General features: G+C 36.1%; 11 protein-coding genes, 2 long non-coding RNA genes, 2 other non-coding genes and 1 pseudogene across 22 annotated transcripts; 10 read left to right on the forward strand and 6 right to left on the reverse strand.

Moving 5' to 3' along the window:
* The first annotated feature begins 5,296 nt into the window (after nt 1-5,296).
* On the forward strand, nt 5,297-12,014 carry LOC110768503 (purple acid phosphatase-like). The gene is made up of 8 exons (XM_021972255.2): nt 5,297-5,559; nt 8,887-9,084; nt 9,264-9,375; nt 9,686-9,915; nt 10,137-10,275; nt 10,836-11,056; nt 11,345-11,466; nt 11,577-12,014. The coding sequence occupies exons 1-8, from the start codon at nt 5,344-5,346 to the stop codon at nt 11,776-11,778; spliced, it is 1,440 nt and encodes a 479-aa protein (XP_021827947.2). The 5' UTR covers nt 5,297-5,343; the 3' UTR covers nt 11,779-12,014.
* Nucleotides 12,015-26,108: 14,094 nt separating this feature from the next.
* Nucleotides 26,109-28,475, forward strand: LOC148292437 (uncharacterized). Its single transcript, XM_088246281.1, has one exon. The coding sequence runs from the start codon at nt 26,109-26,111 to the stop codon at nt 28,473-28,475; it is 2,367 nt and encodes a 788-aa protein (XP_088102407.1).
* Nucleotides 28,476-32,856: 4,381 nt separating this feature from the next.
* Nucleotides 32,857-33,347, reverse strand: LOC148292438 (uncharacterized). Its single transcript, XR_015826592.1, has 2 exons — nt 33,144-33,347; nt 32,857-32,981 (listed from the first exon to the last, which is right to left on the reverse strand). It is a non-coding gene; the product is annotated as an uncharacterized LOC148292438 (long non-coding RNA).
* Nucleotides 32,897-36,475, forward strand: LOC110768504 (purple acid phosphatase-like; annotated as a pseudogene). The gene is made up of 8 exons (XR_015826591.1): nt 32,897-33,034; nt 33,419-33,674; nt 33,824-33,935; nt 34,261-34,490; nt 34,759-34,890; nt 35,417-35,629; nt 35,929-36,062; nt 36,158-36,475. The product of XR_015826591.1 is annotated as a purple acid phosphatase-like (transcript).
* A 349-nt stretch (nt 36,476-36,824) lies between these two features.
* LOC110768509 (purple acid phosphatase) lies at nt 36,825-40,857 on the forward strand. The gene is made up of 8 exons (XM_088246282.1): nt 36,825-37,330; nt 37,602-37,799; nt 37,951-38,062; nt 38,397-38,626; nt 38,888-39,026; nt 39,581-39,801; nt 40,129-40,250; nt 40,480-40,857. Exons 1-8 carry the CDS (start codon nt 37,139-37,141, stop codon nt 40,673-40,675), a joined length of 1,410 nt encoding a protein of 469 aa, XP_088102408.1. The 5' UTR covers nt 36,825-37,138; the 3' UTR covers nt 40,676-40,857.
* Nucleotides 40,858-41,593: 736 nt separating this feature from the next.
* Nucleotides 41,594-44,197, forward strand: LOC110768480 (uncharacterized). Its single transcript, XR_002528465.2, has 3 exons — nt 41,594-43,386; nt 43,473-43,573; nt 43,780-44,197. It is a non-coding gene; the product is annotated as an uncharacterized LOC110768480 (long non-coding RNA).
* A 254-nt stretch (nt 44,198-44,451) lies between these two features.
* LOC110768530 (purple acid phosphatase-like) lies at nt 44,452-48,476 on the forward strand. The gene is made up of 8 exons (XM_088245597.1): nt 44,452-44,956; nt 45,218-45,415; nt 45,567-45,678; nt 46,013-46,242; nt 46,497-46,635; nt 47,194-47,414; nt 47,764-47,885; nt 48,113-48,476. Exons 1-8 carry the CDS (start codon nt 44,765-44,767, stop codon nt 48,306-48,308), a joined length of 1,410 nt encoding a protein of 469 aa, XP_088101723.1. The 5' UTR covers nt 44,452-44,764; the 3' UTR covers nt 48,309-48,476.
* A 1,045-nt stretch (nt 48,477-49,521) lies between these two features.
* On the forward strand, nt 49,522-52,788 carry LOC110768539 (purple acid phosphatase 2-like). Its single transcript, XM_088245158.1, has 8 exons — nt 49,522-49,965; nt 50,181-50,378; nt 50,543-50,654; nt 50,967-51,196; nt 51,601-51,739; nt 51,897-52,117; nt 52,208-52,329; nt 52,418-52,788. Exons 1-8 carry the CDS (start codon nt 49,753-49,755, stop codon nt 52,614-52,616), a joined length of 1,434 nt encoding a protein of 477 aa, XP_088101284.1. The 5' UTR covers nt 49,522-49,752; the 3' UTR covers nt 52,617-52,788.
* A 1,003-nt stretch (nt 52,789-53,791) lies between these two features.
* LOC110768476 (Transducin/WD40 repeat-like superfamily protein) lies at nt 53,792-57,614 on the forward strand. The gene is made up of 12 exons (XM_021972218.2): nt 53,792-54,096; nt 54,202-54,311; nt 54,478-54,547; nt 54,801-54,945; nt 55,057-55,194; nt 55,658-55,797; nt 56,200-56,247; nt 56,421-56,531; nt 56,622-56,803; nt 56,878-56,999; nt 57,136-57,212; nt 57,295-57,614. The coding sequence occupies exons 1-12, from the start codon at nt 53,845-53,847 to the stop codon at nt 57,403-57,405; spliced, it is 1,506 nt and encodes a 501-aa protein (XP_021827910.1). The 5' UTR covers nt 53,792-53,844; the 3' UTR covers nt 57,406-57,614.
* Nucleotides 57,615-58,271: 657 nt separating this feature from the next.
* TRNAE-CUC (transfer RNA glutamic acid (anticodon CUC)) lies at nt 58,272-58,344 on the forward strand. The gene has a single exon. It is a non-coding gene; the product is annotated as a tRNA-Glu (tRNA).
* An 870-nt stretch (nt 58,345-59,214) lies between these two features.
* On the reverse strand, nt 59,215-63,639 carry LOC110768518 (chromatin remodeling protein SHL). 2 transcript variants are annotated; one of them, XM_021972269.2, is made up of 5 exons: nt 63,413-63,639; nt 63,002-63,302; nt 62,111-62,179; nt 60,283-60,418; nt 59,215-59,573 (listed from the first exon to the last, which is right to left on the reverse strand). In XM_021972269.2, exons 1-5 carry the CDS (start codon nt 63,483-63,485, stop codon nt 59,547-59,549), a joined length of 606 nt encoding a protein of 201 aa, XP_021827961.1. In that variant the 5' UTR covers nt 63,486-63,639; the 3' UTR covers nt 59,215-59,546. The 2 variants fall into 2 exon arrangements, with proteins under 2 accessions (XP_021827961.1, XP_021827960.1); XM_021972268.2 differs by having other exon boundaries at nt 62,957-63,302; nt 63,413-63,634.
* A 1,928-nt stretch (nt 63,640-65,567) lies between these two features.
* LOC110768525 (beta-galactosidase 3) lies at nt 65,568-72,364 on the reverse strand. The gene is made up of 19 exons (XM_021972280.2): nt 71,975-72,364; nt 71,773-71,868; nt 71,533-71,645; nt 71,353-71,419; nt 71,183-71,275; nt 70,878-71,021; nt 70,240-70,328; nt 70,007-70,112; nt 69,634-69,721; nt 69,382-69,500; nt 68,875-69,039; nt 68,406-68,584; nt 68,199-68,308; nt 67,955-68,064; nt 67,260-67,370; nt 67,066-67,179; nt 66,658-66,860; nt 66,227-66,563; nt 65,568-66,046 (listed from the first exon to the last, which is right to left on the reverse strand). The coding sequence occupies exons 1-19, from the start codon at nt 72,146-72,148 to the stop codon at nt 65,930-65,932; spliced, it is 2,535 nt and encodes an 844-aa protein (XP_021827972.2). The 5' UTR covers nt 72,149-72,364; the 3' UTR covers nt 65,568-65,929.
* A 4,051-nt stretch (nt 72,365-76,415) lies between these two features.
* LOC110768508 (uncharacterized) lies at nt 76,416-77,869 on the forward strand. The gene is made up of 2 exons (XM_021972260.2): nt 76,416-77,520; nt 77,832-77,869. The coding sequence occupies exons 1-2, from the start codon at nt 76,581-76,583 to the stop codon at nt 77,867-77,869; spliced, it is 978 nt and encodes a 325-aa protein (XP_021827952.2). The 5' UTR covers nt 76,416-76,580.
* Nucleotides 77,870-84,762: 6,893 nt separating this feature from the next.
* On the reverse strand, nt 84,763-84,909 carry LOC148292439 (small nucleolar RNA snoR135). The gene has a single exon (XR_015827271.1). It is a non-coding gene; the product is annotated as a small nucleolar RNA snoR135 (small nucleolar RNA).
* A 3,660-nt stretch (nt 84,910-88,569) lies between these two features.
* Nucleotides 88,570-95,793, reverse strand: LOC110768526 (uncharacterized). Of its 6 annotated transcripts, none has more exons than XM_088245666.1 (12): nt 95,439-95,793; nt 95,283-95,341; nt 93,905-93,963; nt 91,704-91,941; nt 91,324-91,417; nt 90,930-91,083; nt 90,190-90,309; nt 90,019-90,072; nt 89,861-89,904; nt 89,576-89,683; nt 89,261-89,315; nt 88,570-89,160 (listed from the first exon to the last, which is right to left on the reverse strand). In XM_088245666.1, exons 5-12 carry the CDS (start codon nt 91,411-91,413, stop codon nt 89,144-89,146), a joined length of 642 nt encoding a protein of 213 aa, XP_088101792.1. In that variant the 5' UTR covers nt 91,414-91,417; nt 91,704-91,941; nt 93,905-93,963; nt 95,283-95,341; nt 95,439-95,793; the 3' UTR covers nt 88,570-89,143. The 6 variants fall into 6 exon arrangements, with proteins under 6 accessions (XP_088101792.1, XP_088101789.1, XP_088101790.1 ...); XM_088245663.1 differs by having other exon boundaries at nt 91,621-91,941; XM_088245664.1 differs by having other exon boundaries at nt 91,621-91,966.
* A 6,824-nt stretch (nt 95,794-102,617) lies between these two features.
* LOC110768522 (RNA-binding (RRM/RBD/RNP motifs) family protein) lies at nt 102,618-111,832 on the reverse strand. Its single transcript, XM_021972276.2, has 18 exons — nt 111,628-111,832; nt 111,368-111,428; nt 109,463-109,499; nt 109,066-109,196; nt 108,598-108,690; nt 108,345-108,507; nt 107,120-107,253; nt 106,721-106,860; nt 106,090-106,140; nt 105,920-106,002; nt 105,772-105,826; nt 105,570-105,690; nt 104,899-105,424; nt 104,604-104,817; nt 104,405-104,475; nt 103,872-104,040; nt 103,644-103,773; nt 102,618-103,518 (listed from the first exon to the last, which is right to left on the reverse strand). The coding sequence occupies exons 1-18, from the start codon at nt 111,733-111,735 to the stop codon at nt 102,791-102,793; spliced, it is 3,015 nt and encodes a 1,004-aa protein (XP_021827968.2). The 5' UTR covers nt 111,736-111,832; the 3' UTR covers nt 102,618-102,790.
* Between the last annotated feature and the right edge of the window lie 14,312 nt (nt 111,833-126,144).

A 126,144-nucleotide genomic window follows, 5' to 3' on the forward strand; every position in this document is an offset into this window, starting at 1 on the left:
ATCTGTTTTATATATATTTCTCCATCAAATTTCCATTTAAAAAAACAAGAAAAAAGTCATAGTTGATGCCTTGTATTTATAGGCATATGCATTACACTATTTACTAATATTGTATAATTACAATGATGAGTCATTGGCGAGAGTCATGGTAGGTAATTCTTGGTATGGTATAATATGCTATGGTAGGCATCCATTGCATCTTGGTTCATAACACTCCCCCTTGGATGCTACCATGCATGAAATATGCCTCGTTAAAAACCTTGCTAGTAAAATCCAGTGAGACAAAAACTGGTCGAAGGGGAAAAGAGTACATAATCATGTGTAACATAAAATTTTGTATGACGAACACTGACATGCGTGCGACACTGCCTCATTAAAACTTTGCTAAGAAAAACCCAGTGGGACAAAAACCTGGACGAAGGAAAAAGAGTACAGTGTGTGAAGATCTTTATTGATAGCACGCTCCCCTTGATGCTTGAAAAATATCTTTAAATCATACTATTGACCATTTTTCTGAATGTCTTAGTTAACACTGCTCCTGTGAATTAATCTTGAAATATTGTTGAATGCTCCCCCTGATAGCTCCATACATGGATAATTTGATGGTCTAATATTGTTGTGAGCTTTAGTAATGCTTGTATAAAACTTGCTCTTGTAGCATCATTGAAGGATGTATGTGTGTCTTCATTTATTTAATCTCTGTTGAGGTTAGAATAATACAACAATATCTAGACTATTTTCATAAATATTTTACTACATACAATGGCTTGAATAATAACTCTCAAATATTTAAAAAGAATGAGCTCATACTTATAAAGATAAGAGTATTAAATATTTGTTTGGTATACTCAGTCATTCAAACATATTTTTGTATGTTTTTAGAACAATTGCATATGCCATTCTTTATAAGTTCTTCAGGAGTCTAAATATTTCTCATAACTTCACACATTTGAATACGTTGCAATGTTTTTGAATTTAAATTCAATCAAAGTACTCTATGTGGCAATTTATTAATTTCAAGTCGATTGAGTACTTACATTGAGCTTCAAGCTCTACATTTAGCATCAGGCTTTATACTGAGCTTCAAGCTCTTTCTCTTCTTCTATATTTCTTTTTGCAATTTATATATTGCATGGCACATTATATCTCTTAGGATTTGTTCTTTTGTATTCTTCAGGAAAATTGCTTCTGGCAATATGTTTCAAACACTTCATAATCTTTATAGATTTTTCATCTTAAATTCCTTTATTAAATAAGGGGAAGCCTTTGTAAACCCTTCAAGAGTTCTAACAAAATTCTTCGTTGGCCGGCTAAGTGTTTCAAATCCTAAGACCAAGCCCTACCTAATCTTAGAGTGAGCCCAACCATCGGGTCGGGCGAGGCTTTAGCCTATTGGACCTTGGGTTACCCACTTTGGCCTGCGAGCCACGAGCCATGTAATCTTCTTGTTGAAGATATCATGCTTATTGAGTTTAGACAAGTGCCCATCCCGGATTACTGTATCATTTGAGGGAGTAGCCATGGCCACATGAATGATCAGGAAAAGAGGTATATTATATGTATAACTATTTATCGCTGCTGCTTTCTAGCATTGTGAGGCGTACTCTCTCCCTATTGATTGTCCTTACTTTCTCCTTTGCCTTCCAAGCTTTTCCAGCTATTTTTCTTACCATCATTTTCACTATGTAAGTGTTTCTTAAAAGACCATTTTCAATGGCATCAAGTGCAATATCCTCAACTGGCTCTGGCTCATCTTGGATTGCCATGGAAAACAAGGACTTTAAGAACACTCTAGCTGTGTACAAAGGTGTCAAACGGATCGGGCCAGCCCGAACACGGCCCGCTTAAGTAAGGCCTGACACAGCACTGCCCACTTAAGTAAGACCCGACATGACACAACTCGTATCTTTGGGCAGGCTAGGACAAGGTAATTAGGCCCAATGGACCGGCCCGTTTAAAGCTCATTTATTAAATTATATTTGTTTTAGAGAAAAATATTACATAATATTATTATATTTATATCTTAAATTCAAATCTATTTATTTTCTCTAATAATATATATTAAAAATTAATATTTTCTTTATATATAAAATAATAATTTTATTTTTCAAGTTTCAATTTTTATAACCCAAACAATAATCGAGCCATTTTCTATTTAAATGTACTTTAAATAAAGTTATTGGTCTCTTTTTTCAACAAATAATAAATCTAGTTAGTATATACATAATTGTAAAAAAATATTTAAATGAAGTTATACAAAAAATTACAAAAGAAAATGCAATACATATGTCAAATGAGTGCTGCTAAATGAACCTTAAAACTAATTGAGTACAACCTACTACCAAACTATTTATTAAATTACTAATTTACCCTAATATAAAATGACCAAAAAGGATATATTGAATTGTCAAACAAATATAATTTTAATAAGTACACCCTACTCACCATATCCAACCCTAATCAAACCTAGAGAAGTTTTCATATTACTTGGTGCCGAAGGCGAACAATGTAGCGAGCATTGGCAATGGCTCAAAGAGGTGTCGTTGAATGTTCGTTCCTTTGCCGACCAACAGCCCTCCATCTCTGCCCAACAACTCCTCCATTAGACATGAAGGTTAAAGAAATTATTAAGAGACCAAATTTGAAAGTGGAAGACCATCTAACTATTCATGTCATTGAAGTTATTAGTTGGATCTAAAGTTCAACTATAAGAAGGCATTTGGGAATTAGTTTTCATTTGAATCAAGTTTGTAGTAGCTATTAGACCCAGTCGAACCAGTTTGAACAAATTCGTTATTTGAAGACTAAATCAAAACCCCATTGAGATGAGAGAAAAAAAGGGATTTGCAGAACAAATAAAAACCCAGATTTGTTCAAATTGACTCCTTTTAATGTGAAGAACAAAAACTTTAGAAGAAATTAAAATATGACGTGGCAAATAAGATATGATATAGTGTATTAGGGTGTGTCAAGGGTATTTTTGGTAGTAAAATAGGGTGTACTTAGTTAATTTTACATTTTGATTTAAATATTATGGTGTACTTAGATCATAGAATGTACTAAATTAATTTTAGAGTTCATTTAGCTTCACAAATTTAGCGTAAACCATGCTAATATAATCCCATCCAAAACCCACATGTATTCCTTCCTTCCCAACAAATAAAGCAGAACCCTTCCTTTTCTCACTTTTTTTACTTTTCTCCATTTCAAAATTACCAAAAAGAAGGAAGAAAGAAGTGGAAAAAAAAAAGAAGACAAAAACCCTTTTTCATGCCTACAGCTACTAACTTTCCTCTCTAATCCTATCCAGTTTGGTTCACAGAACATATTTTAGAGGAAATCACTTCCCATGTCATTTCCCAAGAGATGGGAAAAGGAGATTCATTTCCCATGTTTGGTAACATTGGGAAAATAACTAAGAAATACCACTTTATTTCCTTTCACATGTTTGGTTTGTATAGGAATGTAAAACAAAGTTTGCTTAATTTTCCAATTATACCTATATGAAATCAAATTAAAAAATAATGCATTTAATGCTATATTGTAATTCTAAATTGTTAATAGGGACAATATGGTCATGAAAAATATGTATTTAATGTTGGCTCATTTTCCCAAACTTTTCCATAAGAAGGAAAACAAAACCCAAGGGGGGAGGAGGGCTTCACTTTCCTTCCTACTTAGAAGGTTTCACTTTCCCCCTTACTTTCCCATGTGCAAGGCAATGATTTCCCATAACTGGACTTACTAAACATGGGAAAGCAATTGATTTCCCATCCCCAAACCTCATTTTCCATGAAACAAACGGGAGCAGTATCAGCCAGATTCCATGTGATTTTCAATTCCTCTGCTTACCGTTTCTTCCTCTTTATTCTATTTACCCTTTTCATCTTTTACTCAAAAATAGCTGTCATGTCATATTATATTGGCTTCTAAAATGACCAAAACGAGCAGGCACTAGGCGACCATGCCAATTCCGTTTTCAATATCATGTCCATGCCTACGAACGATCTGGTGCTCGATATAAAGATTTTGAAACAGATCAATCCCTATTATTTTCCTATATAGGCTTCTAAAATGACCAAAACGAGCAGGCACTAGGCGACCATGCCAATTCCATTTTCAATATCATGTCCATGCCTACGAACGATCTGGTGCTCGATATAAAGATTTTGAAACAGATCAATCCCTATTATTTTCCTTTTTCTGATAAGCAATTTGTGCATATCACAGGAACGTGTATCGAATATTGCCTATGACCTTGAAATGGCAAGTGCTCCGGTTAAAGATCAATATGCGCGGGTGTACATTACCAAACTCATGCCTTCTACAGTTGGCACCAGAACGATGATGGAGTTGCAGTAAAAGCCGATTCTATGTGGTTTTTCAACAGATACCATCAATTGTCACTGACTCATACATTCTCTGTGGAGTCTCCCGGATTTCTCATGCAGACTCAATGTCTACCACTGAAACTAGTACCTTATCCTTGACCATCCTGTTGATGATTCTACAAGTTCCCAATCATGATCATGGGAAAAGAAACATTTTGTTGCTCTTGTTTTCTAGAATAAATTCAGATGTATATCTTAATAAGTAACCCAATATTTTCTGTGGATGTAGGTAAGCTTAAGGTTGATTCATATAAATGCTTATGTTTTTTTGGTCTCTCTATATTTCTACCATTTGGTCCCCTACCAAACTAATATGGGAGCATAATATAATAGATCTATGCAACGTTCCTCTCACGCTAATCATCTGTCACCAATACATTAGAAGTTTATCGAAATATTCGTATGTGAAATCTGTTTTGATATGTGTACCTCTTTTTCATCACTGGCAATCGAAATACTCGTGTGAAATCTGTTTTGATATGTGAGAAGAAAAATATCGCTAAACTGATAACTAGTTGAATTAAACTTCACATAGCCATTTCTAAATAGTAAAAAACAGAAAACTTCAATTGAACTCAACTAACATCAACTTGTCTTCTATAATAATGGATGAAAAATAATGGACCGCACTGTATGCAAGTAGAAGGTGAAATATTACTTCAATTCAACTAACATCAACTTATCTTCTATAATACATTTTATATTTATGTGCTGCTGCTCTGCCCTCATCCCGTCATTATTATGTTCCCCGGATACAACCCAATTTGTGGTGCAAATCCTACCCAGCAACACGCAATTCTTAATGCAAATCCCACCCACCATTTAATATTCCCCTCATTTTATGAAAATCACTTTTTTTTTCATTACTAGGAAACTCATTTCAAGTCTATAAAACATGGCCTAAGCTCAGGCTGTCTGTGGATTTGTGGGTTTTGAGGGTCCTCTGTAAAACATGGCCAAGATGGTTTTGGTGAGCTTAGCTTCTGCATCTACTTCTTCCAGGGTAGCAGCAGCCATTGTTGTAGTGTTGGGTTTGGTTTTGAGCTTGGTAGTGGTGTGTAATGGAGGCAAGACAAGTAGTTTTGTGAGGAAAGTGGAGAAATCTGAGGTCATGCCTCTTGACAGTGATGTCTTTAAAGTCCCTCCTGGCTATAACGCACCTCAACAAGTATGATCTCTATTTCTCTGTCAGTATAATATAGACAACTTTTAGTTTTTTTTTCAGTCAATTGTAGCATAGGGTAGTTATTTCTGTTGAAGAATATAAAGTATAAACTTAACTAAATAAATTACAACATATAAGTACCGAAGTCTTTTGTGATAAAACTCCACATCTACTGGTGTTGCTAATAGTGGGCCGTTAATTAGCCTGTACCTTTGAAATTTAACATGTAGCAGAGTGGGCCGGTTTCATGGGCCCTATTAAACCCGAATCAAACAACAAACTCCAAAATTGAAACCCCGAATTCAACCCGAGTCAAACAAACCTTGAAATTGACGGATCCAGATCCTTTGCTTGGATTTTTCTATGTTATGATGTGCTTGACTTTTCTTCCACACACATGTCACCTCCTTAAAATTTAATCTAAAGGACTATAATATTTGACACATCACACAAAACTCAAATCCCTCACAATTTTTGTTTTGAACAAATAAAATTCCTAAACCTAACATGAGTTAACGTATTGCATCCGTTAGTGTCTCTTATCCCCTATTATTATTTATTTTTTAAATTTCTCTCTTTCTTCCAAGGACACCGTTATCTTCTCCACATCTCTATCTTAGTCCTCTTCTACTAAACTCTATTCATAGAAACAAACACAAATTTAGTCACGACAATTGTTCTCCACAAACACAATCCAGAAATTGCAGACATGGGCTTAGCCAAATTAGTTAGAGTGGATGTGTAGTTTAGATTACATTAAAGTAGAATATCGCTTATATAAAAATAAAAAATAAAACCCATAACTTCTTTGAATTTTTTTTAGAAAAATAATTGGTTAGTAGAGAAGTAAAGATTTCTCCAGGCTATTCGTTATCTCCAAGAAAAATAGATGCAGCCAACTGTGCTCACTATTCTTTTTGTAAAGAATTGATATTTTGGTTCAGAGGTTTTGATTCATATTTCATATTGAGAGACAGGGTCTGTTATATGAAATTTATACCATAATTTCAGGATGAAATTTATACCATAATTTCAGGATGAAATTTATACCATAATTTCAGGATGAAATTTTGGGCATTGGCAAGTAGATTATGAGGTTGGAATAGAGGGGTTTATTGTTCACATAGGCTTTGGGAGAAGGGAGAGTGTGCTGAGATGCTGAAAATAAATAAATAAATAAATAAATTGAAAGATTAGAAATTTAGTTATATACCCAATCTTAGACATAGTCTTATAAAGAAACCCTATACCATTTAAAAACTATAGACACACCCAAAAAAAACCCAAAAATCAACAACTGTCAATTTTTTTCAATTTAATAGCTGTTTTTTAGTTTATTTGTGTGTGTTAAATACCTATATTGCCCTTGTACTATGGATTTGAGAGAGAAAAATCAAATCTGCCCAGATCTGCCAAAAACCAAATCTACCAAAAAAATCAAATCATATTTATTTTCTCCTTTCTCGCTGGTGCTTTCTCTCTGGTGTCGAAGCAAGAGGAGCTTCCATTGAAGCTCAGTCTCAAGTCCAACTATATCCTTCATCTTTAATCTACAATTTTTAATATTTCACCTTCGATTTCTTGTTCAAAAATCGTACTTTATTGATTTTTTTTTTTCCGGATTGTTCAAGACCTTGAACGAACCTCGATCAGATGCTCTTAGCTCTACTCCTCTTTCGCCACGCCGTCGTCATCGTCTTCGTTGTCGTCGTTTGGTTTGGACTTGTGATTTTTGATCTTTTGCTTCAATTATGTGTTTCTCTTCGGATTTTAGTTGATTTTCGAAATGTATTTTAAACTTTGATAATCGATTTATCTTTTTTTACTATTTCAGTTATGGATCTCATTTTTGTTTAACGATGTACTTCTATGACAGAGTATTAACAATGTACTTCTATAACAGAGTATTAACAATGTACTTCTATGACATAATAATATTAACAATCTGGGCTCAACTTGTTTTGAGTTGGTCTGGTTTGTTCTTTCTTCATCTTTTCTTTGGTGGACATGTATTAGAAATAGTAACATGACAAGCATTAATCAACATGACATAAACTAGGAGTGTTATTACCCTAGACTGGAACATTACAACCATTAATCAACATGACAGTAAACTAGCAATGTTATTACCCTAGACTGGAACATTACAGGGGTAGATATGTATTAGAAATAGGATGTCATAGGAAACTAGCAATGTTATTACCCTAGATTGGAACATTACAACCATTAATCAACATGACAGTAAACTAGCAGTGATATTACCCTAGACTGGAACATTACAGTCATTAATCAACATGACAGTAAAAGTGTGGAACATTATAATCATTAATCAACATGACATGTTAATGAAGCTACGATTTTCAAGACGTTTTGTTTGTAATGAATTGTTTGGGTTTTTTTTATAAAATTGGACTGGGCTTGTTTTGGGTGCTATTTAATTTTTTTTTTGTTGGGCTTCTTTTTTAAGTTGATCAATGACAGTCGCGTAATTTATAGGAATTTAAACACCAATTTCTTATGTAGTAAATGAGTTTTGGGTGTGTTTCTAAAGTGCATTCCATGTGGGAATTTTTTTTATAATTTCAGCCCATATTTTGGGTATATTAGTGAAGTTCCCTTGAAAGATCACGTTAACGCAAGTTAGTTCAATTAGTGAATTGTTTTTTTTTTCTTTTCATAAAATAAAAATTGTGAGGTATGGGTTTTGTATGTAATGTGTCAACATTAAAGCCCTATGATAAAATTTTAATGAGGTTGCACGTGGAAAAGTAACGGATTTATACACAGAATTTAACGTTTATTTGTAAATTTCTCTTTTTTAGAATTTAAAAGTACTAAGTAATTCATAAATGATGAAATTTAAAAATACAATGGAATTTAAAATTACGAAAATTAATGTTTTAGAATTTGTAAAGTTTCTTGTTTGGTTAACGGATTTAAACACATAATTTAATGTTTATTTGTAAAGTTATCTTTTTTTTCAAACTCAATTTCTTTGGGAATTTTAGAAATGACTATTTAGATAGAATTTAAAGTTGGGATTTATGATCTCCATTTCCATGTTTTTTTCCCACGCGAAATTTTTAAATATATCTTTGTTTTGTTATCCAAACATGAGAATTGGTTTATGTCAATTTTTAGAAATTCTGACTTTTATTAAAATCTCAAGTTTATTCCCTCATCCAAACGCACCGTAAAAACCCTAAATTTGGCTTTTTGTTGTTGACAATTTATGGCTTACTTCATAATTTTTTTTTTTTTTTTTTTGGGATTAAGAGGTGTAGTTTGAAGTGATTTAATTTAATTTTGATATGTGATCTTTGATTTAAGGTACATATAACACAAGGAGACCAGCTGGGAAAAGCAGTGATTGTGTCATGGGTCACGGTGGACGAACCAGGTTCCAATACAGTGGTTTATTGGAGCGCAAAGGGCATAAAAGAGATGGCTGTGGGCGAAGTTACAACCTATAAATTCTACAATTACACTTCTGGTTACATTCACCACACCATCATCAGCAATTTAAATGTAAACTTGATATGCTCTTATGTTTTGCCTCATTTCTTTTTCCTTCAAATGCATAGGTTGATTGTAGAATTTGCTGACTGTAATACTCGGTTTTGCAATTTTCGGATTGAAATGAAGAATGCAGTCCAAGTATAATTTACAAATTGTGTTGTGATCTAATGCTATATATTCTTGTACAGTTCGATACCAAATACCACTATGTGGTTGGAATTGACCACACTAAGCGGCAGTTCTGGTTTATTACTCCTCCTGAAGTTGGGCCGGACATCCCTTATACATTTGGTCTCATAGGTGAGTTTTTTGTATAGAACAGGATGTGCATATTAGATCTCGTTCAACTTTTGGCATTGGGATTCAAAAGGAAATCTCATGATATTGACTAGCTTAGAGGTTGCAACGAGCCTCTTCCTTTCATGTTGAAAGATATGTGAAACCAAACTAAAGTTCTTTATCTTATGAAACTTGTTCCTTGGTGTGCAAGTCTGTCATTTGAAACAGTTTTCCTTAACTTGGGAATTACGTAATCGATGAGACGCAATTGTCTGTGTTTGTGAAATGTAAATTGTTCAACTCTAATGTACTTGGGTACGTACATTTTCAGGTGATCTGGGTCAGACCTATGATTCGAATGCGACGCTTACTCATTATGAATTAAACCCACAGAAAGGACAAGCAGTATTGTTTGTTGGGGACCTCTCTTATGCAGATCTCCACCCAAATCATGATAATGTCAGGTGGGATACATGGGGAAGATTCACCGAGAGAAGTGTTGCTTATCAACCTTGGATATGGACTGCAGGGAATCATGATATTGATTTTGCCCCAGAAATTGTAAGCATCTCTTAAAACGTTTGTTTGCTCTAGAAAGTGAGCTTATACTCTCATTTTCCATTTCTCGTCTTCGATATATAAGATCATTTGTATTTGTATAATCTGTCTTCAGTATGATTTATATACGCATGTGTGTAGTGTTTTACAAAATTTAACGCAATATTTGTTGCTCATTTGGATGAAGTATTTTTCCAAAAGAAAGTTTGGAATTTTTGTTGCAGGGTGAAATTGAACCTTTTAAACCTTACACTCACCGGTATCCTGTCCCACACAATGCATCAGGGAGTACCTCCCCCCTTTGGTACTCAATCAAGAGAGCTTCGGCATACATCATAGTCTTATCTTCTTATTCAGCATATGGTAAGGTTATATATATATATATATATATATATATATATATATATATATGTTCTGATTAATATATTAACATCGTACAAAAGGCTTATGCACATATGCAGCAGAAGATACAGTTTCAAAATTTCCTTTTCTGAATATCAAATGCATAACTTTTCTGGATGCTCCTTGCATTTTTTACATCACAGCTCCTCTTTTGCTCTCTTTTATACTGAATTTTTGCGTGGTTTCGAAGGTTGGAATCCCCAATAAACGTGAAATTGTTATCTCTTGTTTTTACAGTAGTGTATTGTTGTATTAATCTCTGCAAATGACGTCATCATGTAAATTCTTTAGAACATTAGTACTGATTGCTCAAGATTATCGTGTAGTATTTTGTAATGACTGTGTTTTAAAATGATAGAATTTTTCTTCCAAGATTATCGTGTACACCGATTAGAATTTCCTTTTCTCCACAGAATGTCCAGTCAATTCCTTAACTCTGTACATAGGTCACATTTGCAATGTCTGTGTTAAACCGCCAAGTGCTTCAACAATTTCGTTTACATATCATTTCCTTTTTTAAGGTAAATACACTCCTCAGAACAGATGGATTGAGGAGGAGCTACCAAAGGTTAACAGAAGTGAGACACCATGGTTGATTGTTTTAATGCATTCACCATTCTATAATAGCTACACCAAACACTATATGGAAGGAGAAACCATGAGAGTGATGTATGAGCCATCGTTTGTGAAGTACAAGGTTGACGTGGTATTTACTGGTCATGTCCATGCCTATGAACGATCTGTAAGTGCTTCATATACATACCCATGTCCATAAAAATGCAAATATTTTCCCAGTTATTTGGTGATCTGCATAGAACTAACATAGAAGATTTTTAAATTGAACATATTGATCCAATTTATCGAACATTTTAATCTTTCGAGAAAACCTATCTGAGGAAAAGTACATTGCAGAAATGCCTATACCTAATACTAAAGCACACTGTATTTGTTTTCCTTTTACCATCTTCCATCTACTCTCAATATTCAAGATGTCAGAACTTGATAAGTCACTGATTTGTGTATACCACAGCATCGTATATCCAATGTCGCATACAACATCGTAAATGGTAATTGCATTCCCGTGAAAGATCAATCCGCACCGGTCTACATTACCATTGGTGATGGAGGAAATAGTGAGGGCTTAGCAACCAAGTAAGTATATTAGTATGCATGATATATTTGGTGTTTTCTAGTTCAATTTCGTAAGTATTTGTCAGCACTGCATACTGAGTCTATGAAAAATTCCTTTTCTTGTGATGCAGTATGACAGAACCAAGGCCAGCTTACTCATCTTTTAGAGAGGCCAGTTTTGGCCATGCTACTTTCGGCATCAAGAACCGAACCCATGCTTACTATGGTTGGCACCGGAATCAAGATGGATATCCAGTAACAGCTGATTCTATGTGGTTTTTAAACAGATATTATAATCCTGATGATGAGTCTACAAGTGCCCAACACTACTAGAACAAGGCTCATAAGCCACACGATGGAAAAAATGAAAAGACCTTATTTTGCTATCGTTCTCTTGAATAAATACCCAAATGTATCAGCAAATAAAAGAAAGATGGAAAATACTTTCCACCTTCCTCTGCTCCTATCTCTCTAATTAGGAGCTCCTATATTCTTGTTAATGACAATATGACAGGAATACCCAAATGTAAAAATGAAAAGATCTTATGCATTTCTCTCTCTTGCTGTTATTTTTGGTTGTTTGACCTTGTTATGTTATTTCATTTTTTAAAATTATTTTTCAATTAATGTGCCTAGATTGTCATAAACCAATAAACAACATGTAATAAAATAATATTTTAATTTGACATGTCCAGTGAAATGTAAAAATCTATTATATGTCAAATTTCCACATAAACCATCAAAATCAAATTTAATGTTTGATATTTGACATCTCCAAACTCTAAAAACAAAACAAACTTGGGTTGGGTTAGCTGAATAAAAAATAGGCTTTTTATCACCAATGGTCCATGAGGTTTGCTAAATTATCGCCTTTCGTCCTTAACATTTTTTTGTGACACTAATGGTCCTTAAGGTTACTCTATGCACATCAAAATGGTCCTTCATTAGCTTCCGTCAAATTTTCTGTTAAAATGCTGATGTGACACATATATGAAACCACAAATCCAATAGAATAGAGCCATGTGGCTTTAAATAAAAGTTATAATATTATATTAAAAAGAAAATTAAACTTTTTTTGAAAATAAATATTAACACTTTGAAAAACAAAAAAAAACAAAAAACAAATGACCTGCCATTTCTGCCACTAGCCACATCCCATGATCCAACCCAGCCAACCCCCATCCTACCTTCTGATCAATGCATAATTCTGTATCATTTTGTAGCACTCTACCCTATTGTTTGGTTATGTTTTAAAGTAAAACTTGTGCTTTTAATCTCTTTTGTGTTTGCTATTCAGTTCATTGAGCTCTAGGTACCACTTGAGGCATTTGAAGCAAAATGGTGCAAAAATTGGAGACTGAGTTAGAAATTTGTTTCGGACTTATCTTCTTCATCCAAGCTTGGATTGGGCCAAATTACATGTGGTTGGAAAGAAGACATTCTGAACTTGAAGATGGTGGGCTCAAAGTCATCATTTGGTTAAGAGAAGCCCAATTCGTAAGCCCAAGAAGTTGTTCGTCATTCTAACCTAAGCATGACCTAATTGATGCTTGGTCATGATGAGCTATGCATGAGCTATTGTTTCTGGTGGGAAGTGCAGCAGCCAAGAAATTGATTTTCAATTGCAAGTGTTGTAGGCATAAGTCATATTCAAATCAGATGTCCCCTTTCTTTCTCCCTATAAATACCACTTCCATTCCAAACACTATCATCAATCACATCCTGGGATTCACATTCCCTCTCTTCCAATTCCTAGCAGGTCACCCATCCCAGCATTATTCTCACTCAAACATTCATTAACCACAACCTTATACACCTCTCCCATAAACCACTCCATCTTGCACATTTCCATCATTTCCCAAACACATTCCCATCATTTCCCAAATACAATCCACACATCCACACCACTCTTCATCTCTGGCTATAAGCATACATGGTGGAAGCTGTGTGTTGTGTAGATACAACTGCACCAAAATGGATTCAGTTGCATCCTCAACTTGTGATACTCGCAAGTGCACGAGCCGTTCGGTAGTATAGCGTATGTAAGTGCGAGGTCGATCCCACGAGGATTGGTGATTGAATGATCCAATTTAGTTTCCCTACACAAAATAGAAACAAAAACAAAGAACATAAAACAAGGAAGAAAGAAATAAGTAACTCAAGCAAATAAGTTCCCAAGTTCAATTTAGATTAATGGATTGATTCTAGCTAAAGTATGATTAAGCCATGGTGTGTGGTCATAACCTTGTGTTCCTAATTCCCTAATTTGATCATTTGTTGTCTAACCTAAAATTAAGCATTAGGAACCCATTAAGCATAGAAGAACAATTTAAACAACCAAGCATGTATCTAATCCCTGTTGTCGAATGTCCATACATACTCTTCCTATTCATAGTTCAATTCGAATTAAAGCATGGTGTATACTCTTAATTCAAACCAAGATAGCTAACATGCAAGCCTAAATGGTGATCAATCATTCAAACAAGCATATTAACTTATAAGCATAATGAATAAGAACAAAAACCATAATTGAAACTTGGAAACTAATCAAACTTGAAACTAAAGAAAAGAATTTACATAACAATGAAAATTAAAGTAGAACTTGGAAAGACTTAAAGGAAAATTTAGTAAAAGGATTTTTGTTACAATCAATTGAGAACTAGAAAGGAAAACTAAGAGAATTTGAGGGAGAGAAGGGAAGGGAGCTCTAGAGAAGTGTTTGAGAGCTTCCCCCCTTGGGGTGTGTTTACAAGCTTAGAGAACTTCCCTATTTATAGGCCTAGGGGAAGTGAAAATCTGAATTCAATATGGCTAATGCATACAACACTTGTTTTATAAAATCTGAAATGGTTGATGCACTTGTATTAGAAAATCTAAATTGGGTGATGCACTTGTATTAGAAAATCTTGAATTGGTTGATGCACTTCACCAATAGATCCCACCAGCAGCCCTAGCTCATCTTCATGTCACCATGACCAAGCTTCCAACCAGAAATGATAGCTCATACCTAGCTCACCATGACCAAGCATCCAACCAGCACATGCTGAGGTCAGCATGACCAGCAACTTCAAGGGCTTACAACTTGGGCTTCTCTTAATAAAATTAGGACTTTAAGCACTCAAAATTGAAGTTCAGAATGTCTTCTTTCCAGCCATATATCATTTGGGCCAATCCAATGTCGGAGGAGGAAGTTAAGGCCAAAACAAATTGCTAACTCATTTTGCGCGCTGAAAAAATCCATCCTGAGCATGGCTCTGTGTTTGCTAGGTAACAGACTCCATATTTATCCAATGGGGCTGAATTTTTGATATGTTATAGTACACACCTATTGGAACAACTTTCATGAAGAATGCGGCCTCATCCGAGCTGTGTAGGTTGATGAAACAAATATTGCAATGTGACCTACGGAACTGGACTGGGAGGGGGCTGTAGCCAAAATGAGTTTGTCTTTAAGCTCTTCATCCATTCATCCAAATTAGGCCTTAACATGCTTGAATTGCATGGATTATGCTCTCTTGCTCTATTGGCCTACAAAACACACAAAGGGAGGGAAATAACTTAGAATTATAGGAACTAAGCAAAAGAAGTAAGTAAATTGGGCATGTATATGTATGAAATTATGAGCTTAACACTGTGCAGAGCTCTTCAATAACATAATATGTTCTTCACGAGTTTTTCTTACGTTCTCCATGTTTTTATCATGATTCAAATGTATTTTCCATTAATGGGTTGTAAATAATTACATAGCTAGGGTTTCAATGTAGCCTGACAAGACAGTTTCATGTTTTCAAGTTAATACTACTCTTGGTTGATTACTTCTAGTTTTCTAGTCTCATTCACTTGTTCTTAGTTGAATATTTATGCTTGTTTAAATAGCTGGCCACTATTAACACCTGCATGTTGGTTATCTAGTTCAAGTTTACATAAACACCATACGACTCTTAAACTGATTAGTGAATGAGTGGGTATGCTTTAGGACAAACACCATGTTTAAATGTTTACTTGGTTTTTTAGTGTTCTTCTTAAGCTTAATGGATTCAGATTCATAGTTTAAACTAAACATCATAGCTAAATTGTGTATTTTGAGTACGTGATTAAAACCAAACACCATATGGATAATCATATATAAGAAAGAAAGAACTCCATAAATTGAATTAATCAACTTGGATGATTGTTAACTTGTAGCTTGAAATTGGATTGTCATGGTGAAGTTGAACCCCTAGTGCTTGTTTCATTATTTCTAAATTTTCTAAAAACATCTACTTGCTAGTCACTTGCTATTTTGCATTCCCTTTTAGTAGTTTTCACTCCAAACAAACTCAACTCAACCTCATTTCAATTTTGTTTAGTCTTAGGTTTCTTGTGAGTCTAAGTAGTAGTAGTAAGTTTCTTTCAAGTCCTGTGGAACGACCTCGTTCTTGCATTCCTATACTATAATTGGTTCGTGCACTTGCAAGAAATATATAGAGTACCTTCCTCCGACAGATAGCTCACCGATCCAGCGAACCCACCGCAATCGCCGCTCTCCTCTCCAACACAACCAAACTCCAGCTCACCCAGATTACCGCGAGTTGAGTTGCTCAAGTTGCCGCTTTCATTTTCAACTTAACCAACTTCATCAGAGATGAAAATTGGGCAGCAAATATTACCAAAAAGAAAGACAAGAAAAAATGGCAACAACATCACCTTTCAAGATGCCAAGATGGACAATTCAAAATGCAATTTCAAAACAAATGTCCAGTATTATCAAACCAATTAGCTAGAATTTGAAATTTTATTCAAAGTAAAAGGCTCGAATTCAAATTTTAGATACATATCAAGACACCCACGGATCTGGTTAAGGGGGAGATCCACCGTTGGGATGTCTCCAGTGGCGGAGGCACATGGGGACCAGTGCAGTCACTGGCCCCCACTAAAATTTTAGTTTAAAAAAAAAAAGTACTAGTATACACTATACAGAGTTTGGCAGAAGCAGATTGTAGAAGGCATATGGGCCAAAGCAAATTTAAGCCTAAGAATTTAAGCCATAGTGGCGTGATCCAGCAAGCAACCAAAGTAGATTTCAGCAACGTGGGCCCTATTAACAGCCAATATCCTAAAATCATACATTACCCATTCCTAAAAGGATTAGAACTATTATTATTATAATATATTTTCTTCTTGTATAAATCAATAAACCTAAGCCTTTTTCTTTTTTCTTGGGTTAGAAACACGACCAAACCAGCCAATTGATTGTGAGGTTTTTTTCTTCTCAAATTCTAATTATATTATCAAGTTTTTTTTTTCTATTGATTTTAATGGGTCTTTCAATTTATGTGTAGATTACTGATCGGTTCATAATTGTATATTATTTCTTACCCTTCTAGCTTATGATTTGGTTATGTTTTTGAGTTAAACTTGTGCTTTTAATCCTTTTTGTGTTTATCTTTCAGTTAATTGAGCTTTAGGTAACAATGATGGCTTTGGAGAACATAATTCATGCAATTCAAGCATGTTAAGGCCTAATTTGGATGAATTGATGAAGAGCTTAAAGACAAATTCATTATGGCTACAGCCCCCTGCCAGTCCAGTTCCGTAGGTCATATTGCAAGCTTTGTTTCAGCAACCTACATAGCTCGGATGAGGCCACATTCTTCATGAAAGTTGCTCCAATTGGTGTGTACTATAACATATCCAAAATTCAGCCCCATTGGATAAATCTGGAGTCCGTTACCTAGCAAACACAGAACCATGCTCAGGATGGATCTTATCAGCGCGGAAAATGAGTTAGCAATTTGTTTCGGCCTTAACTTCTTCCTCCGACCTTGGATTGGCCCAAATAACATATGGCTGGAAAGAAGACATTCTGAACTTCAATTTAGAGTGCTTAAAGTCCTAATTTGATTAAGAGAAGCCCAAGTTGTAAGCCCTTAAAGTTGCTGGTCATGCTGACCTCAGCATGTGCTGGTTGGATGCTTGGTCATGGTGAGCTAGGTATGAGCTATCATTTCTGGTTGGAAGCTTGGTCATGGTGACATGAAGATGAGCTAGGGCTGCTGGTGGGATTTAGTGGTGAAGTGCATCAACCAATTCAAGATTTTCTAATACAAGTGCATCACCCATTTCAGATTTTCTAATACAAGTGCATCAACCATTTCAGATTTTATAATTCAAGTGTTGTATGCATTAGTCTTATTGAATTCTGATTTTCACTTCCCCTAGGCCTATAAATAGGGAAGTTCTCTAAGCTTGTAATAACACCCCAAGGGGGGGGGGGGTATTGGAGTTTAGCAAGTAAATTTGGCTTTCCTACTTTATTTTTTTTTTCTTAACTGGACAATTTCAAGTTTTAAAGTTAATGACATTAATTGACAAGTTGTGTTTGTAGTCCAACAGAAAAGGACAATTGCCCAACAAGCAAGAGAACTGGGTTTAAGTCCCAGCTTACACAACCCATTGGTGCTTGTTGCTTTGAAGCATGGAATTGAACATGTGTTGATTTTTCCTTTTCATTTTTAGTTTTTTTTTTATATTTCGTAATCCTTTAATTCTGTTTCAAGTTTTTTGTGTTCGTTTTAGCAATTTATGATAGCTTAATAAAAATGGAGAGAGATGGCAACCTCAATCATAAGAATGGGGAGTGTGGAGCAGTGGGAGAAGTCGCGACCTCCAAATGCATCATGCTCGACCTAATCGCTTCAAGGGGGAGTATTCCAATCCTTTCTCTTTAGTTGTTTTGTTATTACTTCAGTAATTTTAATTTTCTATTTCTTTTATTAAAAAAAAATTAAAAAAGATTTTTTATATTAGCTGACTCGTGGTAACTCCAGTGAGCGTCTCCGTCAATACAGTGTCTAGGAGTTCTTTAGGCGACACCTTCGGTGTCTAAGAAGTTTGGGTTTTAAGTGGGACCTTTGTGACCCCTCCAACCTTCCCGGATCCCCTGGCTGTGTTTTCTGAGGCCCTTAACTGGTCATCCATGAGTTGCTTGTATATTTGTGTGTTTTTTTTTCAAAAATAAAAAAACAAAACAAAACAAAAATAAAAAAATAAAAAAGTTTAAAAAAAAATTGAAATTTGAGTTTTTATTTAATTTTCCTTGTAAATTGCAATTTGGAACTTCTTTGTTGTTTTTTTTTTTCTTTGTGTGGTCAGTTAGTTGTAAATAATAATAAATTTAAATAATAAAAAAATCAATTTGGAAGTTCTTTGTTTTCTTTTATGTTCTTTTTTTTGTTTTGTTAGGTTAGTTTATTTATTTACGTGGTGTGGTTAGTTAGTTTATTTTTGAGTGTTAAAAACACATTTTTATTTCATTTCAAACATTACAAACAAAGAAAAAAAAAAAGTAAAACAAAAAAAAAACAAAAAAAACAAAAAACAAAAAAAACATTCAAGTAAATTAAAAATAAAAACAACTTCTTCATCTTCATCTTCATCTTCATGGCATGCCTCTATTGTCTCTTACTTGCAGAATCTGCAACAGCTCCACATGGTCCTCATTTTTTCTCTGCAGTGCTTCCACGTGCTGATTGGCACAGTAGAGCCGCTTCTGCAAGTCCGCCACCATAGCCTTCAAGGAAGTTATTTCCTCGCTCATCGCGGCACACTCCCGTGTTCTCGCCAGCAATCGCATACCCAAATTGGTAGCCGAGACCGCATGGAGAACAGTTAAATTATTGGACTCCTCCACCGCTGCTTTGTCAGACCTCTGTGCCACATGCAGATGATCTGTCGGTGTGAGCTTGCTGCCAATCATGCCTCCAAGCAGCGCTGCTCTGTTCGGCATTGCCTCAGAAAAGTTCGGTATTACCTCAGCAAAGTTTGAGGCCGTACCGTGATGATATGTGGAGTTTGGGAAGACATGGTTTTGAGGAGCCCTTATCTGCGCATTCGGTGGTGCAAGGGACAGTTCAAGGCTAAGATCATCAAGGTGAGTGCATGAGGATGCCATTGTTTTGTTTTTGGATTTTTTGATGTTTTCTCTAAATTTGCAGGAAGAAATGCGGGGTGCTCTTCTACTTCACCGAGATGAGTTTAAATAGACTTATGCAGATGAGGGAGCCGAAAGCACTTCGGATCTCGAGGGTGCTATCCTGTGCTCTTTTCTCTCGGATCCCTTCATTTCTGGCGCAAATTGCGAGCACGTTTTTTTTTTAAAAGGGAGCATGTCTACACTTTCACTTACTTTTGCCTCCCTGTTTTCTGATGTTTGTGTTTTTGCTTTTTCAGTTTTTATTTTATTTTATTTTATTTTATTTTATTTTCAATTATTTTCTTCTTGTTTGACTGGTTTCTTAATAATGTAGTTGGAAGAAGAGACAAAATTAAAGATGCGTCTTGGACACCTGGTGCAAGAATCCCAACTCTTCTTTTAAATTATTGTTTGAATTGCGTGTTTATTTCAGTTTATTTATTTATTTATTTATTTTGTTTTTTATTTAATTAGGTAGTATAATTTAAAACTCATAGGATATTCTTTGAAGGAGCTAAATTTTTGGTAACTCCAGTGAGCAACCGCAGTCTATACAGTGTCTAGAAGTTCTTTAAGGCGACACCTTCGGTGTCTAAGAAGTTAGGGTTTTAAGCGGGACCATTGTGACCCCTCCAACCTTCCCGGAACCCCTGGCTGTGTTTTCTGAGGCCCTTAACTGGTCATCCTTAAGTTTTTTTAAAAGAAGAAGCAGTTATTTGTGTATTTACTTAACTAAAAATAAAAAATAAAAATAAAAAAAAATCTTGTTTGGGTCTTCGTGTTTTTGTTTGATTGTCGTTCTTTACATTTAGGGTCAATCGTTTCTTTGAGATAGCTAACGTTTTTATTTCCCAATTAAAGAAAAAAAAAACACACATACACTTTAAAATTAAATAATAAATAAAAACTGAAATCATTTCTTCTTGGCGCTCGGTGTCTCGACCATAGGAGCTTTGAGTTTGGCCCTCTGGCTGTCCTCTTCCGGGGCTTCACGCACAGCCTCTTGGGGCTCATCACTTGAGCTCCCAAAGATCGCAATCTTAGCTTGAGCGTAACTACTCTCGCGATCCGCTTGCTTGCGTTTACCCGGTCGGTCTAGGTCCTCCAGTTGCTTTCTCATGTCGCGAGAGTACAACTCTACCATCTTTGATAGATTTTTATTCTCGTCTCGCAATACTTCTAGCTGGTGTCGATTCACCTCCACAATCCTTGACCTCTCCCTTTTCAAGCTTTTTATAGCACTCTGACAGTCTTCAACCAAACTTCGCTCCGCCGCCAACTGAGCTTTAAGCACCTCTACCTCATGGGACTTCGCAAGTAGGCGATGACCCAAACTTGCGACACATGCTGTACTCTGCACGCTCAGTGCCAGGGCATCACTCGTGACTCGGTTGTCATCCCTTGTCCCGAACACACGTATATCTTTGGGAGTCACTAAATTTCTGCAAACTCCAATGGCAACATCGTTGTCCAGGAGTATTGAGTCATTGACAGTCACAGGCCCCCGTGCGGAGGCAAAGTAGGGCATCCATACTGGTGCTACTGCTTGGCCTCGTGTCTGAGTCGGTGGAGCTAGGTTGAGATCTAACGAAAAGGGGTAGGAAGAAGCCATTTGATTTCTCACTTTTTTTTTCTTTTTCTTGCTTCTTTTCTCTTTTGTGTTTCTGAGTTTGTGTGTTTTTTGTGTTTTGTTTTTTTCCCTTCTTTTTCCTTCTTATAGATGTAGTCTTTGACAAACAAACCCTAGCCGTTGCAGCGTCTAAGCGTTTTCTGAATATCCAGCGTTCCTCGAGTCCCACAACCTTCTCACTTTCCAACCGTTTCCAACACATTTGTCACGACTTGCTTTGTCTGAACGGACGCGTTCAGCAAAGTTGTCGCGCCTTTCCATGAGCCCGTAATTTTCGCTTGTGGATCTGCGGCGCCTCTATGCGTCGACACGTGGCTCCTGCTTTCTGCCCGTGACTATCCATGAAACGACATCAGGGACCACATTCCCTCTTTTTAGAAATCCCGCTTTGCGCTCATAATTCACGTTTTATCTTTTTAAGAAAAAAATTAAATTTAAACGTGTGGGCTTCAGATTTCATGTTGGGTCGGGTTTTACCGTTGTTGGGTTAATTTCATTTTGGGTTGGGCTTTCAATTGTTTGGGTTTCAGTTTGTGTAAGACTATCTGTTAGGGCTTACTGTTTTGAGTGTTTTACTGTTTCGTGTTTTTTTTATTTTTTTATTTTATTTTATTTTATTTGATTGTTTGTTTTGTAATTTTTATTTTGTAATTGTTTTATTTTATTTTTGTATGTTTTGTGATTTTTATTTGCTTTAATACCCTTAATTTGTTGTTATGACATTGGTTGTGGCTAATTTTTAAACATTGAGGACAATGTTCATTTCTAGGTTTGGGGGTATTGGAGTTTAGCAAGTAAATTTGGTTTTTCTTAAAATTAAAAAAAATAATAATTGAAAAAAAAAAATTTATTTATTTTTTTTGCTTGTTTTTATTTTAAGTATTGTTTTGTTTTGTTTTTGTTTTGAGTCACTTTCCGAACACTTATGATGAGATAGTGATAAATGTTTGCATGACTTAAATAAAAATTGGATTTCATTTTATTTTAGTGTTTTTTTTTCTTTATTAAAAAATAAAAAAAAAATTGGCATTGTTCTAGCATGATATGTTTGAAACCTTCTTTACACTTGCCATTTGTTTCATAATTTTCCAATTAAAGGATTTGCATGACCCAAAGAATTGTATCAAGCACAAATTAGACTTATATAACCATATAAAGTGAGCTTTTGAGCCTTGTACTTCAATTCATGAGTGTTATATACATACTCTTATTTTCTTGTCATCAAAGTTGTTGTTTGATCTCATTATTTATTGATTTGGTTGAACACTTAAAAGTCATTCATTCTTATGCAATTTGACTTCACGACATTTAAGAAGTGATATTAAGGCCCTCTTTGGATCGTTTGTGCCTTTCAAGCTAACCTTATGCATGCTTAAGCATGATTTTCCATTGTTAACCATTTTGAGCCTACATGTAAACCTTTTCTTTCATTTAACCAATTATATTTCCTCGCCTTAGCCTGAAAAACAAATATTTACCTTTCTAAAGAACTCATGAGCTTTAATTGGGATGTGTTTTTCATACTAAGTTTGGGAATTTCGAAGAAAAAAAAAATCACACAATTGGTGAAAGAAAAGAGAAAAGTTGTGATTAAGTGGTGGTTGAATGAAATTTCATTTTTGGGCCTTCAAAATAAATTGGTGGTTGTTCAGGAAATGAGTGAATCAATGTAAATGAAGGGTATAAGGAGTTTTGATCAGGTAAAAGAAAAAAATCTAATCGTGATGATTCGAAGTCTTGTAAACAATTATTTTATGCTCTTGCATTGCGAGTTCCTTGGACTTTGTATTATCCATATCCTTCATTTCTTACTCACCTTACACCCTTGGCCCCATTACAACCCATGTTAAAGACCTAAATTGATCTTAAATGTCATGTGGTTGAATTGCATTCATTTTTCTACTTTTAAGTGTTTGACATCCTTCTTGAGATCATATTAATGCAAGTTCTTCATATTTCTATTGCGAGTTAAGTCCCTTATGGTTTAACTCTATTCTCATGTTTATAACTGAGTGTGCATTATAGCCCTCTTCTGAGTGATTCATTTGTGAGAGGACAACTTTGGTGAGATTTGAAGTTGAACTTATGCTTTGTATGATTTTTGAAATTGTGTGAAAACTAAGATTGGGGAATTTGTTGCATTTGGCTATCACACTACTACACTTTGAGCATATTGTGTTTAGAACTTTGCCGCTTTGTAAATAATGTCTAAAAATTGAGCTTTTATTGTTAAAACGTTTAAGTCATGTGCATGAGTCATTTCTCTTCAGAAAATGTTCGGAAAAATTGTTTTAAGTTCTTTGTGTTTTTGTGTTTGTTTTTGTTTTTGGTTTTGCTTAAGGACTAACAATCTTTAAGTTTTCTAATTACTTTGTTTTACAGAGTCAGTAAAACGTTTGTGGGTATCGTATCTGTTAAACCCTCAGGAGACACAACTCCTCCTACTAGGGATGCCTAGAGGTTTAAAGGCTTGTTGCAAATGCTAAATGCAATCGAGTTACCTACGAAAGTGGTTTAGTTAACTTCTAGTTTTCTTTTTAACTTTGTTTTGTGTTGTTTTGCTCGAGGACTAGCAAAATCTAGGTTTGGGGGTATTTGATCGGTTCATAATTGTATATTATTTCTTACCCTTCTAGCTTATGATTTGGTTATGTTTTTGAGTTAAACTTGTGCTTTTAATCCTTTTTGTGTTTATCTTTCAGTTAATTGAGCTTTAGGTAACAATGATGGCTTTGGAGAACATAATTCATGCAATTCAAGCATGTTAAGGCCTAATTTGGATGAATTGATGAAGAGCTTAAAGACAAATTCATTATGGCTACAGCCCCCTGCCAGTCCAGTTCCGTAGGTCATATTGCAAGCTTTGTTTCAGCAACCTACATAGCTCGGATGAGGCCACATTCTTCATGAAAGTTGCTCCAATTGGTGTGTACTATAACATATCCAAAATTCAGCCCCATTGGATAAATCTGGAGTCCGTTACCTAGCAAACACAGAACCATGCTCAGGATGGATCTTATCAGCGCGGAAAATGAGTTAGCAATTTGTTTCGGCCTTAACTTCTTCCTCCGACCTTGGATTGGCCCAAATAACATATGGCTGGAAAGAAGACATTCTGAACTTCAATTTAGAGTGCTTAAAGTCCTAATTTGATTAAGAGAAGCCCAAGTTGTAAGCCCTTAAAGTTGCTGGTCATGCTGACCTCAGCATGTGCTGGTTGGATGCTTGGTCATGGTGAGCTAGGTATGAGCTATCATTTCTGGTTGGAAGCTTGGTCATGGTGACATGAAGATGAGCTAGGGCTGCTGGTGGGATTTAGTGGTGAAGTGCATCAACCAATTCAAGATTTTCTAATACAAGTGCATCACCCATTTCAGATTTTCTAATACAAGTGCATCAACCATTTCAGATTTTATAATTCAAGTGTTGTATGCATTAGTCTTATTGAATTCTGATTTTCACTTCCCCTAGGCCTATAAATAGGGAAGTTCTCTAAGCTTGTAATAACACCCCAAGGGGGGGGAGCTCTCAAACACTTCTCTAGAGCTCCCTTCCCTTCTCTCCCTCAAATTCTCTTAGTTTCCCTTTGTAGTTCTCAATTGTTGTAATAAGATCATTCTATTAAATTTTCTTTGTACTAAATATCAAACACTTTTCCTTTCTCTTCTTCTAATTCTCTAAAGCTTTCAAACACATGTTCTTCCAAAATCCTCAAAGTTCTCAAACATCTCTCTACTTCCCTTCTCTTCCAAAAGTCTCCATGTCTCAAACACTTCACAAACACATTTCTCTTCCTTCCCTAAGTTCTCAAATTCTCCAAGTTCACAAACATCCTCCAAGTTCTCAACCACTCTCTTCCAAATTCTCAAAGTTCCTAAACACTCTCTTCCAAAATCCACAAAGCTCTCAAAACACCTCTCTACTTTCTTCTCCAAATCCTCCAAGTTCTCAAACACTCTCTTCCAAATTCCCCATGTCTTAAACACATTCCCTTCCAAAATCCTCAAAGCTCTCAAACACATGTTCTTCCAAAATTCTCTAAAGTTCCCAAACACTTTCTTCTCCCTCCTCAAAGTTCTCAAACACTTCCTTTCTTCCTCAAAGTTCTCTTAGTTTCCTTAATGTTTTCTTAGTTGTAATTTATTTTTCTTTGTTATGTAAATTCTTTTCTTAAGTTTTCAAGTTGAATTAGTTTCCAAGTTTCAATTATGGTTTTTGTTCTTATTCATTATGCTTATAAGTTAATATGCTAGTTTGAATGATTGATCACCATTTAGGCTTGCATGTTAGCTATCTTGGTTTGAATTAAGAGTATACACCATGCTTTAATTCGAATTGAACTATGAATAGGAAGAGTATGTATGGACATTCGACAACAGGGATTAGATACATACTTGGTTGTTTAAAATGTTCTTCTATGCTTAATGGGTTCCTAATGCTTAATTTTAGGTTAGACAACAAATGATCAAATTAGGGAATTAGGAACACAAGGTTATGACCACACACCATGGCTTAATCATACTTTAGCTAGAATCAATCCATTAATCTAAATTGAACTTGGGAACTTATTTGCTTGAGTTACTTATTTCTTTCTTCCTTGTTTTATGTTCTTTGTTTTTGTTTCTATTTTGTGTAGGGAAACTAAATTGGATCATTCAATCACCAATCCCTGTGGAATCGACCTCGCACTTACATATGCTATACTACCAACGGTTCGTGCACTTGCGAGTATCACAAGTTGAGGATGCAGCTTAATCCATTTTGGTGGAGCTAAATCTACGCAACAATTACCAAATAGAAAAGGCTTTGGAGATATTTGGTAAATCGCTATTCAACTCCAAGTATGTATTTGTCTATCCCTTGTAATTTTTCTTGCGTAGTATGTAATTATTTATGCAATTGTGAACTTGTGTTGGTGAAATTTTAATTTTAATTTATAAATTTCTATATATATGATTTTCTATTGGTTTGATTAATATATTGTTTTGAATTGAATGCTCAATTTGCTTCGGTTTATAAGTTTGAGAAGATGTTCATAATTGTTTCGATTTAAATTTAGTTCATATATGTATTTCAATTATGGAAAGATTTTTCAAAAGAAAATCAAAGTCTGAGTTAGTGGAGTCGTCACCTGCAAAGAGTCAAAAGAAAAATGATAGTAGTTCAAACCAAACTACGGAAGTTAACTTGGAAAATTTGCCAGCTGATCCCGGATTACGTAATCAAATATTGAGTTACCATCCAAATGTTCGAGACCAAGTTCGAAGAGCTTATCTCCAAAACGGTCCTTGTCAACCTCGAGGGCATAATTTTCCTTACAAAAATTTTGGAGCAAAACAAAGACGATTTAATCCTAGTTGGTTTAGTGAGTTTCCTACTTGGTTAGAGTACAGCATAGAAAAAGATGCTGCCTTTTGTCTACGTTGTTATCTCTTTAAACCTGATATTGGAGAGCAATCTGGTGCTGAATCTTTTGTTGGTGTTGGATTTTCGAATTGGAAGAAAAAAGATAGACTACAAATTCATGTTGGAGGACCGAATAGTGCCCATAATAAAGCTTGGAGAAGTTGTGAGGTCTTATTAAACCAAAAACAGCATATTGAAACAATTCTCTCAAAACACTCAAACCAAGATCGAATTGATTATCGAACTCGTTTAGGTGCATCAGTTGGTGTTAGCAGGATACTTTTACAACAAGGACTTCCATTTCGTGGGCATGATGAATCTGAAAATTCAACGAATCAAGGGAATTTTCTTGCATTTTTACGATGGCTATGTCGTTTCAATGATGATATAAAAGCTGTCACGCTAAAAAATGCTCCTGAAAAGATGAAGTTGACATCACCTGATATCCAGAAGGACATTTCAAGTGCTATTTCAACTGAAATTATCAATGCAATCATCAGAGATATTGGTGATTCATTATTTGCAATTCTTGTTGATGAATCATGTGACATGTCTTCAAAGGAGCAGATGGCAATTGTGCTACGTTATGTGGATAAAGGTCGGGTAATTGAACGTTTTGTAGGTATTGTGCATGTTACAGATACTAAATCTTCCTCACTCAAGTTAGCCGTTGATGATTTCTTTTCGAGACATGGATTAAGCATCTCTAGATTGCGAGGGCAAGGTTATGATGGCGCAAGTAATATGAGAGGTGAGTTTAGTGGTCTTAAAACACTCATTCTAAATGAGAATGACTCTGCTTTTTATGTTCATTGTTTTGCTCATCAACTTCAACTAGCTCTGGTAGCTGTGGCAAAGAAACATTCAGAAATTGCAGATTTATTTACTATGGTTTCTAATGTGGTGAATGTTGTGGGTGCATTCGCTAAGCGTCGTGATATGCTGAGAGAAAAGCATGCTGATGCAATTTTTGAAGCACTCAATAATAATGAGCTCTTAAGTGGGCAATGCCTGAATCAAGAAACTAATCTTAAGCGGTCTAGTGATTCACGATGGAGCTCTCATTATAATTGTTTAATCAGTTTGGAAAACATGTTCCCGTCTGTGATAGATGTGCTTAAGATTGTAAGAACAGATGGATTAGGTTACGAACAAAAATTTGAAGCAAAGGTTCTATTGACTTTTATGCAATCATTCAATTTCATTTTTGGTCTACACTTGATGAAAAGAATTTTGGGAATCACAAACGACTTGTCTCGGGCATTACAAAAGAAAGATCAAGATATTGTGAATGCCATGGACTTGGTCAAAATATGTAAAGGAAGATTGCAAAGCATGAGAGATAATGGTTGGGATTCTTTACTTGATCAAGTTTCTTTCTTTTGTGGCAAGTATCATATTGAAATTCCTAAAATGGATGATATTTTTTCCAGTGGAGGGAGACCAAAGCGTAAAGCTCATCCTTTCACAAACTTACATCATTATCGTGTTGATTTATTCGTTGATGTCATTGATATTCAGCTCCAAGAGTTAAATGATCGGTTCAATGAGAAGAATACTGAATTACTTCTTTGTATGGCATGCTTGAGTCCAAGTAATTCATTCTCTGCTTTTGATAAAGCAAAGTTGATGCGACTTGCCCAATTTTATCCAAGAGATTTTTTTGAGCATGACCTCAAATTACTTGAAGATCAACTTGAGAATTACATTTGGGACGTGAGCTCTAACAATGAATTTACAGAATTGAAAGGGATTATTGATCTTGCGCAAAAGATGGTTGAGAAAAATAAAGATAAGATCTATCCTTTAGTGTACTTGCTTCTGACACTAGCACTAATCCTACCTGTTGCGACCGCAAGTGTAGAGCGAGTATTTTCTGCTGTGAATATTATGAAGAATCGGTTACGCAATCGAATGGGGGATTTGTGGATGAATGATTGCTTGGTTGCATATATTGAGAAAGACATTTTTAATAGTCTAGATGACGAGGTTGTTATGCAACGATTTCAAAATATGAAAACTCGTCGAGGACAATTATAATTGTAATGAATAGACAATATTATAGACAATATGATTTTTGATGTTTTGATGTCTTATGAGTTCGAAGTTTTATTATTTATATTTTGTGAAAGGCCCCCAGACACATGAAATCCTAGCTTCGCCACTGGATGTGTCGGATAGGGGAGAGAGAGAGAGAGAGGCTGAGGCTGTGCATTTTCAAGGGAAGAGAGAGAGGAGCGGGGTTTGAGACAGAGAGCACACCCAACCCAAATGTAAGACACAGAGAGAGAGGGGTGTTGGAAGGGAGGTGCTGCAGGGATGGGTGTGGGGTGTCAGGGCTCAGAGGATGGGGGCAACGCTGGCTTTTGTGATTATTCCCTTCTTTTTTTTCTTCTTCTTCTTCAATTCTCTGGTTGTTCATTTGTGTTAATTTTTTTCGTCTCTCTCTCTCTCAAATTTGTGCGATTTGGGAGTTCAATTTTCCTTTTCTTCTTTTAATATTATTTTATTAAATTTTGTTTTATGTTTAGTTTTTAAATACTTTAAAATATTTTATTAATATATTATTGGATGTGTGGCCCCATACAGTGGCGGAGCCAGGAATCGTACCACAAGGGGTCTTAGTGTAAAAGTCCGAATAAAAATTTAGGATGGAAAAAAATATTGAAAATGAAATCATAGTACTTTCATTCATAATTCATAATGGAAACAACATTACAAGCTATAATTGTCTACGACAAGGTTTCATAAAAAATTTGTAGATATGATCTTCGGACCTCATCTCTCATATTAGCATCATAAACTATCATTCAAGTTCTTAATCCAGGATCCGCTTGAAGATTACCCAAAACACCATCTAATTGACTTTGTCTTGAACTCGGACCCAAAACACCATCTAACTGACTTTGTCTTGAACTTGGAGTTCTTGAACTACCAACATGATCCGAACCTGATGATGACTTTCTCTTAAAAAACCGTTACATAATAATTCTACATATTGTTGTGTAGATACAGCTGCACCAAAATGGATTCAGTTGCATCCTCAACTTGTGATACTCGCAAGTGCACGAGCCGTTCGGTAGTATAGCGTATGTAAGTGCGAGGTCGATCCCACGAGGATTGGTGATTGAATGATCCAATTCATTTTCCCTACACAAAACAGAAATGAAAAAGAAAGGAAATAAATAAAACAAGAAAGAAAGAAAATAACTAACTCAAGTAGATAAGTTCCCAAGTTCAATTAGATTAATGGATTGATTCTAGCTAATGTATGATTAAGCCATGGTGTGTGGTCATAACCTTGTGTTCCTAATTCCCTAATTTGATCATTTGTTGTCTAACCTAAAATTAAGCATTAGGAACCCATTAAGCATAGAAGAACAATTTAAACAACCAAGCATGTATCTAATCCCTGTTGTCGAATGTACATACATACTCTTCCTATTCATAGTTCAATTCGAATTAAAGCATGGTGTATACTCTTAATTCAAACCAAGATAGCTAACATGCAAGCCTAAATGGTGATCAATCATTCAAACAAGCATATTAACTTATAAGCATAATGAATAAGAACAAAAACCATAATTGAAACTTGGAAACTAATCAAACTTGAAACTAAAGAAAAGAATTTACATAACAATGAAAATTAAAGTAGAACTTGGAAAGACTTAAAGGAAAATTTAGTAAAAGGATTTTTGTTACAATCAATTGAGAACTAGAAAGGAAAACTAAGAGAATTTGAGGGAGAGAAGGGAAGGGAGCTCTAGAGAAGTGTTTGAGAGCTTCCCCCCTTGGGGTGTGTTTACAAGCTTAGAGAACATCCCTATTTATAGGCCTAGGGGAAGTGAAAATCTGAATTCAATATGGCTAATGCATACAACACTTGTTTTATAAAATCTGAAATGGTTGATGCACTTGTATTAGAAAATATGAATTGGTTGATGCACTTCACCAATAAATCCCATCAGCAGCCCTAGCTCATCTTCATGTCACCATGACCAAGCTTCCAACCAGCTCAATAGCTCATGCCTAGCTCACCATGACCAAGCTTCCAACCAGAAACAATAGCTCATCCTGAGGTCAGCATGACCATCAACTTCAAGGGCTTACGAATTGGGCTTCCCTTAAGCAAATTAAGACTTTAAGCACTCAAACTTGAAGTTCAGAATGTCTTCTTTCCAGCCATATATCATTTGGGCCAATCCAAGGTCGGAGGAGGAAGTTAAGGCTGAAACAAATTGCTAACTCATTTTCCACGCTGATAAAATCCATCCTGAGCATGGCTCTGTGTTTGCTAGGTAACAGACTTCATATATATCCAATGGGGCTGAATTTTGGATATGTTATAGTACACACCCATTGGAACAACTTTCATGAAGAATGTTAACTCATCCGAGCTATGTAGGTTGCTGAAACAAAGCTTGCAATATGACCTACGAAACTGGACTGGCAGGGGGCTGTAGCCAAAATGAGTTTGTCTTTAAGCTCTTCATCGATTCATCCAAATTAGGCCTTAACATGCTTGAATTGCATGAATTATGCTCTCTTGCTCTATTGGCCTACAAAACACACAAAGGGAGGGAAATAACATAGAAATCTAGAAAACTAAGCAAAAGAAGTAAGTAAATTTGGGCATGTATATGTATGAAATTATGAGCTTAACACATATACAAAATAATCAAAATAAATACTCACAATATAAACAAACCATCAACATAATCAAAATAATTATGAATTGGACTTCAATTAAATTAAATATATTCTACATATACAAAATAATGAAAATAACAACTCACAATATAAACAAAGAGTCCCGTTCTCTTGGACCCCTATGGAGAAAATTTATCCATGGAATTTGTTTTGATTTTGATTTAGTTTGATTTGATCCATTGGAGTAGTGATTGCATTTGGTTCTGATTTTCTGTATGCTTTCGAATCTGGAGTTAATATGTAAACCTAAAAAGTGTTTAATTTGATCATTCATATGCTATGGCTTGCTTGATTGCCTGTACGTGTCATTCATGAATGTTTTGGATTAGAATACCGAGTTTAAAGTTTTAAGTATGTGAAATATTCCTTCAAATCAATTGGATTTCAATTAAATTAGTTGGGAGGAGATGGAGTTGAGGGTTTGAGGGAGGGGGGGATTGAGTTGGGAACTTACGGTTGGAGGAGAAAACAAAAAAATTTGGGGGTTTTAGAATGGAAGAATCGGGTCTGAAGCAGTGACTAGCTAGAGAAGGATACGCTGGCCCTTTTTTCTTTTTTTTTCTTTTTTTTATTTCAGACCTGGCCCAAAACGACGTAGTTTTGGCCAGGTCATTTAAAAAAATTCCCTGGGACAAAACGACGTCGTTTTGCCCAGGTTGTTTCAAGAAAAAACAGTCCCACGCGCAGCCTTCTTCTTCAGGTTGCAAGCCCTTCGTTCTTTCAGTCATTTCGTCGACCACTTGGTGTGCAGCTCCAAGAGATCGCACCAGCAGCTCCAAGGGACCTCTAAGCTTATTTCCATGGCCTCCAAGAGGTCGTGCGACCCCACTGACCCCACTGTGGCTCCGCCTCTGGCCCTATATATATGCTACATCAGCATTTCAATAGAAAGATTCACGGAAGTTAACAGCATGAACTATTTTGATGTGCATAGGGTAATCTTAAGGACCATTAATGTCACAAAAAATTAAAGACTAAAGGCGATAATTTCGCAAACCTCAAGATCATTCATGATATGAATTTGCGAAAAGATAAAATATTACTTCAAGTTAACATCGACATGTCTTGTATGTTGGTCTAGTCAAGCAATGAAGCATGAACTTTCCACACTTCCTTTTCTTGGAAAACTCCAAAGTCAACTTTTACCTATCAAAGAAACAAATAAAAACTAGGTAAAAAGTCATTTTTGGTCTCTATAGTTTGTCACTTTTACCACTTTGGTTCATGTCGTTTCAATTTGATCAATTTTGTCCCTGTAGTTTTGAATTTAAGCAATTTAATGACAATTCTCAATTTCTGTCAAATTTTTTACACTTCCGTTACTTGTAAAAGGGCAATTCCGTCAAATTATTAAAAAATTAATTCCTTTGAAAAATAAGCAATACAAAATAAAATTTTAATAATAATAAAATATCTTCTTTTCCCTCTCTCCCGTCCGCTCCCCCTCCCCTAACTTCACCATCAGATCACCACCCACCACCACTCCAACCCCACCCAACAAGCCACTGCCCAACACCACCCACCCAATATCCAATCCTTGCCACCCTCCCACCACAAAACTTCTCAATAAACTCCACCTCTCTCTCTCTCTCTCTCTCTCTCTCTCTCTCTCTCTCTCTCTATTCTCCCAAACCTAGCCGCGACACCCAGGCAGTCACCCACTCCGCGACGACCTCCGGATCCCCCTTCCTCGCCCTCTGTTCTGAACCCACCCTCAGCTTCATCAAAATGGTCATCAATCGCAGCGGCGACAACGCCAAGGTTCAAAAAATTCCCGGAATTTGCAGCCACTACGTGAACGCCATTGAAGAAATACTGGAACACTCTCCGCAAGAACTCCAAGGATAAAAAGCAACAATGAGCACAATACTTAATGATGACATCTGAAGGTATAGCTCATGAATCTATTACATATCTATATTTTAAATAATTGTCAATCATTGCAAACCAGACATATCTTTGTTGCACGTATATATAGCAATGATTTTTAAAATATACCTGAAAGTTTTTGGGCTTGAAACTCTGTGAGCTTGGCTGCAAACCCAGAGAAACCATGTCTATAACTGTTTACCATTAATTCTGAGGCCAATTCCTTGCCGGGGTCGGGGAGGATGATAGTGGCGGTGGGGTTTGGATAATCTGGGTATCTTTTTTACTTTTTTTTTTTGGTTATTTTATTCTTGGTTTTTTTTGGGGAGGGGGGGTTTTGGTTATCTTTGTTTTTGGACCGAAATGCCCCTCAACAACTAACGACAGTTACTCTATTTTGACAGAAATTGAAGATTGTCCTTAAATTGCTTAAATTGAAAACTACAGGGACAAAATTAATCAAATTGAAACAACAAGGACCAAAGTGGTAAAAGTGACAAACTACAAGGACCAAAAATGGTGGACGAACCAGGTTCAAATACAGTGCTTCACTGGAGCACAGACGGCGAGAAAAAGAAGTCTGAGGGCAAAGTTACAACCTATAAATTCTACAATTACACTTCTGGTTACAACCACCACACCATCATCAGAAATTTAAAGGTAAACTTGATACGCTCTTATGTTTTGCCTCATTTCTTTTTCCTTCAAATGCATAGGTTGATTGTAGAATTTGCTGATTGTAATGATGATTGCAGTAAAGTGTAATTTACAAATTGTAGTGTGATCTAATCCTATACGTTCTTGCACAGTTCAATACCAAATACTACTATGTGGCTGGAATTGGCCACACTGAGCGGCAGTTTTGGTTTATAACTCCTCCTGAAGTTGGGCCAGATGTCACTTACACATTTGGTCTCATAAGTGAGTATTTCGTATCAGAGCAGGATGCATTGTAAAGTAATGTAGCTATTTACATCTGGTTCAACTTTTGGCATTGAGATTGAAAAGGAAATTTCATGCTATTGACTAGCTTAGAGGTGTTGCAACAAGCCTCCTACATTCATCTTGAATGATACCGAACCAAATTAGAGCTCTTTATCTTATGAAACTTGTCCCTTAGTGTGCAAGTCTGTCATTTGAAACAGTTTTCCTTAACTTGGGAATTACGTAATCGATGAGATGCAATTGTCTGTGTTTGTGAAATGTAAATTGTTCCACTCTAATGTAACTTGGGTATCATTTTCAGGTGATCTGGGTCAGACCTATGATTCGAATGCGACGCTTACTCATTATGAATTGAACCCACAGAAAGGACAAGCAGTATTGTTTGTTGGGAACCTCTCTTATGCAGATCTCTACCCAAATCATGATAATGTCAGGTGGGATACATGGGGAAGATTCACCGAGAGAAGTGTTGCTTATCAACCTTGGATATGGACTGCAGGGAATCATGATATTGATTTTGCCCCAGAAATTGTAAGCATCTCTTAAAACATTTGTTTGCTCTAGAAAATAAGATTATACTCTAATTTTCCATTTCTCGTCTTCGATATATAAGATCATTTGTATTTATATAATCTGTCTTCAGTATGATTTATATGCGCATGTGTATAGTGTAATGTTCTTTTCTGTATATCTTGTATTTTACAAAATTTAACGCAATATTTATATTTGCTGCTCATTTTATAAAAAAGTCATTGGATGAATTATTTTTCTGAAAGGAAGTTTGGAATTTTTGTTGCAGGGTGAACCCGAACCTTTTAAGTATCCTGTCCCACATAATGCATCAGGGAGTACCTCCCCACTTTGGTAGTCAATCAAGAGAGCTTCGGCATACATCATAGTCTTATCTTCTTATTCAGCATATGGTAAGGTTATACATAAATATATTAACATCGTACAAAAGGCTTGTGCACATATGCAGCAGAAGATACTGTTTCAAAATTTCCTTTTCTGAATATCAAATGCATAACTTTTCTGAATGCTCCTTGCATTTTTTACATCAGCTCCTCTTTTGCTCCCTTTTATAGTGAATTTTTGCGCGGTTTCGGAGGTTGGAATCCCCAATAACGTGAAATTGTTATCTCTTATTTTCATGGATTTGTACAGTAGTATATTGTTGTATTCATCTCTGCAAATGACATCATGTAAATTCCTTAGAACATTAGTACTGATTGCTCAAATTATACCCTAGTGATATTCTGTAATGACTGTGTTTTAAAATGATAGAATTTTTCTTCCAAGATTATCGTGTGCACTATACACCGATAAGAATTTCCTTTTCTCCACAGGATGTCCAGTCAATTCCTTAACTCTGTACATAGGTCACATTTGCAATGTCTGTGTTAAAGCAAGTGCTTCAACAATCTCATTTCCATATCATTCCTTTTTTAAGGTAATACACTCCTCAGAACAAATGGATTGAGAAGGAGCTACCAAAGGTTAACAGAAGTGAGACACCATGGTTGATTGTTTTAATGCATTCACCATGGTATAATAGCTACACCACTCACTATATGGAAGGAGAAACCATGAGAGTGATGTATGAGCCATTGTTTGTGAAGTACAAGGTTGACGTGGTATTTGCTGGTCATGTCCGTGCCTATGAACGATCTGTAAGTGCTTCATATACATACCCTGGCCATGTCCATAAAATGCAAATAATTTCCCAGTTATTTGGTGATCTGCATAGAACTAACATAGAAGATTTTTAAATTCAACATATTGATCCGATTTATTGAAAATTTTAATCATTCGAGAAAGAATACCAACTCATCTGAGGAAAAGTACATTGCAGAAATGCCTATACCTAATACTAAAGCACACTGTATTTGTTTTAATTTACCATCCTCCATCTACTCTCAAGATTCAAGATGTCAGAACTTGATCAGTCACTGATTTGTGTATACCACAGTATCGCATATCCAATGTCGCATACAACATCGTAAATGGTATTTGCCTTCCTGTGAAAAATCAATCCGCACCGGTCTACATTACCATTGGTGATGGAGGAAATATTGAGGGCTTAGCAACCAAGCAAGTATATTAGTATGCCTGACAGATTTGGTGTTTTCTGATTCATTTCCGTAAGTATTTGTCAGCACTGCATACTGAGTCTATGAAAAATTCCTTTTGTGATGCAGTATGACAGAACCACAGCCAGCTTACTCATCTTTTAGAGAGGCCAGTTTTGGCCATGCTACTTTCGACATCAAGAACCGAACCCATGCTTACTATGGTTGGCACCGGAATCAAGATGGATATGCAGTAACAACTGATTCTATGTGGTTTTTTAACAGATATTATCATCCTGATGATGATTCTACAAGTGCCCAACACTACTAGAAAAAGGCTTTTCAATCCTTCTTTCCTTTGTAAGTAGGAACTCCTACATTCTTGTCAATGACAATATGATAGGATTACCCAAATGCAAAAATGCAAAGATTTTATGCATTTCTCTCTCTTGCTGTTATTTTTGGCTGTTTGACCTTGTGATATTATTTTATTATTATTTTTCAATTAATGTGCCTAAATTGTTGTAAAAAAACTATTATATGTCAAATTTTCACTTAAGTCATCATTAAATTCAAATTTAATGATGGATATTTGATATTTCCGGATTCTATAAACAAAAGAAACTTGGGTTGGGTTAGCTGAATTAAAAATGTGGATTTGCAAATAGATAAAATATTACTTCAAGTTGACACCCACAGGAAAATTCTAGGCCCAGCCAGTCAAACAAACAATGATGAATGAACTTCCCACACTACATTTTCCCCGAAAACTCCAAAGTCAACTTTCTCCTATCAAAGAAAAAACAAACTACATCCCATCATCATTTTTTTCCCCGAAACCCAAATTGCCTCTCTTAAATTCCCAGAGCAACACGCAATTGTTAAAGAAAATCCAGGCAATCCCCACAACCGATTTAGCATTCAAATTTCAATACGTTGACTTCCAATCTCTATTATCCGCATAGAGCCATGAATATTCCCCTCATTTTATGGAAAATCATTTTTTTTCTTTATTAGTAAACTCATGTCAAGTCTGTATAAAGGAAATGCTTGTCCTAAGCTCAGTAGGCTGTCTGTGGATTCGTGGGTTTTGAGGGTCGTCTGCAAAACATGCCCAAGATGGGTACTTCTTCCAGGGTAGCAGCAGCCATTGTTGTAGTGTTGGGTTTGGTTTTGAGCTTGGCAGTGGTGTGTAATGGAGGCAAAACAAGTAGTTTTGTGAGGAAAGTGGAGAAAACTGTGGACATGCCTCTTGACAGTGATGTCTTTAAAGTCCCTACTGGCTATAACGCACCTCAACAAGTATGATCTCTCTCTCTCTCTCTCTCTCTCTCTCTCTCTCTCTCTCTCTCTCAGTATAATTAAGACAACTTTTAGTCAATTGTTGTGGAAGAGGAACCATAAAAGACCCTTTATTTAATTGAATATCTTTTGTATAAATTTGTTCCTTTTTTATTGAAAATTGATGGCTTACTTCATAATTTGCTTTCTTCTTGATGGGATTGACTGATTAATAGGTGTAGTTTTGAGTGATTTAATTTAATTTTGATATGTGTCTGATGTTTGATTTAAGGTACATATAACACAAGGAGACCAGCTGGGAAAAGCAGTGATTGTGTCATGGGTCACGGTGGAGGAACCAGGTTCCAATACAGTGCTTTACTGGAGCGCATACAGCAAGAAACAGAAATCTGAGGGCAAAGTTACAACCTATAAATTCTACAATTACACTTCTGGTTACATTCATCACACGACCATCAGAAATTTAAAGGTAAACTTGATATGCCCATGTGCTTTTGCCTCATTTATTTTTCCTTCAAATCCATAGGTTGATTGTAGAATTTTCTGATTGTAATGATGATTGCAATCTAAGTGTAATTTACAAATTGTAGTGTGATCTAATCCTATACATTCTTGCACAGTTCAATACCAAATACTACTATGTGGTTGGAATTGGCCACACTGAGCGGCAGTTTTGGTTTATAACTCCTCCTGAAGTTGGGCCAGACGTCCCTTACACATTTGGTCTCATAGGTGAGTATTTCGTATCAGAGCATGATGCATTGTAAAGTAATGTAACTATTTACATCTGGTTCAACTTTTGGCATTGGATTGAAAAGGAGATTTCATGCTATTGACTAACTTAGAGGTGTTGCAACGAGCCTCCTACATTCATCTTGAATGATACCAAACCAAATTAGAGTTCTTTATCTTATGAAACTTGTCCCTTAGTGTGCAAGTCTGTCATTTGAAACAGTTTTCCTTAACTTGGGAACTACATAATCGATGAGATGCAATTGCCTGTGTTTGTGAAATGTAAATTGTTCTTAAATCTAAATAACATTTTACCATGATGTATCATTTTCAGGGGATCTGGGTCAGAGCTTTGATTCCAATAAGACGCTTACTCATTACGAGTTAAACCCACAGAAAGGACAAGCCGTATTGTTTGTTGGGGACCTCTCTTATGCAGATAACTACCCAAATCATGATAATGTCAGGTGGGATACATGGGGAAGATTCACTGAGAGAAGTGTTGCGTATCAACCCTGGATATGGACTGCAGGGAATCATGAAATTGATTTTGCCCCAGAAATTGTAAGCATCTCATAAAACATTTGGTTGCTCGAAAGTGAGCTTATGCTCTCATTTGCCATTTCTGGTCTTAGATGAGATCATTTGTATTTATATAATATGTCTTTAGTATTACTTGTATACGTGTGTTTGTCCTTCCAAATATCTTGTATTTGACAAAATTTAACCCAGTATCTACTGCTTATTTTGTGTATGCATTTACATGTCTCAAAAAAGTCATTGGATGAAGCATTTTCTGAAAGAAGATTGGAACTTTTGTTGCAGGGTGAAACCAAACCTTTTAAGCCTTACACTCACCGATATCATGTCCCATATAAAGCATCGGGGAGTACTGCTCCCTTTTGGTACTCAATCAAGAGAGCTTCAGCATACATCATAGTCTTGTCTTCTTATTCAGCATATGGTAATGATATAAATTTATGTTTTGGTTAATATATCAACATCATGCAAAATTTTCTTTTCTGAATATCAAATGCATAACTATGCCACCCATAAATTTATTACAAATGTCATCCTGAAATAAATAGATAAAGACATACTTTGACCCCAAAAAAAGGAAAAAAATAAAAGATAAAGACATAACTGGATACTCCTTGCATTTGTTACATCAGCTCATGTGGTCCCTGCTAATTTTTGGGTGGTTTGGAGGTTGGAATCCACAATAAACTTTAAATAGTTAGCTCTTTTTTTCATGGATTTTTACAGCAGTATACCAGTATACCGTATTCATCTCTGCAAATGACATCATGGACTGATTGTTTAAGTTATATCATAAAGATATTTTGAAACGGCTGTTTTTAAAATGATAGGATTTTGCTTCCAAATTATCATGTACACCGATTAGAATTTCTTGTTCTCCAGTCAATTTCCAACTCTGTAGAGAGGTCACATTTACAACGTCTGTGTTAAACTGAGTCCTTCAGCAATTTCATTTAACATATCATTTCCTTTGTCAAGGTAAATACACTCCTCAGTACCAATGGCTTGAGCAGGAGCTACCAAAGGTTAACAGAAGTGAGACACCATGGTTGATTGTTTTAATGCATTCACCATGGTATAATAGTTACAACTATCACTATATGGAAGGCGAAACCATGAGAGTGATGTATGAGCCATGGTTTGTGAAGTACAAGGTTGACGTGGTATTTGCTGGTCATGTCCATGCCTATGAACGATCTGTAAGTGCTTTATATACATGCCTTTGTCCCTGTGATTTGGTGTGCTTCTCTGCATAGAACTGGATATATTGTATAACAAAATAGTCTCTATTTGTACAACAAAGATTTTTAAATTCAACATATTGATCTGATTTATCGAACACTTTAATCTTTCGATAAAGTATAGGAAACCCATTTCAGGGAACGTACATTGCAGAAATGCCTATACCTAATACTAAGCACACTGTATTTTTTTATTTTTTTTTCCTTTTACCATCCTCCATCTACTGTCAAGATTCAAGATGTCAGGACTTGATAAGTGATTTCACTGATTTGTGAATACAACAGGAACGTATATCCAATGTTGCATACAACATTGTAAATGGTATTTGCATTCCCGTGAAAGATCAATCCGCACCGGTCTACATTACCATTGGTGATGGAGGAAATCTTGAAGGCTTAGCAACCAAGTAAGTATATCAGTGTGCATGATAGATTTGGTGTTAAGTATGTCAGTATGTGCGATAGATTTGGTGTTAACTGTGTCAGTATACGCTATAGTTTTCATGTTCAGTCTGTCAGTATGCATGATAGATTTGGTGTTAAGTCAGTACTCGAGATAGAATTGGTGTTTTCTGAATCAATGCCTTTTGTTAGCACTGCATACTGAGTCTATGAAAATTTTCTTTTGTGATGCAGTATGACAGAACCCCAGCCGGCTTACTCAGCTTATAGAGAGGCCAGTTTTGGTCATGCTACTTTCGACATCAAGAACCGAACCCATGCATACTATGGTTGGCACCGGAATCAAGATGGATATGCAGTAACAGCTGATTCTATGTGGTTTTTCAACAGATACCATCATCCTGTTGATGATTCCACAAGTGCCCAATAATTAGAAGACGTTATGTTGCTATTGTTCTCTTGAATAAGTTCCCAAATGTATCAGCTAATAAAAGATTCAATAGTTTATACCTTCCCCCAACTCGTACAAATTTGAATCTCATTTATTTTGTACTTTTTGAAGAAAAAGAAAAATCTAATAGGAGGATCTGCATCATATCCTTGAGTTTCTAATACTTACAAGCCGTGGAGGCTTTAAAACCAGAGAACCAAATATATATCTACATTATCTCTGTATTGTCCTAAAGTAGATGACTCATTCAGTATGCCTGAGTTCAGCGACTTGGAGATAATGAAACAAACTCTCAATATCCTGTACAATAGACACAAACGCATAAATTCGAGACTTTATTCTCACGTAACATACGAATTAGGACATGAGAATCTCCTTCGATGCATAAATCTGAAATTCCTAATCATCAAGCCCAAGTTAACACATATTTTAAACCAATAGGGCTTCATCTTTCTAAACCGCGTATCATTCTCGTATAATGTATAGCCTGGACTTGGATTGAGGTCAGGGCCTATACCAGATCTCCAAATTGAGATGCTTTCCGTAGAAGACCTACACACTTTGAATAGCTATTAGAATAGGAGCAAACTGGGGTTGGTCCTAGTTGAACTCCCTCCGATGGTTAAGTCAGAAGTGGTTGTAAGGTGGAGAGTGAAAGTGTTGTTTTTGTTGGCTATTTCCTAGCAAATATAAAGAGTCTGTAAGTTGGTTATTCCTTGTCTTATAATTAATTGTAACTTACGACGTTGGAGCTTGCGGCACATGAGAAGCATGATTGACTAGTGTTACACGGCAAAGCTCTTTTCTGGTAAGAATCATTTGCATTCATATAGGATTTGTATTCCTAATTAAAGATTGCTTTGGTATAAAGTCTATACAAATCTGCTTAGAGTCTTAAATAAGGAAGAGTTTTAAATAAGGCCAATCTCTTTGTTTATTAGGTAAAAGAGTTAACCTAGTATATAAAGGGTTGGGCTGGACCTTTTTCTTTACTCCCTTTGTTGCACTCTAATCAAAATCGTGAGATTGTTTTATAAGATCAAGGGAGGGAGATAAAAGGCTGTTAGGTTCTTAGATTTATCTAGGTGATAGTCTGAGAGCATAACATATCATTCATTCATCGTGGAACTTTGTGGAAGCTTTGCTTGTGAGGAAGATCAACCTGCGTGAATTGGTGTTCATCCAAGAGAAAGTGAAGTGGACGTGTTCGTACAAGACAAGAGTATTTGATCAATCTTCTTTTGTCCTGATGTAGGTTCAGGGTTTGCAAGGTGAGAATGTCAGTGCAAGGTGAGAAGGAGATATTTAGGGTTTAATGGATGTAGGGTTTGCAAGGTGAGAATATTTATTACATTTGTCCTGATGTAGGTTCAGGGTATTTATAAGGGGAGAAGGAGGGATAAAGATATTTAAGGAGATATTTTACTCATCTGTTCTCTAGTGGGACTGAACAACATTAAATGACTTCTTCTGATCATCCTACTGTTTGACGGGGATTAAGTGGCAGAGTGACACTTGGCTTCGGATGTGAGGTTCACTAATTGATCACTGTCAATCACCAGGCTGTATACCAGGGGTCAAATGGTAAGACGACACCTGGTTTGCGATGTGAGGCATATTAATTGATCCTTTCCCATCACCATGTTGTCCATCAGTCGGAGGGAGTGGCTGATTTGATAGGGGTCTGATCGTGCCTTCAGAATGTCAGTGCGCCTCTGGTTACTTAAGGTATTCCAATGGTCGGGTCAGTACTTGCATGCCCGATCACTGATTGCCCGATCACTGATTCACATTCTCCCATCAAGTTCGGCTAGGAGGCCTTTGGTTGACACCCGGGGTAGTACCTCTGGTCGGGTCGGTATATAGGGGACCCAGTTTCTCTTGGCCACGTGGTGTTTTCTGATAAGCTCGGCTTGCAGTGATGGTATGAACCATTAACAAGCTTCAAGCACATAACAAAATCTAAAAGGTATAGATCCAGCTATTTTCACATAACCATAAGGTTTAAATGCAATTACAAAAGTGAGCATCTTCAAGGAAATACGCAAAGTTGTATTTTAACAACATAAGTAACATGTTGTGTACTCATTTGACTCATCAAGAAAGTTGGTCATCATTCCGTTGGGACCCAATATACTCATTGTTTTCCAGGTAGGCTGGGAATATTGTAAATTTTGCTTACTTGAATGCCTACTCCAAGGGAATGCTTTTGTGTTGTCTCTAGGGAAATAAAACTGCACCAAGACAAGACCCAAGAGAAAACGCCTAGCGGCAAAACAAAGGCAAAGGGTCAAAAAAAGGAAGACAACCAGAAGAAATCAAAGGTCAAAACCTATGTTGCACGGACACTCCAAAATGCTGGAGTGTCGGAGTGTCGGACACGGCAACACGGCGACACGGCTCCGACATGCCCCCGACACGCCTTGGACACGGTCAACGGTTGGGACACGGTTAAGACACGGCTCCGACACGGTCAAGACACGACAAGGACCATTTTGAAATTTTGAAAATAAAATATGGGGTCTAAACGTGATCTTTGAAACTTTGGTGGACTAATTTGAAATATTTTTTAAACAAGGGGCTAAAAATGGAAAAATACTTTTTTAAACCTAAATCTCACCTTTTCTGCTGCCAAACTTCATTTCCTTCGTCACCGTTCTTCTCCTCCCGTTCTCCTGGTTTTGCACAAGGTAAGTCTCTTTGCAATTTTTTTTTTCTTTATTTTCAAATGCATTTATTTATGTTCTCTATTTTCTTTTCTTATCTCCCTCCACAGCAATAGAAGAGTTGGACTTGGTGGTGAGGTGACAATTCTTTCTTTTGTTTTTTCAAAGAGAAACACAACAAATAATAAAATGAAATCGTGGCCAAACTCGGGTTAGGCTTTACAACTTTTTTATTTTATTTCTCAGTTTTGATGTGTTTTTTTTTTTGTGTGGGTATCTTTGTATGATTGTATATGTATTTGTTTTTTTAATTTTTAATAAAAGTATTGTTACTTAGTTGTTGAGTACATTTGAATTTGGTTTATTAATTGGGTATTAGACATAATGAATGTGAACCATGCTGAAATTTTTTTTTAGGGAAAGATGAATGTGAATCACTTGATGAACCGGAAGTAGAGGGCGTGTTGTTTTCTAATAACAACAACAATGAAGATATAGATGCTTGAAGAAGATTGAGAGTTAGATTATTTATGTTTTACTTTTGTGGTGTATTAATTATTATGTATGGATGATGAACATGAGTTATTTGTTTTGTTTTATGGAATTATGTGACATTGAAGTATTGAGAATAAATTATTATTTTAATTGCCGTATCCTAATTTTTTGAGATTTTCTGTGTCGCCATGTTGCATTCCCGTGTCCCCGTACCCGTGTCCGTGCAACATAGGTCATAACACCAACCAAAGAATGAAACAAGATTTGCATGGCAAGTTTTAAATTACATGAAACAAAAATAAAATAATATTTTAATTTGACACATCCGGTGAAACGTAAAAAAAACTATCCTACGTTAAATTTTCACTTAAGTCATCATTAAATTCAAATTTAATGTTCGATATTTGATATTTCCGAATTCTATAAACAAAACAAACTTGGGTTGGGTTATCTGAATTAAAAATGTGGATTTGCAAATAGATAAAATATTACTTCAAGTTGACATCGACATGTCTTGTATGTCGGTCCAGTCAGTCAAACAACGAAGATTCAAGAATGAACTTTCCACACTACATTTTCTCCGAAAACTCCTAACTCAACTTTCTCCTATCAAAGAAAAAACAAACCATACCCCATCGTCATTATTTTCCCCGAAACCCAAGTTGCCTCTCTTAAATTCCCAGAGCAACGCGCAATTGTTAAAGAAAATCCAGGCAACTCCCACAACCAGATTTAGCATTCAAATTTCAATACGTTGACGTACAATCTCTAATATTCCCCTCATTTTATGGAAAATCATTTTTTTCTTTCTTAGTAAACTCATTTCAAGTCTATATAAAGGAAATGCTTGTCCTAAGCTCAGTAGGCTGTCTGTGGATTCGTGGGTTTTGAGGGTCCTCTGCAAAACATGGCCAAGATGGGTACTTCTTCCAGGGTAGCAGCAGCTATTGTTGTAGTGTTGGGTTTGGTTTTGAGCTTGGCAGTGGTGTGTAATGGAGGCAAAACAAGTAGTTTTGTGAGGAAAGTGGAGAAAACTGCGGACATGCCTCTTGACAGTGATGTCTTTAAAGTCCCTCCTGGCTATAACGCACCTCAACAAGTATGATCTCTCTCTCTCTCTCTCTCTCTCTCTCTCTCTCTCAGTATAATTAAGACAACTTTTAGTCAATTGTTGTGGAAGAGGAACCATAAAAGACCCTTTATTTAATTGAATATCTTTTATATAAATTTGTTCTTTTTTTATTGAAAATTGATGGCTTACTTCATCATTTGCTTTCTTCTTGATGGGATTGACTGATTAATAGGTGTAGTTTTGAGTGATTTAATTTAATTTTGATATGTGTCTGATGTTTGATTTAAGGTACATATAACACAAGGAGACCAGCTGGGAAAAGCAGTGATTGTGTCATGGGTCACGGTGGAGGAACCAGGTTCCAATACAGTGCTTTACTGGAGCGCATACAGCAAGAAACAGAAATCTGAGGGCAAAGTTACAACCTATAAATTCTACAATTACACTTCTGGTTACATTCATCACACGACCATCAGAAATTTAAAGGTAAACTTGATATGCCCATGTGCTTTTGCCTCATTTATTTTTCCTTCAAATCCATAGGTTGATTGTAGAATTTTCTGATTGTAATGATGATTGCAATCTAAGTGTAATTTACAAATTGTAGTGTGATCTAATCCTATACATTCTTGCACAGTTCAATACCAAATACTACTATGTGGTTGGAATTGGCCACACTGAGCGGCAGTTTTGGTTTATAACTCCTCCTGAAGTTGGGCCAGACGTCCCTTACACATTTGGTCTCATAGGTGAGTATTCCGTATCAGAGCATGATGCATTGTAAAGTAATGTAGCTATTTACATCTAGTTCAACTTTTGGCATTGGATTGAAAAGGAGATTTCATGCTATTGACTAGCTTAGAGGTGTTGCAACGAGCCTCCTACGTTCATCTTGGATGATACCAAACCAAATTAGAGTTCTTTATCTTATGAAACTTGTCCCTTAGTGTGCAAGTCTGTCATTTGAAACAGTTTTCCTTAACTTGGGAACTACATAATCGATGAGACGCAATTGCCTGTGTTTGTGAAATGTAAATTGTTCTTAAATCTAAATAACATTTTACCATGATGTATCATTTTCAGGGGATCTGGGTCAGAGCTTTGATTCCAATAAGACGCTTACTCATTACGAGTTAAACCCACAGAAAGGACAAGCCGTATTGTTTGTTGGGGACCTCTCTTATGCAGATAAACACCCAAATCATGATAATGTCAGGTGGGATACATGGGGAAGATTCACCGAGAGAAGTGTTGCATATCAACCCTGGATATGGACTGCAGGGAATCATGAAATTGATTTTGCCCCAGAAATTGTAAGCATCTCATAAAACATTTGGTTGCTCTAGAAAGAGAGCTTATACTCTCATTAGCCATTTCTGGTCTTAGATGAGATCATTTGTGCTGTCTTTAGTATTACTTGTATACATGTGCTTGTCCTTCCAAATATCTTGTATTTGACAAAATTTAACCCAGTATCTACTGCTCATTTTGTATATGCATTTCCGTGTCCCAAAAAAGTCATTGGATGAAGCATTTTTCTAAAAGAAGATTGGAACTTTTGTTGCAGGGTGAAACCAAACCTTTTAAGCCTTACACTCACCGATATCATGTCCCATATAAAGCATCAGGGAGTACTGCTCCCTTTTGGTACTCAATCAAGAGAGCTTCAGCATACATCATAGTCTTGTCTTCTTATTCAGCATATGGTAAGGATATACATTTATGTTTTGGTTAATATATTAACATCGTGCAAAATTTTCTTTTGTGAATATAAAATGCATAACTATGCCACCCATAAATTTATTACAAATGTCATCTTGAAATAAATAGATAGAGACATACTTTGACCCCAAAAAAAAGTTAAAAAAGAAAAGATAAAAATATAACTGGATACTCCTTGCACTTGTTACATCAGCTCCTGTGGTCCCTGCTAATTTTTGGGTGGTTTGGAGGTTGGAATCCACAATAAACTTTAAATAGTTAGCTCTTTTTTTCATGGATTTTTACAGCAGTATACCGTATTCATCTCTGCAAATGACATCATGGACTGATTGTTTAAGTTATATCATACAGATATTTTGAAACGGCTGTTTTTAAAATGATAGGATTTTGCTTCCAAATTATCATGTACACCGATTAGAATTTCTTGTTCTCCACAGAACCTCCAGTCAATTTCCAACTCTGTAGAGAGGTCACATTTACAACGTCTGTGTTAAACTAAGTCCTTCAGCAATTTCATTTAACATATCATTTCCTTTTTCAAGGTAAATACACTCCTCAGTGGACATGGCTTGAACAGGAGCTACCAAAGGTTAACAGAAGTGAGACACCATGGTTGATTGTTTTAATGCATTCACCATGGTATAATAGTTACAACTATCACTATATGGAAGGCGAAACCATGAGAGTGATGTATGAGCCATGGTTTGTGCAGTACAAGGTTGACGTGGTATTTGCTGGTCATGTCCATGCCTATGAGCGATCTGTAAGTGCTTTATATACATGCCTTTGTCCCTGTGATTTGGTGTGCTGCTCTGCATAGAACTGGATATATTGTATAACAAAATAGTCTCTATTTGTATAACAAAATAGTCTCTATTTGTACAACAAAGATTTTTAAATTCAACATATTGATTCGATTTATCGAACACTTTAATCTTTCGATAAAGTATAGGAAACCCATTTCAGGGAACGTACATTGCAGAAATGCCTATACCTAATACTAAGCACACTGTATTTTTTTATTTTTTTTCCTTTTACCATCCTCCATCTACTGCCAAGATTCAAGATGTCAGGACTTGATAAGTGATTTCACTGATTTGTGTATACAACAGGAACGTATATCCAATGTTGCATACAACATTGTAAATGGTATTTGCATTCCCGTGAAAGATCAATCCGCACCGGTCTACATTACCATTGGTGATGGAGGAAATCTTGAAGGCTTAGCAACCAAGTAAGTATGTCAGTGTGCATGATAGATTTGGTGTGAAGTATGTCAGTATGCGCGATAGATTTGGTGTTAAGTGTGTCAGTATGTGCTATAGATTTGATGTTCAGTCTGTCAGTTTGCGAGATAGATGGCGTAAAGTCAGTATGCGAGATAGAATTGGTGTTTTCTGATTCAATGCCTTTTGTTAGCACTGCATACTGAGTCTATGAAAATTTTCTTTTGTGATGCAGTATGACAGAACCCCAGCCGGCTTACTCAGCTTATAGAGAGGCCAGTTTTGGTCATGCTACTTTCGACATCAAGAACCGAACCCATGCATACTATGGCTGGCACCGGAATCAAGATGGATATGCAGTAACAGCTGATTCTATGTGGTTTTTCAACAGATACCATCATCCTGTTGATGATTCCACAAGTGCCCAATAATTAGAAGACGTTATGTTGCTATTGTTCTCTTGAATAAGCACCCAAATGTATCAGCTAATAAAAGATTCAATAGTTTATACCTTCCCCCAACTCTTACAAATTTGAATCTCATTTATTTTGTACTTTTTGAAGAAAAAGAAAAACCTAATAGAAGGAGTATCTGCATCATATCCTTGAGTTTCTAATACTTACAAGCCATGGAGGCTTTAAAACTAGAGAACCAACTAGATATCTACATTATCTCTGTAATGCCCTAAAGTAGATGACTCATTCAATATGCCTGAGTTCAGTGACCTGGTGATCATGAAACAAACTCTCAATATCATGTACAATAGACAAAAATGTATAAATTTGAAACTTTATTCTCATGTAACATACAAATTAGGACATGAGAATCTCCTTCGACGAATAAATCTGAAATTCCTAATCTTTGAGCCCAAGTTAACACATATTTTAAACCAATAGGGCTTCCGCTTCAAGCACATAACAAAATCCAAAAGGTATGTATGTATAGATCCAGCTATTTTCACATAACCATAAGGTATAAATGTTATGCAATTACAAAAGTGAGCATCTTCAAGGAAATACGCAAAGTTGTATTTTAACAATATAGGTAACATGTTGTGTACTCATTTGACTCATCAAGAAAGTTGGTCATGATTCCGCTGGGACCCAATTACTCATTGTTTTCCAGGTAGAGGGAATATTGTAAATTTTGCTTACTTGAATGCCTACTCCAAGATTGACCCAAAAAAAAAAAAAAATAAAAATAAAATGAATGCCTACTCCAAGAGAATGCTTTTGTGTTGTCTCTAGGGAAATAAAACTGCACCAAGACAAGACCAAGGAGAAAACGCCGAGCGGCAAAACAAAGGCAAAGGGTCAAAAAAAGGAAGACAACCAGAAGAAATCAAAGGTCACAACACCAACCAAAGAAAGAAACAAGATTTGCAAGGCAAGTTTTAAATTACATGAAACAAAGGTTGCACTGAATAGTAGATTAGACTTAGACGCTAGTAGCTTGACCATATGCTATTTTCTCTAGGAATAATCAAACAAGAATGCACTTATGTTTCTCTTTCTCTCTCTCTCTCTCTCTCTCTCTCTCTCTCTCTCTCTCTCATATATATATATATGCAAACAATGCACTTTTCATGCTCAATTTTGTTCCAAAGTCAAACAATGCACTTGTCATGCTCAATTTTGTCTTCCCCAGAAGACAACTAAATTACAAGAAAGATAGCAACTGAACAAATCCAGGCAAACCCTATTCGTTTTTGGATTCGACTCTTTGACATCTAATCTGTATATTCGCATAGAGCTCTGAATAGTCCCCACATTCTGTGACAAGTTATAGAATTTTATTCTTTTAATTTATTGTTTCATGTGTATATAAAGGAAATTAGGGTCCATAGCTCAATGGGGCCTGTCTGGGTTAGACAATATGACCAAGATGGGCGTGGTGAGATTAGCTTCTTCTACTTCTGCTTCTTCAATGGTAGCCATTGTTGCAGTATTGGGATTGGTCTTGAACTTGGCAGTGGTCTGCAATGGAGGTATAACAAGCACTTTTGTGAGAACAATTAAATATAGCGCAGATATGCCGCTTGACAGTGATGTCTTTCAAGTCCCTCCTGGCCATAATGCACCTCAACAAGTATAATCTCCATCTCTCTCATTAGAATTAAGTTACTTTTAGCCAATGGTAGCTCAACTATATTACCTCCCCTGGAGAGAGCTTTATCAATGTAGTTCTTGTCTTTTGTTTTCTTGTTTTCAAAAATTTATGGCTTACTTCATATTTTTATTTTTCTTCATGATGGGATTGATTAGTAGGTGTAGTTTCTGATATGTGTGTGCTCTTGAGTTAAGGTTCATATAACACAAGGAGACCATCAGGGTAACGCAGTGATCGTGTCATGGATCACTGCTGATGAACCAGGCTATAGTGGGGTGATTTACTGGAGTGCAGATAGCAAGAATCAGACGGCTGTGGGCGTTGTTACAACCTATACATTCTACAATTACACTTCTGGATACATTCACCACTGCACTATTGGAAATTTATCGGTAAATTTCATGTCCTTTATGTTTTGCATTATATTCTTTTTCTTCAAATGCCTTGTGGAATCTGTACCAGAGAACAAGTTTGGAATTTTCTGGTTGAAAGAATGAATGTAGCCTAAGAATTTATATATTGTAGTATGATCCAATTACTTCATATTTTTAAGCAGTTCAATACCACATATTACTATGTGATTGGAATTGGCAATACTGAGAGGCAATTCTGGTTTACAACTCCTCCTGAAGTTGGTCCCGACGTACCCTACACATTTGGTCTCATAGGTCAGTATTTCGTATCGAAAGATCCAATATCATAAAGCGGTGTAGCTAGTAGATTTGGTTCAAACGTAATTTCCTGCTGTTGAGTGGGTTACAAGGTTTGTTTCAATGGCCCTCTCCCATTTCATCTTGCAAAACAAAATTGTTGCTAAAATCTTGTGAAACTTGTTCCTTAGTGTGCAAGTCTATAATTTGAAACGCTCTGCTTTATGGCCTTGGGAACTACATAATGGATAAGACACAACTATAAATTGTTCTGCTGCAGCGTGTGGTTAAAATCCAAACATCACTAACCATTTGTGGTATCATTTGCAGGTGATCTGGGTCAGACCTTCGATTCAAATAGGACACTTACTCATTACGAATTAAATCCACTCAAAGGACAAACAGTTTTGTATCTTGGGGACCTCTCCTATGCAAATGACTATCCATATCATGATAATGTTAGATGGGATACATGGGGGAGATTCACTGAGAGAAGTGCTGCTTATCAACCTTGGATATGGAGTGCAGGGAATCATGAGATTGACTTTGCCCCAGAACTTGTAAGCATCTCATAAAAACACTAGCTTGTCTGGAAAGTTATACTCTTGTTTATCTTTTCTCGTCTTCGATTAGCTCATTTTTTGTACAATTGTGTATTCACTTGTTGTAAGAAATACATGCATTATAAAGAATGATCCTCGTCTTTGGCAACCAAAGAGAAAGAAGGGTCTGCATTGTGTGAAATCTAAAGTACACTATTCTGTATAATAGCTAATGAACTTGAAATATAGCATCTTCCTCAACCATGATGCCATTGTTGTTAGTTTATTTACAGTTCTACTCATCCACTATATTTATCCCAGTATTTGCTGCTCTTTTTTTCTTTTTTTTTGAATTTTTCGAATCCTAAGAAAGTCATCAGTCGAAGTATTTTGCTAAACGAAGATTGGTACTTTTGTTGCAGGGTGAAACAATACCTTTTAAGCCTTACACTCACCGGTATTACGTCCCATATAATGCATCAGGGAGTACTGCCCCATTTTGGTACTCAATCAAGAGAGCTTCGGCATACATCATAGTCTTGGCTTCTTATTCGGCATATGGTGAGGATATATACAATATACATATACATAGTCCGACTCTGTGCAGGATGTCCTGTCTTTAATTTCTAATTTGGTAGTGAGATCTTCTGTACTATGTGTTCAAATTAATTGAGTGCTTCAGCAATTTCATGTTACATATCATTTCTTTTTTCTTAAGGTCCAAGCACTCCTCAGTACCAATGGCTTGAGACAGAGCTACCAAAAGTTAACAGGAGTGAGACACCTTGGTTGATTGTTATAATGCATTGTCCATGGTATAATAGCTACTACTCGCACTACATGGAAGGAGAAGGCATGAGAGTGACGTTTGAACCGTGGTTTGTCAAGTACAAAGTCGATATCGTATTTAACGGTCATGTTCATGCCTATGAACGATCTGTAAGTACTCAATATACGCATAAGAAACCATTTTGTGGAAAAGTATTTTGCAGAATACAGAAATGCTGATTTAATTGGTATATACCACAGGAACGTGTGTCCAATGTTGCATATAATGTTGTGAATGCAAATTGCACTCCTGTGAAAGATCAATCTGCACCGGTGTACGTTACAGTTGGTGATGGAGGAAATCTGGAAGGTTTATCGACCGTGTAAGAATTTTATCAGTACACCAGAATTTCCTGCTTGTTAGCATCGCCTGATAGCTTAATGTGTTTTTGTTTCTTTCTTGTGGTGCAGTATGACAGAGCCACAGCCAGATTACTCACTTTTCCGAGAGGCCAGTTTTGGTCATGGAATTTTTGACATAAAGAACAGAACTCATGCTTACTTTAGCTGGCACCGTAATCAAGACGGATATGCAGTAGAAGCTGATTCTGCATGGCTTTTCAACAGACACTATTACCCTGTTGATGATTCAAAGTCCATAAGAACCTGATCTTGATGGAAACAATAAATTAAATGCCTGAATGTATGAGTATTATTAGAAGATTCATGTTTTCTTCACTGGCTATATATTTTCATGCGCTTTTATACATGATCCTCTTCAACATAGACATAGGATTGAGGTTGAATCACATAAATCTTTGTACCCTTTTTCTTGTGTCTCTCTTTTTACCGTCAAAAAATTGATTCCCGAGATCGAATGCATATTAAAACTTAAATCATTGACTTCTTGTTGTGGTTGCTTTGTGATATAATTTGCTCCTCTCTTTTTTGAGTTTATGATTCAAAAGAAAGCCACCATTCTGAAAACTTCACTAAGATAAGAAAGAGCTCAATGGAAGATCAGTATAGCTCAAATCACCTAAACCAACATGTGCAGCTGTACTCACCAATCTCTTTTAACAACTACCAAGGCAAAGTTGCCTTACCAGACGCATTGAGGCAAAGTTGCCTTGCATGTTACCTTATCCATTAGAGCTTAGAGCATGTAGCAAACCTCACCCATTGCCTTGTGGGAAAATAGGAAAGCTAACCATTTTTTGAAAATGTTAAAAACTTGTAGATGATCTTCGATGCAAGCGGACTCAATCCCAAATTTTCCCCTCGTAAAATAGAACTATTCATGTACACCGTAGTCTCAAATAGTGCAAAGTTAAAATTTGAGTCAGCAACTTTATTAATTGTTAAAAAAATAATTTTAACCTACAAAAAATTTGTGGTTAATTTTTCTCGAGAAAATTTTGCTTATACAATCATGATTTATTTTTCCGAATATTTTTATCGAAAGAATATTGAAATTTTAAAAACTTAATTTTATTTCAAATTTGTTTGTTCTGAATTATTTTCTGACTTGTTGCCCATATTATTTTGTCTTTTAAGCGCGACATCTCCATAATACCTTACTTTTTCGGATTCTCTATCTTCCTCTATCTAAGCCTACATCGGGTGATTAAGATTTTTAAAATCTGAAAAATTGGGCTAAAAATCTTGAACATGTCCAAAAAAATTTGAAGTTTCAAAGCAGAGGAGTGCGAGTCTGCAAGTAAAAGGGTTTTTTCTTTCCTTTTAACCGTTGGATGAGATTCAGTGTCATCTTATCTAACGGTTCCACAACAACGACCCACCTAAGACTCTTCTCTCAGAGTCAAACTATATACTCCTCCATAGACAAACACGTAGCCAAAGCTCTGAATCCAAACCCAGAACACAAAATAACCCAGATGGCGGAAGAGAAGGCCGTTAATGGCGATTGTGGTGATGATGGTGCTCCAGAAGAGGAGGAGAAGAAGAATGGTATTGCCAATGGTGATGGTGGTGCTCCACCAGAGAAGGAGAAGAAGAAGAAGAATACAGATCCACAGTTGTTGATCTGCTTGCTTCAGCCTGCTCCCGCCGACTCCGATCCCGACTACATTGGCATTCGTCGCCTTCTTCTCTCTCGCAAGCCCCAGTCTCCATTTCAACGCCGCCTTGTAATCTTCTTCTCTTCTTCTTCTTCATCTTCTGTGTTCAACAATTTACAGAATTTAGAAATTCATTCATTTCATGCATACTCGTATTGATTTTGATCGTTGAAGGATTGGAGATGCAATGGAAAAGGGTACGTTGCGTTTCGAAATTACATCCGGAGGCCGAGGAATTGGGAAAATATGCAAACTCCGAGCCTCCAAACCACTCCCGGAAACAGGTCCGTCGACCCATCAATTCATATCAAGCTTTTGCTTTGCTACTCTCTCAAACAAAACTGTGATGAAATCATAATTAATCTTTTTTAATTAGTGAGTTTTATGTTTTGTTTTCTTAAATTCGTAATGTATGCTGACATCAGGGTAATTTACTGCTTCATGCATCAGTGGGCGATGGATTCCACCTCCAAGTCCACGGTCTCTTTTGTATGAAGTCGAAAGCTGGAGCCCTGGCAGGGTATGTGTTTCTGTAATTCAAATTCCATTCCTTTCTGGGTTTTTTTAATCCTATATAATATGCATATGTTGCTCATCCCCATCCATTTCCATTGCTTGAATGTGGAGATGTGAGTTTTAGTTTCCAAGCTGTAAATGTGATGACCCTTGGGCAAAATTTGGGATTACAATACAAAATTAGAATTTTACTTTGTTAACTGTTTTTTTCTTCCTTTTCGGTTGTGACCATGGGTTCATGTTGTATTTTTTTACAGGACGTCCAAAGTGGCAGTCAACCTTCGCCTCGCAGAAGTTTTGGCTCAAGTACTAGTGATAATGACCGCCCACGTAATCGGCGGGCTGAACCTGCATACTCGTTTGTAGGAATGCATTGCATCTTTGATCAGTGCAAAGCCTCTGGTAATTTTTTCCTTCAAGTACTAGAGCAATTGACCCCCTTGGTTGTGTTACTAAGTTGAGAGCGAATGTAACTTTTAAAAAGGAAGAAACCTCATTTGTTTTTATGTACAGTTACGGTTTTGAAGTTTGGGCACATGAGTTCTGATCTGCTTGCATATGGAGCATCAGATGGAACCTTGACAGTATGCACTGTCTCTGATCCACCATCAGTCCTCAAGCATCTGCATGGTCACTCCAAAGATGTTACAGGTTGGATTGACTGGTATTGTTACTGTTGTCTTTTTCTTTTGTATTTTCAATAATAATATTTGTAGCCCTGTTTGCCTGTTCTCCATAAATAAGTAGATTTTTATGGTACAAGATTTAATTTTGAGATTGTATCAGACTGGTAGCATAAGAACTCCTAGGCTTAAGCACCTTGCTCCAAGTAAACACTCTGGTACCACCAACATTTTTATTTATTTTTGCTTAATCCAATCAACTTGTGGCAGTAAAATAATAGGTATACTAAAAACTTTACAGTTGTTCAAAATGGTTCTGATGACTAAAAGGCAAAAGAATCATGATATGCAACATTGAGTCCGTAATTCTGTACTGGATGCAAATCTTCTAGTTTTTTTTTTTTTTTTTTTTCTTTCTTTCTTTGGCACTATTAAAAACAAACTTTGTTTTGTTTCTGGATCATGTTTCTGAAATTCTAATTCATTTTCAGACTTTGATTTCTCATCAAACAATCAGTACATTGCATCCTCATCAATGGATAAAACTGTGCGAGTATGGGAGATTTCAAAAGGCCTTTGCATTCGAGTAATATATGGAGTTTCTTCGCAACTGTGTATTCGTTTTCACCCTGTAAGTGTATACAAACGTTAAGAACATTTGGCTCCTCAGAATTGCTGCAATCCATTTTTATATTTGTTACCTTATTATATGTGCATGTTTGAAATGTTTTGTATTTCATCAGTGCAAGTTGTTTTATTTTAGTCCAGATGTTAAATGCCTATCAGGCCTTTGGTTCCCGTCTCTACTAGATTCTCATAGAAGATTCTTTCCCACTAGACTCGAATCCCCCTCATTTGAATCAAGTTCCACAACCTTCATTGATTCAATTAATAATGGCTTTTCCCTTGACTTTCTGTGATGACGTTAGTTCAAAATTAAAGTTATCTGCCTTAGTTTTTTTATAATTATTCAAAACATGATATGCAACAGTGCAATTTAAGGTTTTGTTTTCTCTTCATCTCGTTGATGCAGGTAAATAACAACTTCCTTTCAGTTGGCAACGCAGACAAAGAAGTTACGGTAATGACTGAAACCTTTGCATGTTGCTTCTTCAGAAAGGAAAAGAACTTAGGTTCTGAATACCCTATGTTCATGCACAGCCGAATTTTTGGCCGTCATTTTTCAGTAATGTTTGTATTTCAAGGACATTATCATTATATTTGATTGGTGGCACTTCTACATCGATATATCAGGTTTTCAATTTCAGCACAGGGAGGATCATTCATAAAATATTTTTTGACAGTGAGGTTACTTCCATGGACTATGCTCACACTGGACAGCTCATGTTCTGTGGGGATGCGATGGTGTGTCATTGCATATACTTATTTCAAGTTCCCTTCTGATGGGCTTGCATATCCTCTTACTGATGTAGTCCGTTGTATGATTCGTTGCAGGGGTGTATCTATTCAGTAAGTATGAATTCTCACACAGGAGTATTATCCCGCTCTCATCGCCATCGAAGTAGCATCAGGCGCAAATCTCCAGTCACAACTGTGCAGTACCGAAGTTTTTCTCTGTTGGCTCGGGGCCCTGTGTTGCTGACGTGTACTCAAGATGGAAGTTTGTCTTTCTTCAGGTTTGGTCACAGAACATGCCTTGTTACTTTTGTTGTTTATTTAAAGCACTGACAGCAAGATTGGTATGTTGTAGTGTTGCTCTGGAAATACAGGGTTATTTGACTCTCCGCTGCTCGCTCAAATTAAATCCACGGATATACAGCATCCGGGCTTCTTTCTGCCCTCTGCTTTCCCTTGAAAAAGGAGAATATATAGGTGTGTATGTCAACATCAACGCTACCACATACTTCATTACTACTTTTTATGTGGGTTTACTGACATTGTCTTGCTGTTACTACTTTTTATGTGTGTGTGTGTTTACTGACATTGCCATGCTGTTAAAATACCCTAGTTGCCGGAAGTGAGGATTCAAATGTGTACTTCTATGATTTAACTCGGCCAAAGCATACATGTGTAAACAAGCTACAGGTTCATCTTATTCATATACAAGGCTTTAATGGTTTCCTAGTCTCAAATTGGACCCGAATGACCAAAATATATGTGACTGCAGGGTCATCGATTTCCAGTTATCGGTGTTGCTTGGAACCATGGAGAGAACTTGTTAGCATCATCCGATTTCTATGGTACGGTTATTGTATGGAAGAGATCAAAGACAGGCTAAAACAAACATATACAGCGAGATACAAGTTTCAGTTCACACGTGCAGACTGCTTAATTCTTCCATTTTTTTCGCCCCGAAATTATTTCTCCCTAGAAAGTCTCGTATACTGTATTATAAACTGTACCAAGCAGATAAGAATAGGGTGACATTACTTGTATAAGTGTTTGTATCCATTGCCAATTTTATATAAAGTCACCAAATTTTTTGAATCGAGACACCAATGCAAATGAGATGTACGTTTCATGCCATAAACTCTGAATAATTTGGTGTTCAAGTGGTGCTCTGTGCTTTATAGTTGATAGTGAAAAGCTTAATGCAAGTTCTGATATCCTTATGAATGCCAATTTTATTCGTTTAGCCTTCAGCTTTGTCACAGATGAGATAATTACTCCATCTTCCTGCGGTAGCTTTTAGCTTCTATATCCATAATCTCTCTCAAGTTGAAGTTTGAGTTACCTGGGGTTCAATTTGTACTGCAGAAGAAAAAACATGTTATGCACAATAACACTTTTCCTTTAAATAAACATTCAGAATATTAAAAAGAATAATGAATTTAATTACGAAGTTGGACGCAATTGTTGAATATAAGAAAAAGAATAATGAGTTTGTGATCATATATTCCTTTATACATCATATTCTAGAGAAGCCTTTTTTGTTTGACAAGAATTATTCCTTTATGCATATATTCTAGAGATCAAAATAATGAAAATAAATAACTAAAAAGACAAAATCGTATTTAATTTTGGTTATATATTATTTAGAAGGTATGATTGATCGTAGTTGGAATTTCAGAACCTGGCTTTTGTGTTATAATCATGATGATTCCTTACTCTATTTATAGTTTTAAGCTGCACTTATTCCCAACATCCGTTGTAGTCTAGTTGGTCAGGATACTCGGCTCTCACCCGAGAGACCCGGGTTCAAGTCCCGGCAACGGAATTATTTTTTGCGATTTTGTTTCTTTTTGCGGCAATTTTTTTTTTTGGACACGTTGGAGGGAATGAAACTTGGACCACTCTTTAATTCTATCCCTTAATAGGGTCTAAAAATTTCAATTGAACACTACTTAATAGTTGAGTCATCCCTTTTATCCGCATATCACAGACTTGTCCTTACATGGGCGCCTTCATCCTTTTGATATAACAAAATCACTATGTTCTATGGGTGAATGTCAGGTTCATGTTTTATGTAGTACTCATAATAAAATCACGTGTTATAACATGAGTTGATTGGTTATACCACGTGAAATTATTTCATCACCTTAATAAATTCTTGACCTTAATAAATTCTTGCCAGCATAGCCAGAGTGCACCCGGCAAACACCAACAGAAACCGCAGCAAACGCGGCCATCATGTGTACGTAGAGAATCATAACAGAAGCATGTCCCATGCTTTAGAATAGAGATTTTCTTTTGCTTTTATTTGGTTTACCCCCCCAATACGATGTGCAAAGATCTATTGTAGATATTTTAACAAGGCCCATGTCCCTTGCTTAATTAGATTTGGAGGATCCACCATATTGGGAGAACTGAGTCATTAGATGAGGCCCTATCTCGTTGGATAAAACTAACCAATTTCATCTATCGGTTAAGAGATAGAGTCTCATCTAAGGGCCTTAGTTAAGGCTCTCACTATAGAATTCTATTGGGAGAACCGAAAAGAAAGAATCGAATTGTAGAAGGAACAAACTCTTGAGACATTATATACATTTGCAGAAGGAAAAAAAAAACAGAAATAGTATCCAACTTCTTAATGCTGCATCTAGGTCTAGCAAGAGGACCCAAACAATATATACCAAAGTGAAATAGATTAGCGTGAAAAGCCTCTATCTATTGCTACTGTGGTAACTGGCAAAATACTTTGGGATTATTCACAATCCTAGGGGAAAGGGAGAGTGAGGGAGAGAATCTAAATTACATATAATTACACACAACCAAACACATCCTCGACCTTTAAAAGAGACCGGGGAGATACCTCTAACCAAATAGACACCATAAAGGTTTTCGAGCTGGTTTTCGTCTTCCCATTAACTCATAAATACACACAACTTGTGGTGCAGATATGCCTCCGTGTTTGCTTAAGCCCTAACAAAGATCCGAACAAGAGAACCTCTAGTTCATCAGATTGATTTATATACAATATCACCTCCGACGCCGTTTTGTATCCACCTGAAAGACAGCATTAGTGAAAGTCAAGGAATACTAGTAACTAAGGGCAGTGAGTTCATATTCACTATATACACAGATTATGCTCATTTGCTTACAGGGGATGCTAGACCCAACAAATATCAATGATACACTCATTGTTGGTTCTTTTGATATCTAAGTTTTACATATAACCCACTATATCTTCTCGTAAAAAATAAATTACCTGCATTTCTATACACTTTTTTACCTCATAACAAATATTTACGCTTTTCCATTCATATAAACTAGCACAAATTAATGAACCTATATGCAAACACATCGGAATCTTTTGCATTGGCATTACACTTCCTGATTGCCTGTTAAATGAAGTTCCTTGCACGATGCATACAAGCTTGTCCGGGAAATTTATAATGAGTTCTTTCGATTCAATTCTTTTCCCCTTTTTACTGGTTCTCTGGGAGACTGGGATAACGTGGCATTTAAAAAACTGATTTTAAAAGTGAGACTATATATGTATCACACCCATGTCTTGGGATCGAATAATAATGGATAGAATGAGAAGTAAATAAACTATTACAGAAGTTAATAATTCTAATTGGTAGATATAAAAATGAAACATACCCAATAACCTGCCAATTTCCAGATGACAGGATAGAGTCCACAAGTAACCAAGAAGCACAATGACAAACCTAGTTCAAATTTATCCAACACTAAAGAAAAAAAGGAGTACCTTTGTATCAGGGTGTTTGGAAGCAGTATGGGAATTCTGCAATTTCTTTTGACCCTCGGAAGAACAGCCTTCACAGAAGAAGTGGTCAAGTCTTTTAGCCTCCTCTGCATTCATGTCTATACAAGCAGGATGAAACCTGAATCAAATGCAGTAAAATGAAGATTTCATCTGTTTTATAAAAGGACTGGAAAGATGGAGAAAGTAAACATGAAAATAGACAAAGTGAATATGAATTATGAAAAGGCATATGAAGGCATAAGCATTCCACGCCTCGATGCCTTTAATTTACTTCTTTTACTATTCCCAAGAAATAGCCTCAAACGTCAACCTCAGGAGCTGCTGAAAGCAGTAGCTTAGAAACACAACTAATTCCCAAGGCACACCAGCACAAGGATATACACTTAGCAGCAAAATTTCTGCTCATTCCATGAACAACATTGGGAATTTAGGACGCGTTTGCAGAAATTTACCCATACAGAAAAGGGTAAAGCAACACTTTTAATTTTTAGTGCTTCTTTAAATGGTAAACTTCTTTGGACTTAGAAGCACTTCAAGACTCCATTCAGTGCACAATTAGACAATAATGCCTAGCTGATTCACATTTAAACAGTTGCTCATAATTATTTACATGATGATTAAATCTTTGAAGGCACCTCGCCCATGCATGTTTGAATTCAGATGCAGAGTCACCAACACAATTTCATCAACACGTACCTGCCAAGTAGAAGAATGATTTGAACTCTGCCAACTTCTATGAACTGGATACAGTCCTTTTATAAAAGCCTTAGAGGTATACTAGATGGTGAGATACCACCCCAACCTAGTTTTTCCCAAGCTTAATTTAACTTAATATATTTTTTTAAACGAATTTAACTTGATATTTAATAATCCATTTTCTGACATCTAATATCATGTAAATTACCGCCATTCATGCCTCTGAATTTACTCTTATCTTGATTTTCTAGATGAATACTTCTGCTGTACAAGTTACTAAAGCATACATGAAACATATCCTCTCCTGAAATAACTTCCTAATCTACAACCACTAACAGATGTTTAGATTTCTCTCTTTCCACTATTGCAAACATCATGTCTCCATATATAGAGTACATTCACTTGCCATAAATTACCTGCCACATTGTTACGTATAAAACCCTCAGTGTGCAATATTTTTGTACAAACATGTATTGATTAATCATGCACAGCTATAATAATCAATCCTCCACAGCTGTAATAAGTGTTTCGAAAGAAAAAGGTTTTTGGAAACTTGTTTCTCAGCAGTTTTATTGTGTTGGAAATATACTATTATAAAAGACCATCCAAATGAAAACTAAATAAAATGATTAAAGAAATGAAACCAGAGGGACTTCAGAATGAGGTTGGTTCCTCAGTCTTTTTGAATTATATTCGCAAGAAAATTAGAAATATGTGAAGTCATTCTGCACATAATCTATCTAGCAAAAATGCTATACCCCACTGATAAAAACAGAAAGTGACATAATTAAATAATTAATAAGGCACATACACAATGTCCAGACAAGTATGGCTTAATCAAAGTCAGAAAGGTCTCTGGGAAATGCATAAAAGGTACAAAGTCATAATCTTAGAGAAATAGTAATGGAAAATAGTAAAGTTTCATTGTCATCGATAACAACTGCATGCACACCTAAACTAAAAAACTAATCAATAAAAATTTGTCTAGAGCTATACGAAATATTCAGAAGAAGAAGCAGCTTTTCAACTTTATCATAAAAAATTTAATCTACCATTCCTGAGGCAAAAGTGCTGGAGGGGCACAAATGATTGAATAGCTGAACATCTAACTTACCAATCACTACAACCTTCACACTGAACCATAAGGTCATCAGGGTTGTAAGGCATCTCACACTTGCAATACCTGCCACATGAAAATAGAAACTGTGATAAGCAAGAACTGCTCAAGTGAAATTACCCAATATCAGTTATCCCCAACCCCAAGGTTGAAACAACATCAGCTTGTTATTCACAAAAGTCAAACAAATGGTTCTCATCAATAAAATAAAATTGGGGGAAACCTATATAACGAATGAAATTATGGGAACTTAAGTTCAAGGCTCAAATATATTTTAGTTATAATTCACCAAACTCAAAAAGCAAGTATGCACAGATATATAACTGAAGGAGGGAAAATGAAAACTTGAGCATAAAGTTCCATTGTTTAACAGAAAGGGGCAAAACTAACAGGAAAGTGAGAAACCAATGTGGCACCATGAAGAGAAGATATATATATATATGTATATATATAGCATAGTTTGCACAACAGATAAAACCAAAAACCCCAAAAGAATTTAAAAAGGTTTTAGGTTTTAGTTTTGGTTTTACGTATTCTCCTTCATTTCTTTCTCACCTCTAGCGTATTTCATCTCATTCACTTCATTGTCCTATTCTTTATCAGAAGAGCCTAAGTTTCTAAATTGCATGGAATAAACTATAAAGAGTTAGCTAAAGTCCCATGCTTTTACATTCAATTCAATAGAATACTAAGGAGAGCACATAACTGAAGCACAAAATCACTAACAAACACCAAATAAAAGTTGAATTCAAGAACACCTCAATCGCCAGTTCACTTCAATTCAGCCAATTTTAGTCAAAATAGTAAAAAACGATGAGCTTAGTGAGAAAAGGAGAAATGTACACAGCGACACGGTCGGGATTGAAAGCTCCGGTTGAGGAATTATACTCGAAACGACAGAAGAAGTCGTCGTTCCCAACAGCGTCGAGCTTGGTATAGCTCTTGAAGGTGTGCACCGTACACTTAGCCTCGATGGTGTCGGCGCTCTGAACGTCGTGGTGATCGGAGAGAAACACCTCCTTGGAGCCGTGAAACTGTCGCCGGCCGCCGATCGACTCCTCCGGCCGATAGTACCAGCGCACGTGCACCTTCACGTTGGAGCCGCGGCTGTCCGCCTCGATCCGCTCGATTTTCGCCACGTACGACGGTTTCCCGGAATCCGACGGCCGCATCAGCACGCAGTCCCCAGCTGATCGCCACAGAGACAGAGACAGGGACAGAGAGAAAGAAAAATCAAAATCAAAATCAAAATTTACAGTGAATTGAAAATTCGAATTTGATTTTTTTTCTAGAAACTACCTCTGACGGTCTTGTTGATGTGCTTGACAGTGTAAGAGTCGAGTGTTCGTCTCGCAGCTTTTGGTTTGGCCATGGCGAATCGTTTGTAGAGATTTTCACAAACTCATCGGCCAAAACCAAACAGAGAGATTTGGAAGAATCTGGAATTTGGAATTTTTTTGAATTGAAATTGAAAACAACTCAGAATTTAATTAAAAAATAAGCGAAAATTATATGATTCGTGCAATTCCACGTAGAGTCCAATATTATTTAATTAATTTTTCGAGTGGTGGTGATGGGATTGTTCGTACGTATAGGAGGACTTTTTGGTTGTAGGGTAGAGGCGGGCACAGTAGATAATAGCTTTCTTTACGCGCCTTTTTTAACGTATTTGATCGCATCTACCACCGGTTGTCGTGCGTGTATATATCTAACATAGTATTATAATAATGACAGCGTGTTGACTGGGGTCTTTTCTTTCTTGACTTTTTGGAACATGTAATTTGTTTTTGTTCACTCTCAAATACGAGAAGAACTTGGATGTGACGCACATAGTCCAAAATATCGATAATATCAACAAAATATTTAAAGTATTATTGTTTTTTTGAATTAATGATATTTAGAAACGTATCCATACACATATCGTATAAATATCGATAATATCGAACAATATTGATGTCGATAATTTCTCTCACACTTCAGTAATATTTGACTAAAATATTGCTATAATATCGATAATGTCGAGATGATGAAGATAATGAAAATTTTAAATATTTATTTACACTAACACCCCCTAAGGTTTATTGTATTTTCACAAAACCCCCTTAGGTCTCAAAAATTACATGAACACTCATCCCCTAGGTTTCAATTTGTTTTCACAAAACTCCTTTTCATTGATTGTTTGTCCCAAAATTGATGATTTTATTGAGAAAAAAAAACTTATGCAAATGACAAAATTAACCTCAATGAAGTATATGTAATCTAATATCAAAGGCCATTTGGAGAGTTTTTTTTTTATAAAATCATCAATCTTTGGATGAAAAATCAATGAAAATGAGTTTTGTGAAAACAATTTAAAACCTCAAGAGGAGTTCTTGTAATTTCTAAAACCTCAAGGAGTTTTGTGAAGAAGCCGAAAACCTCAGGAGGTGTTAGTGTAAATAACTCAAATTTGAACCTTATAGGAACTCTATGTGGTACTAAGTCACTCATGTATCTTACCATGCAATGTATAAAATATAAAATATTGTAGTAAATCATTATAAATAAATGATAATGGTGTGCTTAATCTTCTTTCATTTATTACTACATATTTTCTACACTCGAAGTGTTTGTCATCTCGCTATATAATCAACTTAAATCAGTTAAACCCATCATGCAATGCATTTACTTCCAATTTTTTGTGATAAAGTAATAGATAATTGACTAAATAAACATCCTCCAAAGTTTCAAGAAAAATTTCCAAGATTTTCTTACAATTTCCATGTTTTTTATTCAATTTTTATCGATATCGATAATATCCCGATATTTCCATCGAAATTTCCATGTTTTTAGACTACCGATATTTCTGAAATCATCGATATTTTAGACCTTGGTCACAGGGACATGTCAATGTTTTGCTATTCCCATTTAATCACGTTTCGTCTGATTAAATCCTTATTACGCGTGGCAGTCCTATGAGTGGATTAAATATTGTAGGTACAAGGGTAATTGCTCTGAATTACTTGAGCTACCAATCATTTATTATCCAAGTTTAATTTTGTGGGCTTACGTTGATTACAGATATAAGTTTATTAAATGAATTTCAGATTTCAAATGTTGGGGCCTATGGAATTCCTTAGGACTCGTCTGAGAGTGATTCTGAAACCACTTAAAGTGATTATATAGAGAATCCTTCTACATAGAAGTGCTTTTTGGCCTATCAAGAATCACATCCAAATGAACCCTTAGTGACTTAACTTCTTAGAAATATGGATTAAAGCTGCCTATCAAGTGTGGATATTCAAGTTAGCATATGTTAAACTTCTTAATAGTTAGGACTCTATCAGATTATCATCTGTAAATTAGTCTAGCCCATTAAAAGACATTGTGTGAAGTTGTTTACATATGTATATTGTCTTGAGTGTGCGTATGTTTCTTCACGATTCAATTTATATAGGCCAAAAAGAGAAAGAAAGAAGCAATGGGGACCAATAGATGCCCATTAACACACCCAAGGTCCTAGATTCAATTCCGTCCTCCGTCAATATCACTTGTATCAAAAAACATCCATTGCCTAGTTTCAGAAAATTGGTAATCTGACTACAAGTGGAAACGACAATGTTGGTCATATAGGTTGAATTGAATTGCGATTTTGGACCTAATTACACTTACAAGTTACAACCATAGACGATACTTACGTTTCCATAAATAAAAATGTGACATTCTATATTTTGCTGCTAACAAATTGCTCTGTTGCTGATCCAATTTCTTTCTTTTTATGGAATTAGATTTTCTCAACTTCCTCTTAAACCCTTCAACTTGTGGCAATTTAAGTACTTATATAGGGGCACAAACAGCTTCCACAGACAACTTCTTCAGTTTGCTTGGACATGGGTCCTTGCCAAAGTTGGTACTTGATATGGTCACTGAACAATTCTGCTTACCTATGCACTCCTGTAAGAAGACAGACATCAGGAAAAAAGATGCAAAGAAAATAAGAACTTATTCTTTAATTCAGAATGTGTTGTTGGAATATTATTATATTATCTAGATTAGGTTGAAAACCATATTGTTTAATTGAAAAAAAATTTAACGCTTTTTTCTGCAGCAAATTAGGAGCATTCTGAGAAGTACCTTTTCCAGGACAGCATTTGAGTTTGGAGCATGACAGGCACCATGCTGAAAAGTTCCACAGCTTCCAGATGGAGTTCCAAAGCTTGAAAATTTAATGGCAGAAATGGAGTGTCCCTCTGTACAGTGTAGGCTAATTTCGGGCTTATTTTGCTCTTCCAGTTGGCCATGGCTCTCAGTTTGCCAATTCCTGAAGTGAGGGTGGTTTTCAGAAACCTCAGCACAAACACTTGTCACTGATTTTTTTACTAGACCAATCCTTGATACATCACCACCAATCTCCTCAAAAACTACCAATAGGTTGTTAGACGGCTTTAGGAAAGACCGAGGAACGTGGTACCTGAAACCATAGCATAACAAAGATGGATAATTAAAGTGGTTCTTATTGTGTTGTCCAAATTGGTTTATGAATAAGTTGTGTAAGAAGTTTGCACCATTGTTGAGTTGGATGCTGGCAACCAAATTGGCAATTCTTAGGCCTGAATGTACCAGAATAAGCGCATTCGCTGCAGTTGCCGGTAGCATAAGTAGTCCAGTATCTTCCAATGCTCTGCCCATTGATCCATACTTGACCCTTCCCCATACTCCCCATGTCCAAAGCCAAGGGGTCATCTCCTTTTGGTGCATCAAAATTGGCCTGAGGGTTCAACCAGAGCTGTCTGTTACCAACAATGCTCAATGGTTCTAAGGGGGCTTTGAAATGAATCTAAGCTGCTGTTGGAGACTGAACCAACTCCAATTCACCCTCCAACCCTCAGTTGAATTCTTAGATATAAACAAAGGAAATAAGAAACAAAAACCATTCTAGTCGAGCTTCAATGTTTGAAGGAGCATTTCCATACCTTATACCATGTCAGCGGCTGCTGTATTTGTGCCACTAAGGACCCCTTCATCCAATCCACTGCCGAGATGGAATGTAGAGCACCCAGATTCATGTCTTCTCCTTTTAGCCCAACCTGTATAAAGAAACAATAGTAAGTTGGGGCTCCTTGGCCATACAAGTATGTCACCAAAGTTTAATAAATGTATTGTAGACCTTGTATGACCATTTCTGCCATGATAAATCTCTCTTTCCTTGGTCTAGTCCATGTAGAACAACTGGTCCCAGCACCCCTGTGCTCCGCGTCTCAAAATGAGGACCATTGTTCTTTGACGACATCAAGCAGAAAGTAGTTCAGTTAAAATTCAATAAAAGAAGTGAAATATGACAAGAAAATATAAGACGGGATTCAATCTTTTTAGAGAGAGAGATCAATATAAGCAAAAATTCATAATGTTTCGACATAAGTAAATAGAAGTTTCAAGTGCCTATGACACATCTAGAGAAAACCTTTTACTTATTCCAAATCCAAAACCTTCCCCAAGGGTCTTAGCATAAGCTGCTAGCCTCCGGGATATAATATCTTTACTTCATGATACTACTAGATGGCATGAATGCAGTTATGCTAGCATATCACAAAATAGATTGCACACACTAGAGATAAAATTTAAAGTATTTAGAGAAACTCTGTGTACATCCATGGAGGTAGATAGTCCGCTATATAAACCATAGACACATTACAAAGATACAAGAGTACTTACAGACAACAAATCAAAACTTCTAATCCAAGTAGAACGTTACAATACTAATCAAGCCACATTATAGGTAGCTGAGACATAATATCCAACAACAAAATTGTTTTTGTAAACTAAGTATTGGAAGTTAACAAAAATGGAAATTAAAGAACTAACCGCCAATCCAACAGCTATACTGAGAAGTGAAATTTTATTCAGTCCAGCATGCAGGTTGACATTTCCTGTAAAAGTGAATCTCCTGTATTCCCTAGTCCCGTAAGCCGATCCTATCATTAGAGCACATCACCAACACTTAAATATCAAGGAAATATTTCTTTTAAACAGACTCAGGGAACTATTTGCCTTCACATCAGTAACTAGCTGGTGCAATTATCTAAACACAAGATTATCAACAATTTACCTGAGAGCTGGTCATTGATAAAAACATGCAGAGCATCTCCGGCTGACTGCACGGTTAGACTGGGATGCTGGTCTCCATGCAGAAATGATTCTGATGGACTTATGTCGACGCTATAAACATCAAGTTATTGGTAAATTAATTTTGATAATAGGACTTACAATTTCAAAGATATGTTGAGTATAAAACATTTTAGTGGTTTTATCTAACCTGGTTGTGTACCACAAATAATCACTGGAGTCTCTAGTGATGTTCAACTGATCTAAGAGGCCAATGACCGTGATTGTTGTATCACCAGCCACTGAAGAAATGTCTTCGTTGAAGATTTCCCATGAGTGCAACTCAGAGTTAGTGTGCAAAAGTTGTGTTTGGGATGTCTGAACTCCCACCTGCAATGGAAATGCATGAATATCTGTTTATCATTTCTGTTTATACACTATACTAAAGTGGAATGAAACTACACAGAACTGTACAGCTATCCTAATGTTTGAGGTAATTCATTGAGGAAAAATCTATCTGAGCTGAAAATTATTTCGGGAAAGAGTGTGTTTCAATCTTGTTGGAGAAGGCATATGGCTTTCCTTTTATGGTACAATATCTGACAAACTTGTGGAAAATAGAAATGACAAATAAAACCATTATATTAGCATTCCAAATTAGCATTCTTGATGTCACTTACTCGAGCAGTGTTGAATACAACATTTTTGCAATCTGGAAGGATGCTGATGGACCAAGGGGGAAGGTGAAAGTTCATGTTGTTGAAAGTCACCGTTGCAGCTGACTTTGTATTGTAGTTTGAGAGAAAAGCTGCACAAACTCCTGACTTGAAAGAGAATACATGTGCCTGGAATTTGTATCAAATCTGGTTTAACAAGCATGCACTTCCATATGTCCTAACTAGCAAAAACATCAATTTGGTTGAATTTGATTTGAAAGAATCTTCAAGGAAAATTTTCTTTTGAAACTACTGTAAAGAATTTGTTAAGCCTAGTTCATAAATTTCTTGAATAAGTTTGATTCAACATAGAGATCTTTTGACCTTTTGATAGGTTTCTTATTTAACTAATATGTAGAAGATGAAGTTACTTTTAGTTTTTATTTTTTAAAGTATGCTGATTCTACTATAGAAAATACAAAGTGATATGATTCTTACTTACACACTGACTCTTTAAATAAACCAACAAACCTGTCCATAGCTCCCTAAGGATGTGACAGTAGGGTCAGCATTTAGCAGAGCTGGCTCACATAACTTAACAGCCTTATGGAGTTCCTTTAAGTGGCCATACTTAGGTTGCCTGATCAAACCTGTCATTACAGCTATGAGTTAGAAGGCTGCAACCAATAATTATTTACACCTTAAGATATACCTACAAAGAAAGATTACACTACGTTAAAAATTTTGAAAGCCGTTGCGCAGACATGGGGTCAATTTTCTCACCATATTCATCAACGGGAGCATCATAGTCATAGCTGGTAGTAATAAAAGGGCCTCCAGCAGTTCTCCCAAAATTGGTTCCTCCATGGTACTGCATGTAATGATTTAGAAGTTTAGCTCATTTATTCCTCCATGCAGTTAGCTAGCTGTTACCAGTTCAAAACTAACCCTTGAATTTTATATCTTTCCCTAAATAATGTTTCATATGATTGCAGAAATGTTGTATAAGTAAAGAAGGTATGCAGGCTTCTAGAATTGTCACTACAAATTAAGTTTTTACATCTGGTACAAGGTTTTCATACCTAACTTTTGTCCTCTAGATAATAACATACAGAAATGGCTTATTGGAGACTCTTGTTAGAATGAATTTACTGACCATGTAATAATTTACGAAGGAGCCTCCTTTTTGAATGAATCTGGCAACTGCATATGCCAAATCTTCAACTGGTCGCTGGTAAACTGGGCCACCAAATTCTGTAAACCTTTAAGAACACAGAAAAATGTAAATCTACTTTTCTTGCAGCAGGTTCTCAGAGCAAAGATAGATGTAGAATTATACTGAACGGGTCGATCCTTCCCTCCCATTTGTTTTAGCAACTTCGAACTTACCAGCCAGTCCAAGCCTCAGTCCATAGTGTGGGTTTGTACACTCTGTTTGGGGAAAAATAGTCGCAATAGAAACCATTGCAAGTGTTTATCTGTAAACAGGATTTAAAGAATTCAAAGTAAATTAGACTTGCTAGCAATAAATTAGCTCAGTAAAATTTTAAGCAGTTTCTGACATATAAGTGCATTTATTTTCATATCAACCAGCTCTTGATCTAGCAGTACTTCTTTCTCTTCCCAAGGTTGGAAGAGGTCCAAGTTCGAATTCCCCCTCCCCCAATGATTAAAAAAAAGTGCACAATTTTAATTCTTTTTCATAATTTAGGCACCCCCTGGGTGCCTAAAGTATCAACCTTGTCTTTTATCAACAAAAAAAAATATCAACCTTGCCGTCCTCCCATATTATAACACGTGGATTAGTTACACCACACACAAAAATATTTCTCCATTTCCAGTGGTTAAATTAGTGAAATTGGCCAATATAAGTGTAAATCGCGGGATGCTTGATGGTTAAATAAATAATAAATAAATAAATAACAAGGAGACAAGAATGATAGTTGAACGTGAGTTATTTATTTTCCAAAGATATATGCATAGAATAGGTACTAAGACATTTCAGTGGTGTAGACTAGTTTGCTTACCACTGGGTCTGGAGCATCCTGTTCCTTGCACATCACCCATGGGACCCCAGTACCCATTCCAACAGCCATCTTTGCAGCCCAAGCCATGTATCCATAACCAGAAGCCCCAAAAGCCTTGCTTTCTGGCTCATATTCATTCTCAATCTGCACAAAAGTACATTAACAATACAATTTCTTTTGTTCTTTTCATTTTTCTCGTCTATCAAATCTGAAACTGGTGTAAAGTGAGAAACCTGTAACTAGAAGTGCTCGAAACGAAGCTCCTAGAAATTACACAGCAGTGAAAATTGGTGACAGAAGTTTACCTGAGAAAGAATAATGGGGCCACCTTGTGACTCAAATAACTTTTCATCCTTCATCAGTTGGACAATTTTCTGGGTAAATTTTTGCATCGCTGACTGCAACACCAACATAAGCAAATTACTTCATTAATTCACAAAATCGATTGAAAGCTTAAATCTTCACATGGACAAACCTTGAAAGGCTCATTATCTGTTCTGAAGCTAATGCCTGGAACATACTTTAGCCAAACTGGAAACCCCCTACAGAAAATAAAAGTACCAAGCAAAGATCATCAAAGAAATGAATGTGAAGAAGTTAAGAGCATAAACCCATCAAAGTTTCAGCTTTGTGGCTCAGGAAAAATGCTCATTACCCAAAATTCCATTCTGAGCAAATATAAGGCCCAATGCGAAGATGCACATAAAGCCCTGCCTTGTGGACCGTCTTTATGAACCGAGCCAAATCATACCTCCCCTCAAAATTATACTACAATGCGAAAATTTTTGAAGATAAAAAATCATGAAAAGAAAGAAAGGGATAATGTGGACAAAATGCAACTTATAGGAAGGAGAAAACAAAGAACAAGTAAAGAACTTAAGAGAAAACATAATACATTGCCAGGAGAAGGTTCATGAAGATTCCAAAACACATAGGTGTCTATGGCATCCAAGCCACCATCTTTGGCCTTCTGAATAAGACCTTCCCACATCTGCATTTCATTTTCCATGTCCCATTAGCTAAAGGGTCATGGGAATTTTGCATAGGAAAACCAGATTTGGTTAGAAAATATGGAACTGGAATTTGGAAAGTGATACCTCAGGAGTACTTCTGGGATAGTGAATGGAGCCAGAAAAGAGAATTCTCCTCTGCCCATCAATGATAAGAGCCTTCCTATCATACACAACATTGCACTGTGCCAGCTCAAGACTTAGAGACCACCACACTATGCAGAGTAGAACCCAACTCCAAGCTGAGCTAGAAGCTCCCATTCTTCTCTCACACACCCAGAGAGAGAGAGAGAGAGAGAGAGAGAAATGTGGAATTTGGGAAAGTGGAGTTTGAAATGTGGTCACTATTGAGCAGCAAAGGTAGAGTTCATTTTGTCTTCAATCAAATTATTGATATACACAGGCACATTGACAGTTGGCTCAAGAACAGTAATATGGGGAAGACAAACACAAAAACAAGAAGGCTAGGACATTTGGGCAAAAGACCAAAAGCAGAAGTTGATGTAATCTGCAATTTCTGTTTTGTGTTTTCAATCAATTTTAATTTTGTCACAAACAAATCTTTGCTTATGGCCAAAAGCCAAAATGCAAACCAATAGTACATGGCTTCCCTCCAAAAACAATTTTAGTATCCCGTGATTCTGTTTCCCTCCAAAAACCAATCTTAATTTATATGCTTGTCGTTGTCAAGGAGACACATGCATGGGTGGTATGGTATCTATCTACTATGCTGTACACCACAAGCATGTCCACATTCAAGCTAAGCTATGGCTGCAACTTATAAAGGATAGATGTCCATGTCCACATACAATACAAGCATGTCCATTGTCCACGTTGAGAAAAATTGAGATACTATAGTCATTTGGGAGGAAGAAAGTGAAGATATACATTGAGGCTTTTTGTTTTTTTTTGTGGTACCACTTAGAAAGGATAGATGTCACATTTCTTAGAACTATGCCAAGATTATGAAAAATATATATCTAGTTCCATTTTTCGATCAACAAATACAATTCATTCAGCAAAATGAACTGAAAACTCAATATTTAGAGTAGTTTAGACTATCGTATTTATCAAAACCTGGAATCTAGGCTTTTTTTCCCCTTTTTGATAGCTAAAAGGCTTTAAAACAGGGAGGAAACTTATGGTTGGTTGTAACTTGTAATTGGTTGTGAGTGGAGCAGAAATTTGATAAATAAATCAAAAGAAAGGAATTTGGGGGTCAAAAGAACATAGGATCCTTCGTTGGGTGCCTTTTTGGCTTTGAAAGTGTGCCCCTTCGTAAAATGAAAAGCATAGACTTACATGTTAAAGTACGACTCTTGCTGTAACAAGTTATATGAATTACCATATATGCCCCCATATGTTTCATGCCTTTTCTCCTCGGAATTGTACATGAAATGGAAGTCTTAATGTTAGGCATGGCAATGTTATGATCTTGATGGGACATTTAAAAACGAATAAACTCAGTAAAGGACCCACTAGTATAGTGGTTTGAAACAATTGCTTCCCGATTAAAAAGTTCTTGGTTCGAATCCTAACATTCTTGTAGTGTGTGTGAGTTTAGTATATTATCATCCATTTTATATAAGAATAAGTTATTTGTACCAAAAAATGAAAAGACAACAAAAGTAAGATGTTATTTAACTATTTTAACGTACTACAAATGTGCTTTAGCCCAAGTGATATGGACAAGGATAGGGTGAGGGTGACGGCTAGAATGTACCTTTGATTCTCCTTGTAATGTAAAGGGAAATGTTTATAGAATGCAAAGATTGCCCTAAGCAAGATGACATTCTTCATAACATAAGGATAACAAGGTTAAAAACACTCGTTTGTTTGAGATATGATGAAAAACTTTTGCGGAACAATTAATGAAAAAAATAAAAGATGGAAAGAGTTGCTTGAGGGGGACCGAAATGATTAAGTATAGATGACTCTTTTTTTTTATTAACATTAGAGGGAATCGAATCGAACCAGGATTGTTGTTCAAAACTCTCAGGGCCACATCTTCATTATTGATATCAAAAGGAAGATTGCTTATGAAAATTGTTCTGTACAAATCATCTTCTTCGTCTGTCTATTCAAGATTTGGTGCCACGCGTTTGCTTAACTTTTCAGGCTTAGTAACATCTGATGCTTTTGCAGTCTCAAAAGATGATTTACTAGGCTCCTCAGAAGTTTCTGTGGCAGACGGTGCGATATCATCATGGGGTGGTGCGATATCATCATGAGGAGTTTCTGTGGCAGACGGTGCGATCAAGTTGTTTAGAACTCAATGTCTACTTCCTCTTCAAAATTTATTTCAGCCCCAAGTTTTTAGGTTTAATCAGTCAGAGATTAAAAAGACCTGCATTAAACATATCTGAGGAATTTCTTTCGCAATTCAAACTCGGGAAGTTGTGAGTGAGAGATATCAGTCTTTATGGAAGAGTAACTCATATGAATAATTCTAACAAGCTGAAGCTCTGATAACAAAAAAGCAAAATAGTTCAGATCACAAGTAGGGCCTAAGCCATGCATATCAGGCTTCAAAATTCAAAGCATTCAAAAAAGAGAATCCCTGTTCCCAAAATTGCAAACTACCGGAAGAAAGAGATGGGGAAAGATGAAGAGATATAATCAAACAAATTAAACCTATAAAGGAAACAAAAATCACCCTTTTGCTTGTAATGGTTCAATCCATCTGCCATTATAGTCAACAATCGCAGCCAAATTCAAGATAAACTTTGATCTCAAAAATTTCAACAAGCTAAGGATGAGGAAATCAGGCTTGATTGCAGTCACTTCTTAGAAAAATGTGTGAGGTTCTTTTGAGGTCCAGTTTGGATTCAAGGTCTATCGTGGCCTGTTTGATAGCCGAGAAGAAATTTGCTTGAGTTCCCTGAAAACGGTAATAATTCAACGTTATAAGACCTTATATACTGACAATATATATGAAGCATTAAAAATCAATAGAACTGAGCTCAGGAATATGTCTTTACATTCTTAACCAGACTCATGCACTCACTAATCTGGCCCAAGAAAAATAAGGTGAGATATTCATAATGTTCTTTTCAAACACTTAAGACACCTAACTATATGGCAAGGGTGGCTATATGGTGATCAATACCATTTTTAGATGGCATTGCAAGCTTTTGTCCTCAGTAAGCAGTATAACAACCAGATATTGAATAAACAATTGGTCCTGAAGCTTAGAAGCAAGGTTCTTCTTTTTTTTTTCTTACTATATTATTAAGGATTTTAAAATTTTAAATAGACAAATGAAACTTTTTACATCCGTCGTGTAAAAATGGTAGGTACTTCTCTAGGAAAAACCCTTTTGCTTGTTATGTCCATCTTTCACTAGGTTATGTGGGAGCCATTGTTTATTTATTTATTTTATCAATAGGGGAGGGAGGATTTGAATTTGGGACATCTTCCAACATTGGAAAGAAATGTATCACTATATCAAGAGTTAATTGGTATGTGGTAGCCATCTTTTATAGTGGATTTCACTTATGTTCTGAGTGCTCCCAAAATATCTTATTGCCTATGTTCAAATGAAGGTAAAGAACAGTGTCAAACTAGTTCACATTTAAATTAAAAGCTTTCAAATACTATATATAAAAAATTAAATGCTTTCAAATTTTGACCAATTACTTTAATTTTCTAAAAATCAATGAGAGAGTGCGATCTTGGGAACTATTCTGACATATGGAAGAGAAATACCACTAGACTTAATACGTCGAAATTCAACAAGGGCAACAATCCAATTTCACATATATTTGACATTTATGTTGCCTATTAGGTTAAAGATTTCATCTAACCAATGATCTAGACTGAGAGTCTAGCAACACAACAAATGTTTGTTAGATTGTCTAGCAAAATAGATTAAAATCATTCAAACTGACATTAAAATTTCCATTAGATTATATATCTAATAAGCTCTAAAACACTGAACACTAAATCTTGTTTTATAAAGGCATTTATACATACTGCGTAGAAGCTAAAAAAAGGAGGAAAGTGGATATGTCAGCAAGAAACACACGCTGGATGCCAACCATTTTCCTTGACTCTGAAGCTGAGAGAGCCATATGTTTCACGTGCCTCTCTCTTGCTTGCTTAAACCCTCATTTCTCTAAACAATAAAAAACACAAGATGACGATCTTCCACTACTCTGCTTCCCTCATTTCTTTAAACAACAAAAAAATTTCAGTATGTTGCTTCCAAAAACTTTCAAATGAAACCTCTACAGTGTTAAGGAAGATCACACAAAATAAGCAGTCAATACTGCAGATTGATACTCAGTTATTTACTTACTTGTTCTGTACTTAGTTAACCATAATTGTAGGGAATAGAATATTTGGTTAGTCGTAATTATAGGCAACATAACAGGATCGACATCTGCAACTCTTGTATAAAGCTGTAGCTCGTGTTTGTGAATACTGAATAAAATAAACCTTTCCACATTTTGTTTCTCTTGATGGTATCAGAGCAACGATCTAAATAAACCTAGCCAAACACAAACATCATCCTAGCAGTACAGCCATGGGTGACAACTCCGAAAAAAGGTCAACCGACACAGGCATGCCTTCAAAGCCAAAATGGGAAAATCCCAACCATCCTCTCTACCTTCATCATGCGGACCAACCGGGCTTAATCCTTGTCCCGCAACCTTTGGTAGAAGATAACTACAGCACATGGGTTTAGTCCATGACCATGGCCTTAACGGTCAAAAACAAGATTGGCTTCGTTGATAAGTCGATCAAAGCACCAAGTGGGGATGAACCTGATGAATTGCAGCAATGGAAGCGCTGCAACAACTTAGTCAAGACATGGCTATTGGGGTCAATGTCGAAGGAAATTGCTGGCAGCGTCATTCACTGCAAAGATGCGTGCCAGATGTGGCTTGATCTCCAAGAGCGATTCTCTCATGTGAATACCGTTCAGCTTTTCCATATCGAGAATGAAATCCATGACTGCATACAAGGCAGCATGACCGTGAGTTCCTATTTTACTAAACTTAAGAGCCTTTGGGATGAACGGGAAGCGTTGTGCTCAATTCCGGCGTGTAGCTGTGGGACTATTAAGGAGATTGCTTCATACATGGAGACTCAGAAAACAATGAAATTTCTCATGGGTCTGAACGAATCATATGCCACTGTTCGTGGTAACACGCTTCTATTGGAACCATTGCCCACAGTAAACAAAGCATATTCGCTGGTCCTTCGACATGAGAGGCAGGCAGAGGTTTCTAATGGGAAAGCTTCTGTCCAACCAGAAGCAGCTGTTTTTGCCGTAAAGAACTCGAGTCGTGAGTCTGAATCCGAAGAGAGGGGCCTTCGGTGTGCAAAGTGTAACAGGACGAATCACAGCACCAAGAATTGCCGTGCTCATCTCAAGTGCACCTTTTGTGGCTGGAAAGGTCACACATTTGATTACTGCCGTAAGAGAGCAGCATCATTAGAGGCTGAACAAGGTAGTCTCTCAAAGGGCAACCAGGTTGCATCACGTGCATCTGACAAGAAGGCCACAACGTCAGATTTCCCTTTTTCAAAGGAGGAATGTAAGCAGATTCTGCACATGTTGAACAAGAAAAAATCCTCTATGGCCAATCAAGTTGGTAATTCTTCAAATCATGAAGAACTTTCAGGTAAAGCCTTTTCCCTCACTTATAATGGCAAGGTGAACACATGGATCTTGGATAGTGGCGCTACAGATCATATGGTTTGTAGCCCTGACTTGCTTACACATTCAAAAATGGTTGAAAATCATACTGTTGAATTACCAAATGGTTCACTTGCTCAAGTCACCCATATTGGACAAATTGTTTTCTCTCCCAATTTCATTCTTAATAACGTTTTATGTGTGCCACTTTTCCGACTCAATCTGATTTCCATTAGCAAGTTGGCCTCAGACTCTTCTTGTATCACTTTATTTCTAAGCCAATTTTGTGTCATACAGGACCTGCGTTCGGGGAAGATGATTGGGACGGGATTTGAGCGGGAGGGACTCTACTATCTCGATCAACCAAGGAAAGGAACATGCAACCCCGTTCAAACTCTAGCCTCTGGTCTTTGGCATCAACGCCTTGGACATCCGTCAAACAAAGTTTTCCAGTTATTTCCCTTTTCCAAAAATAAATCTTGTGATCCAGACAAGTGTTTAATTTGCCCATTGGCCAAACAAACAAGGTCACCATTTCCATTGAGTTCCATTTCCAGTAAAGCATGTTTTGATTTGATACATGTTGACATTTGGGGTGGTTACAAAATTGCTTCTCTTTCTGGTGCAAAATATTTTCTCACTATCGTAGATGATTTCACTCGGAGTACATGGGTTTATTTGATGAAACAAAAATCTGATACAAGGGATCTTCTCGTTAAATTCATTCACATGGTTGAGACTCAATTCAATTCAAAAGTCAAAATAGTGCGAAGTGATAATGGTCCTGAGTTCAAACTTGAAAATTTTTATGCCATCAAAGGCATTGTTCATCAATCTAGTTGCGTCAACACACCACAACAAAATGGTGTTGCTGAGCGCAAGCATAGGCATTTGCTCAATGTAGCACGAGCTTTGCTTATTCAAGCCGGGTTACCTAGACAGTTTTGGGGAGATGCAATTCTTGCTTCAGCGTATCTCATAAATAGAACACCAACTCCTCTTCTTCATGGTAAAACACCATATGAGAAATTGTTCCATCAAGCTCCTAATTATTCTCATTTACGGGTATTTGGCTGTTTATGTTTTGCTTCCACCCATGCACAAAAACCTTCAAAATTTGATCCTCGTGCAACTCGTTGCATCTTTCTTGGCTACCCTTATGGTCAGAAAGGGTATCGTGTGTTTGATCCAATCCTCCAAAAGGTTTTTGTCTCACGGGATATTACTTTCTTTGAAGACAAATTTCCCTTCCAAGATCATGTCCATTCCGCTGCACCCCCTCCATTTTCACCACATGATGCCCCCCTTTTGACATTTGATATTGATACTTTTCCAGAGCCAATAACTTCAGCCCATATCTCCGAAGAGACTATCTCTCGCACAACACCACAAGAAGACATAATTCCCACCTCACCTTCCCCAACCCCACCATGCGACCCTACACATAGCATTACCACTCCATCTCCGCCATCACCCTCACCCTCTTCTTCCACCCCACCACCGTTACGACGCGGTGCACGTCAAACCAAGCCACCCCCCTTTTTGCAGGACTTTCATGTCGAGGCAGCCCTCCCGTCGAGACCCGTACATTCCTCTTCCACGAACGTGGTCAAGTCTCCAGGTACTGCTCACTCTCTTTCACATTTTTTGTCCTATGATCGCCTTTCTCCTTCTCATAGAGCCTTCACCACTCAACTCACTCTTCTCACAGAACCCACAAGTTTTTCCCAGGCTATGACAGATCCAAAGTGGCGTGCTGCAATGCAACATGAAGTTGCAGCCCTCCGAGCTAACAACACATGGACTCTCATGCCCTTGCCTTCTCATAAACGGCCCATCGGATGCAAGTGGGTTTACAAAATCAAGTTTAACCCCGACGGGACTGTCGAGCGGTACAAAGCTCGGTTAGTGGCGAAAGGGTACAGTCAAATCGAGGGTGTTGATTACAAAGAAACATTTGCTCCTGTGGCAAAATTGGTGACCGTTCGTGTGCTCCTTAGCATTGCTGCCTTACAAGGGTGGCACTTGCACCAGCTAGACGTGAATAATGCATTCTTACACGGTGATCTTGATGAGGATGTCTACATGACCTTACCTCCTGGTTTCGGACGAAAGGGGGAGACTCGTGTGTGCAAGTTAAACAAGTCCTTGTATGGACTAAAGCAGGCCTCGAGACAATGGTTTCTCAAACTGTCAACCGCTCTCAAAGCTGCTGGATTTCTTCAATCACTGTCAGACTACTCATTGTTCGTCCGAAATCGTCAAGGTAGCTTTATAGCATTACTTGTCTATGTTGATGATGTGATATTGGCAGGCAACAATTTACAAGACATTGAGGAGACTAAGCAATTTCTTTCCAAGAGATTTAAGCTCAAAGACTTGGGTCAGCTTAAATATTTCTTAGGGATAGAGGTTGCAAGGTCGAAACGTGGTATTACTTTGTGCCAACGAAAATATGCGCTGGAAATATTGGATGATGCCGGGTTCCTAGGTGCTAAACCTTCACGGTTTCCAGTGGAACAAAACTTGTCACTCACACAGACAAATGGAAGGCTACTGAATGATCCATCTTCATACAGACGGCTTGTAGGTAGGTTAATTTATTTGACCATCACAAGACCTGATCTAGCTTATGCAGTTCATGTATTGAGTCAATTCATGGATAAACCCCGGCAGCCACACCTTGAAGCAGCGCATAAGGTTCTCAGATACATCAAGCAAACACCTGGGCAAGGAATTTTCTTACCCTCCACAGGTTCATTACAATTGCGGGCATTTTGTGATGCCGATTGGGCTCGATGTGTCGACACAAGAAGATCAATAACTGGCTATTGCATTTTGCTTGGCCAAGCACCAATCTCTTGGAAAACAAAGAAGCAAAGCACTGTATCACGATCAAGTGCAGAGGCGGAATATCGTTCTATGGCTACTACTTGTTGTGAGATTACATGGCTGAAAAACATCTTGAAAGATTTGAGAGTAAACCACACACAGCCAGTTGCACTTTTCTGCGACAATCAAGCCGCTCTGCATATTGCTTCCAATCCTGTATTCCACGAACGAACGAAGCACATAGAGATAGATTGTCACCTAGTACGCGAAAAGATTCAAGAAGGGATGATACGAACAGCTCACATACGAACCATGAATCAACCAGCTGATCTGTTCACTAAGCCATTGAGTTCAACACAATTTGAAGTATTGCTCGGCAAGTTGGGTGTCATAAACATACACTCCAACTTGAGGGGGAGTGTTAAGGAAGATCACACAAAATAAGCAGTCAATACTGCAGATTGATACTCAGTTATTTACTTACTTGTTCTGTACTTAGTTAACCATAATTGTAGGGAATAGAATATTTGGTTAGTCGTAATTATAGGCAACATAACAGGATCGACATCTGCAACTCTTGTATAAAGCTGTAGCTCGTGTTTGTGAATACTGAATAAAATAAACCTTTCCACATTTTGTTTCTCTTGATCTACCTAATGTTGACAACAACACCTCCATCTCACAAACTGATGCCAAATTTGTTTTTTTTATTTTGCCCACAGCCCTATAAAACCATTAGACCTTGACCTGCTATCATGTCTTATCCCTACAAAAAATAATTGCCATTGTGTATGAACATTAACGTCACGAAAAATGGCAAAAACCAACAATTTCTGCTGGGATTCTGCATTTCTATTCTTATGTTTAGCTGGGGATCTTACAACCATAGAAAGATGCATAAACCAATTCGCCAAAATCCCCATCTTCAAAAAGTTCATCCATTCCACTTTGTAGAAAAACAAAAGATGAAAACTGTATGATGCAATTCAGCCCCATGAGACCAAAAAGAAAAAGAAAAATAGGTTCAACATGCAAGTCATAGGGTGTCATATTAGAGTAAGTCCACCGCTTGGAGCAAACCGGGCAAAAGACCCCCCTTGCGAGCCCAGAAGCCCTCCAGCGCGCGAGTAGGAGCCCGGGCAAGCCATGGGTACCACCAATCCTGGCAAGCCCACGGGCAAATTCAGCCTGGGTTGCCGCCCAAAGGCGCTGATGTTAGCGAGCGAAAAAAATCGAAAAAAATACCAAAAAATTATGGATGTTTTCCCTATAAATACATAACAATTTTATTCACTTTCCACACCAAATCCTCATACAAACTCTTCTCCTTCCAATATTTGTAAATTGTAATCATTTTTTTTTCTTGCATTTGTAAATTTTTTATATTTTCTTCCATATTTATTTTTTTCTTGCATAATCATTTTATTTCTTACATTTTTAAATTGTTTATATTTTGTTGCATAATCTTTTTTTTTTTTCTTGCCCTTGCCCTTGCCTTTTGGGGTGGAACCAAAAAAGGCAAAGCTGCCACTATTCACATGAACAGTGGCAGCCCTTGCCTTGCCTTGCCTTTGCCTTAGCCTTTTGGGGTGGACTTACTCTTAATTCATTAAAAATCAAAGTTGAGCTTCAACTAGCCATGTGGTATCTGTGTGTAATGGCCCACTGGGCTAAGTGAGTTAAAACACAATTTCATCAAATAAAAGAAAAGTAAAAATAAGAGTTTAGCCTTAAAGACCATCCAAGAAGGCATCGGGACTAGCCGAGTAGAAAATGGCGTTAATTTGTGGACAAGTGATTTTAGGTTCGAATCCCATGTCACTGTAGTGTGTGTACTTTTACTATTATATATATAAACCATCCAAAAAGAGTAGAGTGTACTAATCAACTTTTTGGGTGCACCAAGAAATTTTTGAAAATTTGGGCATATATTTTAACAAGTTCACAACCAGATATTGAATAAACAATTGGTCCAAAGCTTAGAGCAAGTCCACCCCAAAAGGTTAAGGCAAGGCAAGGGCTGCCACTATTCACGTGAATAGTGGCAGCCTTGCCTGTTTTGGTTCCACCCCAAAAGGCTAGGGCAAGGGCAAGAAAAAAAAAAGATTATGCAACAAAATATAAACAATTTAGAAATGTAAGAAATAAAATGATTATGCAAGAAAAAAATAAATATGGAAGAAAATATAAAAAATTTACAAATGCAAGAAAAAAAAAATTACAATTTACAAATATTTACAATATACAAATATTGGAAGGAGAAGAGTTTGTATGAGGATTTGGTGTGGAAAGTGAATAAAATTGTTATGTATTTATAGGGAAAACATCCATAATTTTTTGGTAATTTTAAAAAAAAAAATTTGAAATTTTTTTGGATTTTTTTCGCTCGCTATCAGCGCTGACATCAGCGCCTTCGGGCTGCAGCCCAGGCATAATTTGCCCGTGGGCTTGCCAAGGTTGGTGGGACCCATGGCTTGCCCGGGTTCCTACTCGCAGGCTGGAGGGCTTCTGGGCTCGCAAGGGGGGCCTTTTGCCCGATTTGCTCCAAGCGGTGGACATGCTCTTAGGAGCAAGTTTCTTCCTATTGTTTTGCTTACTATAAGTATCAAGGACTTTAAACTTTTAAATAGAGAAGAAAATTACCATTATATCAAAAGCTAGTTGGTATGAGATAGCCATCTTTTATAGTGGATTTCATAGCTTATTGTCTATGTTCAAATGAGGGTATAGAAATCCAACAAAAAAAAAATGAGGGTATAGAATAGTGACAAACTAGTTCACATTTAAATTAAAAGCTTCCAAGTACGTTTATTAAAAATAAAAAATAAAAAATAAAGCTTTCAAATTTTTACCAATTACCTTTTTTTTTTCTAAAAATCAACAGGAGTGTGGGATCTTGAGAATTATTCCGACATATGGAAGAGAAGTACCAGTTGAAATTCAAACGAGGGTAACAATCCAATTTCAGATATTTGACATTTATGCTGCCTATTAGATTCATCTAACCAATGATCTAGACTGAGAGTCTAGCAACACAACAAATATTTGTTAGATTTTATTTCTAATAAACTCTAAAACACTAAATCTTGTTTTATAAAGGCATACATAGTAACCCTAAACTAAGTTAGCCGTCATCACCACCAGAAGAGCGAGGTCCAGAAGAACCAAGAGAGAAGTTCTGTAGAGTGGATATGGGGGAGCAAGCCACCATGCATTATACTCAAGCGATCTATCAAGTAGTGGTCAATTGACGAAAGTAAAATCACCATGATTAGTTAGATTTATATCTCTTTCAGAATAGAAAATAAAAATCGAACCCTACCCTTGTAAGACCGTTAAAACTAAAATCCATATGGACCATATGAAGATGATAAACATGAACAGTTTTGGTTTACCACCATGCTAGCAAACCCTAATTGGATTTGGACCACTTAATTAGGCAGGGATATATATAGGAGCACCTCAGTTAAATCTTTTGAGTGATGGGGGACCATTAAAAAGCCAATCTGACTTCCATTATTTTAAAATTTGCATCAACATTAGATGGAGATTCCATGGGCCCTTGGGCAAGCAAACCCTTGGCACACCAGCTAAGAAAACTCCAGAATAGGCCTTTAGCCTGCCAGTGCCAGTGTCTAGCCCTGTGGGCCTGTCCACACTTCCGCAACATTCCAATCAAATGTTTCACTCTCTATCTTTGGTTGCTGAGAAAGCGGAAGAAATTGGAACAAAATGTTGGATGAATATTTTGGTGATGCAACCCAGGTTCTTGTTTATTTTGAACCAAATTCTGTGCCAATTCCTTGTGAAATTTGAATCTTTGTGACTTTCCTGTGTTGGGCATGTGAATTTTCACCTTATTACAACCATCATCAACAAAATTCCGAAAACAAACAACCATGAATGTTATTTGTTTACTGCATCGATGAATAATTATTAAGGATTATGCTAAGATCAGTCATTTACGCACAAAGAGCGCTATCCGGATCGTTTAATTTTCAGTTTAGTGGGCCAAAAGCCCATAAACAGGAAAACCAGAAAGCATCATCTTCTAAAATTAGAGGCCTACCTATCAACTCAAGAGAGAGCGAAATATTTTAAGACCCAAATCCCAAGTTGGCCCAAATGGACCTCAAATTACTCCATAGATGGTAATTGGTCTCTCTGGGATTTATACCTAGTCCCCAAACAGGGTTTCTGCAAATTTATTTTACTTTAGGTCATTTTCTGATGAGTAGATCAAATTGCTTAGGCAGCCATTAGTTTACCCAAAAAATACTTTTAAGCAATTCGTGAAAGGCCTACCATTAAATTCTATCTATTTCGTGTATTTTTGAAACAGACCTTTTGATCAGAAATTATAGAGAACAAAACAAAGAAGAAATACAGAGAGCGGAGATATGGGGAAGATGATTGTTGAAATTTCAATGGGTAAACATGAAAAACAACTGCCCACCTTCCCCGAATTTGATATTGCAGGGAACTCTTTCGGATCAGAGTGCATTGATTCTAGCACTACGCCGATACACACAATCCCTGCTTATCCAAACCCACTCAACATCAATCAAAACCCTAAACCAAAATCAAAATCATACACGCGTTGCAACGACATAAATAGATACGCAGAGTCGGCCACACACAGGTACACGGCTAGGGCCATGACCATGAGAAGAGATCTGCGTGCACCCTGTATATATAGGAGAACAAATATACACTAGGGTTTTTGTGGCTGGCCAAATTGATTACGAAAATACCCCTTCCAAATGGATTTGGATCGTATGAAATGCTTTATGTGGGCTTCAATTTTGAGTAACCCAATTCCAGCCCAATGGTCCACACTTCACATCTTAATTCTTATATTTTAATCAAGAAAAATCAATGGCTCTTTATATTTTGAACGTGCTATCTTTCCATATAAATTTTTTAAAAAAAGAGAGCTGGTTTCCCCACTCACTTTTCTCCATCTACACTCTCTTTTGTTTTTTTAAATTTTTTTAAAAATCAATTTTGTTCTTTCTCTTTCCTATTCTACCCTTACCTATCTATCTCCATTTACACTTCCTTTTGCTTTTTAATACTTTTGAAGCATTATTAGATGAACTTGGTTGAATTTGATTGATATGGCTGCAAGGTTTATTTGTGGTTATAGCTTTTATATGGTTGAATTTTCCTAGCCACCAAATAGGTTTTTTTTAGCAACCCATGTTGTGATGGTTTAAGTGGAATGATACAGTTTGGTTAAATTAAATCCTCTTTTGTATATGTTATTAAAGTTGTGATTTTAATTTGAACTCTCGTATTTTGAGTATATGAGGATTTTGTTCAATCTAGTTACTCTGTCTTTATGGTCACTTTGGCCATCTCTATATTTTATTGTCTTTTACATTAAAATTTATTTCAGTTTCAAAAAAAAAAATAATAATAAAAAATAACAAAAGAAACTATGGCTGCAAGTTTTATTCCTAGGGCATGAGTGTTTGCAGCAGGTGGACCATATAATTTTGCTTAGACAAATATACAGTGTTAATTTTTTATTATTCGATTAAAGGAAAAAAAAACTAAAAATAGAGTGTAAGTTGGAAAATTAAGTATAAGAAAAAGAAATAATATAAAAATGAAGTAAAAAAAAATTTAATGTAGGATAAGGGTAGATAGGAAAGAGAAAGAACAAAAAAGAATACAATTGATTAAAAAAATATTAAAAAGCAAAAGGGAATGTAAGTGGAGAAAAGATTAGTGGGAAAATCATCTCCAAAAAAAATTGCTATCTTTATTTTTAAAATTTTTGTGTATGACATCATTAAGAAGATAAAAAGAAGAAATATTAGCTGAAAAAGTTATGGGCTTCAAAGAAAAGCGTACACGGGGGTCTAACCGAAGCTGATACTCTTTATTATAAATATTTTATAAATAAATAAATAAATAAATAAATAAAAGAAGCCGAGTACAGCCGGGCGGCTATACTATTTATTTCAAAAAATTGAAAAACCAGAACAGCCGCACGACTATACTATTTCAAAAAAAATGGAAAAAACCGGGTATAGCCGTTCGGCTATACTATTTCTTTTAAAAATTTTCGGGAAACCAAGTGCAGCCGCACGGCTATACGATTTTCAAAAAAATAGAAAACCGAGTGTCGCCAGGCGGCTATACGATTTCTTTTATAAAAAAAAATTAAATAACCGAGTATAGCCGATCGGCTATACAATTTCTTTAATTAAAAAAGAGTATAGCCGCCCGGTTGTACTATTTATTTTTAAATAAATGGAAACAAAACGTATAGCCGCGCGGCTATACTTTTTCGTTAAAAAAAGGGGAAACCCAGTATAGCCGGGTTTAGGGTTATGAAGTAAGGCCCTAGAAGAAGCAACTTTATCCCCTTGGATTGAATTCTATCTCTTTGGCTTGTTATGAATCAGTATGAACATTGGCAGGCAAATTGATCTAGATTGTCAATTTCTGGAAGCAGAGAGAATCATGGATTATAGTCTTTTGGTTGGTGTTCATTTTTATGATGGCAGCAATGGGGCTGAATTAAGTGTTTGTGTCCCTTGCAGGCCAAAAGGATTCATATCAGAATGAAAAGTTTATGCGTGGGTAGCGGAACTACAAGACATGGATTGAGTTTTGTCTGGCCGGTATGTTTTGATTCTTCATTTCTTGTTTTCTTCAAGTTTAACCTATGCAACCAAATCTTTCCGAGCAATTGATTTAACAAAGATTTCTGGAAAAGATAATGTGGTTGAGCTTTGTCAATGCAGTTTTGATGGCAATGGGTTGTCTAATAATTCTGCCATTGAATTTGTAGGGTATTCATTAGGTAGCAATTGCCTGTGGGTTCCTAGATAAGAATAAGGTTGCCTGGATTGTTTTGACCCAATAATTGGCTCATTTTCCCAAATGAAATCAGTATCTCTAGCCAATTCCCCCAATGAAAATAAGGTTACTTCTAATACGAAAATTGACGCGTATAGCAGCGCGGCTATACTATTTCTATTTTAAAATTTTGGTAAAAATCAAGTATAGTAGCTAAACTGTTCGTTTTAAAAAATTGGAAAAAAAAAATCCTAGTATAGCCGATCGGCTATACTGTTTTTTTTTTTAAATTGGAAAAAAAACTTCGTATAGCCACCGGCTACTATTTATTTTTAAAAAATTAGAAGAAACCGAGTATAGCGATACTATTCCTTTTAAAAATTAAAAAAAAGGATAAAACCCAGATTAATAAATATAAAAAAAAGTATAGACGGCTATATGATTTCTTTAATTTAAAAAGCGTATAGCCGGGGGGCTATACTATTTCTTAAAAAACATTAAAAAACACAGTATAGCCGCGCGGCTATACTATAAAACTGGAAAAAACAGCGTATAGCCGAGCGGCGATACTATTGCTATAAAATTCGGAAAAACAGAGTATAGCCGACCGGCTATACAATTTCTATAAAGAAATTGAAAAAACTAAGTATAGCCGGTCGGCTATACTATTTCTTTTAAAAAAAATTCTGAAAAACAGAGTATAGCCGACCGGCTATACTATTTCTATAAAGAAATTGAAAAAACTAAGTATAGCCGTTCGGCTATACTATTTCTTTTTAAAAAATTCGAAAAAACAGAGTATAGCCGACCGGCTATGCTATTCCTTGTTTAAAAAAATGGAAAAAACCGAGATTAATAAAAAAGCGTATAGCCGGTCGGCTATACTATTTCTGTAAAAAATTAAAAAACCGAGTATAGCCGCCGGCTATACTTTTCTATTTTTAAAAAGTTTAAATACATAGTAGAGCCGTGCGGCTATACTGTTTCTTTTAAAAATGGAAAAACCCCAGTATGGCCTTACTGCTATTCTATGTCTTTTCTAAATATTCGAAAGAGCGGCTTTACAAAATTAGAAAAAACGAATATAGCGGTGCGGTTATACTACTTTCCCACCCGGCTCTGCTCATTTTTTTTGTAATTAAAAAAAAGAAAAGAAATAGTATAGCCTCGCCGCTATACTCGGTTTTATTTTAATTTTCTTTTGAAACTTGGGGTCTAACCGAAGCTGAAAAGATAGATAAAAAGTGAACTCGCTTGAAGCCCAAAGTCGATTGGTCTCAAATTGTGAGATTCAAAACTTGAGCCAAGCCACAGTTCAAAATGTCCATGAACCAAATGCATTCGCTTAGAATTATTGTTGATAAACAATAATTATAACAAAAGGGGAAGACTTAAATCCAAAACCATTTCATTTATAGCAGAAACATTCGTTTTTATCATATCATAACAAAGATGGAATCCAAGGGTATGCAAAACCATAAAAAAAGGCAGTAGACTCAGTAGGAGCAAATGGCGGGGTGAGTAAATACACAAATCAAGAAAAGAAGAAACCCCAAAAAAATAAACAATCTTAGAACACCAAATAGTCCCATTTAACAATGTGCTAAGCTTGTCAACTTTTCATACACCCATTTAACAAATTTAACAGATTTAGGGTCGATTGCAAGCTTAAGTAAACTACAAGCCCTAATTACCAATATTAAAAACCAAAAAGACGGGGAATCGAATCCATTGCCTAACCTACACATTTTGATTCCACATAACCTACTTTCTATTTGTAATCATCGTCACATTAGACCGATATCTTTTCCTAGAAGAGCAAGAGCTTTGTAACAAAAAACTAGTAATTGAATGTACAATCCTACAAGAAAACAAACAATAGCCGGATACTCCATTTGATGGAAGAGAAATGAGGGAGATTTGTGTATGTTTTGAGCAGCCTCGTATGCGACACCGTCTCACTACAAAAGAGGTTCATCTGCATCATTAAACCCATCAGCGTAAGCTCACCACAAGCTCAATTATTCCATGTTAAAATAGTATGAGAAAAATGTAGCGTATCAAATGAAGGTTCCTACCATCACCATCATCTTCCATATTAAAATCGTCGTCGTCGTCATCGAAATCTTGGTTCTGCAAGATCAAAGTTGTATTAAAAACATATTACTTTCCCACACATGGACAGCCAAACAACCACACACCTCCTAGTTCCAAACTTGAATTTTCGTGAACAGAACTTCTAACGAATAAGTGAGGAATCAGGTGGCACATATAAGAAATGAAAATCCCAACAGTGAACATAAACAAAGTACAACCTATCACCATTTTGAAGTGATTACCCATAAATAAGGTAAAGAAACAAATAGATAAGACCCAAGATTTCCTATACGAACCTTCTGATAATCATCATCACTGAAGTCTTCTTCTGGCTCCTCCTCCTCTTCTTCTTCATCTTCATCCTCACCTTCACCTTCTTTCTTTTCTTTTCCATCATTATTACCCTACAAATGAGAAGAATTATCAACAATGCATACAAAAATTAAACCTTTTATGAAAATAAATTTTATGACCAAGCATCTTCAAACTTTCATTTGGATCCTTTTCATAGATAGATGTTGGTACAGTGATATTTGACACAACATGTTGTAGTTAGGGAGACTATGAAGACTTTTTCATACCTGACGCTGTTCAAGCTTTTCAAATAAATCTAACTTCTGCAGCTCTGTAAGAGTGATGATCTTTTAATCAGTTTGGGTCAAAATTCCCAATGATTAGAAGAAGAAAAAAACAGATTAAACATGACAACAGAAGAACAAAGTATCCAGTCTCATGGAACCTGAGTCAGGATTCCATCGAACTCTCTTTCGGCCTGGTTGCTGCGCCCTTGAACCTGAAACACCATTGCAACAACAAGTATGTAAAACGCAAAAAGAAAACCACAAAACCAAAGTAGAACATTGGATATCATTCCCAAATTTTTTTTTCACATGATTTTCAGATTACAAACCTCCAGTCAGTTCTTGGGGAAATCCCTTGAGCTCCAATATATCAAAAAGAGCACCGCGTCTTATCGTGGTTTTTGGCTTCAACCTGTCAGAATATCTTTCTACTTCTGTGCTTTGCCTCTCTGAAACCACAAGTTCAGTAAGTGTATTACAATCACAACATAATCTGGTATAAATTCAAAAAAGCCAAATAAATGATTTACAATGAGAATCAAAGCAATATGGTATTAAATAAAATGCAACTATAGAACAAATCACCTTAAAAACTCATATTGAACTTTTTATGATAGTTTGCCACTTTGCATAATGTTCACAAACATAAGATTGGGTGTTGGTTTTGGAAGGGATGTTTGAACTTCTCCTTACATCTAACTATAAAATCTTGGTGAGATCAATTTCAGATTCACAGTAAATATGTACTTTTATCTTCAACCATAAAAATATTAAAGGGATCAACATATATGAATCATATTGAATTTCACAACAGAACTGTACTTTTACACAGCATTGAAGCATCACTACAAGGTTGATAGTCTTCTTATAAAAAACAAAAAACAAACATGATTTCAAACATACCAAAATAATGAATTCTCTCCACAATAGACCATGATTAATATCTTAGCTAGAAGAGGAAGGGAAAACCAAATCAAACATGCTTCACAAATTGCTTAATTCCTTGACTGCATGTACTGATAGACAAAAAAAAACATAAACAACGAGTTCTAAAGTAGATCATGCTAACCCTTTGAAGTGGTCTGCTCAAGATAAAAAGGAGAGCCTTTCCATATTTTTTGAAACTTGCGACTTTGATTGACTAAGTTTTCTTCCTCACTCTTACCCTGGTATATCTTTTTATCTGGATCAAGTATACCTTTGACATTAGGCAAATCAATATCCTGCAAAGAAAAGTTTGATATTAAATATGAGAAATAGCAAACTGCCAATATCATAGCAAAACTTATCAATAACTGCAACAAAAATAGAACCAATTGCAATAAAAATAGAACCGATTGCAGAAACATATTACTTCAAATTTGGCCATTACTAGTTCAAAATCAACAAAAATCAAGATGAAGACTCAAATTGTAGCTTTGTAAATTAGTCCTGAGGATAAACTGCAGCAAAGAGAAACTCACAGGAAAAAGCTCAAAAGGAACTTGAGTGGCATAGCCAAAACCGCCGCCACCTCCTCCAAATCCACCGCGTCCACGACCTCTATACGCCATTGACCTTCACATACAAATTGAAAATAAGAATTTCTCAACAAACATTAAATTTGAGAAGAAAAAAATTGCAAAAATAGAGAGAAACTTGTGAACAACTTTTTTTTAATTTCCCATTTCTGATTGAAGATAACCGTTCTAATTGAAACTCGACCAACTCATAAACTGTTGCAGAGACATTTTATTGAGACGGGGTGGGAGAAAGCTTACTTTTATAGTTTGGTTGCTGAGAAACTGCAATAGGATGAAGAATAGGACTGAAGAAGAAAGAAGAAAGGAAGAAGAGGAGTTACAGATGGAGAAGATGGAGGAGTTGCCGTCGGACTGAGGAGGAAGACTGGACGCACGCACGCTGGTCCTTGGAGCAGTCGAGCGAGGAGAGGCACTCAAGAGCTATGGGCTGGCCTGTGGAGGAGAGACCCAATTCTGTATTCGGGTCAGGTCATGACGGTGGGCAAGATGGGCAAATTTCCTATTGGGTTGTTCTTGTTGTATTTGAAGCCCAAATTCGCCAATGGATCTTGCTGAATACTGTACCCAGTCCAACATAGAGGACCTTATAAAATAACGCCAATGAATCTTGCTAGAAGAAGTCAAATACTTCACATGCACTTTTAAACAAAGTTACTGCTTGTAAAAAGTGAGAGGAGGATAAATGTATAGAATACAAAAAAACTTTTTACCGAATCTCCATGCAAGGAGTTAAGTGAGAATATGACTTGTAAAAATGAAGTGGAAGAATTCAACGTGGGAAGTTACAATGCCACCCTGGACTTTCTGATGTTGGGATTCTCATACCAACTTTTTGCCTCAAATTGTGCAATGCTGAAACACATGCTATTTTATATCTCAGCAACCTCACTTTGAAGTAGGGCTGTGCACGGGTTGGGTCGGGTCGGGTTGAAGTTTTTCTCTCTATTTTTGCAATTTTTTTCTTCTCAAATTTAATGTTTGTTGAGAAATTCTTGTTTTCAATTTGTATGTGAAGGTCAATGGCGTATAGAGGTCGTGGACGCAGTGGATTTGGAGGAGGTGGCGGCGGTTTTGGCTATGCCACTCAAGTTCCTTTTGAGCTTTTTCCTGTGAGTTTCTCTTTGCGATGACCCCCTAATGTACTTCTCTAACCGTTGGGATGACCTCCTAATGTACTTAGCACAATTGCGAATACTCTCAATAGATTGATGAATTTCTTTCATTCCATCGGTAACAATTAAGTTAGTAATATGTGCACAGCACCTCACATGCAACAAACTACCATCACATATGAGTGAATTCCACTTTTCTAATCTCTTCTTCATGTAGCTAATACATCCATCATTGGAGGAAGCATTATCAACCGATATGGTGAACACTTTGTCTATCCCCCATCCATTCAAACATGACTCTACTAGCCTACCAATTGTATCCCCCTTATGATTAGGATTGACACAAAAATTAAGGATTCTCTTATGCAACACCCAATCATCATCAATGAAGTGGGCCGTGAGAACCATGTAATTGATGTTTTGAATGGAAGTCCAAGTGTCGGTGGTAAGGGACACCCTTTGTGAATTATGTGTTAAGACACTCTTGATTTTAGCTTTCTCCTCTTGATAGAGGTTCCACACATCTCTAGCAATTGTCGTACGAGATGGCAAATCAAATCTAGGTTGTGCCTCCTTCAAAAATTCACGAAACCCAATCCCTTCCACATGACTAAACGGAAGCTCATCCCGAATAATCATCTTGACACATGCAATTCTACATCTCTCTTTACTAAATGCATGTGCTACTAAGTTACCCCCTTTTGCTTGACCCTCAAATGAAATGACTTTTTGTCTTTTCTCATGTCTTAATGGAGAAACTCTTACATTGACTTCTCAAATGGTGCCACAAAGTGGATGTGCCATTCTTTTTACCATCACATGCATAGTCCTTTTTACAATACTTGCATATGCATCTAGGGTCACTACTACCATCCTCACCCTTCATCTTTGTGAAATGATCCCAAACCCCCGAAGCATTCTTACAAGGCCTTCTTTTTCCTAAAGTGCTAGGGGCTGATTGTGGAGGGGCTGATTGTGGAAGGGGTGGTGGTGGTGGTGGTGAGTTAATTGAAACAGGGGTTTCAGATTGTCCCTCCATGAAAATAATAACCTATGCAAATACACATTTTTTGTCAACTACTGAAATTGCTCGTTCATGATATTAGTAAACTATAATTTTTGTAAACTACAAATAAAGCAGCAACTAAAAATAACAACTAAACCAACAACCAGCAGCAACTAAAAATAACAACTAAACCAACAACCAGCAGCAACTAAAAATAACAACTTCCACAAGAACCAAAAAAATACAAAAATTTACCAGAAATAAAAGCACAACCAGCAGCAACTAAAAATAACAACTTCCACAAGAACCAAAAAAATACAGAAATTTACCAGAAATAAAAGCATAACCAGCAGCAACTAAAAATAACAACTAAACCAAGAACCAAAAAAATACAGAAATTTACCAGAAATAAAAGCACAACCAGCAGCAACTAACTTCCTTTCCTTTGCCTTCAAAATCAATCTGTCCAGAAAAAAAAAATCACAACATAGTCAGACAAAATCAATATAAATTGTCATAGTTTTTTAATTGGGTTTCCCTGGCAAAAGGAGGCAACTAATCTGAGCTGAACAAGGATTAATCTTTAAGTTTCCTGTTTATTTTTTCTTTTCTAAACTAGGATTAGCTATATAAACCAGTCCACTGTTGTTCAAGTTGTATTATTCAAGAAGATATTAGATTTATAAAAAGTATAAGGAAAAAGGAAGAAATACAAGGAATTCAATAGTCACAGAAAAGGTTCATTTTCAAGGAATGTGAAAATGGTAATTAGGCGAAAAAGGGTAAATTTAAACTATAACCAGAGTATAAAAGGATAGAATAAACTCAATGTTCCTGAACAATATATGATTAGCCAACAACTAGTCACGGACCTGAGATTACAATACACAAACCACAAACATACAACAAACAATTATCAAGCCCTTGCAAACCTAGAAGAAAACTAAGTGACAATCTAAGCACTCAGAAGGATCCGTTAATCTAGGTATTTTATATGCTAGCAACAACTATGATGATATGTGTGTCAGCATCCATTAACTCAGAAATAGGAATGAATAACAATAGATGATTGGGTAGCAAAACGAAACTTGGCAACGACAACAATAATTAAAAAGGAAAAGCGGGTAGTAAGGAAATAATAAGTTAGAAAACACAAAGAAAAAGCTGACACTAATATATTCAAAAAGTAGAGGGAAAAAGAAAAAGAAAAAGAAAAAACAAGGAACCCAATAGTCACAGAGAAGGTTCATTTTCAAGGAAGGAAAAAGATGTAGAATGTATTTGCGTATATGCCTTTTCCGTTAACAATAGTCCCCCGATGGTTAAAAAAAGATATCTGTTTCGCAAAGTGGTTCTCTTAAAAGAATGCCGATTGCCATATTATACATAATTAAGAGGTAGAATTTGCCAAAATATTGCTTGAAAAGAGAGTACACAAAACCCTCGAACGGAGGAAGAAAGCTAAAAGATTAAGTGTTGAGTTCTCTCTCACCAACCGCCTTTGAGCTCTCTCTCTCTCTCTCTCTCTCTCTCTGCATTTATATCCTCAGCTCACAATCTCAAGCAAACCTGTTTGCCCTCTCTTTCTCATAGAAAATGAGTAAGCACGAGGTCATGGATCTTCAGGTTCACTTTTGTTTAAACTAGTTTCATTCATAATGTTCTGAAACAAAGCTAAGCTGTACTGTTCCTCTGTTAGTTTCTTCCTTACTAGTTCTGCACAACCAGCAGCAACTAAAAATAACAACTAAACCAAGAACCAAAAAAATACAGAAATTTACCAGAAATAAAAGCACAACCAGCAACAACTAACTTCCTTTCCTTTGCCTTCAAAATCAATCTGTCCAGAAAAAAAAAATCACAACATAGTCAGACAAAATCAATATAAATTGTCAAAGCCCTAAATTTTTGGAATCAAGTTTTCGAGATATTAGTACCTCAAAGCCCTAACTCGTGAAATGAGAATTTGCGGCTCAATTTGACAGAAAAATTCGAGTAAGGAAAACTCAAAACTGAGAGAGAGTGAGAGTGACAGAGAGAGAGCGAGAGTGACCGTGAGAGAGAGCAGAGAGAGAGCGAGCAAGAGTCACTGAGAGAGAAAGAGAGCGAGATTGACTGAGAGAGAGAGAGAGAGAGAGAGAGAGAGAGCGAGAGTGACAGAGAGAGAGAGAGGGAGCGACAGTGACTAACAGATAAGAGAGATTGGAAGAAGAAGTCGACGGATTTGGTCGGGGAGAGGAGGTTCAGTGAGAGAGGCAGATCTGATGGAGAGACTCGAAGAAGTGAAGAGAAAAAAAAAATCGAGCGGCTGAATGAAGATCAAGTGTGGTAAGGCGCAGACTTGGGATAAAATGAACGAATCCGCCGCTGCCACGTATATTAATTTATTTTTAAATAATATAATTTTAAAATGTCGGTCCGATCCGGTTTTCACCGGTTTGGAGAAAATTAAACCGGTTCAACCCGATTTATGGCCGGTTCAGCCGGTTTTTTTACCGGTTCCTGGATTTTTTATTGTAAAAACCGAATCAAACCACCAAAGGCGGTCGGGTTTTTGGTAATAATGCCCACCCCTAGTTTCAAGTATCCCCTATTGGAAAACTTACTGTTGTGCCACCTTACAAGTCTTAGGGTTCTCGTTGTAATTTTATTTTCGACGTAAAAAAAAAAGTCTTAAGGAGTTATCTGGCTTTAGCTTATGGTGATCCATGGATATATATATGTGTGGAACATGAAGTATCTATAATACATATTTGACAGATGCATCATGCATGCATGAATTGTGTTTTGTAAGGCCAAAATTTGGGTTGAAATGGAAAATATGGGTTTCTGCCTGTTGGTTAAGTTGGTAATTTTCATGGTTTGTTCTTTTGGATTATTTTATTTCTTGAGAGATATACTTACTTACAAATTAATCTTGTTCAATTATTTATTTATCATATGAGTCTTAGTCCACTATTTTGTGTTATCATGCCCATCAGACTAAGGAAAGAACATATTCATATTTGTGTCTATGCCCTAATGTCGGAGTTCATGTAATGCTCTGTTTTCAATTAATATTTTCAGCTTGTGTAGAGAATGTTATTTCAGTGGGATTATACAATAACTTTTTGAACCAAAATTTTGGGATTGTGCAACAAATATTTCTCAGTTTGTCTTAAGGAATATTATGCTTGAAGCTTGTCCAGTCTACAATGATTTTGAAGATTTTATTTTGCTTATTGAATTTGATTACTGAGTTTGCTTTACTTCTTCTCTGAGACTATGCTTCTTTAACTGTTTGAACAATGCCAAATACACTATTGATGATTTCCTTATTTGTATTTTTATTCGCCTGCCAAGACACATATTCACTTCACCCATGTTTATAATAACTTTTATATTGCAATTGAGTAGTACGAAATCGTGTGCATAAATGTGAACTTTAATTTTACAATGGTAATATCTTGTGAAAGTTTGCTATATGAAGAATTGGGTCATTTAGAAAAGCCAACAATCTGTATGAAGATAGGATTCTTGAAGGTAGTCCTTCACTGGAGAAACTACAGATAGATTTCTCAAACGTATATATAACTCAACAAACTTCAAGCTCAACTCTTAAATGATGTATATCATAATTTTTTTTTTCTTCTATTAAAAAATGTATATCATACTGTAGTTTTACATTTATCCACTCTATTTGTTGTAGTGCCTGTAAATGTATGTGTATGAGACTTGTAGTGCCTGTAAATATGTCTGAACTTGTTTTGGTATTGGTTTTTGAATATGTTTTGGTATTGGTTTCTGTTATGAATTTTGGAATTGGTTTCTATTTTGAAATTGGTTTTAGTTGTTATTGAATGATTTGCTTCTAATATGCATTTTTGATCCGTTTTATACAGATGGAAGATTGTCTTGAATCAAGTGGCAGCGTCCTCTTGGGGAGGAAATTGCTATAACTTTCAGCTTAAATTCTGTACCAAGAGGAGATGTCGTCGAATTTTGCTGATAGATATAAAATGTGTTAAAATTCCCGACCAAGAGGAGATGTAAATTTTTTGTTTTTTTGCCACTTTCTTATGTATATCTTAAGATGTAATGAGATAACATAGTTAGTTCATCAATTCATGAAAGTTAAGTTAGAAGGAAATTTGTCAATCTCTAGTTTCCATGGTTTTATCTTTCCCCTTGCAAAGAAGAAAAATACAAATGTAACCAAATCAGTGATTTCATTGGCAAATGCCATGACAGATATGTATTGCATATGTATTGCACATGTATAGCCCTTTATTGCTTGTGTATTGCCTCAGTATATCCTTTTTTTTAAAGTCTGTTGGAATGAATTTATAGGGGGAGTATGAAGTTTGTGTATTGCCATTATATAGCCTTTTATTGCTTGTGTATTGCCATTGTATAACCTTTTATTGCTTGTGTATTGCTACTGTATTGCCCCCTCATATCTTCTTTTTTTCAAGTCGGTGTTGGAATAAATTTATAGGAGGAGTATGGAGTTTGTGTATTGCCATTGTATAGCCCTTTATTGCCTGTGTATTGCTACTGTATTGCCCTCGTATATCCTCTTTTTTTTTTCAAGTCTGTATTGAGGGTATAAAGGTGGGGATGGGGAAAAAAGCCTCACAGGGATGGGGATGGGAAGGGCATACCCACCCCCGATTCGACCCATTGCCATCCACAAAGGCAAGAAGAATGAGCTATATATACACATAATGTATATAACGTGCTATCTTCAATGTATAATTGAATAAAAGTATTTTTCCATTGCATACACTTGTGAATATATAAAAACAAAAGATTCAAGACTGAAATTTCTCAAGTAAATTGAACTCAATTTCATTCCATGAGGACTAAATAATTATATGGTCTGTTTGATACACAAGTAGTCCCTCAATTACATGTTTTTTTTTTCCTTATAACTACAATACACTTCTTGCAACTAAATGGAATGTTGTCCCAACCCAAATTGATGAAGGTTCTCAACGACAACAATCTTCTAGAAGCCAAAAATCTAGGTCTAACTGTCATGAAAAAAAAAAGTCATTTATCTCAAGACTTAAGAGTTAGGATTTCGAATCACTAGAGACCAAGCTTGTGGGACAAATTTCCTTCTAACTTGACTTTCATAAATTGATGAACAAACAATGTTATCTCACTACATCTTAAGATATACAGAAGAAAGTGGCAAAAAACAAAAAATTTACATCTCCTCTTGGTCTGGAATTTTAACACATTAGCAAAATTCGATGACATCTCCTCTTAGAACAGAATTTAAGCTGAAAGTTAGCAATTTCCTCCCCAAGAGAACGCTGCCATATGTATAAAATGGATATAAAAAAATGCATATTAGAAGCAAATCATTCAATCAAAATGGAAACAAAAGCATAACATTCAATCACAACTGAAATCAATTTCAAAACAGAAACCAATTCCAAAATTCATAACAAAACCAATACCAAAACAGATTCAGAAACCAATACCAAAACAAGTTCAGACATATTTACAGGCACTACAAGTATCATAAACATACATTTACATGCACTACAACAAATAGAGTGGATAAATGTAAAATTGCAGTATGACATACATTTTTTAATAGAAGAAAGAAATAAAAAATTATGATATACATCATTTAAAAGCTGAGCTTGAAGTTTGCTGAGTTATATGTACCTATGAGAAATCTATCTGTGGTTTCTCCAGTGAAAGACTACCTTCAAGAATCCTATCTTCATACAGATTGTTGACTTTTCTAAATGACCCAATTCTTCATATAGCAAACTTTCACAAGATAGTACCATTGCAAAATTAAAGTTCACATTCACGCACACGATTTCGTACTACTAAATTGCAATATAAAAGTTATTATAAACATGGGTGAAGTGAATATGTGTCTTGGCAGGCAAATAAAAATACAAATCAGGAAATCATCAATAGTGCACTTGGCATTGTTCAAACAGTTAAAGAAGCACAGTATCAGAGAAGAAGAAGAGCAAGACAATGGAACTGGATAAATGCAAGAGCTGTCAACAAACCTTCAAGTTTTCCAAGAACCCTTTTCACGGCACCAACACAACCTTGGCATGATACCAACCTTGAGGACTATAAATTGCACCAACAACAGATCCAAGATTGAATTACAAAAAATAGAGAAAACCAAGATCCAACATATACCAACTTTACAGTATCAAACTTATGTTAAAATATTGGCATTCTTATAAAACTTACAAACTCCAGAGTCGCTTTTGGAGATATCCTCCACCTCAAGACATAATCAATTTATGTAGTTCATTCAAAAATCACATCCCAAAATAGAACAAACAAATTCATATCATTGAACCAAGAGACCATTGAACCAAATAACTGTGTTTCTTCAATTGTTTTTTGTCAAAATAAAAACCTAACTCAGTAATCAAATTCAATAAGCAAAATAAAATTTTCAAAATCATTGTAGATTGGACAAGCTTCAAGCATAATATTCCTTAAGACAAACTGAGAAATATTTGTTGCACAATCCCAAAATTTTGGTTCAAAAAGTTCTTGTATAATCCCACTGAAATAACATTCTCTACACAAGCTGAAAATATTAATTGTAAACAGAGAGAGTAAAATTTTAAATTCAACCCACAATTATGTTTCAACAAATTTCTGTACAATCTCACCCAAATTTGACTTGGAGGGACTTGAACTCACATCAAGCACCAAAAATCCAAACCCATATATGAAATTGAAATAAGGAGAAGAAAACCCAAATGTGTAGGAGAAAATTGGCTACCTGAGACGCCATCTCTAGGTATAGAGGTCGAAAGAGGTGATAGAGAGTGAGAGATGGAGGTGGAAAGGTTGTTGTCGCCGATGTGGGTTAGGGTTTTTGAGGAGGTGACAGTGATTGTCGCCGATGTGGGTGCGAGCGAGAGAGAGAAGAGAGGAGATGAGGGTTGAGTGAGTGAGATCGAGAAATTGTTGAAGAGGATTTCAAAGAGCTCAAAACGACTAAACAAAAGTGAAAGATGGGTAATAGGCTGTCAATAGGGAGTTTTTATAAGGGGCATTTGTGATTGGGTTTCAAAATAAGGATATTAGTGAATAAATTAGGTGAGCCAGGGGTAAAGCCGCCAATTTCCCTACATAGTACTGCATAGTAGGTCAAAAAAGGGGGAAAGTGGATATGTCAACAAGAAACACACGCTGGATATCAACCATTTTCCTTGACTCTAAAGCTTAGAGAGCCATATGCTTAGCTTCACGTACCTCTCTTGCTTGTTATCGTCCAGGCCTTTGTTATTGTGAAAGTAACATTGTATGCAAGAGTTTTTTCCATCCATGAAACAAGATACTTAAGATCACTGTTTTTTTTAAGACACCACTGTTTAAACCCGAAAAATGGGATTTTCCTTTCTCGTCATTTATTTTAAGACACCAATCTTCTCACAGTGGAGTCTCATCCCTTCCACCTTCATGGTTATAATTTCTTTGGGCTGCCATAAGGTTCAGGGCTGATAATCCAGGTAAACACAGCAACATAACCAAACAGCAGGCCACATTTTGATTCAAAGTGGCTAACTAAGCTAAACTAATTTTTAACCAGATTTAAAAGACTATCTATTTGTTGATTCAAAGATTTTACTAATACTTTGAACAGTTTTTTATGTTTTTTAGGTGTGTGGTTCATGCATGTCATTTGGAGCTACATACTAGCTGGGGTTTGAAGACTGCATTTGTGGTAGAAAATGGGAAAGATTCGGATCACTCTGTCTTGCCTCCACCTACGGACCTTCTACCTTGTTAGTTGCTTGTACTGGAAAACTCACATTAGAGTTTCTTGGGGAACATAAACTCTTGTTTGTTTTAAGCCTTTTGGCTGACACTTTCTAGCAAACATTCCTGCGAAATGCAGGAACTCTGCAAGCGAAATTCTAGTTTTATGGCCAATAAAAAGGTGTAATGTGGACCTAAACGCTACTTTAAACCTTGTTTTGTGCAACAAGTTTCTCCCAAGCTGTCAACCTTAATCCAGCAGAGCTAAAAATGCATGCATCAAATGTATTTGAGGAATTTCTTCCGAAGTTCAAAGTCAGAAAATCATGGTAGTAAGTACCTACACTAGTCTCCTATGCTAACACATAGTTACAATCCCTCGTGTCCAACCCTCCATATTGCGACATATAAGGCTCCTTTAAGCTCTCTAAACCCTGGACCTAGACCGAAGATCACTTCCTAGCATATTTGTAGATGCAACATGAAAAGTAGAAATAAACTATCAGCTTCAGTCGATGAGTCACCAACATGCATAATTCTACCAAGCAGAAGCACCAATAACGAAAGAGCAATATGTTTCAGATCGCAAGTAGGGCCAAAATCATGCATATCGAGCTTCAAAACATTCAAGAAGAGAATCTCTCTCTGTTCCAAAAAAAAAAAATCCAAATTACAGGAAGAAAAAGATGTGGAAAGATGAGGAGATATCATCAAACATATTGCTATGCCTAAAACAAGAAAGAAAGTCATAAAACAATGAAAGCAAGAGCAACCATTGATTCCTTCAACTCGAGTATATTATTCACAGACCAAAACTCCACTACAGCACAGCAATAACAGCCACATCCAGGACGAACTTCGATCTCTACGATTTCAAGAAGCGAAGATGGAAATCAGGCATACCAGAAACACAATCCAACAAATCCATCTTCCTATTCTCCGCCACATCCAGGATGAACTTTCATCTCATGCTAGTGTAATATCTGAAGGATAATTGACTGTCCACGTTATCTAACATTCCATAGTGGTGTAGGTATTAGGGCCCCAATTTAATATGATGGTGTCAGTATAGTGGTGTTTTAGATGACGTTAGTTTTTTGTAGTGTTATCATAGTGTCGGTCTTGTACAACTCAAAAGCTCTCTTGATATAGAACCTTGTAATCATGCAAACCATTGAATTGAATCAGAAAACATTTTCGACAACTTTTTCAATATCTTGTAAACTAAAAACTCCTGAAGAAACCCTTTAGCCCTCAAAAACACATTATGGAATTTCAAAACGTTCCTTTATCCTTAATCATCATGATTTAAACATAACTAGGAGAAATCTCTACGAGTAATAAAGGCCGAAGTTTGAGGCCGGGTGGAATGGAACAAATCAATAGTTATTCAACCAAAATGCCAGACAGTAAATTCATGCTTACAAATATTGCCAAAAGTTAAACAATGCGCAAAATTTATAGCAACTGCATATCCAGCAACTGCTTTTACTCCTCTCTTGTGAGACTTATCATGAAATTTTACAAAATCAACATAAAATTATGTTTGGAACCATTTTCTAAGCTTTCTGGAACCTTGCTTTTCGCCATCAGTTTGGACGGAGCTCCGTTGCGAGTACTTGGATCTATATTGTTCAATCAGCATGTCGAGTTTATCTGTAACATCCCGCCCTAATGGGTCCTTATTCTTCTTTGGTCTTTGTCTCCTCATCACATTTTCTCCCCCCTCTACCTCTTTCTGCTCCTGTAGCTTCCTCTTATTAGGTAGCACATTTGTCTTTCTCAAAGGTTTTGATTTTTGTGCATCAATGGCCACGTTTTCACCTTCGGATGATCTTCCACCACCAGCCTTCCTGCCATCTTGATGATTGTTTGGTTCACGTTTTGAGCCTTCCGCCTTCTCTGTTGTTGAGTGTTCTGATACCTTTGATGAGATCTTTTTTTCCTTTCCAAATGGACCATTTTTCTGCCTCTTAGAACCTCTCTGTCTTTCGGTGGCAGCTCCATCACTAAACTTATTTTCGACTTCATCTTCTTTATTTGGTACTGAATCATCCAATTTTCGCTTCTCCCCTTTTTGTTTCGAGTTTTTGGACTTCTTGCTTGGATGAGTATCTGGTCTATTTGCGCCTTCATTTTGATGCACATTTTCCCGATTACGATGAGCTGCATGCTGCTGTGCTTGTATCTTAGCATTTCGTATATTCAATTTTTTAACATTCTCAAGTGCAAACTCCACAATTGGGCGATGCTCAGTACCAAAAGTTTCTGCAAGTTGCATCACATTAAATTTAATACAATGGAGTTAATGCATTGAGACTGCAGTTTAGAGATTACTAATAATCAGCGTCATATGTCAACATGGATATTACACTTTTGAGGAATTAAGTTACCAGGATTGTTGTTCAAAACTCTCAGGGCCACAAGTGCATGCTGATGCTCTGTAAACTCAACGAAAGCAGCTCCACGAGAGAAATTCTTTGCGACAAGCTTTCCTTTCTTCACATCCTCCAAGAACTTTATCTGCATGAACAATATCAATTACAAATAAGAGAAAGTTCCATACATATATACCCAAAAAACCCTCAAATAGAGACAAATGTAACTATTGACTGACTAACCTGTTGGATCACAGGTTTTTGTTTTGTAGCTCGTGAGGTAACAGCATCAATACAAAGTTTTTTTAGTTCTTTTGCAGTCATGGACTTCGGCAAATTTTTTATAAATATTCTTGTCTTCGAGACATGAAAATTTGGAGATTGAAGTTTCATCATCTTGCTCCTCTCCTCCCTGCATGGTTTCAGAAATTCACTAAAATATGTTGCAAAGGAATGTGAAACATGAAGTAGCAGCAAAATAACCAGCATTTGAATACCGAAGCAGCACCAATATTTAGCTGACATCTGTTAAAAACTACAAAGTCTGATATTGCTTTGTCTTGTTAAATTTTAAAATATTTTTCTAAAGCTTGTAGAGGATTCCATCTTTGTTTTACCAGTTTATAACTTATTTAAAAAAACAGTTAAAACATGATTTTATTGAAAAGAGATTTTGTCCAAATAAAATCATGTACGAATTGTATCGTGCTCTGGTATCCCATGGAGAAGCTATGCATATGCAATATCTAGGGAAACAAAGAAATCAATAAACTTACATTTGGCGTTTCAACATATCGCTAGCCGAAACCCCTTCTGCAGCTGGAGTTCCCTCAAGAATAAGACCTTCCTGTTAATATTTTGAGGAAAGAAAATGCCAACCATTCAGGATAATCCATTAAAATAGCCACTACACGTAGAACAAAGTGTGAAATAAGCAAGCAAAGATGGGGGAAGGAGGTTTGTAAAAGAAATAACCTTTGCCAGATAGAGATTGCGGCGGTCCAGATCCTCTTTTTTGGCCATATTTGATTCCTTATCATGAGCCGATTTTTTATCCAAAGCCTGCAAGACTGTCAATTGTCTACCCTTAAGAGAAATCCCTGGGCCAGATGCAGCATTCCCCGCTGAAACTGCAGAACTGGCTGCATCTTTTGTTTTAAACTTGAGAAAGCCAGTTCCTTTTGGTCGCCTGCCACAAGATAATAGCACATGTAATTTCTAAAACAATAAAGATGTAGGAATCATATCAAACCAAAAGTTTAAAGCATACTTGGTGACTGGATGAAGGACTGGGAAAAAAGATTGAAGTTCCCCAAAGGTAGAAAACCTTTGTTTGACATCTTCATTATTGATATCAAACGGAAGATTGCTTATGAAAATTGTTCTGTGCAAATCATCTTCTTCGTCTGTCTGTTCAAGATTTGGTGCCATGCTTTTGCTTAACTTTTCAGGCTTAGTAACATCTGAGGCTTTTGCAGTCTCAAAAGATGATTTACTGGGCTCCTTAGAAGATTCAAAAATAGACGGCTCCTTGTCCCCTTGGGGCAGTGCGAGATCATCATGAGGAGTTTCTATAGCAGACGGTGCGATCAAGTTCTTTAGAACTTTTCTTGCAATGTCCACTTCCTCTTCAAAATTTATTTCAGTAGGGATGTCTTTCTTCTCTATGGTATTCGGGTTATCAGGATCGCTGTCGATTCCATCATGGTGCTCAGACTTTTTACCGAAATGCCCAGCATCGCCCTCTAAATCTTCACTGCTACTATCATTTTCTCCATCACTTCCATCCTTTTGTCCTGTAAAAATTGGTGCTTTTGTATCATTAGATGTACATACAATCATACAAGTACCAAACTAAAGTATGTATTCATCAATAACGGCATTACAGTAAAAAAAAAAGTTTGCTAAATGAGAATAGAGTTACAGTAATGCCACAAGTACCATCGTCTGAAGCAAGAAGAGCGTTTTTTACAGTCACACTACCATATATCTGCTTTGAAAGAGCCCAGTCAACAGCTATGGGTCTTTTATGAAGCATTTGTCCATTTAACTTTTTTATTGCCTGAGAAAGAAAAAGAAATATGTTAATGAACCCAGGGCTTCATTATGTACTCCAAACGTAAAGCACAAATCACAAATGTACATTTTCTGCATCCTGTTTGCGTGTGAATTGGACAAATGCAAAACCTTTTGGTAACCTGCAAATGAGGAATAAAAAATTAAAATAAGAATGAAGAACAGAAAAGATATTTCCATTAAGAGAGAAACAATAATGGGCAATGACAATATACCCTGTATCAGAATTGTGTGGTATAATTACATCCCAGACAAACCCTGCTGATGAAAATATCTCTTTTATTTCATTCTCTTTGGCCTGCATTTGTGTAAGCAAACTAGTTTAATTTAAGCTCTCCCCAAAGGAAAAAGAATGTCATATGACAATACAATGAGGAAAAAAAACCTTGAAAGGAATATTTCTAACAATGAGCTTCCACTTCCGAGTCTTGGCACCCTGGCCCAGAAAAACAACCGAGCTGTTTAGGAGCAAATATAATAACACCACCACCACCAATAACATAAATGACAACAATAAGCAAAAATAATAACACCATCACCGCAAATAACATCAATGACAACAATAACATGACTAACAACTGATAATGCAAAATACCCATGCTGGTTCTTTTTAATTATGAGTGGGCAGGTGCCAGGAATTTTTACCCATTTGGGAAAAAATATATATTAAAAAATGCCTGACTTTATCTCTTACAAAATCTCAATGCTGGTTTTTTCCTTGCATGCAAAGTTGCATGTCAACATCAGTATTCCGCATACATTTTTTTGTTTCTGGTCCATGTACTGCCCAACAGATACTGCTAAAACCTATAATATCTGTGCCTCGTCCTTTTTATTATCTATCTGAACTATATGCAAGAACAAAGAGAGCTCAACTTGAAATGGTAACAACAAATCCCAAACCCAAAATTACTTAGAAACAATGGAACTCCTTAAATTGGTTCAAATAAGGAATGTATGAGCTAGAGCAATTCAACAACTTCCGAATTGTAGTAAGCTGTACACATATGACTTACCTCCCCACCCAGCTGGCGTGCCCAAACAATTCCGCCTTTAATCTCTTTTTGGTGTAACGTTGCAACAGAAGCATGTGCTGATTTAACACTGTTATAAAGTACAGATGAAGCATCCATCTTGCATCCATCTTGCATCAGACCTGAAAAGGCACAACAGATATGATTGATTCACCATCTGAAACTGAATAAAATTTCTAGGAATGGCTAATATTACTCTCCATAACAGTGATTTCAAGTGACAACAGCCAAGGAAAAAATCTGACAAAGGAAAACAATTTTCAAGTTTCAACTCAACATATTAAACCAACCAACCAACCTCATTTACTTGCGAAAAGTAAAAAACCTGAGAAAAGTAAGGGTGACGGGGTAGAAGCAAAAACAAAAGAAAAATTCCCTTACCATGTTGTTCAAGCTTTTCCTTGGGAAGAGGATAAGTTATTGAACATTCGGCATCAATCTCCCTAGCTCGACGATGAACTTCTTCTGCCATACCAGCATTAACAAGGCCACCAAATATGACTGTCCTAGCAACCCTACACAACAATAAGAGACTAAATATATCAGACCACCATTTCTGGAAACTGACGTTATCACTCGTCATACTGTATCAAGATTACATATAAAACAGAGATTCGTAGAATTTAGCACAGAATGCAGCGTGGGAAAAAAATCATTGTCCCGGTTGAAATGAGAACCCAACATTTAGGTGGGAGCCGGGAACTTAATACAGTGAAATCCAGTATTACAGGAAAAAATTTAACAAAGCACCAAAAATCTTAGGGAAACCTTGGTAACCATGTTGCCTACTAATTCAATGTTGAATTGGAAGATGGAATTAAGAAAGGATAAAGCTACCTATACTAGGTAACACTTGATGCTAAAAGAATTTCTAAAAGGGCTCTTCTTGACATGATCCAAGTTTCAAAGTTAATCAAAGTAGATCACTCTTTCAAATACAGAAATATCAGAAGACAATAAATCTAACACTAACTTTGTGCATGCATGCAGCCAGATTCTTACAAGCTTAGCAAAAGCTAAAATTAAAACTAGGAAACCTTACATAGATAGTCTTTCATTCAGGTGCTGCTGACACTGTATTTTCTGAATTGGCATGAATAATCACAAACTATATTTCCAAAATTGAGCTCTACAATCCCAGAAATAATTTATTTTTCATAAGACATTAAAAATCTACCAACATCAGATTCTTTGTCGAATCCAAAATTAAAACTTTATCTCCACATCATCTGTTTTATTAGGGATCCATTCTGTGTTATTTTATAAGATTTGCAGTTCAGTTTTGCTTTTTACGAGAAATGTATGAAGATGTTTGTTGACCTCTAGTTCACCGAGCACCTTGCATTTTGATTATTAATATTATTACTAAGAAATCTTGTTCATTAAAAAAATAAGAAGAAGAAAAATATTTCTACAAAAACATGTAGCATTAACAGGAAATTGATATTTTAAAACTAAAGATCGCAACAAGGATTACAATACGAACCAACAACACCTTGTTCTACTTGAAAGACCAGGCTTTAATAAATATACGACTGAACCACTTGATTCTAAGGCAGGAAAAGAAAACTACACCGTCCATAAGAAGCAAGGGAAGATTCAGTACCTCTGCTTTTCTGAACCACCCACTTTTGCCACTGCATCATTACATAGTGCAGCGGCTTTTCTGGCCTTCACAGGTTTCTCTGTATTTTTATCTTCTGAACCACCCACTTTTGCCACTGTATCAGTACATAGTGCAGCGGCTTTTCTGGCCTTCACAGGTTTCTCTGTATTTTTATCCAAAGCAACAACTCCAAATAGCTAAGAAAAAAGAGTGAAAATAACAATAGCATGATTTAAATGTTAAGATTAGCGACCTCTTTCCTGCAAGCTCGAAGCATCCTTTTCTGCTTTGAAATTTTCACCATCCTTGTCATTTTTTGACTTCAAGGTGTCATCCAAGTCGAGTCCTAACCAAAAGGTGGTAAGAAAAATAAAACAATAGTAATACCAAAATGTGTTGAAGGAAATAGAAATTTAAAACTATAAACCTGTTGGATAACATTTTTCTGGTTAACGAAAAACAGGGAAAATATATGGAAGAAAAGAGAATGGAGACAAGAGATGTGAGTGGTGAAGAAAAGTTGAAGGAAATAGAAATTTAAAACTATAAAATGTGTTCAGTTCTTATTTCATACATTATTCTTCGTATTTTACTCCTCTTCCTCACCTCTATCATCCGTCTTATCAATTTCTTCTCTCTTTTCCTTCTCTATCTTTATTAGAAACACAGGTTATAACAAACATGCATGTCCAACCTATGATGAGAATTAAGTAATACCAACCTTGATTTGTCTTTGATCTTCGTTGTTCAAGGGGAGCACGATGCATGGCATGTTTGGCTGCAATTTTTCGACCTCCAATGGATACACCATTCTTTAGCTCAATAGCACGATTAGCATCTTCTGTGACAGCGCTACAAATAGATGCAAAGTACAACATAAAAGTGTTCAAAAGTTTAAAACCTCAAATACAATTTCATATTCTCACACTACTGTAATATCTTCTAAACTAAAAACTCCTGAAGAAACCCTTTAGCCCTCAAAAACACATTATGGAATTTTAAAACATTCCTTACCTTTAATCATCGTGATTTAATAATACAAAATAAAAGAAGTGGCCTAATTTGAAAAACATAACAATAAAGAATACATAATAGGAAAAGCAATGAACTTGACTTACAATTGAACATAACCAAAGCCACGGTGCTCAGTTGACCCTGTAAACAATGCAATGAGACAGATTAGAAACATTCTGACCTAAGCATGTTAAACCCACAAACCCACATCTACAGATAGCAAAGAAAAGGAAATGAAAAGCATATGACACATGGAACATCATATGAAACAAGTTATTAATCAAGCTTCTCAATGTGCTTGATCACTTCCATATTTCCTCCTAGTAAACAGTTTATAAGACAGACACACTTTACTAATAACTTCCCATCGCTTCCTTCCCTTGTTTCATGTTCTTTTTGCTTATGCTTGTACCCCCAAACCCGAAACCATCTTACTTTACCTGATCCAAAATTATGTACGAAGGGAGATTGCCAACATCTAGATAACTTTTACTATGTTGTTCAGTTTAATTTGAGGGAGGACATGTTCTTTGTGGTCATGGAGGTATTTTATATTACTGTTGGCCACTAACTGGTCATCCATAAGTGAAGGCATGGAGTCAAGTTGATTTGGAGGAATGCAACCCATTGGGTAAGACTCAGGTATTCGTGAAAAGCATTTGATTATAAAGGGTTTCTTAAAGTAGGTAATGTGCTACGGCTAGGACTTATCAATAAAGTTAACATTGAAATCGCACCTCAAGCCAGGGTTCGCGCCTCAATGTTGAATTGGATGTTTCTAAGTCATTGACTCCTCACATCTGTTTTGATGATTTTTGGATAAGTGGAATAGGAGGGACTCCATCAAATTGCTTTATCTGTGGCAAGCAGAGACAAAGGAGTAATGGTTGTACGGAAGGGATGTGATGGAAAGAAGAAAGTAAAACTAGGTTGACTCCAAGCTATACCGGAAAGGGTGAGGGAGTGCTAAAAGAAGCAGCAAAGGAAAGCAAGGCTCGAGGGGGACCTTATATTGACGCTAGACAAAACCAGAGGGAACCTAGGCGAACCCATAAACCAATTTGAGGTCAGAGGAGTATCCAACAGCTGAATGAACAAGGTTACAGGTACTGCAAGAAGAAGGGGAATAGAATAGTTTGCATCTTGGACTTGAGAAAGCTAGTGCCCTGACTACTGAAGATTTCACACAAGGGTTGAAAACCAAGGGTGGCCTGAAGGAATCTATGGATAAGAAAGCTTTAAAATATTTCAATATAGGAAGGAAGTAGAAACGGTTCTAATTGGGGTTAAGTTTGCAAATCCTAGTATGCTACCACAGGATCAAGGGAAAAATCTGAGGGATTAGGGGAGTACAATAAATTGGTTCAAGGTAATTCTAGTAAGTGTCAAGTGGAGGATCTCCTTTGCTATTTTTGGGTTATTTCCTTCTAATATGTTCCTATGAAAAACTTGATAAAGTTCTAAAGGATGGAGATTGTGGCAGTTCTAGAACCTCATTTTAGCAATGGGAGGACTGCTTGCTGAAGGCACTGTTGTGGTGATTGGATTCTGGGGCTTGCTACTACTTGGGGGGTTGGGCAAGTAATCAAAGTTCACCCCTCTGGGCCTTATTCATTGGTCTGAGCTTATCTTGGGGCCATTGTGCAGCTGATGCGGCTTCGAATTTGATACAATGGCAGGCAGATAAGTGCCAGTCCCTAACCAATCTCATTATGGATGCAGAAAAACTTATCCAAAAATACTGGAACTGCTTTTATTCAATTTGGTTTCTTTACAAAAATGAAATTTTAAAAGAAGAAACATAACAAAGTACCAAAACTGCTCAAGCCAGTATGATTGTCACATTTTCGAGTTATACTAGATTTATCAACCACAGAAGAAAAACAGAGAACAAACAAAATTATTATAAATTTAGAAATAATAATAATAATAATAATAATCTCTGAAACCGTAAAAATTTGAACTAAAATCTAATCGTAAAGCTCCATTTTTGCAAAAATTTGGCTTACCCTTCTGGGTAACCAGAAAGCACCGCCTAATTGGTCCGACGTCACTGAATGTCTCCTCCAGCTGAGGTTTAAAAGAAAAACAAACAATGAAACAAAGCCTTCATTACTAAAGCAGCACAGAAAATTTCAACTTAAAGAACAAAAGAACAGCAATCATATAAACAGATTGTAATGCAACTATTCAACTAATCTGAGTGATTCTACTTCAGTAAAGAAACGAAAGACAGGAGCAAAACTAGGGTGTGAGAAAGAGAGAGTACCTCAGCGTTGGTGAAAGAGTAGGGCAAGTTGGAGACGAAGACAGTGGAGGCAGAGTGCTCGCTTTCGCTTCTCGTTTTGCCACCATCTTTGCTTTTGTTCTTCCCCATCTCTGTTTGGTTAGCGAGAAAGTGAGCGAAAGGAAGCTATGGAATATGGACCTAAAACCTCAGCAGGGAAAGAAAGAGAAGGGTTTCGTTTTTTTTTTTTTTTTTTTTTTGGGTGTGTGTGTATGTGTTTGTTATGCAATGAAGGAGAAGGTTTGTAAGTAACGTGGGCTTGAAATTTGGGCCTGACCCAGCAAGAAAAGTGGTTTTGGATTTGGATGACTTTCATGCTGCGTTTGTTTCTTTGTTTTTATCTTTTTCGGCATACAAGGGGAGGGAAAACCTGAGATTCAATGCTCTCCGTTTGGATGAGGGAAAATAACTAGGAATTTAACTAGAAGTCGGGAATTTAAGAGAAGAAATTGACAATTCCGTTGTTTAGAAACTTAAGCACGGAATTTATTAAATGACATGTAGAAAAAATCGTGGAAATTGAGGCATCAAATTCCCAAGTTTAATTTCCACCAAAATATGAGTCATTTTCACAATTTCCATGGTGCCATTTACAAAATTCGACATACATAAATTCAAACACTGAAATCTTCAATTGCCAGAAATTGAAATAATGAAAATTTAAATTCCATCATTTTAGAATTCTATGTAATTTACAATTTCTTCATCCAAACAGAGGGACAGATTTTTCTAGGGTAGAGTATTTTCTACTATTAGCATAACGGCGCCATATGCTAGGTGGCTGCTTGTTATAGATGGATGTTTTGAGGGCATAAAGCATCAAAAATATATTTTAATCTATTTCAGTAATTTCAATTTCTATTAGATGACATATCACTGAACTGATGCGTGTGGAACTAGAATGTTTTTCCCCAAAGGACATCACAAACCTCACTAAAAACTAACTTCTTCCCCAGAGAATTCAGGATCAAATTAACAATAACATCTCACACATCATGCATGGCGCTTAACAACACTAAGGCCTCGATGTGCTCATCGAATTTACCCTCCACAAGCTCATCACAAAGTTATACTATCAACCTCACCATCGCAAGGTAATACCAACAAGTTTATCGCATTCCTCTTGTTCCATGACCTTAGGTTTCTTCCAAGATAAAGGAACCAAAAGTTTCTTGAGCTTGAGATAAGAACTCAATCGTAAGTGTTTTATCTTGCCAAAAAAATTAAAATCACAAGTGTTTTATCTAGTTGCTAACTGATTTTACAAATCATCTTCTTATCTCTCCTATAGTGACACGTGGTGGGGCACGAGTAATTTGGTGCGCAGGTTGCATGCTACCTTTTGCCTCTTTAGGCCGGATAGAGAGTAAAAGCACTCATGAACTTGGGTGTCCCATTCCATGCCTCCCACCCTCCATAGAGAATTCAAACTACTTCAATAAAATATGACCAAAAATTTTGGATTATGATTTTGTTTTTTTTTTTTTTTTTTTTTTTCTGTTTTTGAAATAGCATAATGCTATTAAACAACAGGAGAATTACATATACACAAGAAGAACATATCTTTTAAAGGAGGTTCTTACAATATAGAAAATCAGAAAACATAAGCAATCAAGCACAAGGATTACAAAACAGTGAGTAAATTACAGAACTTGAACCTCAGCTCACTAGGAATTGCAGACAAAGAGGATCTATAAATCTATATTAGCCAGTGCTCGAAGAAGACGATGGTAGACAACAACCTCTCAATCAACTTGGGACATGAAACACCTTCAAGTGAACGGCATGTTTTTGGGTTAGGATTTTACATTTCTAAATTAATTAATTGACAAAGCAACCATCGTAACCCATAAAATTGTTCTCAATTTTTTAAATTTTATGATTATGATTATGATTATGGCTTTTCTTGAAGCCCCCTGTCTTCATAACATGCATAATTAACTTATAATCTACATAGTTTTGGTCACTATGTTAAAATAAAAAATTGAGAGACTCCAATATAAGCCCATACAACTGATATCCCCTAGACACAAACCCATCTATCTATATAACTATGTTGAAAACCCAAATTCAAATTGTAATGCCTTATAAGATGAAAGAGGTCATAATATTGTATTTATTTTACATTAGTTGCCATTGTAGGTATATAACACATCTAAACCATCTGATCGTACAAAAACTAAGAACTATACCGTTTCAATCAGAAAAATTTTCAGTTTACCACCATTTCAGCCTTGATCGATTCCCTTCATTGAAACCATAGATTCTCCAATATTAGATTCCCCTAAACCCTCTAATGTCATTCAAAATCTAGGTTCGCAAGTACATTCCATTCATCAGACCATTCATAAAGAGAAGACGAGACCGATCTAAGCATTTGATTCCAGAGCATTCGACATCGACTAGCAAGCGTGAGTGGTCTGCCGTCAAACAGCAAGTAAAAAATGTCTCTCTCTTGCACGTATATGGAGCCCCATCGATTGTTAGTCCTAACCAGGCAAAACTGGGTATTTGAGTATTAGTTTACCTACACGAAATTCTGGTGTTGATTTTTGGTTTTTTAAAACCTGGTTATGTACCTACAGCCTACACATGTTATTTAGTTACTTTTGAAGCGGAATCCAAAAAGAGATTAAAGAACAGTGTAAAATAGGTTATATGCCTTCAAGTTATTTAGTGTACCTACACGAAGTTTTTACTGATCACACTCATTCCTAAACGTGGGTTTGTACTATTGGGAATTTGGTTATGTAGTTTTGCTCCTTTTGTGAAATTGTTTTGTGATTTGTGCCATACTGATCACATTCTTAGTTTGTTAGGTTTTGGCGCACACTACGTGTTCGATGAAAGTACCAAGTGGTTTTGTTTATGTATCATTTTTTGAGATACTCTTGTATACTTATGGCAGTTGTGTTTATTACACTGTTCTTTAATCCCTTTTTCGATTCCACTTCAAAAGTAACTAAATAACATGTAGGCTGTAGGTACATAACTAGGTTTTAAAAAACCAAAAATCAACAACAGAATTTCCCCAGATACCCAGTTTTGCTCTGGTTAGGACTAACAATCAATAGGGCTTACGTGCAAGAGAGAGACGTTTTTTACCTGCTATTTGACAGCAAACCACTCACGCTTGCTAGTCGGTGTCGATTGCTCCGGAATTTTCAAATGGAATTTCAATACCTGGAATTTCTTGAACTGCAACAAAAGGAACCCCTCAACCAAAAACCCACGTTTAGGAACCCTAATCAAAACACCAATCTCCAAACTAAAACCATAATCAAAACGTTTGACTAAGCAAATCAACCACATAATCAAAACGGATAATTAATTGTATACACAAATTCTGGAGAGGATCACTACAATAAATTGGGGAACCAAAAATTCAAACACCAGTCTCTTACACGCTGAATTGTAAATAGGGGTATTTTGGGAACTTAAACATCATAATAAATCATATATTTAGCTTAATAAGGTAATTTGATGAGTTGGATCCTAGTAATAGGTTTTGGTTGATAAAAACAGGGTATTATTTATAGAAGCTAAAAAGTAAAGGGTTGTAGGTAAGTCAAATTGAATTTGAAGGGGGTAAGACAAATTTGCTATAAAAAATTCTAACAGTAGGGAGATTGCATTGATAAATTATGCCACGAGGGCAATACCAATACAATATACATAAGGGCAACTACAACTTCAAAGGGGTTACAACCAATATGAAGAGATCAATTGGCAACATCAAACTTATACCTCCACTCAAAACCACATATCACGTCAAACACACATCAAACTATTATGAAAAATCACTATGAACAATTGTTGGCTTTTAAGTTTTGTTGGAATCTCAATGAAGTATTTTACTTTTTAAAATTAATATCAAGCATTGAATTTCAATCAAACGGTTTATGACCATGAATTTTCATAGTTTACCTTTTCAAATGAATTTTTATAGTCATTTGGGACAAATGGTCCGCATGTTTACTCATCATGATTTTTCCTACAATTACTACTACATAAGAAATCAAAATTTACGTTGGATTTCACATTACAATTCGTAATCTAAAATCTTAAAAACTATAAATTACATTGATTAGGGAATAGTTGATCTCATTCACATTCATCTCTTCTTTATTTCTAACTTCCCGAATTTATGATTTTCGTTTTTTCAATATGTCGAAGTACTGAAGGATTAAATCAGTTCCTATAAATAAATAAATGAATAAGACAAAGTCACAAAACATTGTCACGTACATTTAACTTGTTTTCTCTAAGTGCAAAAATTTCAGCATAAAAACGTTGTTCGATTCCTTGTGATGATGACTAGTCCTTTTGTCTACCTACTTTCATGTATAAGGCCACCCCGGGATTAAATGACAATGGATATATTCGTCTATTTATTATATATGATATCAAGGGTGAAGATGAAATTTTCTTTCTTGAGGGGCTAAGGATCCAAAATGTTTTATGCATGAGGATCATCGTGCAATGATTTTATTAGATCTGTTAGTCGCTTCAAACAAGTGGACTACATGAGCTTTCTCAAACCCATACAAATTGGGCTTGAATTTAGTCAAACTTCAACAAAGTGGTGATCCTATATTTGAATTTGTTAACAATATATTCCATTCTGAGAGAGTTGAAAAAGTACTATATGGTAAAAAAAATTATTTTAATCTTAAAAAGTTACGAGAACTAACTAGAGTATTAGATACCAATTAATTATTGATCGGTAATATTTCTCTTTTTAATATTGAAAAAAGTTTAAAATTTGATTCGCCATTCCTTATAGTACAACATTGATGTAACAATAATGTTATTTGTACCACACTGTTGAACATCTCTAAAAGCATTTTCAGCAAAAGGGGGCTAGCGAGGCCTCATAAGCCCCCAATCCTGTTTCCAGCTGTCAAGGCTTGTCAGGGCAAGTACTAGGCTCCACCAGCCTGAGTTGTTGCCTGGGCAAGTTGACATTACTGTGATATAAGCAACCAATTTAAATAAATATAAAAATAAAAATAATAATAAAATAAAATAAACCATAATTTTCATTATTTTTTTTCTATAAATACCTAGCCATATTCTTCACTTCCCATGCCAAAACTCCGTGCAAATTCCTCTCCTCATATAGACAGTAACTGCCCTTGCCTTTTACTATGGCAAATGGGTGGAAGTGCTCTAATAAAGATGAGTCATATCTGTATTAAAGAGATTATCGTCAATGTGGTTAGTAAATATGTTACATGTAGCAATACCCATAATAATGTAATTAATTGGAATAACTTTAATGTGGCTGTGCATTACCATTTTGTTGTATTTTATTCATTATCCCAAAAAACAAAAATAGAAAAGCTTTGATACTTTTGTACAGTGAAAACGAAACCTACCTTTAAAAATTAAAACTAAAAACGGTGGCCCAAACTGAATCTCAAATTTCGTCTGTCCTGACCCAATGCATGAAACCAAAAAAGTGCAGAGCAGAAGTAAAAAATAAAAAATTCTCCTGGACTTTGCGTCGACAATGGGCCCCACATCCATTATCATCTGGTGGGTCTAAATCCGCGTCATAGCTAAACCTCATGTAGTGATTAGCCGACCCCCGTTTACACAGGCATCACTTTTTTTTTTCTTTTTCCTTTTTCTTTTTAAATTTATTTTGTTTTTCATGAGCCACAAACACCGTTTTAAAAAGTGAGAACCAATTTTTTATGCAGTGGTTTAGTTTTAAAGCTAAAGGATGGATCCCACATTCCACACCATAAGCTTTACTATTATCCCACGGAAAACCTAGAATTTTTTTTATCAAAATACATTTTAAAACTTTAATTACAATTTATTTGTTGATAAAATGATTTTTATATATACAAGCGATACTGAAAAAGGGGCTATTCAAACACAAAATCTCTAGAAATAACTGCTTCTAATAACTTTAGCTATAAACTTACTACCTTAATAAGACCGTTGTAAATTGCTCATAGATGTTATTGTAAAGAAATCGCATGTACTTTATTACTTTTTTTGTTAACCAAGTTTGTGCTTTGATCAAAACAAAAAATAATTGTCGATTTTGAGATTAAAAGTATCAATAGATTATGAGTTAGTTGTTTTTTACGAATAAGTATAGTGTGATACTAGTAAGATGACTACATGATATAATTCGTCCACAAATTATAAGTACCAAATATCAATCATGTCAACTACTCAAACTAAAAATGTGAACATATTATATTATGTGACAATATTCCGACATTATACAATAATTTCTCGGCTTTTTAAAAGGACGATCACTATCCTTTTTATTTGATTGGATGCTATAAAAATCGAGGGTTAGAGGCGTGCATAGTGTGATTTTGTCAAAAATGGACAGAACCAGATTTTTTAAATGTTTTACTTAGTTCCAAACTCACGCTATCACACTCCCAACTAAATCATTATTAAAAGAAGCACCAAATCTTATATTAAACATTTATTTGTGGTCAGCCATCACAATGCAACGTGTCACCTAGTTTAGAAATATCCAACAGTTTTTTTTTTTTTTGGTGAAATAAGGGAAACCCCCAGAAAACAACTAAGCCCCGCACATGAGTCGAGGCCTAGCAAGACCAAGTAAGTCATCCATCAACAGATAGCTAACCCAGACAGGAGCCTCATCAAAGAAGCAAATTCCCAAATCCAGATTATAACTCCAGTTTGCCAAACAATCGGCAACACAATTCTTTTCCCTGTAAATGTGGACAAGGTGACAAGTTCCAATTTGTCGCATGAGATCACAACAACTATGCACCAAAGCAGCAAGAGTATGGCATTGCAATGAATTGATTTGTTGAACAAGTGAGACAGCAACAGCAGCATCCATTTCAATAGCAAGGTTAGTGACACCTTTTTCAACAGCAAGTTTTAGCCCAAAATATAGGCCCCAAACCTCAGCCTCCAAGATATGACCTTGGCCCAAATTCACAGCAAACCCGGCAATCCAGTCACCTGAGGAGTCACGGATAACACCTCCTGCTCCAATAATATTAGTGGCAGCCCTTCTAGAACCATCCACATTCAGCTTAAGTTGACCAATTGTAGGAGGTTCCCAAGCCAAAAAGACAAGTACTCTATCAGGTTTCTTGCCAGAGCCAATAGCGGCTTTAACCCACTCAACAACCGCAGTAAAGATGGTTTTCCTAGGATTAAAAGGAAAATCCACTGCAATGTTAAAAATCTGCTTGTTACGCCAATTCCAGATATACCAACAAGTAATGGCAAAAACAATATTCCAACCAATACCATCAGGTCCATTAACCTTAGAGAGCAAGTTGCCTAGGAACCAAGGTTTTAGCTCAGATAGGAAGAAGTGAGGAGAGGAATGTAAATTAACAACAGAATTCCATACCATCTTAGCCCTGGGACAGTCCCTAAGAATATGAATAACGGATTCAGTTTGCCAACCACACAAATGACAAGAAGGATCAGAATTTAGATTCCTCTTGGTTCTTTGCTCATTGGACAAGATTTTACCTTGATAAGCCAACCAAATGAATATGTGAATTTTGGGAGGGATTTTCATTCTCCACAAGTCATTCCAAAAGGGATCAACATCTCCCAATTCTCTAAAAAAAATAGAGTATGCAGATTTAACAGAGAATAAGCCATTTGAAGACATACCCCAGATTTGAGCATCATGTACAGAGTTCCCAAACCCAACAGGGACAGCAGTGATCTTTTGAACCAAATCTTCAGAAAGAGCATTCCTCAGCTGGTCCACATTCCACCAACCATTCCTAAAAAAGTTGTCAACGTTGCAATTCAAATCTTGGATATTCAACACCCCATTATGTTGCATTAGAGGTGTATCAAATAGCCATTTATCTGTCCAAAATTTGGCCAAATCACCCTTTCCAACCCTCCAGATCATTCCCTTTGCCAGCAGCTCAGCTCCAAAAAGAATACTGTTCCAAGTTGAGGAGCACAAATTTCTTGTTTTCAAATTAGGATCAATAATAGAATGACCCTTGAGGTATTTCTTTTCAAAAATCTGAGCCCATAAGCCATTATCTTTGTTGTGCATCCTCCAACCGATTTTAGCCAACAAAGCTTGATTCATGTCCCTAGCCTTCTTGAAACCCAAACCACCTTTGTTTTTAGGTCTACACAGTAGATTCCATTGGCAGAGGTGGACTTTCATCTTCCTATCACTTCCTCCCCAGAAGAAGTTCCTATTTAACCTGTCCAAATCTTCACAAATACTAACAGGCAATTTTGTGGTCTGCATAGAATATATGGGAATAGCAGATGTGACAGCATGGATTAGAGTGGCCCTCCCAGCTGAAGAAAGCAACTTACTTTTCCAATTGGCAAGCCTGCAATGAACCTTACTAAGCAAACTGCTGTAAGTGGATCGAGTTACCCTAGAGTGCAAGATGGGCATCCCCAAGTATTTTCCTAGGTTGTCTGTTGAAGGGGAGCCACAAATGAAACTGATCTCTTGAGCCAACGCCCTGCTGGTATTAGGAGAACAAAATACAGCAGACTTGTCAAAGTTGACAATTTGACCAGAGGCTTGACAAAATAAATCCAAGCATCCTTTCATCACCCTAGCTTGTTGCTTACTAGCTTCAGCGAAAAGGATTAAGTCATCAGCAAAAAACAAATGCGATACAGCAGGCCCAGTTTGGGAGGATTTAACAGGTTTCCATTTCCCCTTATTGATAGCATCAAAGATGATATGAGATAGCTTTTCTATGCAAACCACAAAGAGGTAGGGAGATAGGGGATCTCCTTGTCGAATACCATTCTTTGGAATAAAAGGTTGGGAAAGCTCGCCGTTAACACAAACTTGATATTTGACAGAAGAAACACAACTCATAACCAGCTGGATGAAATTACTGGGCAAGCCTATTTCACCAAGGACCTTTTCAATAAACTTCCAATTTAATCTATCATAGGCTTTAGATAGATCAATTTTCCAGGCAATGAAGCCCTTCTTACCCTTAGAACATTTGAACTTATGCATCAATTCCTGAGCAATGAGGATGTTATCTGTGATTTGTCTTCCAGAGATGAAACTAACCTGATTAGGACTGATGATTTTAGGCAGCATAGGCCTTAATCGAGCAACCAGTAATTTAGAAATTACCTTATAAAGAGTGCAACAAAGACTGATGGGTCTGAACTGCACCATGGATTGGGGGTTCTCAACCTTGGGGATCAGAGTGATTAGGGTATCATTGAGTTGCTCAGGGACAGAACATTCATGAAAAGCCGTACGAACCATGGCGAAGATGTCATCAGCACAGAGATCCCAATTCTTCTGATAAAAGGAGGCAGGGAACCCATCCACACCTGGTGCCTTAAGCCCTCCAATTTTAAACAAACTCTCCTTGACTTCAACCAGCTCAACACTCTTAACCAGGTAGTTCAAATCAGCCTCCTGAACAGAAGGATAAAGGTTGGGTATATCTTGAGTGGAGTCAAGAGAAACAGATTGTGAAAACAGAGCTGAAAAATAAGTGATTGCCAGCTCTTTAAGACCATCAGCATCTTCCACCCATACCCCATCACAATTCTTCAGTCTCTCAATCTTATTGCGCCTTCGCCTAATAATTGTAGTCATATGAAAAAATTTGGTATTTCTATCCCCTTCTTGCAACCATTTCAATCTAGACTTTTGTTGCCAGAATAAAGCTTCTTGATCAAGAATGCCATTGTACTCCCCAATCAGAACATCTTCAAGATTGCTCAAATCCAAATTTGGCCCTATACACAAAGCTTTCTGTATTCCAGCCAGCCTGGCTAAAATGATAGCTTTCTTCTGTCGAAGATGCCCAAAAACAGTAGTATTCCATTGTTTCAGAGGCTCAATTAAACAGCAAGATTTCTTCAACGCATCACCAGTTGCTTGCTCCCACCGTTGAGTGATAAACTCCTTGAACTCATCATGTTTCAACCACATTGCTTCAAATCTGAAGGGCCTATTAGTAGGAGAAGTAGTAAGACTGGACTTCAAACAAATTTTTATGGGGCTATGATCAGATTTGGTTCTTGGCAGATGTATCACATTAGCTTCAGCAAACAGCCCCCTCCACTGCAAGTTACATATTGCTCTATCAAGCCTTTCAAGAACTCTTTTATTTGTCCAAGTAAATTTAGGCCCAGAGTAGCCTAAATCCACCATATTGTGAGCATCAAACCAATTTCGAAAACCCCTCAGCCTAGAAACCTGCACACCACCCAATTTATCATCAGCAGCAAGCAATTCATTAAAGTCTCCCGCTAACATCCAAGGCAAGTTGTGACAGTCCGCAACAAAGCATAGATACTCCCACAGGTTTGCTCTTTTCACAGCACAAGGTTTAGCATAAATTGCTGAAAATAGCCAAGGGGCTTGACCATGCTCAGTGATACAAGCTGAGATGACCTGATCAGTTGTTCCAATGATATCTACTTTAACTTTAGTTTCGTTCCAAAGCAGCCATAAACCCCCAGAAAACCCAATCGGGTCAACAATCTCAAAACCAGAAAATCCAAGAGACTTCACCATTTTTACAGCTTTTTGACCACTAATCCGGGGTTCACAAACAAATAGAATGTCAAGACGGTGATTAGCAATTAACTCCATCATGTTAGAACGAAACTTGGTGCTACCAGCACCTCTAGCATTCCAGCATAACAAATTCATTAGAACCTTAAAACAAAGGAGAACTAAACAAAAAGAACAACTAAAAACTCCCATAGAAAGCCATAAAGGTCCACAACAGACCCAATAAAACCCACAACAAACTCAAAGGATACTCACAACAATTCAGCAAGTCCAATTGGAATTGGGGTTGAGCAACTCCATGGCCTCCCTCGGACTTTTGGTCAGAGTAAATAGGAACCCTCTGGGAATTGACAAGATTTCACAAAGTGGCACAGAGAGAAAACCAGCTGTGGGTTATTGAAGATAGGAACTGGGGTTTGGATTCAAAGTGGGGGATCTAAGGGAATGGGACGGGGAGGGGCTGGTGGTGTAGAACAGGGAGGAGGTTGTGGGTTGTTGAGATGGCGAAAGTGAGTGAAAAAAGTGGGTCGTTGAGAGGGTGGAGGGAAGTAAAATTAGGAGAAAGGAGGAAGCCCCAAAACAGGGAACATCTTTAAAAAAACACAGGGACTCTTACGAAGAAGAGGGAGGCTCTCACTAAGGAGAGAGAACTCTCACGAAGGAGAGGGATAATATCCAACAGTTTTTGCCAACTTATTGTCAACTAGCTAACCAAATTTCATTGGCTTTTGATTGTTCTAATCCATATTATTCTACTATTAGCAACTGAGCCACACAAACTAGATCACAGTTGGCACCTTTACTTTATTATATTTGCTAATTGTGTTTCATTTAAATTAATCCGTTGTTTAACAAAGGATAAGGTGGCTAATCACAAGTTAAGCAATCAATAATTACATATAAAATCACTTTAATTTTGGGAGATTCAATATCATACCCAATATAAGAGTCCAAATTATATATAAAAAAACCATATATGAAATGAATTTTAAAAACACACCCAAAGTTCATATACAACATAACAAATAAGCTTTTAACTTTTTGTAAATTACAAAACTGCCATCAATTTCTTAAAACAAATCCAACCCCAAAACACTAAATAGGGCATCAAAGTAATTTCATAATCAAAATTAAATTCAATAGAGTCAGTTGCCATTGTTTGGGTTTTTTTTGTTTGTTTGTTTATAAAAATTAAATGATGTCGGGTTCATTTATATAATTTGTGCTAAATATTAGTATATGACTAAATATCTCTTTAATTTTTTTATTAATTGTTTTCGTTTGTGTGTATATTTTATTTGGTTTATGCTAGAGCTACGTGCCGGCCAAAGTCTTGTCAATTTGGGACCCTTGGGATTTAATATTAGAGTTTGGTGTAAATAACCCAACCAACATATATACAAAATTGCATGAATAACATCCACACGAAATGTTCTCTCAACTTTATAATATAAGATTATTGATATATGCACACCCGGGGGCATAAAAAAAGAAAATAATTATTGACCAAACTTAGGTACTTGGGGGTTCTGCCTAGGTTCCGTAATGACAATGTGAACCCATAGTTCGTACTCAAATCAGCATGGTGACATATTTAAAAACAAAAGCTATGAGGAGTAACTGAATTTCGGGTACACTGGTAAATAAAAAATAAAGCTCTTTAACATTAGACTCAATAAAATCCCTCATAAGTCCTTTAAACCACAATTACAGACGCAGTAAGTAGCAGGAAGAGGCTTTCAAAAACGGAATAGTATGTTAACTTAATTATATTCTTCTTGTGTTTACAACTAATATATATGTGAAACTTAATTATTTATTTTATTTTCAATAACAAAAAAATCAATTCTCTCAATGATAGCAGAGCACAACTTGACTAGATACACTTTGAATTATATTTGTTGACTATACATTCATTTTGATAGTATGTATGTTTTGATTATATTTAATATGTATTTGTCTTATAATAAAGTTTAATGAAAATTAGTCAATGAAAAAAGTGATTAGAGTTTAAGCTAAAAAATTTAACTAGCCTGCCCATAAAAAAATTCCTAGTCCCGCCCTTCAGGAGAAAAGAGCCACCTATAACCCAAAACAACACGAAACCCTATTATTAATAACCGTAATATGACCCCATTTCTCTTTGATAAAAAAAATAAGAAGAAGAAAAAAAGTCAATGGGGATCTAGTCCAGTAGATTAGGGCATTGATTTGCAGATTAGTGGTCTCAGGTTCGAACCCCATGGCACCATGGTAGTGTGTGTGTGAGAAACCTCCTCTCTTGTAATTTAGACTATCGCTTGTACTCAAAAAAATAAAAAAAAAAGGGCTTGTCCAATATAGGTCCCTATAATTTTTATTTCCTAGACATATACTCATCATTCTATAAATCTATGTGTAAAACCCAATTTCAAACTTAAATGACTAGTAAGAAATAAGAGGTCGTAGAATTCCTATGTTTTTACATCCTTGCCATCATACTTCATATTTTATTTATAATTAATTCCAAGAATTTCATTAACTGCTATAATTGTAATTAAAACTCCCTATTAATAGCATATCAATCACCCCATTTCTTTTGGTTGCCATTCCCTCTAACATATCGCCCCCTAAAATTGCAAACCAAAAAAATATATATGTAAATTACATGTTCAATAATGTACATATGAAAAATATAAATATAAATATATAGGTATATTATTTACCAAAACAAATTTAAAAAAATAGGTCAGTTACTTTGTAATTGATATTTCCCTACATTTTTCATAAATTAGAAATTGGTACACAATAATTTATAAAAAATAGGTGCGTTGTATAATTGAAATTTATACAAATTTTTTATAAATAAAAAATAGGTAAATTGTTTTACTAGGTAGTTGCGTTGTATAATTGAAATTTATGCAGATTTTTTATAAATTAAAAATAGTACATTATTTAGAAGAAAAAAATAAGTTCATTATATACTGGGTAAATTGTTTTACTAGGTATACATTATTAGAGAAAAAAAAATTAGGTACATTATTTAGAGAAAAAAATAGATACAAAATTTAGCGAAAAAATAGGTTCATTATACTAGGTACATTATTAGAGAAAAAAAATAGATACATTATTTGGAGAGAAAAAATAGGTTCATTTAAAAAAAAAAATTGTTTTCATAAAATAAACAATAAAAATATGATCAAATTATTTTTCATAAAACAAGTAATAGGTGCTTTATTTAGAGAAAAAATAAGTTCATTTTAAAAAAATGTTTTTCAAAAAACAAACAATAACTAGATTATCAAATTATTTTTCAACATAATTAAAATGTACACTATTATTCATAAAACTATAATAAAATGGATTACTAGTCGTATAATTCATAAAAGGAAAACAACATTAATTTCTAAATTTAACATTGAATTTAAATTACTAATACGTTAAATAGATTACTAGTTGTAATTCATTAAAGGAAAACAACATTAATTCAAAAATAGATTACTAGTCGTAAAATACATTACTAATACATTAATGTTGAATTTAATATTTAATTTCAAATAAGTTTCTAAATTAATTCCTACATCCATTACAACCATTTGATTATCTTTCCAAATTCAACGTGTGTCATTAGTTACACGCCTCATAACACATTAAGTCATAAATAGGGGTAGTTTTGGAATCTGAAAAATACAATAAATCAGATTTTAAGTTATATTAGGTAACTTGCTTAGTTGGATCCTAGACATCGGGTATTATTTGAAAAAATTGGGTATTTTAAATAGAAAACTAAAGGAAAGGGCTGTAGGTGATTTAAAATGAATTTTATGGATCTAAGCTCAATTTACTATAAAAAAATTTGTGAGAAACACAATCATGAAAATTGAACTTAACAAAGTTGTCTTCATTTGGTGAAGTCCATCTAATAATTGACACGTTAGATCAAGACCGAAGGAAGAGGCGGGTAGGCTGAAATTATGGCTCATTAAGGTAAGGGTGGC

Source organism: Prunus avium, chromosome 8 (genome assembly GCF_965620075.1).
Source record: "Prunus avium chromosome 8, drPruAviu1.hap1.1, whole genome shotgun sequence".
Classification (NCBI taxonomy): domain Eukaryota; kingdom Viridiplantae; phylum Streptophyta; class Magnoliopsida; order Rosales; family Rosaceae; genus Prunus; species Prunus avium.

What these genes read in the sequence shown, in the direction of transcription:
- LOC110768503 (XM_021972255.2), top strand. Translation starts at nt 5,344, where the DNA reads ATGGCCAAGATGGTTTTGGTGAGCTTAGCTTCTGCATCTACTTCTTCC. An exon ending in ATCTTCTTATTCAGCATATG is followed by an intron (nt 10,276 to 10,835) that starts GTAAGGTTATAT and finishes TCCTTTTTTAAG; the next exon opens with GTAAATACACTCCTCAGAAC. An exon ending in TCCATGCCTATGAACGATCT is followed by an intron (nt 11,057 to 11,344) that starts GTAAGTGCTTCA and finishes TGTATACCACAG; the next exon opens with CATCGTATATCCAATGTCGC.
- LOC148292437 (XM_088246281.1), top strand. Translation starts at nt 26,109, where the DNA reads ATGGAAAGATTTTTCAAAAGAAAATCAAAGTCTGAGTTAGTGGAGTCG.
- LOC110768509 (XM_088246282.1), top strand. Translation starts at nt 37,139, where the DNA reads ATGCCCAAGATGGGTACTTCTTCCAGGGTAGCAGCAGCCATTGTTGTA. An exon ending in GCTATAACGCACCTCAACAA is followed by an intron (nt 37,331 to 37,601) that starts GTATGATCTCTC and finishes GTTTGATTTAAG; the next exon opens with GTACATATAACACAAGGAGA. An exon ending in TTACACATTTGGTCTCATAG is followed by an intron (nt 38,063 to 38,396) that starts GTGAGTATTTCG and finishes TATCATTTTCAG; the next exon opens with GGGATCTGGGTCAGAGCTTT.
- LOC110768530 (XM_088245597.1), top strand. Translation starts at nt 44,765, where the DNA reads ATGGCCAAGATGGGTACTTCTTCCAGGGTAGCAGCAGCTATTGTTGTA. An exon ending in CGACCATCAGAAATTTAAAG is followed by an intron (nt 45,416 to 45,566) that starts GTAAACTTGATA and finishes ATTCTTGCACAG; the next exon opens with TTCAATACCAAATACTACTA. An exon ending in TCCATGCCTATGAGCGATCT is followed by an intron (nt 47,415 to 47,763) that starts GTAAGTGCTTTA and finishes TGTATACAACAG; the next exon opens with GAACGTATATCCAATGTTGC.
- LOC110768539 (XM_088245158.1), top strand. Translation starts at nt 49,753, where the DNA reads ATGACCAAGATGGGCGTGGTGAGATTAGCTTCTTCTACTTCTGCTTCT. An exon ending in GCACTATTGGAAATTTATCG is followed by an intron (nt 50,379 to 50,542) that starts GTAAATTTCATG and finishes ATTTTTAAGCAG; the next exon opens with TTCAATACCACATATTACTA. An exon ending in TTCATGCCTATGAACGATCT is followed by an intron (nt 52,118 to 52,207) that starts GTAAGTACTCAA and finishes TATATACCACAG; the next exon opens with GAACGTGTGTCCAATGTTGC.
- LOC110768476 (XM_021972218.2), top strand. Translation starts at nt 53,845, where the DNA reads ATGGCGGAAGAGAAGGCCGTTAATGGCGATTGTGGTGATGATGGTGCT. An exon ending in TGATCAGTGCAAAGCCTCTG is followed by an intron (nt 54,946 to 55,056) that starts GTAATTTTTTCC and finishes TTTTATGTACAG; the next exon opens with TTACGGTTTTGAAGTTTGGG. An exon ending in TGTTCTGTGGGGATGCGATG is followed by an intron (nt 56,532 to 56,621) that starts GTGTGTCATTGC and finishes GATTCGTTGCAG; the next exon opens with GGGTGTATCTATTCAGTAAG.
- LOC110768518 (XM_021972268.2), bottom strand. Translation starts at nt 63,485, where the DNA reads ATGGCCAAACCAAAAGCTGCGAGACGAACACTCGACTCTTACACTGTC. An exon ending in CATCAACAAGACCGTCAGAG is followed by an intron (nt 63,303 to 63,412) that starts GTAGTTTCTAGA and finishes TGTGGCGATCAG; the next exon opens with CTGGGGACTGCGTGCTGATG. An exon ending in CCAAACACCCTGATACAAAG is followed by an intron (nt 59,574 to 60,282) that starts GTACTCCTTTTT and finishes GCTGTCTTTCAG; the next exon opens with GTGGATACAAAACGGCGTCG.
- LOC110768525 (XM_021972280.2), bottom strand. Translation starts at nt 72,148, where the DNA reads ATGGGAGCTTCTAGCTCAGCTTGGAGTTGGGTTCTACTCTGCATAGTG. An exon ending in CAGATAATGAGCCTTTCAAG is followed by an intron (nt 71,276 to 71,352) that starts GTTTGTCCATGT and finishes TTGGTGTTGCAG; the next exon opens with TCAGCGATGCAAAAATTTAC. An exon ending in GCCCCATTATTCTTTCTCAG is followed by an intron (nt 71,022 to 71,182) that starts GTAAACTTCTGT and finishes ACTTTTGTGCAG; the next exon opens with ATTGAGAATGAATATGAGCC.
- LOC110768508 (XM_021972260.2), top strand. Translation starts at nt 76,581, where the DNA reads ATGACCATGGCCTTAACGGTCAAAAACAAGATTGGCTTCGTTGATAAG. An exon ending in AAATCATGAAGAACTTTCAG is followed by an intron (nt 77,521 to 77,831) that starts GTAAAGCCTTTT and finishes TGTGTCATACAG; the next exon opens with GACCTGCGTTCGGGGAAGAT.
- LOC110768526 (XM_088245665.1), bottom strand. Translation starts at nt 91,413, where the DNA reads ATGGCGTATAGAGGTCGTGGACGCGGTGGATTTGGAGGAGGTGGCGGC. An exon ending in TTCCTTTTGAGCTTTTTCCT is followed by an intron (nt 91,084 to 91,323) that starts GTGAGTTTCTCT and finishes TTTTCTTTGCAG; the next exon opens with GATATTGATTTGCCTAATGT. An exon ending in TCCCCAAGAACTGACTGGAG is followed by an intron (nt 90,073 to 90,189) that starts GTTTGTAATCTG and finishes ATGGTGTTTCAG; the next exon opens with GTTCAAGGGCGCAGCAACCA.
- LOC110768522 (XM_021972276.2), bottom strand. Translation starts at nt 111,735, where the DNA reads ATGGGGAAGAACAAAAGCAAAGATGGTGGCAAAACGAGAAGCGAAAGC. An exon ending in TTCGAGCTTGCAGGAAAGAG is followed by an intron (nt 108,508 to 108,597) that starts GTCGCTAATCTT and finishes ATAAAAATACAG; the next exon opens with AGAAACCTGTGAAGGCCAGA. An exon ending in AAAAACCTGTGATCCAACAG is followed by an intron (nt 103,774 to 103,871) that starts GTTAGTCAGTCA and finishes TTGTTCATGCAG; the next exon opens with ATAAAGTTCTTGGAGGATGT.